At 41.4% G+C, this 144,179-nt stretch overlaps 1 protein-coding gene across 1 annotated transcript; it reads right to left on the reverse strand.

Moving 5' to 3' along the window:
• Positions 1 to 32,889: 32,889 nt before the first annotated feature.
• Positions 32,890 to 95,606, reverse strand: DKK2 (dickkopf WNT signaling pathway inhibitor 2). The gene is made up of 4 exons (XM_054031064.1): positions 94,620 to 95,606; positions 39,346 to 39,496; positions 37,927 to 38,076; positions 32,890 to 37,353 (listed from the first exon to the last, which is right to left on the reverse strand). The coding sequence occupies exons 1-4, from the start codon at positions 94,875 to 94,877 to the stop codon at positions 37,103 to 37,105; spliced, it is 810 nt and encodes a 269-aa protein (XP_053887039.1). The 5' UTR covers positions 94,878 to 95,606; the 3' UTR covers positions 32,890 to 37,102.
• Positions 95,607 to 144,179: the final 48,573 nt, after the last annotated feature.

A 144,179-nucleotide genomic window follows, 5' to 3' on the forward strand; every position in this document is an offset into this window, starting at 1 on the left:
GGCCAAGGAGTCCCTCTATAGTCTCTCTGCTTCTCATTCCACCACTCATAAAAATGGTTCCCTGGCAGTAGTTCCTCTGAGGTTTTGGACTTCCATGGACATAGAATAAGTATGATGTACTGATACGTATTTGTACATGGATGGTACAATTACTACCTAGATTAGCTAGAAGGGCAACATAGAAAACTATTTCAAGTCATATGATGTCTTAGCCCACTGGGCTATGTTTGATATTGTAGGAAAGTCAACCCTGATTTCAAAGAATAATAGTTTCCTTTCTTCCCCCCACCCAATCTGGGGTTGGGGGGGAGGGGAGAATGAAAGATGGTCTACAGGAATCCAGAGGAAATGAAAGAGGGATGAAATCTAGACAATGTCAAGTGCAGGTGGTTTAACTGTTTGTGATGAAAATTCTGCCCTTGATTTCTTGAAGAGAAACATGTAATTAAGAAAACCTCTCTTATTTCAATATACGAAAGTAACAATTTTTTAAAAAATATTTACATGACTAGAATATGGATTAGTGAAATGTGAAGAGCAGTCTGTGAACAGATAAAATATCATCTGTAATAGTTTAGATATATGCAGTGCAATCCTCATTTTTAAAGTCTTACCAGTAAAGAATTAGACTTACTGATGACAATGTAACAGAACATTGTTCTAACATGACTTTGTCAGCAGAATGAAAGGCATGACTAGAAATAGATAATTCTAAACTAGGCAGCTGTTTTTAATGGTGATGTCTGGCAAAACTCAAACAATGCTGCTAAAACTTTAATTGACAGTTTCTTTTATAAAGCTAATATTTAAAGTTATAGAAACTGTGCTGCAGATAAAGTTTAACTTCAAGAATTCCATTTTTTAAAGATTTCCACAGCAGTTAAAATGCTACTGACACCTCAAGAAAAACTTCAAAAAATTATGAGCCAAATTCTGAGACCTTTGCAGCATTCTAATCCATTAATAGTCCCACTGAAGCCCTATAGGGGCTATGATGTTACTGAATGCTAATAAAGTATTAAATCCCAGGCCTAAGTATTTAATTTCCAGTTGATCATTTGCAGGAGCTAGTTTTGCATGCACACCCATCATTCAATGCAAAATTCCCATTTTAACAACAAATCTGGTAATTTCATGTCCAAACACCTAACGATACACATGAGCAACAGCCCAGCATCAGACAAAGAAAACTGGATGGTTTGCTGCCTTCTTGGTTCTAGGGCTACTTATATCACAATAAGATTGCTAGATATCCCAATGAATTCTGTGGATTTCCCATTGATAATAGCTTACATTGGAACAAATGACAATAGTAAAAGGAATAGAAATTAACATGGGATGGGAACATTGCAGTCAAGAACGGAGAAGAATGATACTGGATATACTAAACAATGAATATAGAGGGCAAGATCGGCGACTCATGGGAGGGACACGAAGTTACCTCCCCACTTGACCCATCCCTGCCTTGCTCCCAGGCTGGGCTCCCACACTCTCTCCGTCCCCTCCCCTCTGTCCTCCTGCTGCGCCAAATACTGATTTCAGGCAAAAGGAGGGCGGCCCCATGCCAACAGGTCCTCTGGTGCGGCTGTACTGCCCCCAGCCCTTCCCCTGGGGTCTACACAGCCCTGCCAGAGGACAGGGCTGGGGGCGGTACCAGTACAACCGCGTCGGAGAAGCTGCCGGCATGGGGTGCTGGCTCCTGGGAGCGGTGGCCACACGTTCTGCTCCTTTCACTGCTGCAGTTCCCTGCTGAATGTGCCTGCCCCCCAAAGCATCTGGGGAGGGGCATGTGACCCTTCTTGCCCCTCCCAGGCATCGCCACAAGTTCGTGAAATGTGGAATGTCTTTGAGAGGATGGCCTGATTGAACTGGATTATCTCCTCTTAAACTGAAGGGGTATTGACCGCCTAGAGCTTGTCTATACGGAGAGTGTGTGGCAAACTGTGGTGTAAATCTACAGTGCTCTGGCCTGCGGCATGACTCTGTGGACCCTACTGCTGTGCACTAAAAATTCCACAGTACAGTGGTTCTCAATCTTTCTAGACCACTGTACCCCTTTCAGGAGTCTGATTTGTCTTTATATCCCGTTTCACCTCACTTAAAGACTACTTGCTTACAAAATCAGACAAATGCACAAAAAAGTGGCACAGCACATTATTATGGAAAAATTGCTTACCTTCTCGTTTTTACCATATACATCTATAGTACATCAAATGAAATATAAATATTGTACTGGCATTTCAGTGTATAGTATATAGAGCAGTATAAACAAGTCATTGTCTGAAGTGAGGTTTTTACCCACGAAAGCTTATGCCCAAATAAATCTGTTAGTCTTAAGGTGCCACCAGACTCCTTGTTATTGTCTGTATGAAATTTCAGTTAGTACCGACTTCACTAGTGCTTTTACGTAGTTTGTTGTAAAACTAGGCAAATATCTAGATGAGTTGATGTACCCCCTGGAAGACCTCTGCGTACCTCAAGGGGTATGTGTACCCCTCATTGAGAACCACTGCCCCAGTATACATTGACCTAAGCTGTTTCAAACCAGCAAGCCATGTTGAGTGAAGAGGGAAAAGAAACACTTTCTCCTAACTCAAGTGATCTGGGACCAGATTTACAAAGATGTTCACATTGGTTCAATGAGAGTTAGGCATCTAACCTGCTTCGGTGCTTTTGAAAAAAACCTACCTGCCTTTCTGCATCTTCAGCTGCCTAAATACCTTTGAAAATCTGCCCTCTCCCTGGTGTATATTTAGAACACTGAAAGTAAGGCAGGAGACATAGTTCTAAAGCAAACGTGAAGGCTAGGAGGAGTATCAACCAGGGCCCTGTGCACTGACAAGCTGAGTTTTGTAACACAGAAGAGCGGAATTCTACTACAATCAGGAAATGCTACAGAAGTGTCAGATATAAATCCAGAAGATTTTAATCTATAGAATATGAAACTGAATGAGTTCAATATTCCTTGTTGTGGCTATTGTGTACATTAAATTCAGTAAAAATCTGTTTTGCATTCCGCCGCCCCCCCTATTTCCTCCAATATATTGTGCCAGAGGATATTCTATTTGGTCTTAACAGGTTTATGCCATGTTCATTACAGTAATATCTGACAATGTATAAATGCAATATAGAAACAGCGGGGAAAAGCTGAAGCTGAGTAAGGGTCAGTTAAGGCTTTTCCATGCAGAAAGGGACTGATCATTTGTGGGTTTGCACCCAGGAGGCAGGAAAGGCAGAGGAGGGGATACAAAGCTGACTTTCTTCATATTTAATAGGACTTTCACATGGACCAATACCAACAGTTGTACTGGCATAGTGGTGTCTGGTGCTTTCTGAAGGCACATGCTCTCTACATCATTTTGGGGAATACTTATTGCCACTGTCAAGCTGCGTACCATCCAAACACCTGTTAATGGCCATTGCTTTCTCATTCTCTCTGGCTGTATAGACTAAATATTCCCATATTATTGTCAATAGAAAGGGGAGTCCATGTCTTTCAGTGTATTGAAGGGGGGAGGCAGTGCACTCCAGTGGGTAGGGCGCAAGGCTCAAAATTAACCCAGATCTATTCTAGTCACAGCTCTGACACTGGCTTCCTCTGAAATTTTAGGCAAGTCACTTAACTTCTGTTTGTTTATTATTATTGTGTTACTGTAGTGCTAGGAGCCCCAATCATGGGCCACTAGGCACTGTACACAACAAGAAAAAGAGATGCTCTCTGGCCTGAAGAATTTCCAGTGTAAGTGCTTGGCTGCATGGAGTTTTATTTATTTATTTAAAAAGATCAAGTGGACTTAATCTGGTTTTTAAAATGTTTGCATACACAGGATGCAATTCATCACTTTGCATTACCTCTGCATCTCTTGCAAACTCTGGAGTCCTCTTTCAGAGTGGACTAGGTTTGCTTCAAAAATTGAAGCAGTTCAGTCTTTTGTTTGTGTGCATGCAATTGCTGGGCACCACTTTTTGCAGGCTTCCAGTGGCTATCCCAGAGTACTCTGCAGGTTGATCATTACTGACCTGTTTTCTTGTGTGACCTCCATGCCCTGATGTCAAGTTTCCAGGATAACCCTTCTCCCCTTTAAAAGATGGTGCAGAGCCAGATTTTGTTTATTGCTCCTACATCCCAGTGTATCATTATTCTGGCAATACTACCACGACAGCACTCCAGAAGCACCCCCAACATGTCTCACGCAGGTGACATTTGCGGTTCTTTGCTGTGGTAAATAAATCTAATCGATGGGGAACCCCATAGGGAGAATAGTTGGCGTAAGATTGAAGGGGTTAGTTCCTATTTGTGTTCTTGTGAGAAGTGTCTGCTGAGTGTGTCAGAGGTAGTGTTCCGACACCCAGGCAGGTAGGAAGTCGTGATGTCTATGTGATGTTGTATGCACCAATTCCAGAATTTGATGGCTTCTATGCCTAGGGAGTGTGATCATGCTCCCCCTTGTTTATTGATGCAGATGGACAATATAGCATGCATGTTCAAGACTCCAATTGATTTGTTTCTTATGAGTGGGAGGAAGTGAAGACATGCATACCTGACTGCACTGAATTCTAAGAGGTTTATGTGCAGATGGGCTTCCTTTGTGGACCATCTGCCTCGTATTGTGTGGTGGTCCAGGTGTGCTCCCCAGCCTATCAGGGAGGTGTCTGTCGTGAGCATAAGAGCAGGAGGATTTAGGTGAAAGGGAATGTCTGTGCATACGTTCTCCCTTTTTGTCCACCTTTGCAGCGAGTTCAGCACCTTTGTGGGTGGAGTTATCATGTGGAGACTGTGTTTGGAAGCACCTCATATGTAGTCTGGCGTATTTCACTACGAATGTGGTGGCCGCTATGTGGCCCAGAAGTTGTAGGCATGTTCTGGCTTTGACCCTTGGGCAGATAGAAACGGTGTCTATGGTTTTTAATGAGGAGGAATCTGGTGTGCGGAAGTGAGGCTCTGGCTAGAATCGAGTCCAGGTAAGCCCTAGTGAACTCTATTTATTGTATGGCTATCAGAGTGGATTTTTGAAAATTTGCAGTCCTAACCTTTGGAAAGGGGCGATGGTAGACTGTGTGGCCGTTTGTGTCTCTTCGTATGATCGGCCCTTGCTAAGGCAGTCATCCAGGTACGGGAAAAATACAATCAATTTTTTACATAGGTGGGCCACAACAGCTGCAAGAGTTTTGGAAAACATTCTCGGTGCTGTGGAGAGACCGAATGGTAGCACCGTACTGGAAGTTGTTGTGCCCCTCTGTGAATCATAAAAATCATCTGTATGCTGGATGTATTGAGATATGGAAATATGTGTCTTGTAGGTCGAGGGCTGAGAACCAGTCCCTTTGTTCCTGCACAGGTATTATTGTGCCCAACATGACCATCCTGAATTTTTGGGAGCACATGAATTTGTTGAGTCTTTGTAGGTATAGGATGGGTCACCATCCTCCACTTTTCTTAAAACACAGAGGGAAGGGATTTATTCCCACTGTTGGAACTGGTTCCACTGCACCTTAACTGCACTGGAGGTGAGTTACCGCTGTTCGTAGTAGGTGCTTGTGAGATGGGTCCCTGAAGAGGGACAGGGAAGGGGGAATGGTAGAAGGGCATGAAATAAAAGGGATGGAGTAGCCTGACTGTACTATTTCCAGGAACCAGCGATCCTGTGTTATCGGTTGCCAAGCATAGTGGAAGCATTGGAGGTGATGGCCAAATGGACAGGTAGGCATTGGTATTAAGGAGTGGTCGCTCAGACCATTGACCAAGTCTTCAAAATTGTGGATTGTTTCCTGATGGTTGGAAGATGGCTTGTTCCGGCTGGTTTTGTCTGCATCTAGCAGGTCTGCTTTGGTTCCTCCCAATCTCGTACAGCCTAAACTGTGGGCGGTTGTATTGTTGCAAGCAAGGCCTCTGGTAGGGCTGGTACTTCTCTTGGAAGGGGGAGTGTATATTCACAGTGTGCACAAAGTGGCCCTGAAATCTTTCATTCTGTGAAGGACTACATTGTATTTTGCCAAGAAGAGTCTTTATCAAAAGGTAGATCCTCGACTTTGATCTGCACTCTTTAGGGATGCCAGATGAAAGCCACAAGGATTATGCAGTTTACCCCCAGATGATACTCCATCATGCAAGATACTTTAGGCAGCCGAAAAATCAAACTGCTCTAGAGACATACTGAATATATTAGTTAGAAATAAAGATGCCACAAAACCTCTGCTCTTTAGGGTGTTGACCACATACATGTGAAAAGCAAGCAACTGGGCAAATATAGTCAAAACAATAATAATGAGGGGAAAAAAATCAATCAGTGGTAATCCATAACTAAAAGACGGCAGAAGTTAGAAAGCGAAGGAAAGAACCCCTGCCCCAAAAAGAGCAAAAGAAATATATAGAAATAAGGCCACAAATGCCCAAGGACCACAAGGGTTCAGTGCAATCCAAAAAGTGGCAGTAATATGAGAAAATGGAAAGAAAAGCAGATTGGGGATTATATGCTGATTTAGCATGTTACCCAGGCAGCTTCCACTGATAGGAGCCTATGATGAACACTTGATGTGTTTTAAAGTTTCCTTCTACCACTTCAAACCCCAAGAGTGTAGAAGTGGCATGTAACACCAACTACCTTCTCTTGGGGTGAAATATCCCAAGGTGTGGGGGACAAGGCTGGCAAAAGGAGGTGTAATTTACACCTGTGTCCCTCGATATCAATCTAGCCAAAGATCTGTCAATATCAATACAGGCGATCTTGCCAATCCTTGTGGGTATGAGCTAATGGCGAGTGTTCTGATGCTTTTTGGAATTTCTTGGGGGTTGGGTTTTTTTAAGAAACTACTCAACAATTTCCTTTATAGCCAAATACATTAATGCATAGAGTAATAGTGTAATCTAATATTTCCATGAGACAGAGGAAAGCAATGCTTTTTTCCTAGGAATTTATCAGAATCCAGTAATCACATTGATATACACTAGGCTCAGACTTTCTCCCAGAGAGAGAAAAGACAGGGGACTAATAACAGATGCTAGGTTGGGTATCAGCCTCTTGTGATAATAAAAACAACATTGAAAGTTTCAAGTGGGGAAGGTCTAAATACAGAAAGTGTTGGAAGATCTGGTTGAAGATTAGTATTAAACCTCATGTGGGGGAAAGGGAGGTGAACTCTTCCATAAATCATCCAGATACTTAATTTGATATCAGACATGAACCTTAACATGTGTCAAATAATCTGGTTTAATACACCTGGGTCTTATTAAAGTTGTGAGAGCCAAAGATTACAATGATTTAAACAAGTTTAAACAAGTCCTTTGCAAGGCAGAAAAATGTATCTTAAGTTATAGTAGTCTCAATTAGAAATTGTTTTACAAGTATGAAAGTTTCTACCAGTTCTACCATAGGCACCCACTATGGGTGCCCATTACTGTCAATGGAAAGACTCCCATTGACTTCAATGGGCTTTGGATTAGGCCCTAAATGTATAGAAAATCTTTCAAAAAGGGTAAAAGTGTTCAAAACATTTTAAGCTCTAGCAAGAGTGAGCACATGGTGAGGAAGAGAGGGCCTTGTTGTCCAAAATGGAGCATGAAATCTAAAGTTCTCAGCTCAAAACAACATTACATGTATAAGTGTAAAAGATACTGTTAATCCAAGTATATCTAATATACTGTCAAGGTGATGGAGAAAAGAAAAATCTGATTAAAAAGCACAACAAAAAGCAAGAAAAGCTAGATTTCTTGAAAGCACAAATGTTGTCTGAACCCTCAAGTAATGAGCAGGCTTTAGATAAGCAGGCAGGAGAACCAGAAGACTGCAAAACAGAGGGAATTGTACAAAAAATTTTATCCACAACTATACAACTGGTGCCAAATTCTTTACATCACTAACTCCATTATTTTCTGTGGAATTGCTCCTGATTTAAGTAGTATAAGTTAGACCAGAATCAGGCCCCACATGTCCTCCATGTTCTCCTTAATCAAAAATTGAAAGTGGAAGCTTAATAAGATGGTGAAGCAAGTAAATAGTCATAAGAAACACTGATAAGTAGATGAGAAGACTCAAAATGAGAGGAGAGGGTGAAACAATCCAGTAACAAGCAAATTATACAAATATTTTTTAAAGTAATCAAAACATAGAATAGTCTAGAACAGCTTGAAAATTAAGTGAAATTTAGAAACATCAGAACCCTAGGAATTCCTGTTCCATTTGCAGGGAGCTTTCTAACTACAGTGCTCAAAAGAGGACAAATATATACTTCACTTCCCCTCTAAACCAGGTTGTGTGTGGGTTTTCTTTAAACCAGCACAGCCTTCCTCCTTAATCATTGCCTTTGAGGCATCTAGTGAGGTGTTCTTAAATTATTCCCACCAATCACTCACATTTTTGATTAAATTCTTCCTCCCAGCTGATTTGGCTCAATTCTTTTTAGCTTGTGAAATTGGTCCTATTAAAGTACCAAGTATATGTATTACTGGTCAGGACTGTTCTCCTTGCACATTATAAATGGGATCAAGTCATGATCACTTGTACCTAAGCTACTATTAACTTTTAGTTCTGTGATCAAGTCCACTTTATTTGTTAGGAAAAGGTCTAATAGAGAATTCCTCTGTATTGGCTGCAACACTTTGACTTAGGAGAGTGTTTAGAATGTGTATAGAATAGTCTATAATGTTTAAAAATTCCAAGGATGTTTTATTGGCAGCATGAGATCTCCAACAGGTGTCACTCAAATTGAAGTCCCCCATGATCAGACATTTTTTCCTACACATTGTAGATAGGTGTGTAAAGAAGCAGTCCGCCTGTTCCCTAGTGTGATTTGGTGGTGTGTAGCAGACACCAACTGGCACCCAATCTTGTGCTTTTATCAGGGCTGGCTCTGGCTTTTTGGCCGCCCCAAGCAAAAAAAAAAAAAAAAAAAAACGGAGGCGGCCAGAATGGCAAAGCAAAAAAAAACCAAACAAACCACAAACCTGCGGCGCGGCCGGAGCCAGGGTGCAGGGGAGGGAGCAGGAGGAAGAGAGAGAAGGCGGGCGGCCAGGGCTTCAGCGGGGCACTGCCACGTGGCCCCTCCCGCCCCGCCGCCTGCCAGGAGGGCTCTGCGCTGCTCCGGTCGGCTGGGAGGGAAGGACGTGGGCTGCCCTGCCGGGCTTGCTTTAGGGTGCTCCCGTCCGCCGCACCGCCGCCCCCTACAGGGCGGCCGGAGCGTAACAACACACACACACCCACTCAAAAAAAGCGTCCGTGCCGCCCTAGGATTGGGCGGAATGCTGCCTCCTGCAAGCTGCCGCCCCAAGCACCAGCTTGCTCGGCTGGTGCTTGGAGTCGGCCCTGGCTTTTATAATGGATGTGTGATTGACTGTAGCTTGACTTTTGAACTACAGCTGACAATTACAGCACTTATGGCAGCAGGTGCCATGGGCTGTTGCAATTCAGAGAAATTCTGTATTGCCCTGTGTAGTAGGCTATACCTTTTTAGCACCCCTTTGAGGAGAAGGTAGATGCTGCTCCTGTCTCAGAATCTGAGGCACAACCCTCCAGCTGTGATGTTCAAGGCATCTGCCACCTTACAGAGGGAGTTAAAGCAGTCCAAACCAATGAATCAATATGTCTGCAAAAAAGCAGCATTTTAAGGAAGCTAGCTTCAGGAAGCTAGAGAAAAAGTACTAGCACCTCTCCTTTCTAAGGGGCCTGAATGGCCAAGGCTCTCAAGCTGTTTCACCAGTCAGCAACCCCTTCTTCTGGGTGCCCGGGAACTCTGAGTTGCACTTCTGCTCCTTCAGAGTACTGCCCTGCATTGAGCAGTGATCCTCCTTTAAGGACCTGTCCATCTCCAGTTTGGCAGGCCTCCTGGGTTGGGACTGATTGTTACCAGAGGAGATCTTTAACACCTTCCTGACTGAGGTGTGGGATCTGCTCCACCACCCCATGATTCAGCAAAGCCTATAGGCACAGTGCCCATTGAATATCAAATACTGGGTCAATTCTCTTATGCACATGATTTTAGAAAGGGTGATTGCAGAACACTGCCATATCAAAGAGAAAGCTAAGGGGTGATTTGATCTCCATGCAAGTACATAGAGTGAACAAATATTTAATAATGGGATCTTCAGTCTTGCAGACAAAAAGGTATAAGTGGCTGGAAGTTGAAGCTAGATAAAAAGGTACAACCTATTTCCAGTATGAATTTAACACAAAGGATTAGCCATTGGAACAATTTACTAGTGGTTGTGGTGGATTCTCCTTCACTGGCAATTTAAAAATAAAATTGCAATTGGGTGTTTTTCTAAAGGATATGCTCTACTTCAAACAGGAATTGAATTCAGGGAAATTCTATGGCTTGGTTATATAGGAGATCAGACTAGGTGATCAGAATGATCCTTCTGGCCATGGAAACTATGATTAACTTTAAACACGTTTAGTTCTGTTCACTTCAGAGGGAATACTTGCATGCTTAAAGTTAAGCAAACACTTAAGTACTCTGGTGAATTAAAGTCTATGGGCCATGATTGGATATACTTTGAAATCCGTCTTCTTGCCACAAATTTATCCATTTCATTGTAGTATTGAGACGCTCATTTATGTACCAAAGGAGTTTAACAAATGTAGCTTCTACAAGTTCATTCCATCATGAATTTGTATCCTGGATCATAGGTTCTGAGAAACTTGATAAAGACCTGACATCCTGATAATTAAATTATAGATGCTAATTCATAGTGTCTAATATTTCAGTTTGTAAGTCCACACCAACTAACATTTTGGTTACCATTTTATAAGAGCAATTATCAAATTAAACAAGAAAGAACCCAACACTCCAGTCCTCACCTAGGCAAAACTTCAGGAGTTTGAAGAGCTTAAGCCTGTGAAGTGTATTATACACAAAATGCAGAAAGTATTATTCTAACATACCTAAACATTACATTTAACATAGTTATGATGTTGGGCCATATTTTCAGATTGCTTCAAGTCATCCTCTTAGTCTGCACACACACTATGTATAAATGGGAAGTACTGTATACCCAGCTTCCTGATTTGTATGCCTAAATGCCTTACTATGCACAAGCATTCACTCATTTGTAAACAGGTTTTATGCAATTTTGGAGTTGAAATCAAGAAGCCACTTCGGAAAATCTTTTAAGGGTTCTGCTGGGCTTTTAAGCATGATCCCTTATTGAAGAGAGTGTTGTGATATGTATCAAGTTACACTGGTGCAAAACTTCCGTGAGAGGAAAACCAAGTCCAGAAAGTTCAAGTTAGTGAAAGGGGTACACATCAATTCTGAATTTGTCCCACAAGGTTCAAAGATTTATCAAAAATGATGCTAAAATCTAGCTATTTCGATATGCAATAATCTAATTTTCATAACTGGTTCTTATGAAATTCCCTTTTGTGTAAAGATGTTTCAGTACTGAAGCTATGGCCCCATTAACGTAAGGCTTTATTCATGACATTAAAGCCTTATATGATCCAAGATGCAACATTTTAACCAAAAGAATTAAATCAATTAAATTTTAGATTTAAAATGTGTGATTTTCTTATGTATATAAATTTCAGTTTATCAAAAAATGTATCTTCAAGAAGTGATCAACCTAGTCAGGGCTGGTGCAAGGAAGTTTCTCGCCCTAGGCAAAACTTCCACTTTGCAGCCCCCCCCCCAGCCCTGTGGCAGCTCCCCGCCCCCTCCTCCGCCCTGAGGCACCCCCCCGCGGTAGCTCCCCCCCTCTGCCCCCTCCCCATCCCCCAGCCCGAGGAGCCGTTCGGCAGCTCCCCACCCCAGCTCACCTCTGCTCCGCCTCCTCCCTGAGCATGCTGCCCCACCTATAATTCTCCTCCCCTCCGAGGCTTGCGGCGCCAAACAACTGATTGGTGCTGCAAGCCTGGGAGGCGGGAAAAGTGGAGTGGCCGCTGCACTGGGAGAGGGAGTCTGAGCCACACGTGTCAGCGCACCGCCAGCCGCCCAGCCCAGGAACACTGTAAAAAAAAAATTGGGGGCACCGCTTTTTGGCACCCCCAAATCTTGGCGCCCTAGGCAACTGCCTAGTTTGCCTTAATGGTAGCACCGGCCCTGAACCTAGTCAATTCTTTTCTAACACATGCTTAAGTAGGTGTTATTTAAAGAGTCTTAGGCTGTACACTGACTTATTCTACACATTTTTCTTTCAATTATGTCTTTAAATAGTATACAGAATACAAGGTCTTATTTTAGAGGTTAAGAATAAATCACAGGATAAACTAGAGTGTAAGTATAATTAGCAAACATTTGAGATTCAAGATTATTCAGTACACTGAATAGGGTATGTTAGATAAACAGCTTCATAAAATATATTTGTGAGTAACTAATGTTTGAAAGAAACAGTATACGAAACACAATCAAGTACATACTTCCTAAGACATTAATGACAGCATATGAAATAACCCTCAAAGAAAACTCTTGTTTATATTGATCATGCTAAAACTGATGTTTAAATATGAACCACCAACAGAGCTGGAGGATTTATAATTGGCTGTTGTGCCAAGAATAGGTAGAAACTTTCTTTTTGTTTCAGATTACAAGGTCAAATCCCCACTGAGGTCAGAAACAACAAGGAGTCTGGTGGCACCTTAAAGACTAACAGATTTATTTGGGCATAAGCTTTCGTGAGTAAAAACCTCACTTCTTCGGATGCATCAGAGCTATGCTGGTTTATGACAGTTGAGAATCTGATCCATCATTTTTGTTCTAGAGTTGAGGTTTCTGTTTAAGGCATAGCATTGGGAGGTAGGAAGCTCTGACCAAAATAATAATAAAAAAAGTTTCCTGTGTGGATTTGGGCAAGTAACTTTTTACCTCAGTTTCTCAACTTGCAAAATGAGGCTGATAATACTTATCAACATCCCAGATGAGTCAAAACTTTGATTATTAGGTATTTCTATAAACTGTTGCTCTTATATTGAATGGTATTGTATTAGAACATGACTGAATCACCACTTAAATTGATCTTACATTTGGGCTATTGGCTCTGTTAGCCACTTCTACTGAACATACTTTCTCACAAAACGTACATATGCTTATGCGCTTTTTGTTAAAGCACAACTGAGGCTTGAGACAATTATCCATTGGCTTAGAGCTTCAGGTCATATCACAGGATACAAATCCAAAACAATCTCTCTATTCAGTAATCTTGATAGTTCAGTGATAAATATTTGTTCCCCAAGCTGCTGCTTTAGATGGCATTTGTAAATTTGAAACCCAAGATCTTCTATAGGATTTGATCCAAACAGATCATTATAAATGGCTTTACATTTTAAAAGCAACATTTAATAGTGTTACCAAGATGGAAAAAGAGCCTCAGTGAAACCTGTTTTAGCCTCCTCTCATATATCATTAGATATTTCTAGTTCAAAATCTCTCCATTAATATTATTTATGGAGTATTCAAGGTAATATGTTATGTTTTGGGAAATAAAACATTGGGGATTAAACATTTTACTTGTCAGTGTTCATTCCAGTGACTGTACTTTTCCTCCAGCTAAATCCCCAGATTCTTGAGATAATAGCTTTTACTCTTAAATACTTATTTCTGTAGCCCTGATCTTTCCCCATCAAAAATGAGATAATTGTATTTCACAAATAGGTCAGCCTGGCAAGTTTCCCCACACTGCCTCACCAATGTACCTCTACTCTGACTTGGGGCTTGACGTCACTACAATATGTTATTGAATCAGAATATAACTCTGCAGAATTGAGCTAGCTATCATGATAATGGCCATGGCTTTGTGACCAGTATATAAATTGTGTTCAGTTTCATGTCAGCTACTTTTGATTAAACTATACCAGGACTTCTGTTCAGCTCAGATTGTTAACCACCACTTGTCTGGGTCCACGGTAACCTCAAAGTAATAGTGCATCTGATGTTATCTAACTGTGCTTTTTACAGTTGTGATATAGCTTGATATTTTTGTAATTAAGACAACACTTCTTGTAGGGGACATCTCTAGGAATGATTTCATTCTCCAAGATCATTCAGTTACTGACTGCTTTAAGTCAAGTCTTCTTTAGAAGATAAATTTTATGATAATTTTGCTGGTGACCTGATGACCTCTACATGTCCACCAAGAAATACAAGAGAACATCTCCTCCTAAAGGTCACCAAACTTCTAGATTTTTTTGGTAACTACCAACCTATAGGGGAACATATGTGTGCTAGCCACGTAAAACTATAGAGAAAATAGTGAAAATGTACTAGACAATTACGGCAAGGTGTAAATTTGGAAGAGTCATGAGAATCTGTTGCCATGTTAACACCTTTGATCTACGACCCAGGCTCTAAATAATTTGTCTGGTTGAGACAAATTAATTTTTTTAAATGGCTTGTGAACCTAATGAGTCAAAATGAAAAGAATCTTTGTATTTGTACTTACCACAGACAAAGCCCATGAAGGAGGAGAATAGTTGAAACATTCATGAATGATTAAAGTTATGGGAGTGAGGTCTGGAAGAGAGAAGATCTACACCACTCATTGTTATTTTGTATTCTTAGCATTTAGAGGAAGGCTCTCAAACAATTTAAATCTAGGTATGTGAGGAGCAAAATAGATGGAGCTAGGTTTCACTAGAGAAATATCATTATGTTCTATAGACACTTTCTGAAGACAGGTTTCAGAGTAGCAGCCGTGTTAGTCTGTATCCGCAAAAATTTATTTATTATGCTCTAATAAATTTGTTAGTCTCTAAGGTGCCACAAGTACTTCTGTTCTTCTTTTTTCTGAAGACACTGATTAGAGGAACATGCCTTTGATACTGACCAATTTCACCTTTCTTTTGCAGTGGAGAAAGGTCTGGAGCTAGCAGCACTTCTGAAAAGACAGACAATGCTGGGTCTGGTAATTTGCAGAGTATGTAGGATTGCATAGCAGTCCTGTCAGCTACAGCTTGGGTGAAACACACCAGTGAAAGTCAGCAAAAACTGTAAAAGGAAAATCAAATAATGTAGTCCCAAATTGGGCTGAACAGCTGATCAACAGTCCTGTACTGGAAATATCTTCTAAGGAATTAATGATATTTCAGATTGCATTAGACCTCTCACTAAACAGAGGTAGTGCAATCAGGACAAAAGCCCATTTCCAGAAATTCAGTCTCTCCGCCCCCTTTTGGGAATAAAATTCAGTTAGTAGTGTCTGTTCTAAACATACTACTTCCAAGCCCTTTGATCCTAAACTGGAACACAAAATAGATCTACAGTTTCAAGCATAGTTTCTTGCCTACACTGAAGCACTGAACAGGACAAAAGCCCTCCCAAGCCACATATATAAGGGGAAAAAGAACAGTTTCTCATTCTGCACAGGACAAGCAATGCAAAAAATTCACAAATCAAAAGCCAACAATCATCCTGGTTACTGTATGGAAGCATTCTAAAACTGACAATGCAATGTGCTCACACAGGCAGTGCTAGTATGATTTTACAGCATGCAGATTACTGTGGGGAAATAGCTTAGTAGAGTTGGACAAAGATTTTATTCTTTAAAGTTGTCATGTTTCAACCTTTGCCCCCCACATGCACTGAATGTATTTTGCATCATGACATAATAGTTTTGTGTTGCTATGGAAGTGAATAATGTTGTTTTAGTTGTCCTAGGAAACATAGAAACAGCATCTGATAGTGGCAGTCATGCTATAGGTCAAGACAGACAATTGTATTTTCTGCTGTTCAACAAAAAGTCCTCAACTTTAGCATTTTGCCCTCCTCTCCCTTTTGTCCCCGCAATTGTAGAGAATTGTTTGTGACTATTTGTGCTGTAGTCTGACACCAACCAAAATATTCCAACTCCACACCATTGAATACACAATCTCTGTCCTAGGGAGTTCTCAGTCTGTGGCAGCAACTCAGCAAATCACTTAAGCCCATGAGCTGAGTGAAATTATTTTAAAAAAGGAGAAGGAAGGAAGGGACTCCTGAGGTAGTGCCATGGAACTGAATGCCAGCTACTGCTGAAGTGTGTGTGTAGGTTGAAGCATAGGTCCAGTATAATCAGAAGTTAAACATGTATGCCTTTAACCCATCCAGTGTAGGTAGGACTATTAATGGCAATATTGTGAACCCATTTTACTGATAGTGTTGACTAGCTACTCCCAGTAGTTCTATTGACTCTATAAAACTGCTTGTGAGAATGACTGCTCATTATTGTGAATTAGGGGTTCACAAATTAGCCTTCACATAGGCCAATGAGAAAGTAGGACATGGTAGTTGTGTATGCAGAAGCTATTTCCTTTAGTATTTGAAATGATTGCTTTAAGATTCTTGTCCTAGCAACTCATTGGTTTGTCTTAGTCTGGGACAAGCAATGTGTGAAGTGTCAGAATAAATGGTAGCCCAACTAGAACATTTCAAAAACATTTTAAGAAGCCTCTGTGAAATGGGATTTTTTAAAATTAACAACAGTTTAAGGCTTTTGTTATTCAGGTAAACTGGCTGCCTAAGAGAGAAAGTACAAACTGGGGAAAGCAATAACAAGACCAGTAAAAAAAATTGTAAGCGTGTGTTTGGTGGGGAGTGGGTACAGTTCTTGTCTAATTCTTGAGAGAGACTTCTGGGTGTGGACGACATTTCTGGCTGTAGTTCTCTATGGACTCAGCACTGGGTGTCAATAGCACAGAGCACATCTGCATTTTCTGGCCTGGGATAGTTCATTTCATTACTACATCCTTTTTTTGGAATTAGAGAGAGTGAATCTGCTCCTTTGGGGAGGAATCCAGTGAAATTATTGTGCCAAATGGAGTCATTTTGTGTTCAATGCATAACTGCACAACATTCAAACCATCTCAGTGAGGACTGGATTCAATTTATTGACCGATTGTGGCTCTAACACATATTTAGGTTCTTTCAACAGAAGATTTTTAAATGTAGGTGGTATGATAAAGAAGTATTTGATGAGACATTTGATAATTGATGTTCTGATACACAGTTGCCTTCATAACCATTTAAAGAAGTGGTTTGAAGAAGTGGTTTTTTTTCAAATTATAGGCTTGGGTTTTTTTAAATCAGTTGAGTTATTCTAATGTAAAATCAGCGTGGCAAGATCAGAATCAGGCCCAGTATTTGGAAGCACTTAATCACAGTAGTCAGCTGTATTAGGTACAACTTGTTATTGGACTTACAATATATAGACATAGCATGAAATTCTAGCAAAATGCCAATTGACTTCAAAGGGGCCCAGAATTTCACCCATAGTATACAAGTTATGTGTTTAGGGCTTTATCCAAATCTCACCGAAGTTGATGAATACTTCCATTGGTATCAATGGATTTGGGATCATGCCCTTAAAGCATATGCTCACTCCCTCCTCTCTCACAACCTTCCTCCATATAACTACTCTTTTACCTTTTCTCTCCCAGGTGTTAGTACGCCATTCCATGTTTAGAATTCCCTCCCATTTCTTACGAGTCAAGAGAAATCTTTTTCCTCCTGGATAACTCTCTTGTACGTGCAACCCTTCCCAACATATATCTTATCTACAGTTCCATGTTATCCTCCTACAAATTTCTCCTTAAAACCCTCCTTTGCCATGATGCTTACCACAAAAAAAACTTGGCAACAGTTAGGCTGCCGGTGGGCTCAGACCACTGCCAATCAGGATGACCAATATAGTCTCATTGTTTCCTTTACTCTTCCCATCTGCCTATCAGCAGTTACTTGTCTGATACTTAGATTGTAAGCTTTTTGGGGCAGGGACCTTCTTTTGTTCTTGTCTTTGTACAGCACCTAGCACAGTGGGGTCCTAGTCCTTGACTAAGACTCCTAGATGCTACAGTAATGGAAATAAGGGTGTTTGCACCCCTTTACTTTTTTGAACATTTACCTAGTATATGGTATGATTAATTTAGATTGTAAGCTTTTGGGGCAAGTGCTGCATCTACTTTTATTTCTCTACTTTACTACTAATGCCTGGTTTTTGCTCTAAGTTTTCATTACTGAATTTTGAAGAGCCATTAGGAGAGATTCATGGTGAAAATTTAACATGCTTTCAGTTAAATTAATTAATTAAACTCCCATCCCAAAACATGATTGACTCCTATGCATGAGGAAGAATCAGATCCAATAATATTTATACGATCATGTTTTCCTTACTGTTTTCTGTTCATTTCTGGACACTTCTAGAAAGATTGACAAGTTGGAATGAGTTTAATGGGGAACATTCAAAATGTTTGTGGGGCAGTAGGGAGTGACTTACTACATGAGGAGAGATTAAAATAATTAAATGTAGACTGGTTCAGTGAGGACTATGGGTGACAACCTAAAAATATTTGATTGGTATTAATATCACCAAGGAGAAGAAATATTTGGAGAATACAAAAGGATGTAAGCGATAACAGAATAAAATTAAGAACGTCTGAGTACCAGGAAAAACCACCTCACATTGATTTATAAGCTCATGGGATATTCTCCTAAATAAAGGGTTAGAAACTCCCTCCAAGTGACACATTTAAACCTAGACTGGACAGAACACTAGTAGAAGTATTATGAGAAACACAGATGGGATGACCCAAGGAGTTGTTGCCATCTCGAAATGAAATCATGCAGCCACCTTGGAGATGTATGTTTATCCCAACAAAGCAATTGTATAAACACTGTCTTTTTTTGCCCTCCCAATGATTTCACTTCATTCCTCTGAATTACAAGCTACTAACTTGGCCTTGTCATTGCAATTTGTTTCAATACTGTGAAGTCCCCTCTCCCTTATCCCACTGCCTATTGAGGGGAGGAGGGGGAATCACAATTATCTAAAACCCCAGAGTAACCTCCAGGATAGAGGCATTAGTTTTTAACTTTATAGCTCTTAAAAAATAAAAAAGTTGTAATCCTCAATATTTTTGACAATTTCATTAATGGGGGCCCCCTGGTGGTCAAATACTACCCTAAAATCATCATAACCAGAGACTATATAGTGCATAAAGAGTCTGCCCTTTTATTTCAAAGGAATTTTAAATTCCCATTGATGCCAATAGCTCCAGGAGTTCACCCTATGTTGTTTTCCCATTTTTTCTCTCAAATGGATGAGTATTTTAAACATCCCAAAATGCTAAGTTTAATTAAAACTATTTAAAGTTTGTGGTGTTGTTCAATGAGCAAAGCATGATACATAACACTGAGTTTGCATCTCACTAAATTTCGGATAAGGATAGTTTGAGACTAGCATTTTGTTTACGAGTGATTCTGTGTATCCACATCATACATATCTACACATCAATATTTTCTTTCCTTTGTCACTAGGTTTCCCTTCCACTAATGGAAATGAATAGCCTTTCTTTGGTGGCTCATTTTAGCTGTACAGTTTCCCACCATTTTTATTGCTGTTGAGTTCCTATTCAATTTTTAGTCCTTTCTTCCCCAAAACTGACAAGAGGTCCTATTTCAGGCAGGATGTCTTACATCTGTCTCTAGCTCTCCTGTCTTTCTTCCCTGTCTGCTGTTCTCTGATTTTGTCCCCTTTCCTTCCATTTTCTGTCACCCTTCTTTTCCTTCACCCTTTTCTCTTTGCTCAGCCCTTATTGGCCATCTTGCTTTCCACTGTTTTTTTGTCACCTCCTGGACTCCACCCTACACATCTCGGTCCTCTGACAACTGCTACTGGGTTCAGTAGCTTACCTCTTGTCAGGCAAGGAAAGCATTGTCAGGCAAGGAAAGCATACGGCAGAAGATACATGTGAGCTATTTCATCATGGCTAATTAACAGAATAGGCCGGTTTTCATTTTCATTCTGCTCATAAGTATTCACTATCACTACTGTCAAGGCAGGATCAATCTCAGGTTCATATGTTGACTACATTTTTGGGACACTCATCCCCCTCAATTCCACCACATATCAGGAGGATATCATGGGCCAGGTTGACAGCTGGCTTAAGTCCACTGAAGTCAATGGAGCTACACTGATTTATAGCAGCTTAGGCTCTGGCCCTGTGTACTTTTTTTTTTTTTTTTAAAAGGATGGGTGATTGTATTGAGATAAAAGCCTGAATATGCGAGGATGTAGGCATCTGCAACAACAACACTGGATATTTACATCCCCCACCCCCTCCAAGGGTTTAATTGTTTGAATGTAACTAAGCACAATTCACTGAAGGAAGTGGAATCACTGTACGTTTTTATACAGAGAAAGAACACGTTATGATTTCTACATGGAAAAATAACCCAGTATGATGGATGATCTGAGGATGCGAAAGAAGCTTTAGAAGAGTTCTGCTTCTGAGAGAACGTTAAACAGACCACGACAACAGTATCAAATCTGCTACTGACAGAAGAGGCATAGATTGGCTTGAAGTTTCCTCTGGAAGTCTTTATTCCTTTTACAAGCTCCAGTCTTCTTCTAGTCTCCCTAGAAAGTGTTACATCACTTTAGGGAGAAGAAACTTGAGATAATCTGAAATGAAGGGAAGGACCCCAGTGAATTAATAGCGACGAGTTGAACGCATAGTGCCTACAGATGAGTTTTACAGTTGGGCTACTCAGCAGAACAGGATGCATATTTATGACAATAAAGCTGTCATTTATGACAGTGAAAGCCTTGGGATTTAATGGGTTTTAGTAATGGAAGTTTGCCTGGATCATGCATTTGACTTGCAGCTAATATAGATTGTCACAGGGCTAACTTATTAGAATGACAATGGCCAAGCCTACTATGTCAAGGAAGCTCAGAATATAGTAGAGAGCTTGACAGCACAGTCTACCATCCCGCCAATCTCAGGACATGTTGCTCAAATGCCATTTTGTGGTAACACAGAATGTCACAGATCCCTGAATCCAGTTCAGCTTTGCTCAGCTGAATAGCCAGGAATCAGCTATTACATTTAGTTATGAGGATAAGTTAATAGGAGAGAAGTCCCCCAGCATCTTGTTTAATCTTATCGGTCTTCCAGATGCAGGGGGTGAAAAAAGTATGGGAGTAACTGCATGCCCCCAAATATCCATATTCTGATGGCCACAATCCAAGTCCTGACTAATGGTTTCAAAATGCTGAGTACGGTAGTTAAACAGGCATCTAGATCTTTCACTAGGGAACCCTTGATCAATGCATGGGGGGCAAAAGTGTGAGAAGCTCTGAAACCTGAAGCAAGACAAGAGATTAAAACCCATACAGTCTGTGGATATTGCAGGTAACATCAAAAGGGCTGTGTCCTTATGAAGGACAAAGAAACAGTCCAAGGAAGGATAAATCAAGAAACCCGAAGACTGAGAATGTTAAATTGAATGGACTTACAAAAGAGGATTCTACTACAAGGTTTTATTAGTAGCTTAGCAATGGTGCAGTGTTCCAATAGCAGAAAGGATAAGCACAGAGATTTCCTGATACAACCAGAAGCCTTGGTCTTTGCTGCACAGGAACTTATGGAAGAATGATGGTCGGTGCAAGTGAGAGTCCTGAAAAGCTGTAAGTGAGCGATAAGAAGTTAATGGGTAAGATCACTGGGAAAATATTGCAAAACTTGGTAAATGCTGTGGGGAAATTTTGATTTTAAAATTAATTATGGGGAATGTTCCCATGTTTCCAGAATATGGCAGAGACACTTCAGACTACATAGTAAGTTTTTTTAAAAAAATGCATAGTGGAGAATTATACTAACTAATTTCAGGTCAATCAGAAGCATGCAGAAAGGTTTGGCAAATTCTGCAGATGTTTTCACCAAAGATTTGCAGAATTTGGGTGATTTTTGACTTTACATCACATTTTAAGGAATGAGTCACTGCATTTAAATGAGGATATCTGTGACACATTACAAGTCCAAGATCCATCACTATAGTCACATTATCAAGAGTGTCTAACCATTTATGGAACAATTCAGTTTAAACAACATTAAACAGCAAAAAGTGGGAGATTCTATCCAAGTCTGGACTCTGTCTTCCACATGCTATGTCTGTAAGAGATTGAATATTGCTACTGCTCTCCCTGAATTTCTAGGAGATACAAATCAAAGGATTTTAGACATTAGATATGGAAATAACTTATAAGGTCATCCAGTTCCCTATCAGTGAAGGACTGTACTCTGTGCTATTTGTACAGCTTTGTCCACTCTTATTTTAAGTTGCTGAAGATATGAGATTTGCACCACTGACCTTGTGAGACTGTTTTAATAGATCTCACCATGATGAGATCATCCGTCCCACAGAAAGTCCAGTGGGAGGCGGCCCATGAAAAGGAAGCCCCCCATGAGTTTCTTCTTGCAGTTTTTCCTCTGACAGATAATTGTAAGGCATGTTATTTGCTGTAGTGCCAATGGACCAACCAATATTGTGGTCCCATTGTGCTAGTCCTGTACAAACACTAGTAATAAGTCCCTACCCAAAGAGCTTACATTCTAAATAGACAAGACAGGCAGGGAGTAGGGGGAAAGGATAAGAACACACAAGCAGAGCTATCAATGGGATGGTGACAACTGGCACATTAGTTCTGCCATTTTTGAGGGTGGGAGAGTGGATTTGTCAGGAGATTAGCTACACAGAAAGACAAGGCAAGGAAAAGGAAAGAAGTGAGGGGTCAGAGCAGGGGTGAAGAGGAAGGTATTAGTGGCAGGCAAATGTGGAGTGAGACTGAGGTGAAGAAATTGAGACAGGGGCAGCATGGGATTGGCGCAAACCACAGTCAGCACAGGGCAGAGACAATCCAGTCAAAATTGTGGAAAATCCATCAGTCCCTGCTTTGTATGCTTCTCTGCTGGCTTTGGCTTCGGCTTCTGGCTCATGCATCCTTGCAGTTTCTTTTCTTAAAGCCACATGGCAGGGGACAGAGGAGCGTTTTGCACATTTCTGGGTCTGGAGGATGCTGCAGGGAGAGTGTTGGCCACAGCAGGATCTCATTTGACCTCTCCCTTCCTAGTGCAGCAGTCTCTAAATAAGCTGCTCTTAAAGCTGCTCTGCCAGCTTGAATACGTGGCATACGTTACATGCCAATTTGTACGTTAATGAATTTGTCATGTAGTATAAAGGATTTATGGGCATAAGTATGAGATGGCCTCATTACCGGGGGGTAGTCAAGCTACAAGTTGGTGCTTTATCATATGGACCTCTAATAAATATTATCTTTCTTTTCAATTACTGTAGTTTGTTTTTGTTGTTTGATCCAAAGCCTTTTGGACTCCCATTGACTTTAATAGCCTTTAGATGAAGCCATTCATTGGTTGCTTTTATTCCTTTTTTCATGTATCGACTGCTAGTAGATTGCTTTTGAAACCCAGTGCGATACCGTGTGACATTCTATTTTGATTTTCTTATCCATGTTACATATTACATTTTGTTACTCTGCTTGTATGCATTGGCAACTCATGCTTTCATCATAAGAGAAATGAGCATTTTTTAAGTTAGATGGATGGCTTTGTTTACCCACTACATTAGTATATCAGCATTTAGACAAATTCAAAACAGTTACAAAAAGTCTCTGTCATGGACAACCACAATCAATTATAGGGGTATCTTGTTTAATAAAATGGCTGGATCGCCTTATTAAAGGGAAAGAACAAAAGCTTAAAGGCCAGATTTTCAGAAAAGCTCAGCTCCAGCCAGATCTCATTTAAAGACCTAAATCAAATGGCCAGATTCACATTGTCATTCACAGAGCATGGCATTTTTGGAGCAGGAGCTGAGCACTTCTGAAAATCTGGCCCTAAATTAAATTGTGTCTGTTAAGCAGCTCATTTTGCAGCAAAGGAGCAGTAATATTTGAAATCAGGTTGCTCTGGAGAAGTTTCTCTTCCTAGAATTCCAAATTCAAACAAGGTCAACAGCTTATTCAAATACATAAGGAAAGCTAGTTAAGTTATGGGAGAAATTGGGGACATAACCCTTGCTATGTTATATGCAAGCTCGATTTCATTTGAATTTGTTGAAACTGTTTGTGCTGTGCTATTTGTTGGAGGATATTTTGAACCACATCATGTACTCAGAAGATACTGTAGATCTGTTTCTTCTGTAAGCATCTCCAGTGTATTGAAGGAGATGAAAGGCACATGCAATGCCTGGAAACTAGCAAACAATTTCAGTCTCGTCTTATTCCATTTTACTACCAGTCATTCTAGAATGCATTTATTTTTACTAGACAATACCTCCCCCAAAATAAAACTGATTACAAAATAGGTTAAATTACACTCTTTAATCAAGCACTCATTATGGAATTCCTCCTTTGATCTCCCTAAACCAAGTACACGGACATGATTAGTGAATAGCATTCTACTGCAGGACAAAAATGTGATGCGAGAAATGATAACTGTTCTTTATGGGTAAAAGTACTACAGGGCAAATTTATATCTATGTCTTCATGGTGGAAGAATTTAGATTTACTAAAAGGATTTTGTGGGGAAAAGTTCTCTCATCACTGACAGCAAGTTGGCATGGCTGATCAAAAATGAAGAATGCTAGCACTAGATCTGATCCTGGGAAATTATAGATTTTAACGGGCATTTAAAAGTCTTTCAGGAATTGTTACTAGGGGTCACAGAAATTGTAACCCTCCCCCCAGTTTGGAAGATTTGGTTAATCCACTGAATAAACAGAAGCCCTCTAAACTAGGTTGTACACACAGGACAAAGGGTATGTCTACACTGCAGCTGAGAGGTGTGATATCCAGCTCACGTAGACATACATGCACGAGCTCTGCTTGAAGTAGTGAACTAAAAACAGTAGTATGGTTATGGTGGCATGGGTGGTGATCCAGGCAGTATGAGATATGGGGTTGGGCAGGATTGTACTTGGGTAGTTAGCCTGAGCCACCAGCCACACTACTATCTTTATATCTACCTGAGCTGAGAATCACCCCTCCCAACTGCAGTTTAGACATATCCAAAGTCTGCTCTTATACCATAGACCAGTGGCTCTCAACCTTTCCAGACTACAGTATCCCTTTCAGGAGTCTGATTTGTCTTTCGTGCCCTCAAGTTTCACCTCACTTAAAAACTACTTGCTTACACAGACATAAAAATACAAGTGTCACAGCACACTATTACTGAAAAATTGCTTACTTTCTCCTTTTTACCATATAATTATGAAGTAAATAGACTGGAATATAAATATTGTACTTACATGTCAGTGTATAGTATATAGAGCAGAATAAACACGGGATTGTCTGTATAAAATTTTAGTTTGTACTGACTGTGCAAGTGCTTTTTACGTAGCCTGTTGTAAAACTAGGCAAATGTCTAGATGAGTTGCTGAAACCCCAGAAGACCTCTGTGTACTCCCAGGGGTACATGTGCCCATGGTTGAGAACCAGTGCTAGAGACAACTGCATGGAGTGCCATGAAACTGCCTGAGCATAACTGGGAGCGGAGTTTGTCCCAAAGTGCAGAACTTGAAGAAATACAAGAAACAAAGTTTCAGGAGGAGAATAGGCAAATTGGCTTTATACTGCAAGAATGACACTCTCACACCAGACTTCCCCTTCAGCCCCAAGCCCCCAGCCAACCAACAAGAAAAGAAATTGCCGCAAAAAAAAATCTGAAAAAAATTAAAAGTAAATTAATAACATTAAAATCCTATTCCCAAGCAGAGATTTTATTTCAAAAAGGAAAAAGTGCTAGAAAGTCCATAAAGTCTTCTAGCGACTGCTATCAGTTCTCTGTGGAAGGCACTCAGATATTACAGTGATGGGCTGAAGAGAAGTGATTGATAGAAATAGCACCCCTGGAAATGTATGACCCCCAACCTAGGCTCAAAGGCCATAATGCAATGTGCCCTGAATGTGTGTGTGCCAAATGGAGGTTAGTTTTGAAAATCTCACTCAAATAGTTCATAGCATTTAGTGATTTCCTAAGTTGCAAAACTTCGTGAAAGAAGCGGCAATAGACACACTTTCTTTCATAGCCACTATGAGCACGTGGTAAATCTTCAGCCTGGCATGCAGGGTATCAAATGTGAGAGTTGGTTTAACATAACCAGGATCTTGTGCATCAAGCCTCTAGGGCATTGTGCTGAAATTGTATCATCATGGGTTAGAGGATATTACAGCAGGCTGTCTGGAAACATGCAGATGCATAATTTCTAACACTAGAACAGTTCACTCTTCCCACATATGAAAAGTCAACAGGTCTGCTGAACAGAATATCTCAGCTTATTCATCACATCTCCTTGTGGACTGTGTTGTGGTGGCCACAAATGAAATCATTCTGCTTTGCCAGGTGATAAATGTTGTGTTTCTGAAAGCTTGTTTTAAGCTTTGATAAGGCTAAAAGTGTCCATCCTCCTCCTGTCACAGGTCGAGTGGAGTGCAGAACACTACAGGCTTCCCCACACACCTTGCCACAATGCATCTTGCCACTTTACTTGGGTTTGATCCTACTCCTATTGAGGTCAATGGCAAAGCTCTCATTAACTTCATTGGTGTGTTACCAAGCCCTTGGAGAGCCTACGTGTCAATAGGGGGAAAAAAAAAGTTCTCTTTGGTTTATTTCCATATGGGGCCTCTTTTTGAGAGAGCAAATACTGCCAGTTGGACCAAAGTTGATTTGTGCTCTAGTTCTTTGGGACTGAAGCCAATACTGCCAAACTCAGCACATGTAGAAAATGTTACTGTCACATCATCAGAATAAGTTCCAGTCCCTTTGGTTGATGCTGGATTCAAACCAGGGTGCTTCAGGTGAAAGGTCAGAGACTGAAAATTAAGTTGACAAAGAGCTATATTCCTTCTCCCTTCTTTAAGAAAGAAATCTAGGCAGATTAATTAACTCCTGCTCCACGCTTGGCCAGCCAGCCAAGTATGCATCTGTCCCCACCCCCCTTGTGACAGACAATTTTTAATTCACATCCTCATGGTCTCCATTCAACAGGTCTGAGTTAGACTGCTGCATTTCCCACGCAATAGATTAAAACTTGAAACTGAAAAACATCTTTAGCATATGACTGTCATGAATCATTTATTTTAAAAAATGCTGACTGAGATCTCTGTCTACTGCATATTCACCTCGCCTGTCTGCAAAATGTAATTTAAATTACCATATTGCTTTAGGAGCATTTTGTAATCCAAGCTATACCAAAGGCATCTGGTTTCACAGGATAGGCAAAGGCAACTAGTAGGATTTCTGTTAACTGACAGTTAACTGCTGTCAAGTGAGACTGTGGGATACACCTGAAAATGTTACTGTTAAGGCTACATATAGCCAAAATAAAGTAGTCAGTGGTTCTACCAATCAGTGTTTTGCCTCCTTTACTGTTTGATTGAAGGATTATCACCATCTCTCTACTTCATTTTCCAGTTGTGTGGTGTGTAAGATATTTAGGGCTCCAATGGGTTATCCAAGTTAAGTCACTGAACAAAGTCTTTTTATTGACCCCAGCGGGCTGTGGATCAGGCCCTCCTTTAAATCAGAAGTATGAGGTTCCTGCTCTTTGTTTTACTAAGAGACAAGGACACAGGCCCAGCTCCTCAGAAGTATTTAGGTGCCACTGACATTTTCAAAAAACTGTCACTCCGCTGCTGCTTAACCATGTAGGTAGGTAAGTCCCCGCAGGGACCAAAGTTTCTGCCAGTGGACAGTTGCCAGCTCCAGTTCAACAGCTATTTGAGCTGTTTGGAATCCTAACTCAAACCAAAGCCCCAGAGGGCCTGAAGTGGGATTCTCAAACTAGGTGCGGGGAATGCTTATCTCCCCAGTGGGGCCCAATCCTATAGGTACTCTGAGTATGGCTCAGACCTGAGACCTGTCAGTCTCTGCAGCAGGAGGGTGGATGCAAGTCACTAGTAGATGGGGGTGCGGGGTAACACAGCACATGCACAAGAGATATCTGGGGTCATGGGAAATGTAGGATGATAGAGAGAGGTATTGAACAGCAGCAGGAGAAAGAGTTTTAGGGCACAGGCAACTTAAGTGGCTGACCTGGTTTAGGTGCCCAATTCCAGAAGAGGGTTTGTGGCTGAGGTGCCTCTCTCAGGCCTGTCAGCCTGGCATACGAGGTCAGCCACTTAGTGACTAAGGGCTGGTCCACCATAACCCCCCAATTCGAACTAAGATACGCAACTTCAGCTACGTGAATAACGTAGCTGAAGTCGAAGCATCTTAGTTTGAACTACATGGTACTTACCGCGGGTCCACACGCGGCAGGCAGGCTCCCCCGTCTAGACAAGACGCGATCAATTGATCCCAGAAGACCGATTGCTTACCGCCGAACCCGGAGGCAAGTATAGACGTACCCTAGGCCTCTCTTCTCTCTGCCTCTCTCCTGGTGGCTTAGCTGGCTCCCTGCTCAGCTTGTTGGCTTTGAGGATCCCTTTCTTAGGCTTCTAACTATTCCCATGAATTAGGAATCCTGACTGCCTAGCTCTGGGATGAGGATTGCACTAACTGGCAGGCCACCTAGGGGGAAAACATTGCAGTGCTGAGCAGAGCAGCACCTAAGTACCTTGAGAATCTGGCCACTGTGTCTTTGTGAAGAGATTAATAGAATGATACCACTCCATACGTAGCAGTGTCTGCCTTGTGTTTGTTATTACAACTTATTTGCATCACAGTGCCGTTATTCCTGCATAATATTTTCCCCACTTTCCTGCTCATGATGCCCCTTACACTTCTTAGAACAGACTCCTTTCAATGCATCTACCTTTTCCTTCCACTCCCTCACAAATAATATTCATTTCCTGAAACATTTGAAAAATAACTACTGTAACATTGCAGTACAAACTTCAACTCCTAGTAGCACTAAGTGTAATATATAGACACCAGGTTTTTCCTAGAATTAGAATCCATTCATTGCAGCAGAGTTATGCTCCAGAACCTAATTTTTTTGTTTTCAAAAGTGGTTTCTAGTGCTTGTGATGGTAACCTTAAAAATATGAAACAAAGCATAAACCAATGCTGTCTCCCTAAGTCTGCATGCAGTCTGAAACAATAGTTTTGAATACAGCTGGAGGAAACTTACAGAATTTCAAAATTTTCAATCAATTTTTTGTTCCAAAACTCTATTTTGACCAAAAAAAAAAAAAACAAATAAAAACCAGAGGTGGACCCAAAGAATTTTTAATTTAAAATGTATTTTTCAACCAAGAGAGCTGGTTAAATTTTAAATAAAAGTCAAAGCCTATGAAATGATATTTTAAAAAATAAAATAGAAAACTAATTTTTTAAAAAGATACCTGCAAAATAGTCTCTGATTTTTTAGCAGCTTTAGTTCTGAGAGAGCTATGAACTACAGCACTCAACTCACTGTCTCTACAGTGAATTTAAATGACAACAATGCTAACATGAGTATTTCACTGCTGATCACTTTAGCATTGAATGTATTTGGCACAAACTCCCAAAGATCTGAGCAGACCAGAATGTTCCCTACACTGCTTTCAAAACCTCCTGCTCCCCTTCTAGCAATTTCTATAACAAGGAGTCCTACTCACCACCAGAAACTCTCCCCTTATAGCCACAGCTGGGGAGTAGGTTGGTCAGTTTTATGCCCCTTCTTACAGGTGCTCACTCGGTCTCTTTCCCTCAGAAGGCTCAGCCCCAGTCTTCATAGCTCAGCCTTGCTTCCAGCTAGGTCACTGCAGTTTTCCCCTTCTGATGGTGGGGATTGTGTTCCAAAGTCTTTCTGTACCAGCAATTCCAAACAGGCTTCCAATTCACTGCCTCTTAATGGTGCTACTTCTCCACTAGCTGTTAGGGGATCTTGGGCCCACCCTCTTCTCCAAGTTCCAGCCCAGGGACCCCACAACCAGCAACTAAGGTCTGCACTATCCTCCCCTTGCTGTTGTTGTTGTTGTTGTTGTTGTTTTCATGGACTGCTTCCTGCACCTACTCTCCCTAGCCACAGAGTAATTGCAGATCTCTTCCTACAGCCCCTGTCTGCCCTCAGCTATCTGTTTTTTACAAGCTCTGCCTGGTCCTGCCCAGATGAGCTTAATCCTTTAATTAGTTGCTCCCTGGCTCCTCCTCCAGGTGCAGCTTAAGTGGTTAAAGGGCCTACCTAGCCACCTTTAACCCCTTAAGGGATGGGTGTGGGGCACCCCATACAGTGGTTACATGTTCTAGTTGAAAAAAAATCTGACACAATGAAAACTGGGGGACATTGTAGTATAACTGGAATGTAATATGAAAATAAATAACAATTGATAGGTACAACTTGTATCATTCCTTTTCATATTTAATTCAATAAATGCAAAGCCATCATCTCATTTTCAGTTTGCTGCACTGAGGTGAAACAAAAACCAGGGGGATATTGCTCTAGACCAGGGGTGGCCAAACTTACTGACCCTCCGAGCCATATACAATAATCTTCAGAAGTTTAAGAGCAGGGTGCACCAGCTGGGTCTTCGGACTTCTGCCCTGTGGCAAGGTACTGGGGCTCGGGGATTCTGTGGCAAGGTACTGGGGCTCGGGGATTCTGCCCTGAGGAAAGCGGGGTCTCTAGGTTTCAACCCTGCTCCTACTGAAGTCCCAAGCCCCAGCAGGTGCACCCCGAGTCCCGACAGGTGCCTCCCCCGGGGCTGAAGCCCCATCATTCCGCCGCAGGGCAGAAGCCCCAAGCTCCCCCCAACACAGTCTGGTAGATGGAGAATGGGGGGGCATGCAGGGCTCCGTGACCTGCACTTCAACTGTAAAAGAGCCACATGCGGCTCAGGAGTCACTGTTTGGCCACCCCTGCTCTATAATTTAGATCCTTACAGCTTGCCACAGAGTACATAGGACATATGAATTGCCATATTGGGTCAGACACAAGTTCCATCTAGTCCAATATCCTCTCTATCTGTGGCCAGCACCAAATGCTTCAGAAGAACATGCAAGAAACCCTACAGTATGCAGTTGTGGGATAATTTGCCTTCTATGAATCTTAACACCTTATATTAGATTGGCTGAAGCCTTGAAGCATGAGTTTTAATAATTCTTCAAAAAACATTTTTAAACCTATTAAATCTATTATTAATGTATTTAAATATTTGTATGTACCGAAAAATCTCTTCATTAAGAGCCTCCTTCTGTTTGCTTGTTCAAATAAATTATTTCCCTGATGGTGGTACCAAAATCATTCCCGGCACAGAAATTATGATATCACAAACACAGATTTATGGTGTCATGAGACGTATTGCCTCAAGAAATAGTCACACCCCCACAAACACACAAAAGGCAAAGTGCATTAGTTGTAGATAACAAATGGTATACTAAAGTACAGAATATATACAGATGGTGTTGGAATGTTTGTGTAGTTTAGGTTTCACTCAAGAACTGGGGTTAGGTTGTGCTAGAGTTGTGCCTGTTTACACTGGGGTGTATTTTTTTCCTTGAATGGATAAATTATGCACTGACTGTGAAAACAATACTAGTTCAGGTTGCCAAATGGTTGCCTGTCAATTCTAACTTTTACTACCAGCATTATATATGTTTTAACTTTCAGGTTTTGGAGGCATACTATGCTGCATATATATTCAAAATTGTACAACAATGCATATCCTGTAGAGGCTTTGTGATAGGCGAACCTCAAAAGGTTTGATGGTAGGAGTTTGATTTGGATAAATACCCAGAATTCTGGATACTTCTCTAAAGTATCTGAACCTTCTGAATGAAAATTTTGAGCTGGAAATCTCATGAAAACAGGCTTGCCAATGGGAATCGTTGTACTAAGATTCTACTTCCTGTCAGTACTATGAGAACAGCCTTGCTCATGCTATTTTAGTGCTCCCATTTTCAACCCTGGACAGAACAAGAAAGTCCAGAAGTGTGTTGAAACTAAAAACAACCTGACAAATCCATAGGTCAAGATTGTCAGTATGATGCATGTTGTGGTCACTCAGAACTTCATGGCAGTAAGGGGACAGAAATCAGACTTTCCTGCTCCAAAGATACAGACTTCTACCTAAGGAAAACCTCTGTTAGAGCACATATGCTTATTTAATTGTCCACTGAATTACACCAAAAAAAATTAGTGTAATTTCATTGTCTTTAGTGAAGTTATAGGATTTGTTGTCTTTACATCACTTTTTGTATGAACACCCATCTTCACTCAGTTTAAAGGCAGGGCCATTATATTCAGTAGCAATGGTAATCAGCACTGACTTTCAAACAATAATAACTTGTAAATGGCTTAAACCTCTAGTTTATTGGACTATGCAAAGCAACTCTTCCTCCCTGACAATTGGCTAGCTGCATGCCATATTTGAAAGGTTAAAATTCAGCCACTTTTCATCTTCCCCCCAACAAACTGACTGAACACATTTTTAAAGCACATACATTGAATTTTTTTATTCCATCTTAAATATAACTATATTACTACAATAGCTAGAACTGCTCAAATAATGGGGAAAAGAGGTTTAAACATATTTGCAACTAGATGGCTTGATCTGAATTTGCCACCACTCATGGGGCTGTTATTTCCAAATATTTCACCAGTCATTGGCATTCGTGAATGTATTTGTGTTGTGTATATAGTGTGTTATTCATGACTGTTTACATTTATTATTCTCCTGTGAAAATGTCAGTCACTCAGTTAGGGAGTGGAACCAGTACCACGTTATTCACAATTTGTGATTTCTGGTTAGTTGTCGTGAACCAATCAGTTTGCAAACCATCCACAGTCTAAAAACCACTAGCCCAAATAAGTCAGCAAAAATGGATGAAAAACATATGCAATCTCAGAAAGGCTTTGTGAATTGATTACCAGAAAACAAAGGGGGCCTAAATTCATAACATTTTTGGTTTGTTAATTACCGCTTGAGCCGCTTTGACAATAAGAAAGGGGAATGTGTGTTCCAGGTGTACCCAGGAGCCCAGGGCTAACATCTGTAATCTGCCTATCATTTTGAAAAGTATTTTTATGTTAATTATGCGGTGGGGGATTTTTTGCTAGCATCTAAGTTTCTAAATTGTCTTTTTCTTTAAAAATGATCTTGGTATATTTAAAAATGTTAATTTCTACATGAAGATTCATTCCTCCACTTTAGGAAATGTATCATGCACCAAACTACTTCGAAACAGTCATAGAGCAAGCTGGTACTGTACAAAACAAAGACTTTATTTGTACCAGACATTTGTAAATAAGTCATTGACACTTGTGCAATAACAATAGCAGCTCCAAAAATAACACAGAACTGCCAGCATAAACAAGTTTCCAATGAGATCCACTCTATGTTGCAGATCCATCAGGGTCAGTCACAGCAGTGGTGCTCAGAGTAATAGCTAAGGGAACAGATGGAGTTCTGCAGCGCAGCAGCAGTCACCTCCTGCTTTCTTCTCTTCCTTCCTTTGCAGCTGCCTTTCAGCAAAAGGAGGTGGACTGGGAATCCTAGGCCACCAACAGGCTGTTGTCTATGCTAACTCTGCTCAAACTGAATGTTTTTCTGAAAAGTTTTGACACATCCACAACCTGTAGAAACACAGAGGTTTGTCGAGGCAAGAAAGCAACACCCGGGGGAAATGGCCGGGGGCAGAGTTGACTTGACATTTTTTAAAAGAATTTTTCCTAGTTTGTGCCTCCCACCCAGAAAATCCTAGTTCCCTGCTCTAGGCTTTACTTCCATCCCACTCCATTCTTCTTGTATTGTAAACCCTTACGGGTAATCTGCAGGGATCTCACGCAGCAGATTCTCTTCTGCACATTCCTTGCAACAGGAGCAGCTCCCTTTCTCCCCTGTCCTTAGGCCTTTGTGTAGGGAGTGTCAGCAGCGGAATCCATACTCCAAGCATCTGATCACCTTGGTCCTGTCCCTCCTTCCTTCAATCACTTCCTATGCCTCTCTCATCTCCTACTATGCTGCACTGAGCAGGTAAGCCGCTGACTGGCAGAGCAGTGAGAGGGCACTAGGAGGATGAGAGGAAATATGCCGCTGCTCAGCAACTCTGACAATGGCCATTAACAGAAAGAGCAAAACTGTTGAGGAATTTTTTTTCCCTTCTCCCAGCCTCATCTACTGACTAGAGCTGGTTAAAAAAAAATATCCAACAAAAATTTTTGATGGAAAATGGGTTTTTTTGCTGAAACAGAAGTTTCCTTGGTAAATGTCAGTTTTCTCTACTTTTTTCCTCACAGGTTTTCAAGAATAATCATGCTGTGATTAATATCAATATGCTATATTGTTTGAGTACAATCTCTGGCTATTTTCTATCTGTGTTCTCTTACCACGGTGATCATTGGGTATCTGAACAGCTGTTCTATTCGATTTCCTAGACTCTGAATATTATTCGCATGCAGATGGGGATATTTTTATTTAAAAAGGAGTTATTCTTGATAGCTTATGGGGCAAATTCTCCTCTCAGTTGCATATACACCACATATCAGTGAACAGATACCATTAATTGAAAAGTAGAAATTTCTGCTTCTTGAATGAGCAGCTAAAATAAATGTTTTTTTGTTCTTTAGGCATGTGTATTAAAGTAAATGGCAAAACTCCTATTGACTTCAGCATCCAGCCTGTAGTATACAGTGTTGCCAACTCTTGTGATTTTATTGAAAGTTTCATAATATTTGGTAGGCTTTTTTTCTTGTGTGTTTTTTTTTAACTCCAGCAGTCAAGAGTCTGCCTGAAAACCTCAGCTTTAAAAAAAGTTTCTAGCTCTCTTAGTGCTGTAAAATAATATGAAAATATGAAACAAATGCACCCTATAAATCCAGAAACCAGCTGACAACTCAAAAGAATCCCAATTGTTAAAAATATCTAATGATTTTTAAGCCAGTCTACATATTTTGGGGCCCGATTCATGATGTTTTGGCAATACTGAGTACATCTTCCAATCCACCCTATTCAGTGAAGACCTACACTTAAATAGCAGGCAAGGAATGTGGGTAAATATTTTTGGGAAAAAGGACATTTAATATATTTCATCTTATTATACATTATTTTTCTAAATTACAAAGTCATCAGGCAGCACATATATTCTGCTACAAAGCTTTTTGTAAGAAATATCTCTATAAGAAAATACATCTCATTAAAAATTTCCTGTAAATAAATTACTCCAAATACTAAGTTTTGTGCGGAGAAGGGGAGGTTATGCAGAAGTCAGGATGTAAGATGCAAATCACTAGGGGGGCCAATTCTGCAACCCCCTACTTACATCGAGTAGACACACTGAAGTCAGTGAGACTGATCTTTAATGCATGTGCTGTTATGGTGTAAGAAAGGGTTTCAGAATTGACCTCTGTATTTCAGTTGTTCTGCTGAAATGATTCACTTTCCAGACTTTATTTCTGTTCTCAGTTGCACTGAAGTAATTCCATTGAAGTCACTGGAGTTGCAGTAATGCAGCACTTGTGACAGTGAGATTGGAATCGGATCATCACTTTTTAAGGAATACGAGAGCCTATCTCTACATACCATTCCCTTTATAACAATAAAAACTGGCTTGCATATGAAAAATATTATCCTATAAATCATTCTCTTTAATCCGGTATATACGTTGGAATTTAGATTCTTATCAGAGATACAGGAAGCATAGTTCAGATCTGATTTCCAGTAAGAAAGTTTGAGTCAGAAGATGTATATGAACCACTATTTGTACAAAAGGCACTGGTGCAGAAATGCAAGGGTGGGGAAAGGTGCCATAAAGGGAGAGGGGGAGAAAAGGCCAAAGTTGGTCTTCACAATTAAAGTACACTACTCTGCTGTACACAAGCTGTTTGGAACTGATTAAGCAAAGGGGAGAGCCATTGTCTTATAAAATGTGGAAACAGATATTTCAGTAAGTTAATTATATAATCAGAGGTTTTAAAAAGAAATTCCAGTCTCTTTACTTACGTTTACACAGATAACATTCTTTAAAATAAGTGAGCAAAGTAAGAGGAGGTGTAAAGACATTAAGAGAGAAGTCAGATGGTGGACATCCTTCGTTTTAGCCAGTTCACGAACAGGGTAGTTATGTTAACAGATTTCTTTACCCACTGTAGTCAATGTGAATCCACTGTTCACAACAATATCCAAACTTTTAGCATGCATTCAACCAGAACCTGTTCTCTTTTCAGTCTGAGCTGTTGTGTCACATCACATGATGGCTCGCAGCATGTCATAGATGATAGCATCACATGTCACTGTCTGTTCTTTAGGAGAGGCGATGAGATGCTTGCAAAAGTCAACTTTTTAATTTTTTTGCTGACTGTGCAAGGTGAATCCAATCCATTTTAGCTTCTCCAAATCATGGAAGAACCAGATTTACACTAACAGCCTATTGTTACTGTTATAGTATAAAACTTTTAATTTATTAGCATACAACCTAATTGTAGCAGATGCAGGTAGCATCTCTTATAGTTAAGGTTGCAAAACAATTTCTGTTATAACCTTCCATATTCAGATGTTCATAACTTTTCAAAATATCACCTTTATGGAACTATCCATAATGCAAGCATGTTCTGACAAAAAACTATATTTAGTAGGTCTATGAGCAACTGAATGGGTATCATTCTGGACGCATCATGCACATATTTTGCTTTATCTGCTCAGCCCATGTATTCTAGCAGTATACCGAGACAAATTCAAGCTATTAATTATAGTAACTGATGAACCGATTAAGGCATTTCAGTTTAAATATTTATAGAATTATATATATATTTTAAACAAAAAAAAACCCTGTTTAAATGCCTCTGATCAGAAGAACTGCCACTGGTGTTTTGAAATCACTGTGTGGTGAGATTTTGCCACTCCCACTGGGGCCTGCAAAATCCAGCACTCTTGCCCTGCAGGAGTGCTTCCCTTTTTCAAGTGACAGCCCTGATTAACAAGGTGTTTGGACATTCACAGTAACTTTTATTCCCATCTCTAACAGCTGCGATTTATCGCTAATATTTTAGTAGCCAATAATGTGTTGACAGAAAAAGTCTTCCTGTAAAGCACTGCTTTGTGTTGGAACATGCTGTATACAATCTATTTAACAGTCTATTACCATGATGGAAACCTATCCCACCCCTAACACTGAATGCTTGAAAAGTCAGGGGACCATGCAGCTTGATAAATGTCAATAATTTCCATTGTGCTTTTTTATAATAGCATTTTCCACAAACTGTCGAAATTATTTACACAAAGAAGTTGCATAATGGAAAAACTCCAGCCGCCATCGCATTCACCTCCTGTTCAAAACAAATGCAGTTTGGGGTGATTTCTATTCCTACCACAATCATTACTTTAACCATTCTGTGTTTATTTACAATCCTCATTTCCGACCACGCTGCAATCCAAATACACAAATTCACAGTCTGTTAGTAACATTTTTCCAATCCTCATTCAGATTTTCTGACATACATGAAGTCTTGATTTAGAAGAATAAGTGGCATCTTTCCATACTTTGCAAGACAGCCCTTTAGCACAGTCACATCGCTGGAAAATCTCCAAGCCGTGAGAGCCTTTCTTGCGCTGTTTGGTACACACCTCTCCCTGATGCAACACAGGTTTGCAAATTTTGGTCCAGAAATGGCGAGCACAGCAGTACCCCTCAATGCAGTCTGATGATCGTAAGCAGGGGTCTCCTTCATGCCCTAAGAAAAGCAAACAAAATATTTCAGTGCCTGAGACAGAAAGTATAGATTCAGAATGGTCTGGCTCAATGTTGACTAAGAAACAGAGGATATGATACTCATCGGCAGGTATTTGAAGTACATAAACACCAAGGCCTGGGGGGAGTTAGAGAGGTGCAAGGAGGATATCAATACAATCTACTGTAAGGCCTGATAAGGAGAAATTAAACTAATGAAGCCTCACGGTCACAAAGGCATGTGTTACATATTGCATGATCATTACAAGATAAGTAAGATGCGGCCTGCACAGATTACACAAATGGAGAATACACTTTCCCACCTACATCTGACACATGGCTTACAGTAAAGGAACAAATGCTATTCGGAGCACAGAGGCTATGACTGACATATACAAGCAAATTGGTATAATATCGTTTGTGGTCTGTGAATTCCTGAGATATACAGATGATGACAATTCCAGACCTCCCAACATTTCATAGCAGATTACTGTAAGTCAGCCTGGTCTGCGTTGCAGTATCTTGTCTTTCTACAGCGAGGTGAATGAACTGGACTATATTGCAAAAGCAATCCTACCTTTTATGTGAGACAGCTTGGACTGTGGTCTCCCTAGATTCTGCCATCCCAAGTCCTTGCTAGAATAAAGACCATTTTTCTTGTTGCGTGGTCCTTCCAGAGCAGGGATGTGTGGAGTAAGGATGCTTTCAGTTACTGGTATGCAAATACCTATGGGAATGAGATGTTAGAAACGGGAAGGCCTATTAGAAGGCTGAGGTAGAGGCTGAGAGACAGTGTTGTCCAGTCAATAGGGCACTGAACTGAAATTCAGGAGGCCTGGGTTCTATTCACGGCTCTGCTAATGACCTTGAGCAAATCACTTCACCTCTCTAAATTTAAATTAACGGAGATGTCCCATCTCCTAGAACTGGAAGGGACCTTGAAAGGTCATTGAGTCCAGCCCCCTGCCTTCACTAGCAGGACCAAGTACTGATTTTGCTGCAGATCCCTAAGTGGCCCCCTCAAGGATTGAGCTCACAACCCTGGGTTTAGCAGGCCCATGCTCAAACCACTGAGCTATCCCTCCCCCCTCTGTGCCTGTGTATTTCCCCTCCCACCATATGTCTGTCTTGTTTATTTGGATTCCAGGCATTTTGGAGCAGGGACTCCAAATCCTCGTACCACAGGATCTCCAATCTCAGGTGGGGCATCAGCAATATAAACAATAACAAGAATACATTATAACTTCCAAGGCATTGTTTTAGTGGACTAACACCACGGATGATTTTGCTTCTTTACATTTACTGAAAAAGAATGATTATCCAGTTTGCTATTGAATCAGTGAATTAATCCATATTTTAAGTAATCTTTCAGCCACCCATAGTTTAGTCATGAAATATAGGTTTTGTTAAAAAAAAAACCTAAAAATCTAAAAAAACCTAAAAATCTAAAAGATGGCAGAGAGATGGTTCACAATACCTTAAATGAATAGAAATGTACTATGACATCACAGAAAATTCAATGAAAAGGGGGATTTAAAAAAATAGTAAACATTCCCCTGCTGTGTTTGACATTGTATTAGTGTGAAACACAACAGCACTGCATTAACATAAGAGTCGTGAATCTGACCAGTCACTGCATGACCAAACTCTAAATGGCTAGTTATGCATCGAACTTCCTATTGCCACATACAAATACAGTTTGAGCATGCAATCAAAATAACTGCACCCAAACACGGCATACAGTTGCCCACACAGTTTTGAAAATCATGTATTACTAGCAGAGCAAAATCACGGAATCTCTTCTAATCACAAGGAAGAAAGAATATGACATATTTATACAAGCCCTGTGTTGTTATAAGTTTTTTGAGATGTTTCCTACTGGTCTGAAGAAGGAACTACTACTACACATGTCCTCTGCTTACATATGTTGTCAATATATGCTATTAGACCAGTCATTGTCATATATAAAAGGAAAACAAGAAGAGTGCTTAAGTACCATTGTTACAGCGGTTCCCAGGGCAGCACATGCCGTCTCTATGGCAACGCTTCTTTTTCCTTCTGCAGATCATGCAGGCAGAAGTAGCTTGATGGGGACTATGGCAGTATCTCCCAACTTCACATTCTTTATCATTAGTGCAAGGGTATGCCTGCTCAAGAAAAAAAGGATTTAAAATAAAGTAGTAATGCACAATAATTCTTAATTCATATAGTTCACATCATATTAGCGAAACCAAAGCAAGAAAAACTAAATGTGAGAGGTATGTTCAGGAGGAGGGGGGGAAAGGGGGAAGAATTTATCAGATCCAAGAAGGGGCTAAAAGGGGGTGAAATGAAGGTGTGCTTCTCTATGGCAATTTACAGCTGGCATATGGTCATTCAGGGACCTATGGCCAGCTTTTATAAGTTAGAGCAGCCTATCTAACTGATGTTGGAGCTGTGGCAACTTAAGAAACAGGAAGCCATAACCCCAGCTCCTTAGTAGCCTTATTCCTTCTTAGAACAAGCATATCTTGGTGCAAGAGAGAATCTGGCCTGTGTTTTTTAATGTATTCCAAATTATTGAGGCCTGTAATTAATACATAAAACCTCAGTAATCCAAAGTAAGGAATAAGCAGTTTTATCTTTGGTGGAGACCACCTGAAAGAGAGTAAAACTCTCAAAGTGTCCTCTACACTGGATCTTATCTAAAATCTGGGCTAAATACTTCGGTGGCATCTTTACTTTGAAAGGTTCCAAAGTCATGGTCAAGAACATGGATGAAGAGACCTTTCCCATAAGCTCATGATATTTACACTGAATACTCCTACATTGGTACAAATTCTTCTTTTGCATGCACACTGCTCCCACTGACACCTATCAGGGGATACTTTGAAAGCAAATAGTATCAACATCCTCCTAGCCTGACTGCCACTAAGGAAGGAACACATGGAACACTCCTGTACTCATCAAAACCATAATTCTCTTCCACTAAGACCTCTCTTTGACACTTTTTCATGTGAGAATAGCAGAATATGGCCCTAAGGAGAGAGAAAAAGAAGCTCTGTCCTTCCAGATCAGACATAATGCTTCCATGAGACCCATATAAGGACCCTGGCCCATTCCAGAAATCCTACCACTGGCTCCCAAGCAGCTGTCATTGTGCATCACTGCTGTATCTGATTGAAAGGATAATTTAATATGCACTACTTACACAAGCAAATATATACTGTTATGTTATCTCACATTAATTAATTCAAGACTTTCCACACACGTGCTTTAAAATTATATTCAATGTTTTATTTAGTTTTCTATTTAACTTTTTGGATTTGGGATATTAACATGTCTCTCAGAACTAGTGCTGAGAGAAAAAATAGTTTCCCAACAACTGTCAAAAAATGTTGAGGAATTTTTGAAATAATTCTCCCCCCCCAAAATTTACACTGAAAACAGTCCAAATGATTAACGCAATTATTTGTTTACCATACTAGGTAGATTACAGCTAGCTCAATTACGCCTACCTGAGCTGCAAACATCAGTGTAGACATCCCCAAAGCCCATTTCCCAATCAAAGAATTCGCTCCCTGCATAATGTGCAGTATTTAAAAAGGCCATTTTCTCACATATGAACATGTAGTAATAACAAATAAACACTTGGCTATTTTTGAACATTTGAATTTACCAGTCTTCACTCAGTGGCATTTACTCCTTCTCCTTTGTAGATGCCTCAGAAGCTGACACTGCTGCTTCATGGATAGTGGAGGGAGAGAAGGTGCTTGGGGGGCTGACTGGAATTTGGTAATTTAAATGAGGGGGATGCATTTAACCAGGAGCTTCCTCATCCTACTCCTTACCGAATGGGATATCTGATTTCCCTAAACCGTATGGGGCATCTGATTCCCTAAACCAATCTGGCTTGACTTTCAGTGCATACCTAGGAATATCAGGGAGCACAATCCCACTCTGAGCTCTCAGCATGCAGGAAAAGTATGCAATTAGCATATCTAGCTCTACAAGCTGCTGCAACGAGGGGGATGGAGCCATGGCCCCCTTCTTATCTCCAAGCACTTGTTTTCAGGGATATATGAGGAGAGCAATCTCTGGGCTTACTGGATATAATCCAGTGCCTATTAAGTCATGGAAAACTCCAACTTGACCTGAGTGGACTCTGTATCATGCTTCTTGAGCACAGGAACTGCAACTGTCCATTGCCTCTCCATGGGAATTGCAGAGGAAAGTAAAGGGATCCTTTGTGTCCACTTTCCTACTCAAGGACCAGGGAAAATCTTTTCCTTTGGTGTTTACCCTCTTCAGTATTTGTAGACAGTTATGCTTCCTTTAGTCATTGCTTAATCATGCTGTAATTCCCTCATAAATCAGCCCCTCCACCAGGCATGTCATGATTTGGTTTGGCAAAACTTAATAAAGTGTAAGTACTTATCTGAAGTTATCCCAGCCCCTTTGATCTGGGAATTTGGCTATAAAGCCCTAAAGAACTAACTGGTTTTCTTGTGAGATTTCCAATAGGGTACTTCCTGATTTCAGTTAAGCAGGAAATGCCACTACGTAGTGTGAAGGTAATCCAAAGAGTATCTTTTTAATTAAGAAGTTAACCAAAACTTTTTGCATCTCATTTTTTGTTGGTTTGTTTGTTTTTGTTTTAAATATAACAGTGAGGGAAATGAACAAAGCATTGGCATCAGCTTTCAGTTTCCTGGGTTCTGTTGGTTTGCATCACTTCACAGCCTTATCCTTTTTTATGGTAGAGTTTTGTCTTCACTGTAACAATCTGCCTGGAGATACTGGTTTTGAGAGAGCCAGCTGTTCGCCAGTGATGTGTCAAACGAGTGGGAATAATTTAAAGCCTGAGATGGAATTTTTCACTGTGTTACGAAATTTACCATTATCAACAGTGGCTGAGCCAGTTTATAAATAAAACTTTAAAGCACTGAATTATACAAATCATGGAAAATCTATTTTTTCACACAATGGTAAATTAGCACAGCTGCTCTACTGAACTGAGTTCATTTTTTGTGGAAAATGTAAAGGCTGAAACTTATTCAAGCAGTGAGCTTGATTGACCTTGATCATGGTTCACTACATTGACTGCTGAGGTTAGGTAATCAAGTAACCGTTCAGGGGTAGATTGCCTGTACCTGGCCTTGCATGGGTATGGAGGGGGCAGACAGCCAGGATCCTTCCACCCCACACAAGGACAGGGGATGAGCACAGCTCTTGCATTCGGGGAACTGCAAGGACTGCTTCCTCCACGCGTCCCTGGGGGTGCAAATTAACCCAAAAGGGGCAGGGAAGAGGCAGGGCCCTAATTCATCCTTCAAGTCTTCCTTCCCCAACTAGGACAGCAGAGATAGACCCGCTGCAAAAAGAGCAACGTGCTCCCCATAGCTCTTGCGACTCCTCAGCTATGGGGCACCATGTCGCTCTCAATGGCTCTAAATGTTCATCCACTAAGCACATCTCTGATTATACAGGAATCTCAATGAAACTGATAGATAATATTTAGCACTCACTGCAGCTTCATTTAGATACACTCATTTCATGTTTTCAGCCCAAAATTAGACTTGGTCATTCCAATAAAACCACAGAATAATGCAGATCGGATCTATGACAGGAAGTTGGAAGCTCAAGTTGCATTATTAAATCTAATAACAGACGCTTTGTTTTTACAGGGTTTGCTGCTCTCCTCCTCTCCACCCCTGCCCACAGTTTCAGTCTGTTATGAGCCTATTCATAATAGATATTGCTGATTTTGGTGGCAAGAAACCACATTTCAAAGACTTTGTTGAATTACAGCTGGGTTAGAGGACTCTGCAACCAGAGAGTTTGAATTTTGCTTTCCAACGGGTGTCTCTGGAAGTGCATCTCTCAGTTTGTGTCATGGCATTCAGGTGGATCAGTCCTCAAAGACTATCCTGTTCAGCCACATCATGGAGAGGTATGGATGGTTAAGTCTAAAAAAAGACCCCCTGAAACAGTGATTTTGCTGCATTCATAATGCCAAGGGCTGAGAATGAGTCATGGGAATATTCAGGGGAAATCACAAAGGGGCCCATGGAAAAAACCTCAAAAGTGGATTATTTTTAGTTTTGAAAACATCAGCAGTATTGGCTGAAAACATCAGGACATAGTTTGTGGTAAAACTAATCCTTATTTTTCCACTTTTAGTACAAGCTGTGATAGGGCAATGTCCCTCTCTTGTCTTCAGCTCTGTCTACACGGACTCCGAGACCTTCACTTGTTAAACATCCCACCACCTTACTGATCCATACACCATAGGCATTTACAGTTTCAATCTTTCTTCAGTTCTCTGCCAAGAAAAGGAGAGGGAAAAGATCATTCTCTACCCAGAGATCCTTCCTAGCTCTGGTTCTACTAGCTTGCCTCTCTTCTCTGCGCTTCCTTACTGAGCCTTCTTATATCTCCTTCATTAATGGGGCAATTTGCTCACTAGTGCTCTCCCAGTCCATTCTAATCCACTAATTAGGCCTGGTCAGGTCCAGCCTGAGGGGAATCAATTGGTATTCAAGTGACAAGAGTACTGACTTGGTTGTTGGTTCCCAGCTCTCTGTCACTGATCTCCCCTTCTTGCTGCAGGTCCTGTTTTTTTCTTTCCTCAGGTCTTCCTCCCTTGCCTGAGGTGTTACTCTGCCGGAGTCTCTCCTCACCCCCAGGATGGTTATCTGGGGTCCCCTTGTGGAGTCCATCCATTCTTCACCCACAGAAATTGCATTTGATGGGCAGAGGTCACCCCCACAATTCTGCTTCTGCCCATAGGTCCTCATATCATGGGCAAACTATGGGATCAGCCTCCGTATCCTAAACCCCTTTACTTTGTGGTAGGGCCTAGGGCCTACCTTCCTTCACCTGGTTGCTCAGGGTCCCTGTTTCTCCCAACCCTCCAATCTATATCTGGGCTCTGTCCTTCTGGTGTGTGTGTGGAGGGGGGACCTGATGACCTCTCGACCCTGGCTACCAGGCTTGGAGTATTTGTTTCTTCTCCCTCTATTTCCATATTTGTCTTATCCGTCCCGTTTCTCAGGAGACTCCACTTTCTTTCCCTTCCTGATGGTTTGTTGTCCTAGGTCCAGTGTTTACCAATCCATATCCTTCCAGTTTCAGTATTCCTCTCCCCCCCACCCCGCTCAGGTTTTATTTCCTCCAGATTGGGTTACATTTTCCACTGCTTGGGCCCCCTGGCACCATACCACATCTCAAATGGAAATGGGCTCCAATCTGTGACCAATGTCACAAATTGGGGCAATCTGTCTACTACCCTGGTTCGACTCCCTATAGAGAGTCAGCCATCTTTCCTGGGGAGGTCCACTTCTATGAATTCTTCTGTCAGTTTAACAGCCATGTCCAGTGTGGCAGGCTGGTGTCATCTGACCCATACTCGGGTGTTCTTGGGGAGGCTCTGTAGAATCTGTTCAAGGATCAAAGTGTCCATAATCTCCCTCAGCCAATGGGTGGTCCAGTCCCTCAGCCTCTGGGCAAAAGCCCAGGGCTGGACTCCTACATCCATCTCATAGTTCAAAATTTCTTCTATATTTTTCAGTGGGTTGGCCCACCCTATCCAGGATGGCCACCTTTACCAACTCAATCTCTCACTTGCACATTTGTTAAAGCCATATAGGCCACCTGTGCCTTCCCAGTCAAATAGGGCACTAGACATTGGGCCCAGATCTCCTTGTCCCAGCCCGCACCCACAGCTACCCTCTCAAACCCTTTGCGAACAGGGGCTGCTAACAGGGAGTTTCGCAAGGGAGTTCTCCAGGTGAAGGAGGAGCAATACAGCAACCTTTTGGGCTGACAGGGGGCTGCAGACGGGAGTTTGACAGAGGGAGGCTTACGATGGTTAGGAAGACCCGCAACACCTGTGCCAGCACTGCTACTGTCTCCTCCACCTGTGCCTGTAGCCAGACAGAGTGCCTAAGCATGGATGCCTCTACCCAGATCCTGGTGTGGTTTTGCAAAGACTGTAACTTGCAATTTCCACTTACTGATATCCAGGCTGGGGGGACCATCCAATGTGAAAGGTGCCTGCTGGTGGAATCTCTCAGGCAGCAGGTGGGAGAGCTACAGGAGGAGGTGGCTAGGTTGAGGAGCATCCGTATCCACGAGCAATTCCTCGACAGTGTCCATGTGGAGACAGCTGAGGTAGCTGTCCCAGTACACAGGACTGCTGATACACCACTGGTGGAGGAGGAGATGTCTCAGGGTGGACGCTGGCAGCTGGTTACTTCTGGCAGCAGGCAGTGCTCCACCCTTGCTCCGAACCCTCCTGCCGTGGTTATAGGTAACCGTTATGCTCTTCTTGATACAGGAAAGAAGGAATCACTCCCTACAGTAAAGGAGGAGAAGCCTCGTACCCCTAAGGCTGGGGAGTCTGCTGCCACCACTGCGAATAGGAAACGTAGGGTAGTGGTGGTCGGAGACTCTCTGCTGAGGGGGACGGAGGCGCCCATCTGTCGCCCTGACATTTCATCTCGGGAGGTATGCTGCCTGCCGGGGGCCCGTATCCGAGACGTTACGGAGGCATTGTCGAGGATTATCCGGCCCTCTGACTACTACCCCATGCTACTCATCCATGTGGGCACAAATGATACTGCGCGGTGTGACACTGAGCGGATCAAGAGTGACTACAGGGCTCTGGGAGCACAGGTGAAGGAGTTTGGAGCGCAGGTGGTATTCTCTTCAATTCTTCCTGTCAAAGGTAGGGGCCCGGGCAGAGACAGATGCATCATGGAGGTGAATGCCTGGCTGCGAAGATGGTGTCGCCAGGAGGGCTTTGGCTTCCTAGACCACGGGATGCTATTCGAGGAAGGACTGCTAGGCAGAGATGGCGTTCACCTTTCGAGGAGAGGGAAGACCCTATTCGGACACAGACTGGCTAACCTAGTGAGGAGGGCTTTAAACTAGGTTCAACGGGGACAGGTGAGCAAAGCCCACAGGTAAGTGGGGAACATGGAGACCGGGGAAATGAGTCGGAAACAAGAGGGAGTGTGGGCTATATTGGCAGAGAGAAAGGAGAGTCAGGAAAAAACTGGGAGGAAAGATCAAACCAGTATCTTAGATGCCTATATACAAATGCGAGAAGTATGGGGAATAAGCAGGAAGAACTGGAAGTGCTAATAAATAAATACAACTATGACATTGTTGGCATCACTGAAACTTGGTGGGATAATACACATGATTGGAATGTTGGTGTGGATGGGTACAGCTTGCTCAGGAAGGATAGACAGGGGAAAAAGGGAGGAGGTGTTGCCTTATATATTAAAAATGTACACACTTGGACTGAGGTAGAGATGGACATAGGAGACGGAAGTGTTGAGAGTCTCTGGGTTAGGCTTAAAGGGGCAAAAAACAAGGGAGATGTCATGCTAGGCGTCTACTACAGGCCACCTAACCAGGTGGAAGAGGTGGATGAGGCTTTTTTCAAGCAACTAACAAAATCATCCAAAGCCCAAGATTTGGTGGTGATGGGGGACTTCAACTATCCGGATATATGTTGGGAAAATAACACAGCGGGGAACAGACTATCCAACAAATTCTTGGACTGCATTGGAGACAACTTTTTATTTCAGAAGGTTGAAAAAGCTACTAGGGGGGAAGCTGTTCTAGACTTGATTTTAACAAATAGGGAGGAACTCGTTGAGAATGTGAAAGTAGAAGGCAGCCTGGGTGAAAGTGATCATGAAATCATAGACTTTGCAATTCTAAGGAAGGGTAGAAGGGAGAACAGCAAAATAGAGACAATGGATTTCAGGAAGGCAGATTTTGGGAAGCTCAGAGAGCTGATAGGTAAGGTCCCATGGGAATCAAGACTGAGGGGAAAAACAACTGAGGAGAGTTGGCAGTTTTTCAAAGGGACACTATTAAGGGCCCAAAAGCAAGCTATTCCGCTGGTTAGGAAAGATAGAAAATGTGGCAAAAGACCACCTTGGCTTAACCACGAGATCTTGCACGATCTAAAAAATAAAAAGGAGTCATATAAAAAATGGAAACTAGGACAGATTACAAAGGATGAATATAGGCAAACAACACAGGAATGCAGGGGCAAGATTAGAAAGGCAAAGGCACAAAATGAGCTCAAACTAGCTACGGGAATAAAAGGAAACAAGAAGACTTTTTATCAATACATTAGAAGCAAGAGGAAGACCAAAGACAGGGTAGGCCCACTGCTTAGTGAAGAGGGAGAAACAATAACAGGAAACTTGGAAATGGCAGAGATGCTTAATGACTTCTTTGTTTCGGTCTTCACCGAGAAGTCTGAAGCAATGCCTAACATAGTGAATGCTAATGGGAAGGGGGTAGGTTTAGCGGATAAAATAAAAAAAGAACAAGTTAAACATCACTTAGAAAAGTTAGATGCCTACAAGTCACCCGGGCCTGATGAAATGCATCCTAGAATACTCAAGGAGCTAATAGAGGAGGTATCTGAGCCTCTAGCTATTATCTTTGGAAAGTCATGGGAGACGGGAGAGATTCCAGAAGACTGGAAAAGGGCAAATATAGTGCCCATCTATAAAAAGGGAAATAAAAACAACCCAGGTAACTACAGACCAGTTAGTTTAACTTCTGTGCCAGGGAAGATAATGGAGCAAGTAATTAAGGAAATCATCTGCCAACACTTGGAAGGTGGTAAGGTGATAGGGAATAGCCAGCATGGATTTGTGAAGAACAAATCATGTCAAACCAATCTGATAGCTTTCTTTGATAGGATAACGAGCCTTGTGGATAAGGGTGAAGCGGTGGATGTGGTATACCTAGACTTTAGTAAGGCATTTGATACGGTCTCGCATGATATTCTTATCGATAAACTAGGCAAATACAAATTAGATGGGGCTACTATAAGGTGGGTGCATAACTGGCTGGATAATCGTACTCAGAGAGTTGTTATTAATGGTTCCCAATCCTGCTGGAAAGGCGTAACGAGTGGGGTACCGCAGGGGTCTGTTTTGGGACCGGCTCTGTTCAATATCTTCATCAACGACTTAGATATTGGCATAGAAAGTACACTTATTAAGTTTGCGGATGATACCAAACTGGGAGGGATTGCAACTACTTTGGAGGACAGGGTCATAATTCAAAATGATCTGGACAAATTGGAGAAATGGTCTGAGTTAAACAGGATGAAGTTTAACAAAGACAAATGCAAAGTGCTCCACTTAGGAAGGAAAAATCAATTTCACACATACAGAATGGGAAAAGACTGTCTAGGAAGGAGTACGGCAGAAAGGGATCTAGGGGTTATAGTGGACCACAAGCTAAATATGAGTCAACAGTGTGATGCTGTTGCAAAAAAAGCAAACATGATTCTGGGATGCATTAACAGGTGTGTTGTGAGCAAGACACGAGAAGTCATTCTTCCGCTCTACTCTGCTCTGGTTAGGCCTCAGCTGGAGTATTGTGTCCAGTTCTGGGCGCCGCATTTTAAAAAAGATGTGGAGAAACTGGAAAGGGTCCAAAGAAGAGCAACAAGAATGATTAAAGGTCTTGAGAACATGACCTATGAAGGAAGGCTGAAAGAATTGGGTTTGTTTAGTTTGGAAAAGAGAAGACTGAGAGGGGACATGATAGCAGTTTTCAGGTATATAAAAGGGTGTCATAAGGAGGAGGGAGAGAACTTGTTCACCTTAGCCTCTAAGGATAGAACCAGAAACAATGGGTTTAAACTGCAGCAAGGGAGGTCTAGATTGGACATTAGGAAAAAGTTCCTAACTGTCAGGGTGGTTAAACACTGGAACAAATTGCCTAGGGAGGTTGTGGAATCTCCGTCTCTGGAGATATTTAAGAGTAGGTTAGATAAATGTCTATTAGGGATGGTCTAGGCAGTATTTGGTCCTGCCATGCGGGCAGGGGACTGGACTCGATGACCTCTCGAGGTCCCTTCCAGTCCTATAATCTATGAATCTATGAAAAAAGCTGCCCACAAATGCATGTGGATCATCCACAGGGCCCTTTTTATGTGTTCCCTGTGGCTGGTGACTGGTTTCCTGTCACAGGACTCACCATACTTGGGAGCAGCTGCTCCTTCATGTGCAATTTCTCCTTTATAAAGCCTTGCAGGCTCTTACATTGCTCTGCCAGTCAGGTGAGCAAAGACTGTCTTTCCAGATGGTACGCCTATATGGTTAATTGGCCTATCCTGCCACCTTAACCTCTTCAGAACCAGGGGCGGCTCTATGTATTTTGCCGCCCCAAGCATGGCAGTCAGGCAGCCTTCAGCGGCATGCCTGCGGGAGGTCCGCCAGTCCCGTGCCTTCGGCATACCCGCCGCCAAATTGCCGCCGAAACCGTGGAACCAGCGGAGCTCCCGCAGGCATGCCACCGAAGGCAGCCTGACTGCCACCCTCACGGCAACTGGCAGGCCGCCCCCTGCGGCTTGCCGCCCCAGGCATGTGCTTGGTGCGCTGGTGCCTGGAGCCGCCCCTGTTCAGAACTGCTATGGGGTGAACGCCGCATCACAAAAGCAATAAGAAATACCTTAGAGGACATACATTTTTCTGAACATTTTTGATATTTTTGCCCTGAACTGCCCCCTTTCTGCCCAACTCCTTCCTTACTCCTAAATGAATTTGAGTTCCTGTGTGTGAAGGAAGCTCAAACAAGCAGCAAACAAGGAGCCACTCTGCCCCTGTCAAGTTCTAGCTGCTGTCTTTCTAGGAATGAATGGAGCATTGCAGGTAGGACTATTGCGTGGCTACATGCTGCTCACAGAGTTAGTCCAGCATATCATATGTGGAATTCCACTATTTCACTATTTGCTGCTTCCTCTGAGGGCAGTAAGCAGATCCTCCACTTGAAGTTCCTTAAGAAAACTGTATGAGGCTAGCTGAAGTGGCCAGAGCGGGGTGCGAGCATTCTCATTGTTGTGGAATAACTATTGCTAACAGCAGTGCTTAATTTGTGCCGGGGCTGAGCCCTGGCACCTCTAGGCTGAGCAGTTCATTGCCCTGGCACCTCTAGGCTGGGTAGTTCATTGCCCTGGCACCTCCAGGCTTGCTGCATCAGTTATAAAAGTAAAAAAATTGCTTGAGCCCTGCCACGTCTTTCATTTCAAATTAAGCACTGGCTAACAGGGTGCGGCCGTATGAGAAACGGGATATGGGTGGGAAATGGCTATTATGTACCGCTTTCCTTAGTGCTGCCTGTTATCCGAGGCCACAAAATCTGTGGATGAGAGCGGAGCTTGTGACAACTCTTCATTGACTATGCAGCTTCTTCTCTGTACTGCCAATTCTCAACTTCACATAAGCGCAGTTGCTGGTGAACAACACTATAGTTGACGCTTCTGCTAAAGCTAAGCAGTGTGTGCAAGCAGACAGGAAATCAGCTCCTCCACTGTGGAAATCATGATTTGCTCTCAGATGTTTGCAAGAAGAAAATGAGGCTAATTCCTCTAAGAAAACTATTGGCTGCGAATCATTTGTTCAGCTCTCATTTTCTTCCTTAATTTGATAGTGAGAGAAAGAGAGAAGCCACGGGTTCAGTGAGAGGCTGGGGCTAGCCAGGAATTCCTTGAGTGCTAATTTTGGCTGCGGAATTGGCCGTTCCTGCTCTCACTGAAGCAGAACACCCACTAACTTCAGTGGAAGCCAGATTGGGCCCTTGGTGAGTAGTCACAAGCTCAGCCATGTAGCCTCTCTTCCCTGGTTTGTAAAATGGTGTAATAGCACTTATCCACCTCTCTGCAGTGTTGTGAGGATTAAGAGATGGGCCACATTCAGTCTGTGCCAGCTGAAGCAAGCCCCCTTCAGCCAAGGGGGCTGACTGTGCTATGCCACGAAGGGGGTCACTGACTCATTCTTTTCTTGCACCAATAACTCCCTTAATTTCTCAGCTTGCCCTCTCTTTATAATGCTGTGAAGATGGCAGTACAGCCAACACACACAGGGCCAGATTGTGTGCGTTGGTGTATCCCTGAGTGACGGCAGCTGCTGCCCCCAACCCGTAACCCCACAAGACTTGTGCCACACAGACACCCATTTAGGTCACAGTTCCTCCCTGTTCCCCAACCCCATTACTGTGCCAGAATATTCCCCCTCCCCCTCCCCCTCCCAGCCCTCCACGCTGTGTTGGACAGTGTGCTGAGGTGTGGAGCCAAGACTTTCCTTATTTCTCATCCCTCCCCACCTACTCCCTGCCCATCCATTCCGGGTGTAGGTCCATGTAGCCCACTAGGAGAATAAGTGGGTCTTATCCCCTCCCTATACCCTTACTCTCCTTCATGGGCATGTAGTAACTGGTTGCCAACTTGATCTGCTATCTAGGATTTCTTTTAAGATACAAGAATTTAAAAAACCCAGTAACTGTGCACAAGTTGCTGGCAGCTGTGAACATGATGGTACTGTCTGCCCCCTCTGATTTCATTCATAGCAATTTCTCCCTCTGTTCTGGAAAAAGGTACCATATCTGCAAGTAAGCCAGTTTTAGGAGAAGCGAACTAGCAGGAAATAATTCTTCCACATCTGCCTATGTTTTGCAGGGACGCTCTTCCTGACAATACAGTCAACAAGCAATGCAGCATTTGTTTCCACCACACTAGTCCACTTTTATCTCCTTTTTCCTTCAGTTTTCTGCTTTCCCGGCTCCTTGCTATGGCATTAGTGTAGAAGGCAAGCCCCAAAAGTCATTCAAGCAAACTGCTTTTGTAACCAAGCTTTTTTTATACCAAGCAAGTTGGATTGCTCCTATATATTCTCAAGTCTTCCTCATGGACTGGTGCAAATGTTGACTCTGTTCCCTCTTTAATATTGCAGGAAAGAATCCTAAAAGTCTAACCATCCCTGGTGTTTTTCCCCCCACTCCAACTACTGTGCTGTCATACTGATTTCAAGTGACACACCACAGCAACTCCATACCAGAGTATTCAGTAGTAGTAGCACAGCAACTGGCTCTTTTCTGGATTCACTCCTAATAAGGAATAAATAGCGAGTTACAAGGTAGGAAGGGCTAGTTTATGATAACTGAATCCCAAACTGGCACATACTAGTAACTCACCGATTACACGGACTACAGGTTGCCTCTCTCTCTCTGTTATTTGTGTGAATGTTTCTGTTGAAGTGCAGCAATATGTACTGTAAAATTAGCAGTTTTATTGTCCTTGAAGACATTTTCATTATAGATAATTATATATGGAGTTTGAAGTTTTTCAAACTTTTCAAATTATTCTCTGGGTTCACAAAATTCACCCATAGTTCACCTCTAATGTAAATGATTAGGGCTAGATTTGGACTTTAGCAAGGGACTGTGAATAAGTTGCAGTGACTCAAGAAGAGCCTCAGCAGACATTGTGTTTCAGAGACAGCCCATTGAGACAATTCCCCGCTTGCTTTCTCCTTGCCCCAAGGAGTAGTAATTTATTTCTGTCTTAGTCTGGTAGCAAATAATGGCACCTCCTGTATTGGCTGAGGTGATGGGGGGTTGGAGCCAAGTCTCCTCACTGACCTGCTTCAGGGGAGAGCTGTGCACCTTCTTAATGCTATGCCCCAGACTCCAATGTTCAGGTAGCCCCCACACAGGTGTGATTGTTCTTACCCCCTCACACTCCCCCATGTGGCTGTGCAGTCCAGTCACATTCAAGTCTTTATTTTTCATGATTAATTAAAAACAAAAACGCCTATGCTTTTTCTTTGTTTTTTGTTTTGGCTAAAGGGAAGCCTGTGCTACCCAGTGTATCCAAGATAGCATCTTTATAGTTATTCTTTCCGCCTTTTCTGCTCCTTTTTTCACTGCCTCTTCTAAGCAGAACATGAGCACAATAATATTTGGCTTTAAGTTGAACTTTCAAGAGCACAAATTTGCCCATCCCTAAAAAGGATCTTAACAAACTAACAAATTGCATGCTATGCATAGACAGAGCTGTATGCAGGTGTTGTACTAGGGCTTCAGCTCTGGAGACCAGGGTTAAAATCTTGATTAGGTCACAAGTGAAAATGAGTTTGGTGATCTCAGCTTAATCCCTAGTGGACATTTGTCCATATCACAAGACACCAGAGTATCTGATAAACTACAGTCATTTCCTGTTCAACGTATAGGGAAAAATCACATTCCTGCTGTGTTGGTGAATGGAAATCACTGTAGTTGTTTAATTATCATTAGCATTAAATGGGACTTACATGAATGTGTCTATTTCTGTGGGTGAATAGCTTCCTGATGATAAGGTTGACGATCATAAATTAGAAAAAAAATTGCTCCAAATTGGGGAAGGGAGTTACATGAAATCTCTAGAATGTTTCAAAAAAAGTTTTGAGTTTCATGAAACGTATTGAGTTACATAAAACCTTCTTCCCCTTAATTTAAAGCATCGTTTATCCCAGGGAACCAATTTTTAAAACCATGTATTTCTTACTAAATGAAAACCTGTGTTAAGCAGAAAATAAATATTCATGTTTGAGAGTAATTCTCAGCTTATTTCTAGGACTACCAGGGGGATAAAATTTTTAAAATATGCAGCAGTCCAGACCTCATGCTTTCCCAGAGCCAAATAAAACTCGGACCATAAAGTTTTGAGCTCTCTTCTGAATCTAGAGTATATAACTATTCAGTGGATTCTGAATTTGACAAACCAGGTTTTCCCAGTTCTTAATAAAATGCTATGGGCAACACTACATGTGAGTTGTGGTAGGATAAGTGTGTAGCCAATGCCATTCTGGTGAGGTATTGGAGGCACTGTGTCTCAGTGAGGCCTCAGGAACAAGAAGGGGTGGTATCAATTACACTACCAAGAATTGGGTGCAGTGTGCATCCACATGTATAGGGACAGCCATTGTGACCAGTCCCTGCTTCATTTTGGAAGAATGGGCTCCTAGTGCTTTCTCCCTTTGCACACCCATTCATTTTCTAGCCCTAGGTTAGGTATCGTGTTTCAACAGGCATGTTAGAGTTTCAATTACACACCCATCTAGAGGTGTAAGAGAGTATAAGGACCCTCTCTATGTAATTCTCTGGACCTTTGGGCTGGGTAGATAAGAGTAAGCAGACCACACACACACACACACACACACACACACACACACACACACACACACACACACACACACACACACACACACACACTTACTTACTTACTCTTTCCCTGGAGTAAGTGGATGAGGAGTGGATAGGAGGGGCAGGGAATGGATGGAGCCTTGTTTTCAGCCGGAGAAGCCAGTGCATCTGAGCCAGCATGCAGGGCAGAAGGTACCAATTTTATGCTGGTACTGTAGGCCAGCCCTAAAATACTACTGCTGGGGAGCAGGGAAGGAACTGTGTCTCCCAGTGGAAGGCCAGCACTTTGTATCCTGTGTGTCCTTGTCCTAGTCTCTTAACTATTCTGCATATTTAACAAGAATCGCCTGAGTTTATACAGACTATATATACTATACCTCCAAGGGAAAAAAGATGTTTTCTCAAAAGCTTCAGTGCTAAATTGGTGTATTAATAGCTAGATACATCCAGTGGGCTCCATATCGAATCCAATCAAAGGGCGCACACAACAAAAGCACTTTGTGGCATTCCTGGCTCCATCTTGCCTGGTGGACCCCAGCACTATATGGCATTGCCTCCCTTTCAAACTTTGGGTGTAAATTTTGTGGGTCTATGGTCCCCTCCAATTTCAGGGCCTGGATCTGTGAATTCCTGGATCCAGGCTTAATTTATGTCTGTCGATTTTTAATGCGGGTCCCTTACACCACTTTAAAATTGACATGTTTGATGAGACAGGTTGAAAATGTTCCAAGATTGGGGAGCAGTTAGAATGACCCAACCTTTACTGGCTTTGGCTCATGCCGAGTGGCTCATATTGGTTGATGAACTACCAGCAGCAGCATTATAATGGAGGGCACCAAAGTAACATTAGGTAATTCTTGAAAGCAGCCAGACAGAACTAAATCAGTTGTGACAAAAAGCCTCTATCTTTTGAAGGCCTCACCAAAGACATCTTGAAAGATAAAGGTTCGTTACTATGTGCTTTGTTCCATATCCAGTCCTTTCAACAGTCTGTTTGTCCTTTTATCTCTGCTTTCTTCTCACCCATTTCTGCTGGTTTTACTTTTCAATTTGGTTTCTAATTGGCTATTTATCATCTATTCCAGAATAAGATCTTTGTGGCTTTTTGACCAGCACATTAACTGCTATGGCTGAACAGTGGGTTGCCAAAAACAATTTTCATACATGATTAATGCTGGAAGTATGCATTTTTATTTAAGAATACTATCCAAATGGAAACAGCTAGCAGAGTCTATAGCATACAAAGCACCAGCAATTAAACCTCAAATAGGTACTCACGCATTATGGTAAGGAGTTTATTAATGTAGACAGGAAACTGGGAAGAAGTTAATGTTTCAACACATTTAATGATGAAAGTTTTTGGAAAATCATAGAATCATACGACTGGAAGGGATCTCAAGAGGTCATCTAGTTCAGTCCGCTGCATTCATGGCAGGACTAAGTATTATCTAAATCTTTACTCCTGATGTAGAGAAAGTCAAAAATCAGGGGGAAATGTTGCAAGAAGCACACCCCTCTCTTTTTTTTTTAAGTCAAAATTGGAAATTTCTATGAAAATTTTGAAATTTGGAACATTTTTGACCAGCTGTTACTCCTGTGTCAGTATCTATTTGAGGTGAATATGCAACAGAGTGAAATCACTGCCACTTTATCTTTTAGATGGATTTGTGGAAGCTTGGTGTCACGGTCCTGAACTATCTCATGTGTAATTTGTGACAGCATCTTCAGTCTGGAGGCATCCCCCTTGCGAATAATTAATGAGAAAGTGGTACTGGTACCAGCCCTAAACAGATCTGGTCATTTCTTGCAATATTTAATTTACCCTGCCTAAACAGAATATCTCAGAGTGGTAGAAATGGGCCCAAGTCACAAAGGTTGGATCCAGATCTGAACTTTCCTGAAGAGGGTATTTTGATCTGGGGTTTTGGTTTGACCCCATCTCTACATAATAGTCATCAGCAGTCATGACCAGGAGAAATTACAAATGCACCAAGAGCATGGAAACAAGAAGAGGTTATAGCCTTTCCCTGTGGGTTCAAACTGCTGCTCAAGAAATGCACCCACTTTGCACTAAGAAGTCCACAAAAAGGTAGATAAAGATTAATAGGGTGAAATCCTGGCTCCACTGAAGTCACTTGTACACCTTTCAATGAAGCCAGGATTTCAACTATAGAGAATGCTGCATAGTTATAAAATATGTGCAAGGCTCCACATATTCAGCAATTCCATGTCTGTGGACTTGACCATGGAAGACATCCCATCCCTACAAATTGTTGCAGAATTATGCTACAGCATCTATAATTTCTTTTTTTTAAAAATACATGTTTTTAGCTCTCATGTTTACATGTTTCTTGAAAATGTGAACTGAGTGTATGTAGCAAAGCAAAGACTCGCCGGTGTGACACCGCCTGCTGGTCATTTGGGAATTAGTTCATCCACCACTCAGAGCACCTCCTGGTGGCCAGTATCTGACCTGCCTCAGGCCCCTCTGTCCCTCCCAGACCCTTACCCTGGGGTTCTGCCCCCACGGCAGTCCCCACACTCTGGGTCTCCCCTCCCAGGGGAACCCTTACACCTCTACACCCACCTTGCCTCAGTGGCTACTGCCAGTCATCATCTAGCCCTCTCTCACTAGGGCAAACTGCAGTCTGTCATGGCCTCTCATCATTGACAAGGGGGTCAGGCTAGCTGCCTCTGCCTATCCCCAAGCTACACTTTAGCCCCAGTACTTGCCTTTGGCCTTTATCAAGGCCTGCAGCCTGGGGAGTTGCCAGGCTGGAGCTCCCCAGCTCCTCTTGCCTTTCCCCAGCCCTACTCTGCTTCAGTCGGCTGGGAGGGAAAGACGCGGGCTGCCCTGCTGGGCTTGCTGCACGGCGCTCCCGTCCTCCATGATGCCGCCTCCTACAGGGCGGCCGGAGCGGAACACCACAAAAAAAAAAAACCAAAACGGCCGTGCCGCCCTAGGATTGGTCGGAATGCCACCTCCTACAAGCTGCCGCCCCAAGCACCAGCTTGCTCGGCTGGTGCCTGGAGCCGGCCCTGGTCAAAGGCCACAACTGTCATCACCCAAAGTTCCAAAAACCTTCACCTTCTCTGTTACATTCGACTTTACAATGCAAAATCTATTATGTGAAATCTGTACTATTCCCCTGGCTAGAAAATTGGCAGGGACTGAATCTCAGATATCAATCTTCAAAGCACAGATGCGTATCAAAAACTGAAAACACTGGACAGCAGGAATCAGTCTGATTTTAATATCAAAATAAATAACATAGGGCACTTGCACAGACTGTATTAATCATTTTCATGTTTATGATGATTAAAATGCCCATTTTTATATTTAAAGCAAGATATCACACAATTTACAGTTTGTTGCACAATGGTACTGCAGAATTCAGGATCTAGACATAGATGGGGACTTGAATATATGTTAAAACAGATCCCACTTCTGCAATCCTTACAAGTGAGTCAGTGTTGGTAGCATGAGTAAGGGTTGCAGAATGGGACTCAAAATTAAGTCACTGAATGCAACTCTGGGCTTTCATCTTTATTACTACAGTGTGAAGTATAATATTGGGGCCCAATGCAGCAATTCTTACGCATAGATAGTCCCATTGACTTCAAACAGGACTACCTGCATAAAGAAGTTGAAGGTAGAGGTCCTTGAAATGTCACATGATGCTATCACCTGGGTCTCTGGTTGATTCAGCACTAACAACAGTGAAGTCCATGTCACAATACTACAACATTAAGGACAATAATCAATCTCTACCTAAGGCCAATTAAGACTAAAGGGGCACTATGCAAAATAGCCTGGATCCTTCACAGCAACACAAAAAAACATGATGATGGTGTTGTATGACTAACCTACATTGTTCTTATTTAGTTTTGCATAAACAAGAAAACAAAAATAATACAGCAAGGCAAAAATGTGAATAAAACAGATGAACACTAACATATTTATATGGTATATTGCAGACTTAGTATAGACTCAGGCAAACCTTGGACCTGATTCTGAGCTGCACCTCTCAGGATGTGCTCTGGCCATACCCTCTTCTCCCTCTGACAGGTCCCCTCCCACTTTCAGGCTTGTCCTTGCATCCCCCTACACCAGAATCTAAAGGAAAAGGATGGACAGTCCTCCACTGCCAGACAGGGAGATCTGGATGCTCTCTGGCTTGTTTAATGCCACAGGAATGGTCAAAAAGGACCAGAATGCAAACCAGACCCAGAGTCTGTAACTCCAGAAAGATCCTTGCAAAACGTATGTCAAGGGCAGAGAGAAACCATATGCATTTGCAAAGCTAAGTAAGCGCTCTGTTCTAACCCAATGACTGTTGGTGTGCAAATACACCACTACCTTGATATAACGCGACCCGATATAACACGAATTCGGATATAACGCGGTAAAGCAGTGCTCCGGGGGGGAGGGGCTGCGCACTCCAGTGGATCAAAGCAAGTTCAATATAACGCGGTTTCACCTAGAACATGGTAAGATTTTTTGGCTCCCGAGGACAGCGTTATATTGAGGTAGAGATGTACATAGAAAGCTGCCCTTTTACACAACAGTGACATTACTGTACCTATACTATCAACTCACCCTTAACCTCAAGTTCTGCTGCTGGTACTTCTCTCTATCCTTTTCCCTGCCATATTTTACAATATTCATTTGATCCATTTTTACAACCTGTCTGAAAACAATACGAGTGGGAGTATCATTTCTTGCATTTCACAATCCTGCTGGACAAAACTCTGCTATGGTCTATGGTCTATATAGTATGTTCTAATAATGTGTTAGCTGTCCCCACACCATGTTGTAATTGTTAAAATTTGAATAGCTAGAAATCTTAAGGTTGACAAGACTTTATACAAGTAATTTTAATTGCTCTTAAGAATAAAATATTTTTCCATACATGCAAAAAGGAAATATGTATTTTTCAATAAGCACCCAATCCACCAAAGCACATAAACATTTGACTGCAATGGGACTATTTGACTGCAATGGGACTATTTGCATGCTTAAAGTTACACATGTACTTATGCACTGGATCATAGCATAAATCTGTTCATAATCTTCTATTATAGTTAAATTGTGCTCTGCCTTTTGGAGAGAAAGACTTTTTCCCCATAATTACATTGTAAGGAGGCAAAGAAAGAGGACAGATGGGGACTGAACTGACATTACCCCGTCAGTGAGGAGCAGTGAAGCAATGATAGATGTCTTTCCTCATCTATGAGAATGATATTTCTCTATCTCAACCAGTTCTCTTTCTTATATGTACCCATCAAATAGCCCAGGTGAATACAAAAACCACAGGATAATTTGCACTCAAACAAATGGAGTATTACAAAATGGATACAGTAAAACCTTTGTGTGAATCTAGCATAGTAAATGTCACACAACGGGTACAGTGTGTGCTCCTACAAGTCTAAACTACCATATATAGCAACACAGTCCTAACATCATACCGCCAAACCTGTGTGTGGAGGGGGTCCTCTGGTCATGACTTTCTCTCCCTCCCCCCCACCCCACCATATGGGAGTGTCAATGAAATCAATGGAAGTTAGGTGCCAAACTTTTTTGGGCATTTTTGAAAATCCCACTAAGCAATTACCTGCATGTTTAGTGGCCTAAAAACCTTGGAAAATTTGGTCAGAAATCCCCACCTGAAAAATGCAGAGAAAATATCCCCTACATGGGCCTCTCTGTTCTGACACAGGCAAAATTCCCATTGACAACCAGAAGATTTTCCTGATTGGAGATTCGAGGCTTCAGGCCATAGCATTTATGTTCCATATGCTGCAGAGTTAAAACAATAGATGGTTTTATAAATAAGGTGTATGCCCTTATAAACAAGCCTAAAGATTTAATGGACTCACAGTGTGACCCGCTCCTTGCCTGATAGATGTTCTCCTTCTTGGTAGGAGAAGGAGCAGTGTGGGGAAGGTAATTCTGCTGCTAACCATGCTGTACCTACTCTATAGATCAGTGGTCTCCAAACTTTTTTGATCGCGCGCCCCTATCAGTAAAAAATTTGTGAGCACGTACCCCCTGCCAGACTCCCGCCTGAACTGCCAAAGCAACAACAACAAAAAAATCAATGATATTTTAAATCAATACATTAAATCAATTGAAACTGAAATCCCGAGGATGGCAAAATACTGATTTTTAAAAGAAGCTGCAAATAGCTATTTGCCTTAGTTCACAGACAATTGACCCAATAGAATTTAACAGTTCTATGTTATGTTAATTATTTTGCCAGATGGATACATGAATCTTGCATACTAATCTGTATGAAATTTGATTCATAGATTCTAGGACTGGAAGGGACCTCGAGAAGTCATCGAGTCCAGTCCCCTGCCCTCATGGCAGGACCAAATACTGGCTAGACCATCCCTGGACACAATACTCCAGTGGAGGCCTAACCAGCGCAGAGTAGAGCGGGAGAATGACTTCTCATGTCTTGCTCACAACACACCTGTTAATGCATCCCAGAGTTATGTTTGCTAGTTTTGCAACAGCATCACACTGTTGACTCATTGTATGAGCAGAAAAGCAAGGACCTGATTCCCTGCTGCCCTTCAACTTGTGTAGTCATTTGCGGTTGTGCAAAGGGGATGCAAAACACTACCAGATCAGGATGGTAGCATGTGAATAGACCTAAATGAGTACACAAGTTGCAAAGTAGTGGAGAGTCAGGTCTGAATTTTCTAAAGGCATACGTAGAGTAATACTTTACTCCGTGAGAATTCACACTGAAATCAGTGGGACTTTTCACGGCATGGGATACTACAGTATGAATAAGGGTAACAGAATCTGGTCCTAAATGAAATAACTTAAATTCATGTTTCTCCAGAAAACCTAAAAGCATTAGTTGACATTATAGACTGGCATAGGAAAGACAATAAAAAGATAAAACCAAAGGCCCCAAAAGCAGTAACCTGAATATTATTTCCCCTGCTGTCTGTATTTTTAGGACCTAGTTATGAAACCCTGTAAATAGTATTAAATATAGATATAGACCTAGATATATATAGCAGTGCTGACTTTTGGCAGTATGAATGGCAGCGCTATATCACACCAAGAATACTGACCTACTATGTAGAATAATGGGACTGAAGATATGGTGGTCTGGAACAAAACAGAAATGACCGGATGCACTTCTGTGCGTCTTTCTGTTATTTATACAGACCTTTGGTGAAATCCTGGCTCAACTGAAAGTTAATGGGAGTTTTGCCAGTGCCTTCAGTGGTGCCAGGATTTCACTCCTGGTTTTCATGTTCTCACGTAATATTTTGTCTGTATGTACACACGCAAACCCCATGTGTTTTCTCTTTTTTCTCCTGTCAGTGGCTAAATCATAGTACACCTCTACCCCGATATAATGCTGTCCTCGGGAGCCAAAAAATCTTACCGCGTTATAGGTGAAACTGTGTTATATCGAACTTGCTTTGATCCGCCGGAGTGCGCAGTCCCGCCACCCCCGGAGCGCTGCTTTACTGCGTTATATCCGAATTTGTGTTATATCAGGTCGTGTTATATCGGGGTAGAGGTGTATTTGAAATTGTAACAGAGATGAGCCTGAACCACAATATTTAAGGACCTATCCATTTATACACACACACACACACACACACACACACACACACACACACACACAGACACCCCCAGCTGTATGTTACAGATTTACTGAGGAATGTGCAGTAGTACCCTTATCAGATGTAACTCAAGGAAGGCCTTTGAAAGGTTCAAAAGAAAAGCAACAACATTGTTTTAATGAGAATCCATTAGACTTAAACTTTGGTCATAAGTCTTCCAAATCATTGTTTTGTTTATTGTGCTTCATGAATAATAGTAAAGTTATTCACTACTTAATGACTGGATAAATGCCGAAACTCTGGGGAAATGGTTTATTTTAGATGTTATATCCAGCACCACTGTTATCTGTCCTGTTTGGAGAAAATTGATACAAATGAATGGAAATTTTGTGGCTTCCCAGCTGTCACAGGGTGGGTTCCCCCTCCCCATGTGTTTCACTGTGCAAGCAGTCCTCACACACTCCCGCGCAGGTTCAACACAGTGTGCTTTATTTACAATGTCTTCGACAAGTTCGTGTCCTCACAGCACAAAGCTTTCCCCAAGTTTTAACCTATTTCCTAAGCACCGGGTGGGAGAAATCTCACCTCTTTGAGCTCCTGGGCTTCTTTGCCCTTCCTTCCAGACCGCCCCCCCCCCCTTCCTGCAGAGAGCAGTGAGTCATCCGTAGGCTAATCCTACTCTATGAGGCCAATAAAGGAATTTCCCTAGCCAAAATCAGAACAAAAATATGAATTAATTTTGAAAATAAAAAGGCTAAAGGCAAGATCTTGCAATCCCTTACTCATGCAAGTTGCTCTAACTGATGTAAAGAATCCCACTGGCTTCAATGGGAGTCTCAATGGATTTCCTCAGTAAAGATCTTTCACATGAGCAAAGGCTTGTAGTGTAGATTATGCTGCAACATAAGAATGCCAGGAAATGTAATCTTATTTACTAGTTGGAATGGTTCAGTTCTAAGGAGTTATTTCAGAACGGTAGATGATTCATGTTAAACATTGAAAAAACATTCTCTTTAGAAGCAGTTCTGTGTACAGGAAAACTTGCTCCTATCTATTAATTTCTCTGAAATAGCACATCCACTAATCTTTGCAAAAGGGTTGGGTCCTACTGCATACAGCAGGGGAAGCTACAGAGCTGTCATTCATAATCTGACAGTATCAGAACAAGCCCATCTCTTCCATCCAAAATAAACCTCCCAGAGCTAAAAAAGCAGTCACTTCTGTAACTCAACTGGGTTTATAATCATTTAAGAACTGATATTTATAACTCTACAAATGTTTTTTAAAGTGTGATTGCATTCAGGAAAGTCACTCTCCAAACGGCACTTTCAGACTCACTGGATCTGCTCCACATGTATATTCAGCATAGATCTACCTTAATTTCAGACTTCAGTAAGTGTTCCGATTTTTCTCCTATTTAGTACAGTGGAGTAAACATAATTGAGAGTGAGATGGAGGAATTTCAGATCATGCATCATCAACTGAATCGTTAACTATATTTCTGACCCCTGAATATTTTTATTGTGGGGTATTTGTGGCCAAATTTTTTTTAAAAGGGTGCTTAAGGTTAGCCTCCAAATCCATACTTAGGCACTATGACAGGGGGAGGCAAACTACGGCTCACCAGCCATTTTAAGCTGGCCCTCAAGCTCTTGCTGGGGAGTGGGGTCTGGGGCTTGCCCTGTTCCGGTGCTGTAGCCGGGGAGCAGGGTTGGGGTCTGCTCCATGCTGCTTCTGGAAGCAGCAGCATGGCCCCGCTGCTGAGTTTGGGGTGTAGGAGTGTGCTCTGGGCTGGGACCAAGGGTTTCAGAGGGCAGGAGGGGGATCAGGGCTGAGGCAGGGGTTGGGGCATGGAGAGAGGCTCAGGGGTGCAGGCTCCAGGCGGCGCCTAACTCAAGCAGCTCCCAGAAGCAGTGGCCATGTCCTCACTCCGGCTCCTATGCGGAGATGCGGCCAGGCAGCTCTGCGTGCTGCCCCGTCCTCAGGTACCGCCCCTGCAACTCCCATTGGCCGCAGTTCCTGGCCAATGGGAGCTGCGGGGGCAGTGCTTGGGGCGGGAGCAGCGTGAAGAGCAGAGCCCCTTGGCTGTCCCTACACATAGGAGCTGGGCTGGAGCACTCACGAAAAAAAATAGGGGCAGGGAGGGGGCGGAGGTAGGGCAAGGACTTTGGGGGTGGGGTTGGAATGGGGGTGGGGCCAGGGGTGGGGAAAGGGTGGAGTCGGGGCGGGGCCAGGGCGGGGAAAGGGGCAGGGGGGCGCGGGCACCCACCGGCGCCGGAGAAAGTTGGCACCTATGCCACACTGGTCAATAATATCATTGTAAAATATGTGAAAAACACTGTATGTGAAATTATGGACACTTGCTAATATTATGTTTTAAAGTCTGTGGGCTTGTCTACACTACCACTGACTTTGGTATAATATACATCACTCAGGAATGCGAACAATCCACACCCTTGAATGACATAAGTTACACTGACCTAAGCACCAATGTGGACAGTGCTATGTCGGCAGGAGAGCTTTTCCCACTGACATAGCCACCACCTCTCGCGGAAGTGGAGTAACTACGTTGACGGGAGAGCTCTCGTCCATTGACTTAGAGTGTCTTCACCAGACACGTTACAGTGGTGCAGCTGCGCTGCTGTAGCCTTCTAGTGTAGACTAGCCCTGTGACTAAAAGGTGTTTAAACTGGGCATGTAAGGGGGAGCTGATAAAAGGTTTTCTTCAGACAAATGAAAGAGGACGACACCGCAAACATGAAATGGGCTATTTACTTGCCATCAGAGGTTGCAGCAGGAAGAGATAATTTGCATAGTAGCAACTACCAGCAGAGGAGGAACCATCAGGGATCCTTATCTTCCAAACCTCATGGATCCTTTATTGAGCATAAACTAATGAACTTTATCTAGAGGTACCCTTCAGAAGAATGTATTCAAAGGTTCACTGAACTGCAAAGATAAGGGAAGTGAACCCCTAAGTTATCCTTTACCTTAAGAAGACAAAGAAACCAAGCAATTTGATTCCTGTGATCCAAGCTGGACAGTAAAAAGCTGGAAAGAAGACTGTTGGTGAGAGAAAAACCATCTGGAACAAAGACTGCATCTTGATAGATCAAGTTCTAGACCTTTAGATGCATGTTTTCACTTTTTATTTGCTTGTAACCATTGCTACCTTTATTTCTTTTACTTGGTATCACCTAATCCTCACTCTTTTGTTAATAATCTTATTTTTCTTTCATGATAAATTATCAGTGCTGGATAAGTTCAGTAAAGTGTGTGCTTCTAGTAAGCTAACATGTTACAATGTTATACTATTTCTACATAGGCAGTGAACCTAATACTTTTTCTGGGAGGGTCCAATGATAGGGACTGGAAGGATACTCAGGTCAGCCTGCAAGGACTATCCAAGTTGGGCAAAGCTAGGATGAGGCAAAGCTTCATAGTCACCAGACACCCAGCGTTGCAAGGCACATGTTGACCAAACCCCTTACTAGCCTGCGTGAACCTCAAAATGTCACAGAGTAACATGGTGATTTATTTTTCTGGGCATGCGCTTTGTGCCCATATCTGAAAACTGATCTCCTACAGATTGTGTATGTATGTGGGGGGACACTGAAAACAATACAGACTCTTACCATGATATTAAAAATTCCTTCCACCTTGTTACTTATCATTGTTTTATACTAAAGTTTCATATAAACATGCTACGCTGTACTGGCATATTATAAATAACAAATAATCCTAAAGAACAATACATATATCATAAGGGTAGATTTGTTTCTAACTACACCTCTACCCCGATATAACGTGACCCGATATAACATGAATTTGGATATAACGCGGTAAAGCAGCGCTCCAGGGGGGCGGGGCTGCGCACTCCGGTGGATCAAAGCAAGTTCAATATAACACGGTTTCACTTATAACGCGGTAAGATTTTTTGGGTCCCGAGGACAGCATTATATCGGGGTAGAGGTGTAGTATTATGATTCTATCAGTATTTCTCTTATTAGTATTTCTCTTTTAGCCTAAGAGCCCCAGGATAGAAGAGGGCTGCATTGTTCTGCATTGTACAAACATGTATTTCGTATTTTCCATTAAGTGCCTGAAGAGGTCACATCCATTTCTGATATAGAAGTACATTGATTGCAGTGGATTTACATAGAGATGAACTCGGTCCAACCAAGGTCTTTCTAGGATATGTCAATGCACCAGACTGAAAATTCAGTTATTCCAGCAGGGGATCTGTATGTACTGCACATCTGTATACACTACACATAAGACCTGGTTTAATCTAACACGGGGTGGGCAAACGTTTTGGCCCAAGTGCCACATCTGGGTATGGAAATTGTATGGCGGGCCACGAATGCTCACAAAATTGGAGGTTGGGGTGCGGGAGGGGGTGAGAGCTCTGGCTGGGGGTGCGGGCTCTGGCTGGGGCCAGAAATGAGGCGTTCAGGGTGCGGGAGGGGGCTCTGGGCTGAGGCAGGGGGTTGGAGTGTGGGGGGGGAGGAGGAGGGAGGGCTCCGGCTGGGGGTGCGGCCTCTGGGGTGGGGATGGGGAGGAGGGTTTGGGGGTGCAGGAGGTTGTTCCAGACTGGGATGGAGGGGTTCGGCGGGTGGGAGGGGGATCATGGCTGGGGAAGGGGGTTGGGATGCAGGAGGGGGTCAGGGGTGCAGGGTCCGGGCGGCGCTTACCTCAAGTGGCTCCCAGAAGCAGCAGCATGTCCCCCCTCCGGCTCCTACGCGGAGGTGTGGCCGCAAATCCTGCCCCTGCAGCTCCCATTGGCCGCGGTTCCCGCTTGGGGCGGGGGGAGCGTGCGGAGTGCCCTGGCTGCCCCTACATATAGGAGCTGGGGAGAGGGGAACATGCCACTGCTTCTGGGAGCTGCGCAGAGTGGGGCAAGCCCCAGACCCTGCTCTCCAGCAGGGACTTGAGGGCCGGATTAAAACATCTGGAGGGCCGGATGCGGCCCCTGGGCCATAGTTTGCCCACCCCTGATCTAACATGTTTAGTTAGGAACCTTTTCATTTTATTTGCTTCTCTCTTTTGAAAACAGCTTATTATATATATATTTTTTCTTTTATGGTCCACCAAATCACATATGACCAAATGTACCTATTTAGTGAAAATGGGTTCCATTAGTTTGTAATATTATCCAAGCATTGTTTTCTTCTGAAGAAAAATAATGGAGAACAGGTGGAGATGCTTAGCATCAGGCTCCTGTTTCTAGAATTACAATCTGCTGGGAGCCACCAGCAATCTCTGAAAGCTGTCACAAGTGCTCAAAAAAAAGTATGATCCAGAGCACACTCAATACATTAAAAAGCCTTTTTGAAAATTTAAGTAGGTGCGACAGGAGAAAACTAGCAAATGGTGTAGGGATTTTAAAGTGTCCCTGTAAAAGGTCATGATTTCCTTCTGCGTCCCACAATAACTCAAGCTGTGCTCCATTTCCACAGAAGAAATTAGCCATTTTTTTCTTCAGATCTCTACCATATGCACTATAATCTATACTGTTTTACTCTCCAAATATAGTAGCATTCACACTACTGGAAAATCGGGTCTTCGATTTCCCCTGGAAGAATATTTCCCCACAGTTGTTTATCAAATTATTCTAATGTCACAAAAGATGCTGTACGGCTGACTATCTAATTGAATTATTTTTAAAAAATGCATGTGATATTCTGCATAGATTTGGTCATTTGGTTACGACAACATACAATGAATGACCACGAAGAAAAAAAAAGACAAGTGTAGGCCTAGACACTTTTCTGTAACTGTTAGACTGTTGGTATCCTTGTCTTACTGAATAGGAAGATGATAGGGAAGAGGTATTGTAATTGAAGACCACCTTTTCAAACACAGGGCATTTGCACTCACAAATTTAGTAACAGGTTAGGCTGAGATGTACACATGTTTTTATAGGCACATCCATTATATCCTGATTTTAAAAATTGGCTCCAAAGTTTGTTTTTGGGAGAATATACTTAAGGCAAATTTCAACAGACCTCCACCTCCAATTTTATTAAACTAGTCACTGAAGCTTGGTGGATACCATTGATTACAATTATGTGTCTATTTATCTATTTGTACAGCCTTATACGGAGAGGGTCTGATTCAAAGCCCATTAAGTCAGTGGGTGTCTTTCCATTGTACAGCCTAAACTCTGTACTATCTGAGGGCCTATGTTGCTCTAGGATAAGGGATATTTTATTGAGTTTTTAAATTTAAAACAGCTTAGATGGGCTGGGGTTGTGACAGAGTAGTTCATTTTTTAATTTATGCTGGGGAGCAAGAAGGGAAGTTAAAGTTATATATTTAGGGCCAGATACGCCGCTGGTGGAAATTGGCAAAGTGCCACTGACTTCAATAGTACTATGCCAAATTACACCAGCTTGCCCTAAGAGTTAAGTGGTATTGTTTATAGTTATGTAAGTGCAAAGCTCTATTTATTATATTATTATTAATTATTATTTCTCTTTTGGAGCCTAATGCAAAGTGCACTGAAGTCAATGGAAAGACTCCCACTGACTTCCATAGGCTTTGAATCAGACCCTCTCTGTGCCTTGGTAGTTATTTCTGTCTTGTATGTGCTAGTCTTGCTCCTCTGAAGTAGATAGCCTGCTGAGCTACAGGTACCATCACAGGCATATTCTATCTCAGCATTGCCCCAAGATCTTCTTTTCCTGCTTCTGTTGTTCTTCAAAGGAGACTAAGTGGCAGCAGCACCTCAGACCCCTGAAGGTACTGGTATAAGTGGCACTTTATATGAAACCCTATTGCTGCTGTCAAAGAAAATCCCGGGATGCCTCACAGCCTTGAAGATGCTACTGGGGCTCAGCAGAAACTCCATTTTGTACAAACAGTTCAGCACAAATCAAATGGAAGAGCCAGCAAATATTTGCTAAAGGGAGGTGTTTTACTTCACTCTTGGGTTTGAAAGGGGGATGATAAGAACAGGAGTTTTCAATTTAAAGGAAAAACTATTGCCTCATGAGTTGAAAAAGTAATTGCTAAAAAATTTTCAACGTAAGGAGCAACTGTTTTCTGCTACTCAGACTTCAGTACTTTTCAGTCTGTCTATCTAAAACTGTGGATTACTGAGACAAGTGATTATATAGAAGTGTCAGATGCATACTCAATAGATCTGCTCCCTGTCTGTGTCTGGAGTCATATGGATTCTGGACTTTTCTGACTAAAATAAATGTTTTACTACATTTTACTCCTGTTAGCTATGCAGAGCCAATACAGCTGGATACAGATAGAGTGAACTGGATTCTCTTCTGACTTGTGCATTATCAACAGAATTGTTGACCAAATTCCAACTGTAGAATCTTTATTACTAGTGATGATGTGTGAGCCAAAATGAACACAGCTTGACTTTCTGCTCCCAGGGTGAATGTGCAGCTCCAGCAGTTAGATTTAGCATCTCTTTATTTGTAAACTGAGCACATTTTATATGGAGTGACTGAAAGACAATAAACATGAAAGCCCATGATGCCATTTTTACAAAGTCCCTATTCAGAATATAGTTGTATTTTAATGCTAAGGTTCTAAATTCCCTTCCAAAGATATTTTGAAATAAAATATTAAAAGTGAAACATATTGGTGAGTGAAATATGTCTGAAGAGGGAGCTCAAACAAATTTCTTAATCACCTTGTAAGCCAATTAAAACAAACAATGTAGATCTATTTAAATGCTATGTGACAGACCCAGACCAGTGGTACAGGAATCTGGTAGAGGGCAAATATACCGGTCACTGGATGAGTAGTTTTCTGTTCCCTGAGTGACCGGAGCAGGGGCTGCACGAGAGTAATCAGGAACCTGCTAGAACCAGTTAAGGCAGGCAGGCTAATTAGAACACCTGGAGCCAATTAAGAAGAAGCTGCTAGAATCAATTAAGGCAGGCTAATCAGGGCAACTGGGTTTTAAAAGGAGCTCACTTCAGTTTGTGGTGTGAGTGTGAGGAGCTGAGAGTGAGAGGTGCAAGGAGCTGAGAGTGAGTGCTGCTGCTGCTGCTGGAGGACTGAGGAGCACAAGTGTTATCAGACACCAGGAGGAAGGTGTTTGGAGGAGGCCATGGGGAAGTAGCCCAGGGAGTTGTAGCTGTCATGCAGCTGTTATAGGAGGCACTATAGACAGCTGCAGTCCACAGGGCCCTGGGCTGGAACCTGGAGTAGAGGGTGGGCCTGGGTTTCCCCCAAACCTCCCAATTGACCTGGACTGTGGGTTCTTCCAGAGGGGAAGGTTTCTGGGCTGTTCCCCCAACCCACATGGTGAATCTCTGAGGCAAGAAAATCCACCAATAAGCACAGGACCCACCAAGATAGAGGAGGAACTTTGTCACAGCTATGATTACAGTTGTGTAAGCCAGATAAAATGTAAATTCTTTAGCTGAAATTGCAGTGCATGTGTCATCATTAATACAAAAGAATTTATATTTTAAAAAAGTGAGTTACTGTAGTGGGAAAATTCTCCCCTCACACCTACTCTTAAGTTATTTGCTCCTTCTTCATAAACATTGAATAATTTTAGTCATGAATTTATTTATCTCCTCTTCTAGCTATCATTCTGCATTTTAAATAAACATTTTCTAAATCTATTTCAACATGTAATTCACCTCAATCTGAAGCAACAAGGTTTGGGTTCAGTTCCTAGGAATTTCACTCATTCCAAATATATATTTGTTTGCTCGTATTCAACCATTTTTCACTTATGTGGCATAAGCTGAGAATTATGCTTTTGAAATCAGTAGATGCACACTGGGGTGAAACTGGTATAAATCAGAAGGAATCAGGTCCTTGGATTTTCAATAATGTAACTTATTTTTTCTTTGCGATTTAGATATATGGATACATAGCTTTAAAATAGATATGTGTGCTTGAACATTGTTCCTGCACCTGGTTTACCACTGGTTTTTAATTGTTTATTAGGCACTACATTTGGTTTTACAGTTGTAAAAGAACATTCTACATTTCCTTCCTTTTCTCTAGAGTGGATACTATGCCAGAATAGTAATTAGTATAAAGGAGTTTAGATTAATTTTAGAAGCAAATGCTTTTCAACACGAAAATTCAATTTACAAGAAATAAAATAGTGAATTCAGTGAAGCAAAAGTGATGTTAGAATAAAAGATACACAGGGAACAGAATGTCTGATTTTATGAAAATCTCATTGCGTGATTAATTTTATGCACTTGGTGCATAATGACTTTTCCATCTTTCTTCAAAGAAAAGAAATCTTCAATTTCAAAACCATGTGTTGCCAAATAAATCTGTCCTGAATTATATCATTCTGAACTAGCTGGAAAACACTATATTTTTTTTGTTCATACTACCACAATTCTGATATACAAACAAATTGCTTAATTTTTTCAGGACTGCATTGCTGCATGTGCAGAACACTAAGTATCACCTTGTGGCAATGCTGCTTACAGACCCAGAGTCCTGCCCCTGTGTTTGACACGGTTGCTCACCCTTCCCAGTATGCAAAATCTGGATCCAATTTTCAAATGAAAGACCCCTTTGCTGAACATTTATTTTACTGTGGAATGACTTTACCAATGTTTGGTGTATAGACTCTTTTCAACCTTGGAGGTTATTGATTTAGATTTTTATTTTCTTCAAAAAGTTGATGGAAAATATTTGTCTGCTAGAGGGGGATCACATGCTTCTGATTTAAAGGTTGAGTGACTTATACGGCCAAAAAAGCAACTGGTCAGCAAATATGTGTCTTTATGGATGTTAAGGCAAGAATGAAGGTAAAATTTTCTAAAGTGACTTGTGAGCCTAACTTCCATTCTGAAAAGGCAGTTAGGCACTTGGGAATATACCGTAAGTCTAATTGAAAGTCAGCATGATTTAGACTCCTACATGCCTACTTCACTTTTGAAAACAGGACTTGGGTGTTTTTGAAAACATTAGCTTGAATTCCTTGCTCAGGCATGGTACTCTAGTGAAGGGCTATGTAGAGGTTGTAACTAGATTTACTTCTCAGAAAGCAATACAAAGTCCCACATAATTTCTCAACTTTCTGGCTCATTCCAATGCATCCTGTGACAGAGAAGTCCTGAATTTGATTCCCAGTCCTGGGGTGACAGAGGCTTGAAAGCTGTGGAGTCAAAATATCCACTCAGGCCCTAGCAGAAAAGAAGTGCCTTGTGTCACTGAACAGCAGTCTGTCCTGGTGCTGTATTGTCAATGGGATGCAAAGAATATCTTGCTTAGTGAGTAACCACACTGGAGAGAGTGTTAATGTGCGGAACAGGGGTTAAAGTGGAAAAATCCTCAGACTTGAAGTGTTATACAACGTGCACATCTCTGCAGACAAGGGAAAAATTAACAAACTCCTTGTTTGCCTATTAAATCATGTCTCATCCTTTTTTAAAAGGAACAATAGCTGTAGCATTGAATTAAACTATCCCCTAATACCTAAAATATAAGTTAATTGAAATCAGCACCAACAGTTGCCTTATTGTATAAGGGACAGAACTGCCCTCCATACAATAAAATTGTAACAGTGTGATAGCATAACACTACAATAATATAAAGGCTGAGACTAGCTTACTGTTTAAATCCACATACTTATTCAGATTGTCTTGAAAATTGCTGTACTTTCTGGGGCCCAGGGTAGGATTAGAGTCCAAATTTGAGGTCTCAGCACAGGGTTTCTGAGATACAGCCCCTATCTAAAAATACCATGTGATATGAAAATTTTATAATGTGTTTTGTACACATAGGGCTCAAACTATGGCTCTGATCCTCCTCAAACTGATGCTCACCTGCTTTGGGTTAATCATAGCTACTGCATGGATATTTCAAAAATTATTCAAGATAAACGCTGGATTCTCCTCCAAAATGTTGAGCCAAATTGAAAAGACAGAGAATGTCAATTGTGCATGAACGGCAGAACTAGAGTATTGATTAGAAAGTAAATACAAAATGATACTGTTTCTACAAAATTTTTAATCCATCGTATACCACATAGTTAGAGAAGAATGATATTCCTGCTACAGAATTCTATAGGCTGATTTACAAGGCTATAGAAAGCAGAGGAGGGCAAAAGTTTTTCATCAAAACATTTTGTTGATGAAAATGGCTTTGAATCACAATACATTTGTGTGGCAAATTTTCATTTTGGTTGAATTTTTCTGGTCTGAAAACTGAAATGTTCAGTAAAATTTTTCAATTACAATCTTTTGTTTTTCTGTTTGGTTTTTGGTTAAACTACTGGGGTTTTGGTATTCCAAAACTAAAACTTTGTATTAAAAATGAGGGTGGGGATTTTTTTGACAAAAATTAGTTCAAAAATTGAAAATATTTGTTTCGTTTTTCCCATAGAAAAATCCCAAAATATAAATTGATCATTTAGGAAAAATCTCACTTTAAAAAAAAATCCATAAAAATAATTTTCAAACAGCTCATTTTCTGTATATTTTTTCATTTGGACTCTCTCTGATTCTACTCCAGTCTTTTCCCATCTCCCTCCAGTTTGATCTTCTCTTTTATCATCCTCCTAATATTTATTGCATTCCAAAAAAAAAAAAAAATCACATAATTGTCATGCAGAAAAAATTTGCAACCATAATACGCTGCCTGTCTGGAAATGTAAGAACTATTATAGAGCAGCATCCTATGTATCTCTAGAATCCAGCAGAAAGATGGTCTTGTGGTTAAAACACTGGACTAGTACTCAAGAAATGTGGTTTATCTGCTGGCTTTGCTACTAATTTCCTATGTAATCTCAGGTAAGTCGCTTCATATTTCTGTGCCTCAGTTCCCCGTGGGTAAAATGATGATAATACTTCCTTCCTCTCACTCTTTGTCTGTCTAGTTTATTTGGGCGGTATCCAGAGCCCACTGAAATCAATGGAAGGAGTCTCAAATTCTTCAATGGGCTTTGGAATGTACACTCTTCATGGCACAATAGGGCCCCAACCTAAGTGGAGGCCTCTAGGCATTACCGTGAGAACAAGAAGATTGCTTACAATATATATATATATATATATATATAAAATACACATGTGACATGTACTAAATATATTGCAATATAAGTATAATATGTATAGTGTTACAGTACATGCAGTCTTACTGTGTGATAATTGTTTGCGTTGCTGAAGAACATCAGGTCTGGATAACATACCCCATTACTGGAATTAATATGGTAAAATCTATCTTAACAGCTCACCTAAGAGACCAGCAAACAGTAAATGCCTAGTCAAGTGGTCTTTAGTTAAAGGACAAATAAATTGCTACTTTTAAAGTGATCACTTAAAACAGGACCTTGGTGCAAGTTTCACTGTATTAGATATAACTAAATGAGACCCTTTTTAGAAAGAAACTACTTTTTTTTTTTTTTAAATGTGGCTCTTTCCTTTGCTCACTGCAGTTGGAATTGTTTACTTTCTTCATGTATACTCATGTAAATTGCCATATTGGGGTGTTCAAGCCAATCTCTGATCCACACAAAATCCTGAAAATTCAAACCAACTCCATCATTTTAATTTGCTAACTAGTGCAAAGAGGAAGAAGGGTTTGAAGTAGGACAATGGATTAAACAGGCCTGTCACTGGGGCTATTTTTCTTGAATGCCTTACCTCCTGACTGCCATTCCTTGGCCTTGGTCAGTGAAAATAGCCAGCAGACTAATTTTGTAGTTTATTTGGCAGCAATTGTGATTTAAAAAAAAAAATATTGGGCCACATTCATCCCTAGCGTAACACCACTGAAGACAGTGGAGTTACATGGAGATGGATTTAGGCTACTGTTCTTATTTGGCATTGTACATTTATAGATCTATAGTTTAAAAAAATCTATTGAGAGAGCAAGCGAGAAATCCCTTCAAAAATGAGAAATGACCCACACAGCTAATTGGAGTGAATTAAGCCTAAATGGAGCCTGAATCCTGGTTCCCACCCCACACAGACATCTCTTCTGAGCTACTCCCACATCTCTGAGATGGACTCTTGTCTTCCTCCCACTTCTGAGTCCTTGATCTTTCTCCCAGGCAGTCTGGCCGGCAGTCAGCCAGCAACAATCAGCTGTGGGCTGAGCTACTGCCTGCTACTGACTCTCACTCTCAGTTCCACCTGGATGGTTTTGGGCTGGGCTGCACAGTCAGATAAGATACAGCTTTGATATGCCTCTGCAGCTAACAGCGTCCCACCTTACTGTGGAGATACTGTGATGTCCTTAGTATTTTACAGTTAGAACTCTCATGCCTCCAAGCCATTCTGTAGCTCACTTTAGTATAACTCATCACAAGAAAAGAACTTAGTAAACGTTGCTTCTGAGGCGCTCATGGTGAGTGTTGATGTATGGCTGAGATTTTGAACACAGTTGCCGGAAGTTAAGCTTTGTCTACACTAGTACTTTTGTCAGTAAAACTGTTGTTGGTCCAGGGGCTGACAAAAAACACCCCCTGACTGACAAAAGTTTCACCAACAAAAACACTGCTGTGGACAGTGGTATGTTGGTAGAAGATGCTCTCCTGCCAACATAGCTACTGCCACTTGTTGTGAATGGTGGTTTAATTATGGAAGCAGTGGGAGAGCTCTCTCCCATCGCCATAGAGCAGCTACATGGGAGACCTTACAGCAGCGCAGCTGCAGTGCTACACCTGTGGCACTGCAAGATCTGAGACTCATAAGTCCTTAGGTTTTAGCCCATGAAAGCTTATGCTCAAATAAATTTGTTAGTCTCTAAGGTGCCACAAGTACCCCTCTTTTTTTTTTTTTTTTTTTTTTTTTTGAAGAACCACTGAAGTCACTGGAAGCTGCAGGGAGCTCATTTTGAAAATCAGGCCACTTATTTAGTTTCCCCACTACGGATGTAGGAACCTAAATTTAGGCACTCATTTTGTTAAATCTTAGTCTATACGGTATGGCATGCCAGTGAAAAGGAAGGCTCAGGGGAAGGGGGGGAGTTAAACTATGGTCATCAATACATTTAATGAAAAAGCAGCAGAAAACACACACACACACACACACACACACACCACATTTGTCAGTGTTTCAGCACATTCTAAAATTAGGGCTGCTAAGAGCCATTCACTAGACAATCCAGCTCTGGGAGACAAGCTCCTTTAAATCTATGCCATAGAGAAGACTGTATATATGTTTCTGTCACTTTTTATCAAGAATCATGGATTATTCTGAGAACCTTCTAATAATCACCAGGTAAATCACCAAGTCACAGAGTGTTTGACGTGCTCTGGAGCAGAGCCCCGACGTGACGGCTGGTTGGTCTGCTAAGCCAGCTGGCATGCTCTTCACTGTGTTGTGGGGGCGGGGAACCCAGAGCTTAATGTCTTCAAAGCAAGCCAGATGGGGGTGACAGACAACATGGATTTTGATCAAACAACCTAGAAGTCATGGATTTTGTTATATTTGTCAGAGCCTGTGACAAAAATACAGCCAGGCTCATTAGAGGATTACTTTCAAATCAGTTTTCCCATTACACTTGCACCCAGTTTAAACTGCTTCATCAGGCTCCATTTGACTCATTGTCTTCATCATTTTTCATGACTGGTTTATTTTGGAAACAGTGTGAGGAAGCAATGGCAGTTGACTTGGGAGAAGCACTGTTACAGTTTAGATTTCTCAGTGAATTATTTTTGCAATCTAAGGGCTGAGAAACTGCCATGGGGCTGGAAAACTGCAGCTGGGAGGTAGAAGATGGGGGAGAAGATTATTTTTTGTTTTGTTTTAAATATTTTAAACATATGCATTCATCATGGCTCCAAACAAGGTGGGAGTTTACAGCTGGAAGGGTAGGACAAAGGGGGGAAATATTTTTATTATTATTAATATTTATTAAATAACTTGTAACAGGAAACTGCAGCTGGGGGAGGGAGCGAAGGGAATGCAATATTTTTCAGATCACATGCAATCTCTTGCATGCACATAGTAAGTAAGGGAACTTACCTGAGTCAACATCAAAATGGGCAAAGACCTCATTTAAAATACAAAGTAACTTTTATTAGGTTCCTTCAGTCCCTCATCTAGTAAACTTAACATGGGTCTAGAAGAAAGCCCTCTTGAGTTCTATTCCTGACTCTGACACTGAATTGCTATCTGGCCTCTGTTCTCTGTGTCTCTTTTCTTCCCTCTGAAAAATGGGGATAATGAACCAAATTCATCCCTGGTTTAAATGGGTGCAACGCCCATGGAGTATCTGGGTAAAATTAAGCAGTGACTTAAACAATGGTGTAACCTTTATATTGGGAACAAACTGATTGCAAAAGAGAAATGGTAAAGAAACATAATTTGCACTAATATAGTAGTCAGTGAATGTGTGAATATGTACTATTTTATGAACACTGTCTCAAAAATGTTTCATGTTTTATAGCTATAACGGGTTGGATCATCAAAAACAGGGGAAAGTGCTGGCCACTTCTACTATTTACTTATGAGAAAACTATGCTTATTCTGCTGTAAGGCCTGATTTTTTTCAGCCATTGTCCCTGGAGAACTCTAAATGACTTCAAGGGGAGTTATGTACATATAAAGGCTGCAAGAACCGCACAAAAAAAAATGTGAAATCTTTTCTGGGGGCAAAAATGGCTTAATAGCTGCATCTCGGAGCAACAAATAATTTACTGTGCATGCTCAGTATGAAAGTTACAGGACCTGTTTATGATTTTTTTATTTTGTGAAAGTTTATTCATCCTCACCTGTAAACAGAAAGTTTGGGAGGAAGAGCTTCACTACTGCCAGCGAACAGCATAGGAAGTTGCAGGGAGAGATTTTTAAAAGACTTTAGTTCCCACTGTCTAATGACTTGAAAACCTGAGTGCTTCTGAAAATCTTACCATGTCCTTTAACGGCCTAAACAGGAGCAGAACTCTTCTGAAGACCTGGTCCCAGCTGTGTGTGGTGTACACTTCTGCAAATTTGGCCCTAAACCCATTACTCTGTTTCTTTCTCTCTCTCTCTCTCTCTCCACTATTTTTTTTTTTTGAGCCACACTCATTTTTCCCCATCCCCTGCAGTAATCTTCTCTTTGGAAAAGTTAACAATCTCATTTAGAAGCTAAGCAGCCTCTTTGGACAACAAGCCCATACTGAAGTCCATGAGAGGTTTGTTATTGATTTCAATGAAAGTGAGAGCAGGCCCCAAATGGACCTGATATCAAAATATTTATAACAGGATACCAACATCCTAGGCTTCAGTTCAGGAAAGTACTTGAGCACATGCCTAACTCAGAGCACATGAATATTCCCACTGAAGTAAGTGGGACTATGGTCATGCTTAAAGTTAGGCAGATGCTTAACTTTACTCTTGCTAAATTAGGGCCCTCATTATTAGTTTCAGTGTTTGCATTCTGGTCCCATTCACATTAGTATTTTGTAGAGTTGTGGCAAACAGTTTGCCAGAGATAAAAATGTTTGGGTTCATTGTGGTTATAATCTGTCATTTGCAGGGTCGTCTTTCTTGTCAGACTTAATGATCCCTTTCGGTTTATGATTAAGAGTAAACCTTAAAAACACTTATGTAGGGCACTTGAGACAGACAGGAAGGAAGAGGGAAATATCTGGGTTATTTTGCTCTGCCAAATATTTGTGGTGAAACATATTGTGAAAGTAAACTGTAATCAGGGTGAACGTATCCGAAATTCTTCAAGTATCAGAAATTTACCTTAATTTCCCACCTTTTATGTTTATTTTTTGGAGGGAAATCAAGTAAAAGCAGTATGATATTTTACTGAATAAAGGCTGAGTTTTTTCACTTTACAAACACAAAGACTCCAATGAAGGCAATGGGAAGACTTGTGTGAATAGGGTAAGTGGTATTAGGTCCCCCATGTTCGATATGATGACACATAGTAATCAAGAGTAGTAGGACATATTGTCATCATGACAGCACAGAAGTGTGTTATGCAACGAGAGTCTGATGAGCAACTACAAATTCATGTTTTATCTCTTCTGCTCTTGCCGTGTATTCTAAGCATTTCAGTATCCACCATGAGAATGGATCACCTTATTAGAAACAGTGGATCATCTTGACCAAAATTCACCCCTGTGCAAAGATGGTAGATGGGCCTTCTGCAGGCCCAAAACGCCACTTAAGTTCTCAAAATAGGCCTTGTGCCATCACTCCATACAGGTATTAACTTAAAATTAATAGGCTTCATTCTAATTATTTTGCTCACAACTCCACATTTCAATGCTTTCCCTGTAAACACCCCCCCCACACACACCCTCAAGCACACACATACAATATACCAAATACTGAAAGGTGACCAGAAAAGGCATTGGAGATAGTACACAGGGAAAGAGAGGAAATCAAAACCAGAAATTTGGCCTCAGCCGCTGTTGTTCATACCATTCTCACAGACTCAACTAAATCCGATTTAGAGAGCCCTTCCTCAGCCATTACCGCTGCTACTGCTATAGCCATGGTCATTGGGAGACACTTCTCTGAAGAAAAGTATGATACCAATGCTTCAGCAAGGCCAAAATTAAAACTCATGTTTCAGATACTTGTATATGTACCAGTGCTTCTGCAGATCTCATTAGGTGTCAATTGTTTTAGATAGGATGGATCCAGAAGGGATCTCCTTGCAGCTCTGCTCACAACATCCCTGCATCCGAATCCAATTTTTCACTGAAAATGTTAAATCATTTTAGGGAAAGCAGATTAAGGGTTAATTTTGAGGCCTGTTAGGTGCAAGTGTGCCAGATGAATGGTGTCTCATTCAGCAGTTCTCTTTCATGGCATCATTTGAATGTTGCCCTGGTGGCTCCCAAATTATATATATATAACCCAAAGGGCCAAATTCTGACTTCCCTGCAGGGCAGCTAAGGAAGAAAGAAGTTGCTTGGAGTCCCTCCAATTCCCCCTTGCCTGACCCAGGAAGCAGATACAATTTAGCTACTTGCTCTCCCTGCCTGAAATTCACCCCTGTGCGGAGGGGACCAAGAGCTTAAGCAGGATTAGAATAGTGCATAGTTTTTGTGTCAGCTCTGTAGACGGGGTGAATTTCACTCATGGTCCACACAAAGGAACACACAGAACTGTTTCCAGCCCTGGGAAGCCAGAAGGAGTATATGGGTAGTGTGAGATTGTGTCCATGGTCAACTTCCCCTGTGCATCAGATGTGAAGAAGTGCTGAGAGTGTGCCTCTACAGGTGAGCCTCAGCATGCCTGGAAGCATTATGCCTGCTTCTGCCTTGTAACTACAACTATCATGCAAGAGAGGGCACCTACTTCTCCTTGTTTTCCCCCCTCCCTGTAATGCAATTAGGGCTTCTTAAACCTTAAAAGAGGCCAAATGTCAGGGGTGAAATCCTAGCCCCATTGAAGTCAATGGCAAAATTCCCATTGACTTCAATGTGGCCAGGGTTTCACCCCCCATTTCTATATCTACCCACACACTTTAGAAGTGTTAGGACACATTATCTTACACTGTCTCCCTGTTTATTTCAATGGGAATGTTATGAGTAACTGCTTCAGTTCAGACAACAGCCTGAATGACTTAGTGGATACCCCAGTGTCCAATGGTATCTAAACTATTTTGACCTCTCTCTAGTACATGCCTGTTTAGAATAATAAAGGATTTTCTTAATGACAATCCCTGTTACACAGACAATCTGCAGCTCATTTGCTATTCCCTTTTCACTTTATTTTTAATGGGCCCTTAAAACATATTTCCCCTTAAAATTACAACATCCTTCTCAGCCCTTTTTGTTCATAGGACTTGTGTGCTCATAAACAGTTTGAGCATTCCCTTCACACCTGCAATGCACATGTCTGCCTCTGTTAAAGACTTTCCTATCTAGCCCTCACTGATAACTAATGAGAACAGTGTTTATACAAAGGCACTGGTCCTTTTCACTGTAATATCATAAAAGCATTATTTTTAAAGCAAACATGTTGCAAGTAGAGATGGGCCTGAGCTGCAAAGTTTGGATACAGATAAAAAGTTTCTCACTGTTAATGGGAATCTCTAGTTTTGAATTATGGTGTGCAAATTCCTATTTAGCGGTATTCAGTAAAGCAATTAATGTAAATTTCAAAATAAGATTTTCTACTTACAAGTTGCCTTTCACATGAGTCTCTACAAGCACATTACAAATATTAATTAAGCCTTACAACATCTCTGCAAAGTTAAAAGTGATTATATCCATTTTACAGAGGAGTAAACTGAGACAAAGGAAGATTTCCTGATGTACTAAAGTTTCATAGCAAAACAGAGCTGAGTGGGAAAAAGAACCCAGGTGCCTTATTTACAGATTCCTTCTTTAACCACCAGAAACTGTCTGCCCCTCAGCATTCCAGTTTGTTTCTCCTATTTTTGAATTGTAATCCAGTGATCAAGAAACCTTATATTGTTCTATATTTATGTTGTCTTTTAATTTAGGATTGTATATTTTATTTTAAAGTGTGAAACAGGTTTAGGTATATAACATTTAGGTTTCCTTCATATACAGCCTCTGCCAATTAAATTCTGACCTGCAACACCTGTGCAGCAATTTAAGGGTTTATTCCCGGCTTTGCTACTGACATGTGGAGGATGCTATCTAAACCAACAATTTCAAATGTGGGTGCCTGTTAGACACTTAGGTGGATTTAGGCAACCAAATCAGTAGTTGAGAGTTTTACATATCCACAGCTGAAACCATAATAATGCTTTCTCCTATGTGGCACCTTTTATGCATTTGAGCAACTCAAATGTTTACAGTTCTTATGGTCCCTGGGTCTAGCAAGCGCTCTTCTCCCCCAACCCTTTGTGCACTCCGTGCAAGGGCCAAGTCAATCACATGCCTTAGGGAAGCACAGGGCCTTGTGACTCATACATGTAAACTGCCTCAAAATTGGGAGGGGGGTAGCAGGGAGGAGAAGCAGGCTCTGCCGTGGCTCTATCCACACACCAGGTGACAGAACTGGCTGGGAGCACCTGGGAATCAGCCTCTACAAATCCAAGGTTCTCTGCAGTATTTTCTTGAGTTGCTCTGGGGCAATGTGACGCAGCCATGAATAGGGAAGAATCTAAATGCCAGTATCTAGTCCTCATAAATTTACTTTCATAACATCCCTGGGAACAAACTAAGTACAGATGGGGAAACTGAGGGTCAACAAGATTAAGGCTCTCCCCAATCTGCATAATGGGAATAATGGGAGTTACCCCTCTCACAGGCATTTGGGAGGCTTAATTAGCTTGTGTCGGCAAAGTGTTCTGGGAGACTCAAAAGGAAGAAAATTTCCATGTAAGTATTATAACAGAGCAACACGAAGACAAGCATAAAACTTTTGTAGGGGATCCTGGAAAAAAGTATTCTGAAAATGCTTCCCATTTAATGCAGTTTGGTATCCCAAAGACAAAAGGGTTGTTTTTCAGAGGCATCTTGCTCTTATAATTATCCCTGGCTGGGATGGTTCAGCAGTGGGGAGCTGAATAATAGACAGTCTTTTGTTTAGTTTCCTCACTCTGGGAATGTTTGTGCCACCCTTACTCATGCGGAGTTGTATCTTACCTCTCAGACAGCCCCCGCCCCTCCGAAATGGATGGAAATACTCAGGGAATAAGATGCTGCACCAGCATGAGTATGGGTATTGGAATCTGGCCCTCGGAAAGGCACTTAAATACCACAGTAATTGATGGCCATGATATAAGAACCTAAATCAAACAGAACCAAATAAGATTAGTGTCAGGAATATTTCCTCAGGCACCTTCAATTCAAGCACTGGTATAAGGGCTTGGAAATATTTATTTTTGTGCAGAAAGCTTGATTTTTCTGGTTAGACAATTCAGCATAGCACAAAACATTGCTCAATAAATAAGTTATAATACAAATATTTGTTTGGTCACCTATCATTTTAAGAATGAGAACCAAAAGACTAAAGTTCAGTTGCAATTTGTTGCAGCTGCTGTGGCAAGGACCCCCTTGGAAATGTAATTTCAAGAGGATTCTTCTTGTTAAAAAGCCATTTCCTTGTGAAGGGGGTTCTGGAAGATAGCAATAGGGAGAGAAAAAAAAAAAACGCAAGCACAGAAATTTACAAGCATTCCTGAAGAGCGTTTTGAAAGCACTGTATTAATTTAAACAATTGCAGATACATTTTTACCAAGTTAAACAGTTTAACCCTTCCACTAAAACGTTATATAAAAAGTGGATTTTTAAACATAAATTTTGACAGAACTTTGGCCTCAGTGAACAAATAGTCTTTAACAAGATGCACATGATGTTGTGTACACCATCAGGCTCTGCTCTGGAGTTTGTTGGGAGAGAGAATAGCAGCCCACCTTTTTTCGTGGCCCCTTCCAGAGACATCAGGATCTGCTGTTTCCATACAGATACAACTCCCATGTGTTGCCCAGTCCTGACTCCCTGACAGGAGCTAGCTGAGTTATTTCATGGTGAATAATATTCTTTGAGTCATTCATAAACTGATCCTGATTGCTACTAATTCATTTGTTAATCGTAAGTATTCATCCAGTAGTCTGGATGAACAATTTCAGCTCCATTAGCTGATCACAAATGGTTTACTTCACTCTTTGTGCCATGTGCCTGGTTACTTAAAGCACATGGTATCGTTCCTGCGCCTGACTGGGTGATAAACTGAAGAGAAAGAATGACAAAACTCCAATACGAGAGAGACAAGATGGGCGAGGTAATATCTTTTATTGGACCAATTTCTGTTGGTGAGAGAGACAAGCTTTCAAGTTTACACAGGCCTGAAGAAGAGCTCTGTGTAAGCTTGAAAGCTTGTCTCTCTCAGCAACAGAAGTTGGTCCAATAAAAAAAAATATTAGCTCTCACCATGTCTCTCTAATATCCTGGGACCCACACAGCTTCACCAACACTGCATACCACTCCAATATGGCTTTTCAGATTGTCTGTGCTAAAATGTGGAAATGTCTAGGATTCCAGAATAATTGCTACCTCTACTTAGTGGCATCCACATATTCACAAATATGTAATATGACCTCATGTACAGCAGTACAATGAAGTTGGTCTGTTTATTTCTGAATGACCTTGTTTAATATTAACTCTCTACTAATACCACCTTCTTTCTCCCACAAGAGGCCTGCCTCCCATGTATGTCACCCTATAACCATGCCCCAGATACATAACTGAGGTGAATGTATTCTCTGACCCCAGACAGAGACCTCTTCCACTGGTGAAGGACACAGCTCCCATGTGGGCTACCTCCTTTGCAATGCACAATTTACTCTTCCCTCCCTAAGTCACTTCAGTGTGCTCCTTTCCATCCATGAGACAAGTATCCTTCCTTGCAGATCCCCCTATCCAAGAGACAACTCTCTCCTAACCCCATGAGCTATCATCTCCCCTGTGAGAGATGGATGGGGCACCGTCTCTTCATCAGATTTCTTCCAGTGAAGGAAATACATGTGAATGACCTTCCAGAATCTAGCCCCTTTGCCCCATTGGAAAGAAGGCAGAATCCTCTATCTGATCATTTACACTTCCACTAGAAGGAGAACCAGTAGGAAAGTAAACTCAGTCCTGTCCTCAGAGCCACTCCCCCTGAGGAAGCCAGGACTGACACCCGATTCTCTCCAGCTGATCCTACTCTCTCAGGAAGAGTAGCAGTTTATAGGGAGGTGGATGAGGAGGGAACAGCAGATTCACCAAGCCTGATTCTACCGAATAAGAAGAGAGGAAAGTTGATGATCTTGGCTCAACATTTACTCCATGGAGCCTTTCCCCCACATGAAGAGATGCGGGAGGGAAACTAGCTTTTCTAAGAACATGCCTTTCACCACTCTGCCAAGAGAAAATGAGAGAGTCTCATTTCCCTAGCTCCATAATGAAGAGCAGCTGGATAGAAACTGGCATGTTCTCCCCAATCTTCAACCCAGAAGAGGAGAAGCCAAGTAGCAGATGAGATTTGTGCAGTCCGTCTACCACTACTGGAACAGAGGCTTGTAAGACAGCTTCATTTAGCCTGATCTGCAGCCTCTTCTGAAGGAGAAATTGAGGGGAAAAAATCTCCTAAACTATTCTTTGCTTCTCTGTTGTAAAAGAAACAATGTTTTTTAATCACCAATCTGTAAATATTTTTGGACTGAGCTCAGATAACAAAACAGAACAAATAAAAGAACCCCAACATATTCTACATGAATACATACGAGATAAGAAAACTATGAGAGAAAGCAGCCAGAGCAGACCTGCTGCTCTAGAAAAGCATCTGAATTATTTAGGAGCCTAAGCCTCATTTTCAGAGGTGACTTAGCACTTAGGAGCTTAAGCCTCACTGACAATCATTTGAAAATGGGACTTTGGCTTCTAAGTCACTTAGGAACTTTTGAAAATGTTTCCATTGCAGCTATCCAAACTGTACCCATCTAGCTTTGACATACGGTTTCAGACTAGTTGTGTTATGCAGATTTTTCTCATTCTCTTCCTAAGATTCATTGTTTTACAACCCATGTAGTTTTAGGCTCTTTGGGAATTTCATTAAACTGAACAGAATCGGGGGAACCTTCAAAGTCTAACATGATGTAATAAAAGAAGGGTGTCTGGAGACTACCCTGCTCAGAATTCCTTGTCTAAAAGAGCATCATCTAAGGAATCTTTTCCCATAAGGTTTGTGACTTCCAGGGCTGTGGTCCTAATGATATACAGGAAACATCATGGATGAATATGAGGTTTTAGGGATGTAAGCTAGCTACTGCAGTGCAGAGTATATACACACACCATTGCTTGTATTCTTTATCATTCATTTAAAAATAGCCCTACGTTAAAAAAAAAGTCAAAATTTCAGTTCGGCAGTCACAAGTCTGCAGACCACTGGCTCATTCAATGGAGACTATAAAATGCATAGATCTGAAGCCTATTCTTTCATTCACTGGACTAATGGGTCTACTTTTAAAAGCATACACAGCCTGGTTAACACTTACATTATGTGGAGAGAATGAGGCAGAGTTCCTGTGGAGTTGAGCAACACCTCATACCCTGAGCATTTACAGAACAGTCCACCTTTGTCATTGCTAAAATGTATTAAAAGTTGTACTATTTGCACTACATATGTGCAAAGAGCAGTTTTCAAAGATTCATAACTGTCATATGAACACTATCATATCAAAGACTGTAAGCAAGTCCCATGGGACTGAAGCAAGTGGTTAAGTGATTTTTTGACAAAGGGCTTAAAAATGTTATCTTCCTTTCCTCCAGTCTTTACTCATAGAAAGTCCAAAGCAGTTAAATGAGGAAGCTTTTTATTTTCATTAATGATTTTAGCTATGATCGTTTCAGAATCAATGACTCCTGTGTCTATATGCCCAAAGGAACTAATAAATCATAGATGGGTATGGGGCCTGCCACAAAAACAACGATTATTGTGAGAACCATAATTATGATGGGGAAAAAAGAGAAAGCACTGTTGATTTGTATTTCGGCCATTTGGTATAATTGTATATGTCCATTTATGTCTCCTTCCCCAAGGCAGAATGTAATGACACATTATATATTTGTAACATGAATTTTTATAGCTAGTTCTAGAGCTGTGTGAAATTTTCACTATGAAGTTGAAAAACTGAAATTCCACTGTTTTCAAGTTTCATTTTGAAATGGAAAACTGCCCTGTTTTCATGAAATTTAAGGGGGAAATGGTTCTTCATTTGCAGCAAAGATAACATTTAGGGCTGTCAAGCAATTAAAAAAATTAATTGTGATTAATTGCTCTGTTAATAATAGAATACCATTTATTTAAATATTTTTGGATGTTTTCTACATTTTCAAATATAGTAATTTCAATTACAACACAGAATACAAAAAGTGCTCACTTTATATTTATTTTTTATTACAAATATTTGCATTGTAAAAAAAACAAATGAACATTGAACTTACAAATGTAGAATTATGTACAAAAAACAATCGCATTCAAATATAAAACTATGTAAAACTTTAGAACCGATAAGTCCACTCACTCCTACTTCAGCCAGTCGCTCAGACAAACAAGTTTGGTTACAATTTGCAGGAGATAATGGTGCCCATGTCTTGTTTACAATGTCACCTGAAAGTGAGAACAGGTGTTCGCATGGCACCGTTGTAGCTGATATATACCTGCTAGATGCACTAACGATTCATATGTCCCTTCATGCTTCAGCCACCATTCCAGAAGACGTGTCCATGCCGATGACGGGTTCTGCTCGATAATGATCCAAAGCAGAGTGGACCGACGCATGTTCATTTTTGTCAGATGCCACCAGCAGAAGGTTGATTTTCTTTTTTGGTGGTTTGGGTTCTGTAGTTTCCACATCAGAGTGTTTCTCTTTTAAGACATCTGAAAGCATTCGCCACACTCTGTCCCTCTCAGATTTTGGAAGGCACTTCAAATTCTTAAACCTTGGGTCAAGTGCTGTATCTATCCTTAGAAATCTCACATTGCTACCTTCTTTGCATTTTGTCAAATCTGCTGCGAAAGTGTTCTTAAAATGAACATGTGCTGGGTCATTATCCGAGACTGCTATAACATGAAGTATATGGCAGAATGCAGGGAAAACAGAACAGGAGACTACAATTCTCCCCCAAGGAGTTCAGTCACAAATGTAATTTATTTATGGAACCATGTCCTCTGGAATAGTGGCTGAAGCATGAAGGGACATATGAATGTTTAGCATATCTGGCACATAAATACCTTGCAACGCCAGCTACAAAAATGCCATGCGAACACCCGTTCTCACTTTCAGATGACATTGTAAATAAGAAGCAGTCAGCAGTATCTCCTGTAAATGTAAACAAACTTGTTTGTTTTAGCAATTGGCTGAACAAGAAGTAGGACTGAGTGGACTTGTGGGCTCTAAAGTTTTAGATCATTTTGTTTTTTAGTGCAGTTAGGTAACAAAAAAAAAATCTACATTTGTAAGTTATACTTTCACGATAAAGAGATTGCACTACAGTACTTGTATGAGGTGAATTGAAAAATACTATTTATTTTATCTTTTTTACAGTGCAAATATTTGTAATAAAAATATAAAGTGAGCACTGTACACTTTGTATTCTGTGTTGTAATAGAAATCAATATATTTGAAAATTTAGAAAAACATCCAAAAATATTTAATAAATTTCAATTGGTATTCAATTGTTTAACAGTGCAATTAATTGCGATACATTTTTTAATTGCAGTTAATTTTTTTGAGTTAATCCCATAAGTAAACTGTGATTAATCGACAGCCCTAATTAAATTTCATTCAAAGCAGGTGTCATTGAGGAAAATTAAGCCCCTTTTTGATCAAGAATGGATCTGCAATGAAGACACGAACATTCGTGTTTTCACTGTAAAAATTAAAGGAGAATTTTGCAGACAAAACATCACCTGGAACAAAATTATGAAAGTTTTCCTTCTAAGGACTTTGGCAGTTGTGTGGGGCTCTCCATGTCATTGGAGTCACAGCTCAGGGAAGCTAGTTTCAATCTAAGGGTGCCAAAGGCACAATCTAGCCCTTAAAAAAATTTCAAAGGACCCCCTGAGGCTCTTCTAAGATTAACAGCCTAAATGTACACCGGACTTTACTTTCTTTGATAGTTCCTTTAATGCTTAAGGATCCTTAGACAATTTACAATCTTTACACATCTGACACTTCTGCCATGGGCATGATGCACACTATTAAGCATGGAAAACATCAACCAAATGGCACACGTACTGTGGGGATGAGGAAAGTTTGATGAAGGTCACTAGGACAAAGCCTACTTATAAAAAGTGCCCTGGGATCTGGCCACAGATCTTTAATGTCTACACAGAGGAGGCCAGGCCTCTGTTTTTAAAATAAAAATCTTTTGAATAAAACCTTAATTCTTGATGTGGCAAAGCTTAAAAAATAGTAAAGGGACACATGAAAAAACAAACTCGGGAACTGGTTTCAAGGGGCCCTATTGGGAAGAATTAAATACCTACTGTATTATATGTCCTGGGATACGTAGTTGTAAGGCAGTCAGTAATAAGACCCAGAATGCTTAATCAACTAACAGAATATGATAGAGATGTAGCATGCTATCAACAGATACAAATGCTCAGTTTTATCTAAAATTAAAACTGTACATCATTTGCACATACAAAGCTTCAGCTTACTGAGCTCGGGTAGGTGCTAAAAAAATATTTTCAGAGGGAAAAAAATGTTATCAAACTCTTTCTCACCATTTGTCTGTGTAGTCTATTGAGACTGTTAGATCTTCAGGAGAGGGATAGTCCTTTGATATGTGTTTATGCAGCTTCTAGCACAGTGACACTCCAATCTCAGCTGAAGGCCTCTAGATGCTACTGTTATATGAACAGTCAAATTAGAATAAATAAATATAATACTATTTTACAGGAGTTCTTCCTCCAAATTAAGATGTTAACTAAAAATTAAAGGGGGCTCAAAGTGAGACACAGAAAGGAAATAATTCCTGCCCAGTTCTCCAATAGAGAAAGAAGAGTTTCCTCGGCCACTTAACAAGATTGCTAACAGTCAGCCAGTAAGTGTCCAGATTCCAGACAACTAAAGATGAGGGCAAAGAATAGTTTCTTTGGTGGCCTTTATGGATGTTAGCAATTCTGGTTACTTACATAAAATTATCATGGCTGGATATAGTGCTGGGTATTGCAGTTAAATTATTCTTGATCCTGTGGTTAAATAATTGGTGCTGTCTTGGTTGTTAGCAATTTAAGATACTGTGGTTACATTTTTGGTGTCTTTGGTACCTTTTATTGCTGTGTTCTCAGGATACTGTGGTCAATTACTGAATCTCATGCTGTTTTACTTTCCTGCTACTAAGAAATCTCATCCTAGCATTTTCTAGGATGTCACAGTTCATGCTGGTAATTATGTCCAGTTGAGAAACACTATTATGTAAATGAGCTCGTGAATGTTAGAGCTGTACAAAGCTCTGCCATTTTGGATTCAGCTCAGATAAAGCTTATAGTCAAAACACACACACAAAAAAAACAAAAACCAAAACAAAAAAAACCCCATCTGAACTCAAAGGTTTGCTGGTTTCAACGTCTTATGTTCTCCACTTTCCTCACTCTGTTTCTCCCTTAACTAGCCTTTTTTTACCCACTCAATTTCTCACTTGCTCTTTCCTCTAACTTCTTAACCCCTCGTTCTTTTCTCTCACCCAACTGAAAGCTATTGCTCACTCCCTCAACAACTCCCACCACCACCACGAAAGGGTAGGCCCATTGAGGAGCGGAGATCCAGTTCAGTTACTCAGCATCTGCTCTTTTGGCCAGCTGCAGTGGGAGAAGGGACCTGTAGCTGGGGTTAGGGAAAAGTGTGTGTGGGGAGTACTAGGACCCATGCACTAGTAAAGGAAAGTAGTTGCAGATAGTAGGTGGATAGAGCACAGCAGAGAGGATGGAGTCAGAAAACAGGAGGGACCTATACCTACAGTGGAACTCGGAAAGGCTGAAGCACAGAGAGTGGAGAGTCTCTAGGAAAGAGGGGTAAATGCAAATTGCAGTGAAGTGAGGTACGGAGACAGCATACAAATAGTCTCACTGAAGTCAAGGGAATCTTCATTACTTTCAACCAGGAGTAAGAATTTTGCCCATAAAAGTGATCATTTCAGAACAGTGGGGGACAGCATGGGAAAGCTTGCCCTGCAATTGTGTAAACTATACACGATACGTGGCTAGAAAAATTCAATTCGCAGTGCTGCTAATCTGGCATTTTTCATTAACCTTAAATTTTTTTTAAAAGATTATAACTCCATAATCTTTTTCTCAAGAAGCCAGAATGGTAGCTGTTCCTAGAATTCACACGTCTAAACCAAAATTAAAAAGAATAGTGAGAGGAGGTGATGACATGTCACTAGGCCCTCTTAGAATAGCACATTCTTACACTATTCCTGCTCACTTGATTCAGGAAAAGCAGCCATTGATTTCACTGAGCCTCACGGAGCAGCAACTAACCTAGGGCCTGATTCTGCTGCCTTTCCTTGTGGGATTACTCATGTGAGTCAGTAACACAGAATCAGACCCTTACTGAGTAAATGGAGGTGCATATGGCCCCATATGTCTATATATTTTCCCTAGTGCGACTGCTTGTACATTTTGCACTTTTGTGAAAGTGGATAAACAACCATAAAATGAGAAGAGGAATGAAAGGACAGCCAAAATCCAAATAATTTAGCAATTCTATGATCTCTCACTCTCTGTAATTTAAAAACTGCTAAATTATGTTATAGCTATTTTTAAAGAAATAATGCTCATTGTATAGGCATAATTGTGTTCAAGAATTATTCAAAAATCATATTCCTCCTGATTGCCCCGTATGCATATGCCTACACTGGAATAAAAGACCTGAGGCATACCCATGGCTGGCCCGGGTCAGCTGACTTCAGCTCTGAGGGCTTCGCCTTGCAGGATAAAAATTGCTGTGGGGTCTCAGGCCGGAGGCCGGGCTCTGGGATTCTCCTCACTTATGGGGTCCAGAGCTAAAGATCCAAGCCAAGCCTGAACATCTACACCGCAATTTTACAGCCCCGCAGGCCAAGCCCTATGAGCCCGAGTCAGCGGACCCAGGCCAGCCACAGGTATTTAATTGCTGCGTAGATATAATCTCAGACCAGATTCTGCTTGCCTTACTCATACGAATATTCCCATTGGCTTCAATAGGAGCTTTGCCTGAGAAAGAAAGGGATGATCTTGCGCTTCTAAGTGAAAGCATTATTAAGTGTCAATTGCTAGAGGAAACATATCAATATGCCAGAGAAATCATGGACTATTAACACATTCATTTCTTTAAATTGATTAAATTAGAGTCAATCCTAATCTTGATGACGCAGATCATCATAGGATGTAAATAAATGTAAGAAATGCACCAAAGGCATACTGGTCTAACCAAAAAAAGAAACACACACACACACACACACACCCCAACAACTAATTGTTGGCTATCGTTCTCTTGTTCAGAGTGAACCAAATTCTTTGCTGGAAGTGTTCTCTTCACTTCAGTTGAGCTCTGCCAGTTTACACAAGCAAATAATTGAGCCCATACTCCATAGCTGTCATAATACCAAAAACTAAATTTTATTAGTTTCTTTGCACTTTATGCCCTAATTATTAGAAAAGCCATTTTCTATTTCTACATAAAATAGAAGTCTCAACATTTTAATACCAAGGAAATAATAGGTACTGCTATTTTTATCACACTATCAGTCCCGCTATGGAAAAAACATTAGCGAGAAAAATGTAGGAAGCGCTGCTCTTTTAACAAACATATCAAGTTCCCACTACAGTGTCCAATTGTCTAAACAAATCAAGGAAGAGTACTAATTTAATAAAACTCTATTTTAAGAAATTATTAAAATGTCATGTTTTAATTGTTTTGTGATATACTATACCACTGTTTAGAAATTCAGCAGCTTACCCACTCAAACCATAAATGTCAACAAAAAAAATGAACTATCATCACAAGATTTGTTGTTGTTTTTTTACTGAAGTGTTGTGTTAATTATCTTCAAGAACGAGAGAAAGAAATAATGTCTAAGAATTACTGGTTGTAAATCTCAGCAATTTTCATGGCTATCCAACCCCACACCTAACGATGTAGCCACAAATGAGGATGAAGCTTCATTAATGAGAAAATATAATGAATACATTACCCTCTCAACAGGAGCCGGTCCTGTATTCCTTGCTCAGGATAAACAGCCATTGATTCTAATGGGAGTTTTTCCTGAGTAAAGAGTGCAGGAATGGGGCTCCTGGAGCTAAATCTTGTTTGCCTTTCTCAGCCACGGAATCCATTGAAATATTGACACTAGTCACATGAGTAAATTGAGCAAGATTTTGGCTGAAGGGATATATTTGTAGTGCAAATTATATGAAAACAGGACGTGTAAACTAAGTGGCATCTTCTTTCCCACTAAGGACATTTATAATTATATAAAGGTGTCTCAGTGTGCTTTGCAGTAGGGCATCACTAATTCGTGCTAGTGACTGAGAGCCATTATATATGAACGAATAGTTCAAATTAGCAAATAAGGGCCCAGTCCTGCAAATCTTACTCTGAGCAGTTCCACTGACTTCACTGGGACTAGATGAATAGTATCAACATGTCTTTAGCGCTAAAGACATCTTATCCTGAATACGGGTGGCCATATTAATACCAAATAGCCAGATCCTGTCTTCCATACTCTTGTTGTATAGTACATTACTGTGGGAGCAGCAGCACAGAAACTAAGGGACTGCTCAGAGAGCAAGATATTATGGGGTGCGAGAATAAGTGGCAAAATCTGCCTCTTGGTGATTAAACACAGTGAAGAAAGCAAGGAGAATGAATAATAAAAATGTACAGTGCTCCTTTATTTTGTCAACGGTGAGTTATAATAAGTTATACTCTATTGTTTCCTAGTAAATGTAAAAGTAGTACAAGAATGCAATAATCCTAGTAATATGAGACTTCGCTACAGCACCTGCTATTAAACTTTTGCTCAGAGGTAAGGAATTCTATGTGAATTATAAAACAATTGTGGTGTCTGAGAAGGGAAACTACAGAGATTCAAAAATCATGTAATTAGCTTAAAATAAAACCCTAATCACAAATTGCTAGTTTTGCATGCACTCATAACAAAATAGCTACATCCAATTATTAGGGAGCTGCTGTGAAATAATTCAGTGAATTCAATGAATCACTTGAATTTGCAGCTTCTTCCTTGCTTTAAACAAAGATGTGAACAGGACAGGGACCCTTCAGGCACTCAGTATGTTTCCTCTCCAGTGCTGAATGTTGGCAGCTCCCTTGCCGCAACACTGTCTGTTGCTTATGAAAAGCAGCTGTATCTGGAGGTGCTACTAGTGTCTGATTGTATGAAAACCAATATTTTCCAAAGCAAAATAATGCATGCTCTATCTATACCATTTTTACAATCACTACAATGTGCCATTCAAGTGGAGACCTAAAAGACAATAGAGGGCTGATGACTTAAAATGCTACTTTATCATTTGCCATCCAGGAAACACAAATGCAGAAATGTTTCAGTCAGATTTGAGTGTATCCAAAGCAGGAGGAGGAAGGTGTTGTTGTTCACAGCCAAATCGGGTTCCCATCCTACTTTTGTAACTGTAACTCCTTTTTATTTCAGCTCAACTTTGCCCTCCCCATCCTGAGGGCTGTCATTCTGTCCCCAGCATAGCATGGCCATGACCAAAGAAAACATCTGCAAACGTTGTGGGGTGTCCCAGAGTGAAATATGCAAATCTTTTCCTACCTCACCCTAAGCACATAACTATGCACAAGAATTTTGCTAAAATATTGGATTAGAAAGCCTTCTGACCCTCATTAGTACACTTTCATGCAAGATTATTTCTCCTGCTCAATCTCCTACTACATCCTCTTTTCATTATTTATTAATTATTATTATTATTAATGGTTTTATTTCCAGCTGTCTTTATGAGCAATTCCAGCAGAGAAATGCTCAAGGCAATCATTTAAGCTTACTGACTCCTTGAGTCAATTTCTGATACTTAAGAAAAATAAAAAAGTTTAAAACCTTATAAATCCCCCTCTTACATCTATTCTAAAAACAATGTTGTCTTTGACAGTCTTGGAGAAGTGAATTCATTTCATTTTGGAAGGAAAGCTCTATCAAGAAGAGAGGGACTACAAATCTGACTTTTTTTAAAAAATAATAAAGTTGAATGTTAGACCTATGTGAAGTAGAGAGGGAGAGAGATCACACAAAAATAATCATTTACACATTAGTGAGAGAAAGAGAGAGATGTGTCCTACCTCTCCTTGCCGATGATGGTGCTTTGGAGGTTTTCCCATCTGCCCTAGGATTTTGCCCTTCTTACTGCTCCCAAGTGCCAGTCCCTGGTGGATGCCTGCAGATCTGTTGGTTGCCTGCGTTGGAGCCTCCCCCATCAGGGTGGACTTGATGGAGTTCACCTTGGAGCTGGAGCTGTCTAGCTGGGAGCTCTCCACCATCAGGATCACGGCTAGTAAGAGGAGACAGCAGGAGCACTTATTCCACATCAGCAGCATCATCTCCCCTCCCCACCAAAAAAGGATTTAAAAAACAGCAGAGGGATAAAAAAAAAAAAAATTCTCCCAAAGTTTGTTAACAAAACAACTCAATAGATTTCAATGCCACACGCTCAGGAAACCGCTGTCCTGGGAGAGACAGGAAAAAGAATCCCCTAAAAAAAAAGTACAGTCTATAGGAAATGAGTAACACTCAGATCAAGTGAAGTGACGGCTTTTTCCTCCAGATTCTTGAGAAGTTCAGAAAATTTTTTAGTGACTGGAAGCAATAAACTATGAGGCAATTGCACCCAGGAAAGCTTCCCACCAGTGGAGTCTCCCCGCAGGTTTGCTCAAACTTCAGACGAAGAGTCAGTTACTTATTTCCCCCCACTCCTCCTCTCTTGCTACACAAGTCAGCAGGGAGAAAACTCAAACCAGATCCAATCCAAGCAGCACCGTCAAGGGCTGGGATTAGTTTTGTTTCTCTCTCCCTCCTTTTTATTCCCCTCCCGTCTTCTTTTTCTTTCTTTTGCCTCAGCCTCTGTAGAGAGTGTTTGTGAAAAGGACACGTTCTCCTCCTACAGACTAGCTGGTGCTGGGGTGAGGGGCTCCAGGCATCCGGCAGACAAGCAGACAGGGTGAGTCCTGGGGACTGAAGCCCTGGAGTCGGGATCACACAGGCAGAAACAGACAGACATCTAGACAAACTCACTGACAAAGTCCTTAGCACAGATCTCTACACACACTCACTGTTCTCTGACAGTCTCTCACTTTGCTCTCGTCTCCCACTGCCCCCTTTACTTTTTATAGCTTTCCACAATGGATTTCTCTTTCCTCCGCCCCCAGTTCAGAGTGACAAGGAGTGAAACTGACTCTCTTCTCATCCTCCCCTTGCACCCTGCACCCACCTTCCCAACAGCAGATCTTTCTTCCCATTTTGGCTGGGAGACAGGAGAAGTATCCCCTGTCTTTAGGAACACAGCGGGCTGTATCTGTCTGTGTCCCCCTGAGCAACCAGCACACTCCTGAACACATGTACATACACAGTGTTTCAGGGGTCAGCACACTCAAGGACACATATCCCTTTCACTGGACTATCTGTAAGGCTAAGCTTTTGGCACTAAGGCATGGTGTTCAGAATAAATCAGGAATTTCAATAAAGCCCATGATGAGTTTGTGCTGCGGTGGTGGCTCTCCCCTGCAGGTTTGGGCCCAGCTCCATAGGCAGTGGAGACAGGTGAGGGGGGTAAAAGGCCATGCCCCTGACTTTTAAAAACCTGGACAGGAAAAAATATGCTGCAGCGTGGCCCAGTCAGCCCACCTGCCCCCAGGTTCTGCTCTGAGTCATGCTGTGTGTAACATGTTGGCCAGGTCCCGCTCTGCACGCTGCAGTAGAACTCAACTTCCAGCTGCTGAAACTGCAGTGGTAGCTCCTCTTGGCATCAGGGACTGGCCAGGTCTGGGTTACAGGGTGGACCAGTCACTTGAGGTCTTGTTCTTGCTGGTAAGGAGCTGTAGGGAAGATGGGACAGGGCCCCAGCAGGGTCATGCTGGTGGGAGAGGCTCCCTCAAGGGCTCTGGGAGGGTCATTGGGTGACTTTGCTGTGACTTCCCCTCCCCCCCCCATCTGTGCTGTGAAATTTACTAAAAAAATTGTAGCCTTAATTATCTGGGATGCGAGTAAAAGTTGGATCCTGCCAGCAAATGCTGCATTCTGCTAGATCTTGCCAATGTTTATACCCAGGCGCACAAAATTCCACTGTCTAAATAAAAAATGTCCAATCATTAGCAGTGTGCAGAAAAATTCCACAATATGAGACATCTCGGCACTAGCTCCACAAAAAACATGGATCCAGGATATGAATCCTTCTGTATCCTGCCAATTTTTGTGCCCAAGCCTCTAAATTCCATTATCCAAATAAAGAACACATCCAACTACTATCAGTGCACCAAAAAATTCCTGAACACAGCACATCTCAGTGCTGCAGTGCCACAAACTTCTGGATCTGGGACATGGATTCTGGTAATTTGGGCATGCTGGTTCCCCAAATCCCACCACCTAAGAACCCATCCAACTGCGACCAGTGTGCTAAAAAATTTGAGAGTATGGCACATCTCTGCATTGCAGCACTGCAAACAACAGGAGACAGGCAATGGAACTGGGGACTTGGGTGCAAAAATCAGCAGGATCTGGCAGGATTTGTCTAGATCCGGCTTTTACCTTTTTCCTATTAACTGAAAGGGACTCACTGCAAAAGACTCACCATCTGTACTGCTGTGGAGTAGTTACAAAGCCTTGATTCCTTAGTGAGTGTGTGTATGTATAGTGAATGGCAGGAGGGGAGAGAACAGTTTTTCTTGTAAGTTGCTTATTTACACACTTAAGTGTAAGCAATAACATTTTGGGAGGTGAGGAGTTCAGTAACTGGGTTTTCACGTGTTCTTTTCCTTCCACCGGGCTACTCATCTGAAAGAGAATCAATCATTTCCACTTATTATAGCCCTTTACATGGGTAGGGGAGAGGAATAAATGAAATTTCATTTCCCTTCTCCCTGTTAAATCAGCAGTTGTGTGAGAGGAAATCACTAAGGCATGCAAGGAGGAGGGAGGGCAGAGAGAGGAAAGCCCCCCGAACCAGCATCCTTTATTCTTGTAATTCTGTGAGCTCTCTTGCCTGGCTGTGAAGCTGTGGCTAGATCCTTTTGAAGGAGATAAGGAGCTGTGTCTCCAGCAATGACCTCATGTGAAACAATGCCTTGTACAGGCTTTTAAAAGAACACAGAGGGCTGTTTCTGCCAACGTGTCCCAATTTTAGGCTTTGCGGTAATCTAGAAGGAGCTCCTGGTAATGGGGAAGTGAACCTATAAAAACTTCAACTCAAGCCTTTGATATTTTTTTAAACCCAATTTTACATGGAGGAATTTTTTTTAAATCTTTTTTCTTATCCAAAGAGGTTATCAGCTTCAGTACTCATTTTTAGTATAGATGGATTTAAAATTAGTTTCATTTCTCAGAAGCAGCAGATCAACTATAGAGCTTGGATCTTAAATCCACAGGGTCCTAAAATAAATTGTGTTGAGTAGTTTAGAGTCTGATTCCAGGGTCAGATAAGTCCTTGTTTTGTACTTTAAAGATGAAATGGGCTTTATTATGGTCAGTACAAAGGTTTATAAGTTTCACATTTTCCCTATCTTAGCCTAGTGGGGAGGGAATGAAGGTGAAATGAAACTTCATTAACAATCCGACAGAGTTTTTCTTGCTAACAGCATTTGTCTTTTGCCCCTTTTTGGAGCCATGGATAAGGTTAGGAAATGAAGGGTGATTTTTGCATTTGCATCTGTGTATAATCATGGAAGGCAATTCTATAGGAAAGTTCCTAGCAGGGAAGGAGGGAAGTGCTTTGAAATTTCCTTAGGAAGGAGAAAATAATTTTTTCCCTACCCCCGTTTTGTTCACACACCTTTCCCGCATGTGATCTGGTTCATTGGAAACCTGTGAGAGAAAGCAAGGGCAATCATCTATCAGGGCAAAAGCAAAAGGCTACTTCTCATGAAGGGACTCATTCAGTTTGCATATGGATGAGCCTCTTTTTCACTTATAACACCAGTCTGATTGGGAACTGGGTGGCAATTTAATGTGTTGAAAAGATCCTTCTCTGTAATAAAAATTTTAAAGCATTTGAAAGAAACTTGAATTTCAGAGAAAACTAGTGAAGTAAGATCTCAACAGACTGCACACAGAAAGATCCCTACAACGCTGTCAGATAGAAACACCTGATCAGCTCTGAGACCCTTGGAGACACACACACAGGCATACTAGCCCCCCCATTCAAACATAAATCGCACTGAGATGGACGGGGACACAGCTCACTAGTTTATCACTGCAGTGAGAGACGTCCTGCATTTCTTTCCTGCAGTCAGAAGAGTTCTCAAACGGATGTACCAGGAGCTGAGATACTACAGAGAACAACTACCATGGAAGTCACACCTCTTTCCAGTCTTCACAGTGGATTTCACAAAACAGCCTTCCCTTAGTCTCAGTCTGCAAAGCTCACTGCCTTGTGACAAAGGAGCAGAAGGATAAAGTGGCGAGGTTTTGCAGGCTCCGCTTCCCATCTCAGTTATCATTCCCCCATGGTATACAAGATCAGTTAGAACTCTACTCAAGTAAACAAACCTTCCCCCCGCCCCTTACTTAAATTGATGGCATAACTTCTACCAGATTTTCGGTTTATTGATCAGAAAGCTATGGGTAATTATACTAGACAGTCACGTGGGATGGAAAATGTGATCCTTCACTGACAGTTTAATTATTTTGTAAGCACCTTGAGGGACAGACAGTGTCTCCTCTATGCTTTGTATAACTAGGAACACATTGTAAGCACTCAATAAGAGTCCGAACCTTCTCCCATTGAAGTACATGTGAGTTTGCCTATTAACTTCAGAAGTAAGAGAATAGGGCCATAAATGAATTAATTTATTGGGACTGTGGATCTGTTGTCCTCAATTAGGAAACATTCCCACTGGCTTCAACCTGATTTTTGCCTGAGCAAGGGTTGCAGGATCAACCCCCATATTAGCATTCACTAGTATTTATGTTTTTAAAAATACATTTTCTATTTATTTTAATTAAAGATCAACAGAAATAGACAAATCAACGATGAGCAAGTTTTTTGGAATATTGCCTCTTATGGGATTATAAAACAATGGCTGAGAGAGAAAAAGAAATACCGAGAGAGTCCATGAAAATAAAAGCTACAATCTAATTACCTGTTCCAAGTAACCACAGCTCTCACTGAAATCAGTGGCAGTTGAGGGTGCTGAATATCTCAGAGGAGGCACTGAGCACCTAGCTGGATTGCATTCTAAACATGATTTGTCTTTAAATAAAAAAAATGCATATATCATGTACATAGCCTGAACATGAACCAAATGACAAGATTCCCATTAGCTGCTACGCCCCTGGGTACAGGTTCAAAGAAAAGAGAAAAATGTGGGGTTGCAAAGGGGGTATAATAGATAGCCAAATACATCCTATTTCCATTCTACTAAGTTCAGTGGAGGGATGAATTAGAAATAAATGTGACCTAGGATAAGCACTGTTCAGAGGATGGGGGAAACCAACTGAGAATCCAGCAGTCCAAAAGGCTAGGACCTATTTTATGATAGGTTTCTTACATGAGATTCTTTGGAGTGAGGATTGCCTTGCAGCATCTCACAGGATTTGGAGAAAAGGTCTGCATAGTCTCTCCTTGACAGTTCATTTTCTCCATGAGGACTGAAGATGCAAGTTCTGGGTTTCACTCTAAGTGCAGGAGGGCTAAGGGGCTCTCCACTTGCTCAGGGTGCAGCTTTTGCTCCTACCACACCCCCATCCCTTCCCATAGCTCCTGTCTCCCTCTTTGCTCCTATCCACCTCTCTGTCCTGGGTCCTTTCTCCCTCCCTTCTGCTCCTATTCAACCCCACCAGTTCCTGCTTCACTTACCATCTGCACCTATTTACCATTTCCAGCCTCCTCTGCTTCTATCTATCCCACATACAGTTTCCTGCCCCCTCACCACTGCTGCCCCCTCACCTTCTGGCTCCTGCATTGCCCTCTTCTCCCCACTTCGTTCCTTCCCCCACTGCATTCAGTTGCTGCAGCAGTGGAGTGGAGAGGCTGCAGTCTCCCTGCTCAATTCCAGAGTGTTGCCACATGCACAGGATAGAGCATGCTCACTCACTCTCTGGGGATGGCACATGCACAATCTAGTCAGCACCAGGAACTGTGAGAGGATGGTGCACGCTCAATGTGAATGGAATCTTCAGATAATTTAGAAGCCAGATTAAGATAGTCTCTACTGAGCATGTGCAAACAGATTTTTCAAAAGCTCATACCTTGGCCAAATTTGAGGAAATTTCCACAGGGACAGCAAAAGGAACACTTCTGACATGCCCCTTCCCACATACCCCTGTCAAGTCTCTGCTCCGAAGCATGGAGGTGCTAAAGCTTCTCAATGAAACAGTTGTACTTTATGTTTTAAAAACATGGGGGAAACAATGTATTTTTTAAATAACAGTTGAACTGATTTATCTTACACGCCTACCCCTCTCCCACAAAAAACTGAATCAGCATACAGCAAACACCTGTCATGGAAAATTTCTGCCCCAATGGGAAAAGTCTGGCAAAGTTATAGGCAATTGAAATAGTGTTTTATAATGGGAAGTGTTGGGAGAATATTAAGTATAGGTGGCACTACCAGTTCAGCCTATAATACTAAGAATATTGCTCTCTACACAGAAACAGCTGAAAACTCAAATACTGTAGTGAATCCCAGCAAGATGCAAGCTAGGCTGAGGGCTAACAATAAGGTTGGTCAAAAATTTTCCAAAGCTATTTTTGAAAACCCAATTTACTGTCAATTAAATAATTTTTTTCAGTTTCTATTTTCCACAGAGAAGTGGAAGTTCCCTAACGATCAGGCTATGGAGTCATTTTCACTTTCTCTCCTGCCCAGTGAATGTTCTTGTTTCACCAAGAAAGCAAAAACACTGATTTGGGCTGATCTGAAACAGATCATGTTTTGCTTCTCGATTCAGCCAGTGAACCTTAAAAACCAACCAACCAACCCACCCACCCACACGATTAGTGAGGGAAAACTAAGCTTCCATTTTCCCCTTCAGGAAGAGGACAGCTTCAGAAGTTGAAATGTGATTAACTAAAGCTCTCTTATTTCTAAAAATGTATGCAGATATCTCCTTGATGGATTTATCCCTCAAGTTTGTCTCTGGACATTAATGTTTGCAACTTTAACTGAGCCTCTCTTGTTCTCTGGGTACTAGGAAACCATTTTAGTTGTTGTGTGAATGCTTTTAACCATGCAGAGCTAGAATTGATATGCAAACTAGACACAATCAACTCCGGTTTGAATAAGGACTGGGAATGGCTGAGCCATTACAAACGTTGACTATCTCCCCTTGTAAGTACTCTCACACTTCTTATCACACTGTCTGTACTCGGCTAGCTTGATTATCACTTCAAAAGTTTTTTTTTTTTTTTGTTTTTTTTTTTCCTCTTAATTAATTGGCCTCTCAGAGTTGGTAAGACAACTCCCACCTGTTTATGCTCTCTGTATGTGTGTATATATATCTCCTCATTATATGTTCCATTCTATATGCATCCGAAGAAGTGGGCTGTAGTCCACGAAAGCTTATGCTCTAATAAATTTGTTAGTCTCTAAGGTGCCACAAGTACTCCTGTTCTTCTTTTTGCGGATACAGACTAACACGGCTGTTACTCTGAAATTTAACCATACTGTTGCACATAAAAAATACTTTTTTAGACTTGTTCTAGAAATATATTAGGGTGTTTGCTTTAATTACAACTGGTCATGTATTTTTCATCCAACCATCAAATGGACTTTTTTTAAGAACTAGAAACTTTTGGAAAAAATATTCCAGTTTCATGATTTTTTTCCCCCTATTTCCCTCCCCACCCCAAAACTTCAAAGAAATGAATTTTAGCATTATGCATTTTAAAATGTTAGTTTTTCATAATTTTGACTTTTCCCCTCCTTCTTCCTCTGTGTGCCACAGAATGCATTCATTATGGCCAATTTGTTTGTTTGTCCACTTTTTCATGTCTTTCCTCTTCATTTTTCCTTTTGTCACTCTGAAACTTTAAGAGATGAGGATGTTCTGAAACAGTTACAGACTGGCAGAAGAAAAATTGGAAAGAAAGAAGGAAATTAAAAAAAAATCCTGGAAATCATTTTACTCAATGACAAAAAGGAAAAGAAGTTTTTAAACACACTTTTTGCTTAGTTATGGGTATTAAAATTTGGTCGTATTTTGACAGCTGATGTAGTCATTTCTGATATATATTAGTTCAAAAGTGGGAAATAGCCCTTTTTCAAGGGAGTTGCAAACTTTGAGTGAAGGGATCTCAAAGAGCCTTTAACTGGCTAAGGTGACAACCTATATGCGAAAAATATTACAGGCCAGATTCTAATCTCACACCTTTTACACTAGTTACACCATAACTCAATTGACTTCAGTTAAGTTATTCCTGATTTATACCAGCTTGAGTTCAGTTTCCGGTCCTATGTTTTTATTCCCCTTAAACAAACAAAATTACCTGTTCTAATCTGCTTTTAATTCTGTGTAAAGCATTGTGGGATACAGATTATATGAAAGACATTATATAAAATAAAGGTGTATTGTTTGTGCTTTTTTTTTTTATTTTATTTTTTAGGTTCTCCAGCTGCATTGAATTTCCACCACTCCCTGCAACAGCTCTCACAGTCCAGATATAGCCAGTGCCTCCCTTAGCACTCCCACTCGGGCCAACTCAGCAGTTTAATTTCTTATTGAAAAACACAGTCATGGTCGTAAAGCAGTTCCCAGTTTTGTCTGGGCTCACTGAAGAGTGTTAAGGGAGAGGTAACACTTGATACCTAAAAGGAAGGAAAATAAACTGACTTCCAAATGCCCCTGCTGCATAGTACCTTTGCTGCCTAGGAGCATTTCATATTTGAACATCGCTGTGCACTTTCACTTTCTATATTAAAGCCAATGAAAATTCTCATGACAGACTAGCATGAACGGTCTGATCCAAAGACCACTGAAGTCAATGGAAAGATTCCTATCATCTTCAGTGGGCTTTGAATTGGGCCCTCAGTGCTTGGGGCTCAGATCCACAGAAGGGACAAAGGCACCTAAATCCCAGATTTAGGCACCACTACAATTCACAAAACCCCTGCTTGGCTGTTACCTAATCCTATAGGCACCTAGCGTTACTCTGCAGCTAAAGTGTTGCTGTAAAAGTCCCTTATGAGTCTAAGGCCTGGTCTACACTATGACTTTAATTCGGATTTAGCAGCGTTAAATTGAATTAACCCTGCACCCGTCCACACAATGAAGCCATTTATTTCGAAATAAAGGGCTCTTAAAATCGATTTCTGTACTCCACCCCAATGAGTGGAGTAGCACCAAAAATCGATATTGTCATTTCGAATTAGGGTTAGTGTGGCCGCAATTCGATGGTATTGGCCTCCGGGAGCTATCCCACAGTGCACCATTGTGACCGCTCTGGACAGCAATCTGAACTTGGATGCACTGGCCAGGTAGACAGGAAAAGCCCCACGAACATTTGAATTTTATTTCCTGTTTGCCCAGTGTGGAGAGCACAGGTGACCACAGAGAACTCATCAGCACAGGTAACCATGCAGGCCGATAATCGAAAAAGAGCACCAGCATGGACTGTATGGGAGGTACTGGATCTGATCGCTATATGGGGAGAGGGTTCAGTGCTAGCAGAACTTCGTTCGAAAAGACGAAATGCCAAAAAACTTTTGAAAAAATCTCCAAGGGCATGATGGAGAGAGGCCACAATAGGGACTCAGATCAGTGCCGTGTGAAAGTCAAGGAGCTCAGACAAGCCTATCAAAAAAACAAAGGAGGCAAACGGTCACTCCGGGTCAGAGCCACGGACATGCCGCTTCTACGTCGAGCTGCATGCTTTTCTAGGGGGGGCGATTTGCCTCAGCCTCCCACCCTGCCATAAAGATCTCCCCCTTACTTTCACAGAGATTGTGGAGCACACAGCAAGCAGAAATAACAATGGGGATATTGGTTTGCCTGAGGTCTGAGCGAGTCAGTAACGATCGCCAGCGACCTTTTAAACAGCTAAATGCACATCCTACCACCTTTCTGCACTTGCTCAGCCTGTAGTTGAACAGCTCCTGACTCCTGTCCAGGCTGCCTGTGTATGGCTTCATGAGCCATGGCATTAAGGGGTAGACTGGGTCCCCAAGAATAGCTATTGGCATTTCAACATCCCCAACAGTTATTTTCTGGTCTGGGAAGTAAGTCCCTTGCTGCAGCCGTTTAAACAGATTAGTGTTCCTGAAGACGCGAGCGTCATGAACCCTTCCCGGCCAGCCCACGTTGATGTTGGTGAAATGTCCCTTGTGATCCACAAGTGCTTGCAGCACCATTGAAAAGTACCCCTTGCGGTTTATGTACTGAGTACGCTGGTGCTCCGGTGCCAAGATAGGGATATGGGTTCCATCTATCGCCCCACCACAGTTAGGGAATCCCATTGCAGCAAAGCCATCCACTATGACCTGCACATTTCCCAGAGTCACTACCTTTCGTAGCAGCAGCTCAGTGATTGCTTTGGCTACTTGCATCACAGCAGCCCCCACAGTAGATTTGCCCACTCCAAATTGATTCCCGACTGACCGGTAGCTGTCTGGCATTGCAAGCTTCCACAGGGCTATTGCCACTCGCTTCTCAACTGTGAGGGCTGCTCTCATCTTGGTATTCTGGCACTTCAGGGCAGGGGAAAGCAAGTCACAAAGTTCCATGAAAGTGCCCTTACGCATGCGAAAGTTTCGCAGACACTGGGAATCGTCCCACACCTGCAACACTATGCGGTCCCACCAGTCTGTGCTTGTTTCACGGGCCCAGAATCAGTGTTCCACGGATAGAACCTGCCCCATTAACAGCATGATCTCCAAAGCACTGGGGCCCGCAGTTTGAGAGAATTCTGTGTCCATGCCGTCGCCGCCTCCTCCTTACCTCGTTTTTCTGGTCCTGGCTCAGCATAAACTGCACAAGAACGCGCGAGGTGTTTACAATGTTCATGACTGCTGTCTTGAGCTGAGCGGGCTCCATGCTTGCCGTGGTATGGAGTCTTCAGTGTTCACCCAGGAAAAAGGTGCAAAATGGTTGTCTGCCGTTGCTTTCATGGAGGGAGGGGTGAGGCTGTACCCAGAACCACCTGCGACAATGTTTTTTGCCCCATCAGGCACTGGGATCTCAACCCAGAATTCCAATGGGCAGGGGAGACTGCAGGAACTATGGGATAGCTATGAGATAGCTACCCACAGTGCAACGCTCCAGAAATCGACGCTAGCCCCGGTACATGGGTGCACACCGCCGAATTAATGTGCTTAGTGTGGCCACATACATTCGACTTTATACAATCTGTTTCCAAAATTCGAATGATATAAATTCGGATTAATCCCATAGTGTAGACATACCCTAAATTTCTGCCTGGACATAATAGGTGTCTGGAGACCTATTACAGGACTACCCTTCAGAGTAGGGTTGCCAATTTTGGTTGGACATATTCCTGGAGAGTTAATCACATGACAATCTTTAATTAAAGATTAATCTTTAATTCCTGGAGTCTCCAGACCAACCCTGGAGGGTTGCCAACCCTACGTCAGAGGAATCCTCAAACTAGGTGAAGGTAACACCTATCTTGCCTCTGGGGCCCAATTCAATAGGTGTGCTTAGTGTATGCCTACTAGATCACAGCCTATTCAAAAGGCATAAGAGTAGGCGATGGTGGTGGCGGCTCCTGCCTTTTAACTTTTAGCCCTGTAGTCAGAGCATACACATGGGTTGTGGAAGATCCTAGTTCCATTCCCCCCTGCCACAAATGTGCCCTAGCTACAGAATGTAGCTCCCAGAAAGGGAACAGGAGATGTTATGTTCTGATAGTTTTGTCTAATTTCTAGCACCTTGTTCCACATAGGAAGGGAGGGAAAGGATGCAGTAATTTATAAAATGGGTTAAAAGTCCATGTTGACTTATTCAAACAGGTGTGTATTGAGTTTTATTCTTGTTGCTCATTACATGAGTTCACCTCCTTGATTAAAAACAGTACAGAACAGTGTAGCAGTATTAACTAACTGCATGGTAGCATGACTGGCTTGGCCAATTACAATTCAAGATTTACATAGCTCATTTGTTAATAGTTGTTAACCTTTCAGGGTTGGGAATCAGAATTTCCCTGGGGCAAAAATTGTTGGCCAGGAATATGCCAGAAACAGGGTGTGTTAATGTCCACCCTGTGGCTATCATTGATCTTTTCCAGGACAAGCATTACTCATACATGGAAACTATTTAAGATTTGGCATTTTGATCAGCCAAAGATGAACTTGGTCAGTAGAAGTTTACAATTTACATGAAAGGAAGATCAGGACAATTAAGCCAGTCATGGAGTTTTATCATTTGTGGTCACTAACCATGAATCTATGACTAATCACAAGGAAATGTTTCTAACTATACCCCATCCCACACACAAAATAAATGATCCGTATCGACAAATCGCTTTCAGAAACTAAAATTGGGTTTCTAATTAATTTAAATAAAATTATCCCAAAACATTCTTAAATATACCTTCACCCATTCATTGAATTAAAAGTGGAATCCAAATTGTATTTATTACCCTTTCCACTACTCTGTTTATCTCAGATCCTATCAGAGAGAAAGAGGAACCAAAGGAAAGATTTTGGTACAGAACTAGCTAGTTCCTTTCCATTGATGGGGATGCAAAACTGAAACGGTCTGTCTTACTTCAACGGTAATCATTAGGTACCAGAGCGGAAAGCAGCAGATAAAAGGGTATAGGAAGGTTTAGTCACTTTTATTTAGTGACATAACCAGTCACAGAGAAAAAGGTTTCTATTCCCTAAAAGGAATTGTACTATGTGGCAAAGAAAACTATGCTATGGTAATTCAATTTAAAGATCAGACAATATTTTTACACGTTGAATAAGTACAACAGCGCTGGAGTCCATGGAGTTACATCAGGGATGAATTTGATGCATAACGTGTATTTCTCACTATTAAAGAAACTAGCTTTTTTGCTTTCCATCACTGGTGCCGTGTAAAGTAGCCATACGGAGGTCAGGCTAGTCATCACAGTAGTGCTTTCTGGTCTGAAAAAAAAAAAAAAAAAAACCCTCTATGTATCTATAAATCATGGCTCAGCCGTGTTTACAGCTGCTTGGCATTGCTGACCTGGTGGCAGCTGGAGGAGGTTGAGGGATCCAGCCCAAATACTTGGGATGAAATCCTGGCTCTATAGAGTAAGTGGCAAAACTCCCATTGACTTCAGGAAGAAATTCATCCTTGGCCTCTTGGAATCACTGTAGAGTGGATTCTTTCATCTACCTCTATTGGAGAGAGAAGAAAGAAGCAACAGACTAGGACCAGGAACAGAAGGGAAGAAGCAGTGGTTCTGTGGCATGTTCTGCTCCTTCCCTGACCTTACAAATACCCCTCTGCAGGACTATGGCTGAACACATGCTCTTCTGAGCACAGAGAATGCCTGAGCAGCACTTTAGCAGCAAAATATGGTGTATATGTGCCACATGCAATTTTCAAAGATCATAACACAGTCAAACTAAAGCTTAATTTTGCTGTAACACTCAAAGCCTTACCAAAGGCAGTTTCCTTACCAAAAATTAACTGTCTATCCCCAGCTGCAAGAGATGCAGAGTTGCTAAAAAAGAGTTTGAATAATTATTTATAGTTGGGAAAGTCTGTATACCCCAATTTCCTTCATACTCAAGCAGCTAAACCATTGTCACTCAAACTTCCTCAAGAAAAATAACCTTAAATAAAACTCAAATGTCAAGGATGAAAGCTTCAGAAAGTTATGAGGGGTGGAAAACGGGTTAGAAGGAAACTAGCTATAATACATACTAAGAAAACTTATTTTCACACTTTTTTTCTGATATTTGTGGAATCAGATCTGATCATTTTTAGATGAAGTAAACTCATAAGGTCATTATATTTTCTGCCTAAATAAGGCAATTTTGAGAGTTAAATGCAAAATGTGAAAACAGAAAAAATTAACAGTGAAAATAAATAGTCCCAATATTTTTCACAGAACTACCGAATGCAGTAAGATGTTAAGTCAGTTTCAGGAACAAATCCAGGAGCTAGAACTCGGAGGGTGGGGGGCGGGTATAGGCAGGATTAACATTTCAGAGCAAATAGGAAAGTAGGACTGCTCAGGGCACATCAGAATAATTGGCTTAAAAGTTGTGCTGTCATCTCAAAAAGGTTCTGAAAAATGTGTAAATGCTTAATTACACCTAACCAGAGACTGTCCATAGTTCTGCAAAACAAGGCTATGAGAATAGGTTCTCCTATGATGTTTCCACTATTTCTTGCACTCGTAAGGCCAACAATACTGTAAGGACAGCCATTTGCATAGGGATAAACTTGCTGCTGTGCAGAAAGCCAGCACAAGGCTTATCTATGCACCATTTAAGTCCTATTTTAAGTTCAAGGGACTTCTGGGGAGGGAGGGGTTAGAGAGATAATGTCATCCTTAGGATTTTGGCTCTTCCCCATCCTTTCTAAGCTGAAACTAGGACATAAAATGAATGAAAAATACTGGGTTAAAAGCCCAGCATTCAAAACTCTGAAAAGGCTTTGAAATATATTGCAGTGGTTTCTGGATGTAGTACATTATATCTACAGTGTGTTTAATCTGGAAACATCTCAGGTATAGAGATCTAGCAGTGTCTCTTTTTTGCCACAGACTTCTCCTGTCTTTCTGTATGATCATGCTCAATTCTGTTTCCTAGTTTTCTTTAATTTCTTTCTAAATTGATATTGTAGTGAGCTTAACCATCTAGAATGTACTAAAGTATATTTTCATGAAATCAAAAGCAAAGTGCCAAAGTGAAAATTCCTTGGTGAGTAGATACTATAGTCATGAGCACGTTAAACAGATAAAATAGGTTTAATCCATCCATCCCCTGCAGATATTTAATCTCTATACCACATTTGCTAAAACTGCTTGAAAGTCAGCTAGATGGGCAGTTACAGGAGGGCACCAGACAATAGTGTCAAACTATATATTTTTTTAAGGGATTTATATGCAGTGTCCAGATGAAGCAAGTACAAGGAGTCCAAAAATTCTGACTTTGGTCTTACTTTAGATTGTTTTTGTTTTTATCTTCTAGGCAGAGGGTGCAAATACAGGATACCAACACAATGAGCTATTGCTGCTACATTCCCACAGCTACTTTCTTCTGTCTGTCTCACCCGTGGTTGTGGGTGGGAGGTCACTAAGGAGAAGAGCTTGTCTTTCAAACTGGATCAGCTAATGCCTGGCTAGTCTAAGAGGTGGGGGAGGGTGCAATTGCTACATCTCATCTGATTTGTTTATCCAGTCTCTTCTCTCCTTCACCCCCTCCCACATCCCCTGCCCAGTTTCCTTCTCTCCTAGCATCACTCAATGTAAGAGCCCTTCCAAATTCATCCCTGGAGAACTCCACTGAAATCAGTGGAATTACAACAGGGTACATTTGGTCCCTTGCTTTTTTCACTAATATCCACCATGGGCAGCTCCATGTTTCTGCATAACAAGTACCAGAATATTGAAAAATTACAGCTGCCAAGAAATGCAGAACAAACAGATTTACATGTTTTTCCCTTTATTGCCACCATTTGACCCTTGCTTTTTAATCCTAGGAGAAACTGCAACTATATTTACATGTTTAATCTAGAAGAAATGTTAACTTTTGTTTAGATGGCAATGGAGACTTTGATCTTTGACTTTGATTTTCTGATTTTTTTAAAGCAAAACATAATGTATTAATGAAAACATTGAAATTGTTGGGTTTTTAAGACTATTTCCAGTTCATGTTTTTTATTCTTTCAGCTCCTGCTAGATCTTCTTTGGCTTCCCTGAAGTTTTGGAACTTTAGTTCAAAGTCCAGAAAATTAACTTGTATCCCAAGAGGGTAGGCACTCAGATCACTCAGATTGCCCAATTCATTTCAACCCTGGTAGATTCTGAATCAGCACAGAAGTATCTGGCACCAGCAAGGAGTTAGAGCTTTGTTACCTACCTTAACAATTATAAAGTCCCAAGAATAGAGAGAGGAAATCTAAGGAGCAAGAAATTAAGGATTTTGAAGAAAGAATATGCTCTGGGCCCCCATATGGGTAAGAATTTTATATTTTTTTCAACCCTAACTATATGTAAATAAATTGTTGGTGATATACCATTAGAATGGTCTTTAATGTTTCTTCTGCCATTAACTCAAAGAATTTCTTGCAGATTGAGGATAAATGGTCACTGATACTGAACTATTGCAAAAAAGAAAAGATTGAGTGTGATCTGTTTTCTATTGTAGACTAACGGGGTTGGGACTCACCACCTGGCGCCTCCTACTGGTTGTTTCTGGAAATTAGCTTTGTCCAGCAGAGCACCCCCTCCTGGTGGTGCCCCATCCGTCGTCTCTCCCTCAGTAGCAGGATAGTGTGGCCCAACGGCCAGAGACGTAGGGGGACCCGGGCCTCCCCTCTCCACCGGGTCCTGACCCAGGGCTCTCCTAATGGTGGGATTCCCCTTGCCGTTGGCTCAGCGGGGATCCGGCCGCAGCACGACAAACGTCAGTGTTGCGCTAACGTGGTTTGTCCCTAAAGTTCCCCTGGTCACTTCCTACCCTCAATGTCGCGGTCTCCTCCGGAGACGTGGGTTCCGGTCCATTCCCCTCTGGTGGGTCCTCCATCTGAGATGCAGGGTTCAGGTAGGCTGGCTCCTGGAGCCTGGAACCTGGGCTGTTTCTCCTCAGGAGCTGGCTGTGTGTGTCCTTCTCCTCCAGTGGTCAGCCCCAACTGAGCTGCTTTGCAGGCTCTTATATCTAGCCTCCAGTTGGAGCATGCCCAGCAGGCAGGGCCAGCTCCAGGCACCAGCTTACCAAGCAGATGCTTGGGGCGGCCACTTCGGAGAGGGGCAGCACGTCCAGCTGTTCGGCGGCAATTCGGAGGATGGTCCCTCACTCCTGCTCGGAGCGAAGGACCTTCTGCTGAATTGCCGCCGCAGATCGCGATCATGGCTTTTTTGTTTGTTTGGCTGCTTGGGGCAGCCAAAACTCTGGAGCCGGCCCTGCCAGCATGGCTTCTGGGGTGGGGCTTCCTCTGCCAGGAAGGAAGGTTTAACCCCTGCTGCGCCAGTGCGGGGCCACTCTGCCCTGTCACATAGACAAATGTTTGATGGTAATTTTGCAATTCCATGTAAATTACACCAAATCTTTGTAATGGGATTGCACTCACACCTTGCAAGCGCCCCCTGGCCGAGTGCATGTGCCTGCACACACTCTCTACCAGTTTGTGGAGGGTCTTTGCTGGCTCAGCCCTGCGGCCAAATCACACAGTCTGTATGTGAAATAAAAACAAAGCAAACCCCTTCTGGGGTACAAGTCCAGCTGGACCTATTGCAATAATGTGTCTTGATCTACAGCCCTATCTTTGGGCTCGCTCCTCAATCAGTCCAGCAGGGCCTATCACGGTACCCTGCTTTGAATGGTCTCAGCCCCTTCTAGGCTCTCTCAGGGCCCAGTCTAGCCTGTCAGTCTTATACAGATGTATCATCCTTAACTATCACAAATGTGTATAGTTCCATTTTAACTGTATTGCATTACCTGAAAGAGACTTAGTTTTTCTACATTGGCCCTAAAGGAAATAAAAAGGATGTTTACTGCTCTAAGATTTGCTTACCAGTATTTGTCTTCTTTTTACAGAAGCTAGTCCTCAAATTCACTATGCCCTTTCCCCTAGATACTCCTTTCCTTCTCAACATCCCCACTAGTTTACAGATGACTATCAACTGTGGAGAGGAAAGGAAACGAGAATTTTCATGGTGGCGGATTGCTGAAGATTTGATTGACTTCACGACATGGAGTTTTTTGTGAAGCTATTTGTGGCTGTAGTGAAGACTAAGGTTTATTTTCTTCTGCTATTGCATCTCACCAGTATACTCTTGTGAGTGGTGGACCATCTATCACAAGATTCCAGAGCTGAGTGTAAAAATGAAGAAAAAAAAAAAAAAAGGAGATTGGGGAGATTTGGAAAAAAAATCTCACTGGAGCAATGGAGGCAATACCACCACAGAAAAGAACAAATGCACCTTCCTCCTTGGCTAAGTTTTGCCCAGTTTCACAGTCGCCAAATGATTCTATATGCACAGGGAGATTTCTATGTAGGTATCAAAGTAGAGCTCAGCTTCTTGTAGTTAAAGCCATTGGATAGTGTCTGCATTCATTATTAAGGGAAATCAAAAGTTTCTCCTTGAGGGAAGGCCAAGAGTCAAGACCCTCAGGGGGGGAAAAAAAGTAATAACCGTCTTTTTTCATAAATTCCAAGACCAGAGAGACACTCGTGATCATCTAGGATGATTTCCTGTATAACAGGCTATAGAAAATGCTTGACTTTAATAACTTAATTACATTGCTACTCAGTTTTTAACCTTACCATTTTGGGGGATGATCACTGAGAAATTGGTGGCTAGTTAATTACAACACCTGGTATCCTCAAATTTTTATGTTCCAGTCACTCAGATTTTGATCAGGCTCTGACATGGAAGATGCATTATCTTGGTGGTTGTTGACATACTCAGGACAATGCATAAAGATCAGTCATCTAGGCTGATATTGCTACATCTACCTGCAACCTTCAGTGCCCTGGACCATGATCTGTTACTTACTTGACAGCAGTGGGTTAGAAAGAGTTGCCTTAAAGTGTTTTCTCCCATTCCTTTTAGAGAGGTCACAGAAAGTAGTGATATGCAACTACTATTCCTCCCAACGCCTCCCAGTTATGAAGTACTATACTATGGTAACCCATATCTTTGACATCTCAAGGCTTAACTACTGCAGACTGATCCATTCATAGCTAAATTCGAAAGCCATCCAAAAGCTCTATCTGGTACAGAATGCGGCAGCCCATTTAGACAGAGCAGAACAGAAGTATATTACTGTATTCTGTACTGGAATATAGGAATAACTATTCAACCCAGATTACAATTACCTCTGGATAGCACCCTCTCCCACCCACCCAAGTTTATGTGTTGCACTACTGTTCTTTTTAATATATAGGAAGAAGATGAATGTTTCTGGAAGGGAAGAATGATAGCTTGGAATGTTGTACAGCAGTTTGAGTTCAACTGTACGGAGTTCATAGAAATTAACTCGTCCTTTCAGGATGCTCTTGAGATTATCAAAACTTCACTCTCAACAGCAGATCTCTGGGAAGAATGTAAACTGGGAGAAAACACAGTACATTCCTCATTGTCAGAGCTCCAAAGGATCTTTAATATAACTCCTGTCAGTTTGACAGACCTTGAACTTCCCAAGCCAAATTAGACATCCAAGTAACAGAGAACTTTTAAAGCAAGAATACACGTAACCTGTTTTGGACTAGATCAGGCAACCTTTGGCACGTGGCCCATCAGGGAAATCTGCTGGTGGGCCGGGACGGTTTGTTTACCTGCAGTGTCCACAGGTTCGGCCGATTGCAGCTCCCACTGGCCGCAGTTTGCCGTTCCAGGCCAATGGGGGCTGCGGGCATGGGCCAAGGGATGTGCTGGCCGCCGCTTCCTGCAGCCCTCACTGGCCTGGAACGGCGAACCGCGGCCAGTGGGAGCTGCGATCGGCCGAACCTGTGGACGCTGCAGGTAAACAAACCATCCTGGCCCGCCAGCAGATTTCCCATGTGCCAAAGGTTGCCGATCCCTGGTCTAGATGTTCTCCTCAGGACTCTTCCAACCCTAATCTTCTATGATTCTGCTATATTACCACTTAACAATATATTGTGCTGTTTGTTCAATTTCAGATTTGCTAAACACTGGGTTTGCTTTCAAAGAATAATCCTGTACAGTGTATGCAGATACTGGCTCTATAGCTGGGAAAGAAAGTTAAGAATGTGTGGGTTTTGGCTTCAAAATTAGCCATGCTTTAGTAATCTAGTACACTAAACTGTTTCTTATTACTAGATCATGCAAGTACTCTCCCATCCCCTCACAAGTCTGACACTTTTCCAACATATCAATAACAAATGTTCTGTGAAATGTGACTTTCTGATGAAGCCCACCCTGATTTTTATTGTGGTCTTAAGCCACCAAACTTGAATATCAGATGTATTTTTAAATAAAGAAAACAATCTAAAAAATTCTTGTTAGTTCAATACCCCAAGTTTGATTTTCTTCTGTAAAAGGCAGTCTGTCTGCTTAATCCTGATTGAACAGATTTCAGTTTGTTGGCTCTATCAAGTGACTTAGGGAGAAGATTGGTGTCATGTCCCTCAATGACATTGTTTGCCATAGAATATGGTTTTGAAGGGTTTCAGCTTTAAAAACAGCTGTCTTCCTTTTTAATACAAGCAAGGCTTGTCAAAGGAATTTTTTCAAAGGGTTTAAACTTAGTGAATGAATTTTATAAACACTTCTGAGATGTGGTATAACAAAAATCTTTGTCTTCTATATCAGATTATTTGATATTAATATTGTCAGGACTGGGACCCCCTTGTGGTAGGCACATACAGAAACACAGTCTCATCCCCAAGGAGCTTACAAAGTTTAAAAAGACAAATGACACATGAAAGATGAGGGAGAGGGATACAATCATATATAGTCAGTTTTCGTATTCATTTTTAGTTTAAATGATAATAAATAGACAAAGTATCATCTATCCCCATCTGTCTCTAAGGCTCACCCTCATTAATCATCTGATTTTTATAGGCATTGTGGCAGAGGTGAGTCTTGGGGAGAGATTAAAGGAGAAGAGGGTAATGGCCCTACAAATAAGGTGACCAGACAGCAAATGTGAAAAATCAGGACAGGGGTAGGGGGGGGGGTAATAGGATCCTATATAAGAAAAAGACCCAAAAATTGGGACTGTCCCTATAAAATCGGGACATCTGGTTACCCTACCTACAGATATTGGTTCAGGGAAGGAAATCCATGTATATGAGGCCTCACAGAAGAAAGCACAGAGAAGGTTGCGTGAGAAGCCATCAAATAGATAAGGCTGGCACATTGATGGAACAGAGGAGGTGGGGTGTGGGAGACACAGAAAGATACCAACAGAAGAGTGTGTGTGGGGGGGGAACAAAGCAAAGGTCCAGACAAGGAGTTTGAACTTTATGTGGTGTAACTTGGGAGCGGAAAGATTCAATGTGGGCAGTGATGACAGAGACACAAGCAAGGATGAAGACCTTAGCAGCTGTGTTTCAACTGGATTAGAGGGGGAAATGTGCTTGTGAAGGATGCCAGAGAGGAAGAGGTTATGTTAATCAAGATGGGAAACAATGAGTGTCTGGACAAGAATTTTGACTCCCCATAGAGAAAGTAAAAGGATAGCTCATGGAAATGTTACAGAGAAAGAAAAGTGGAAAGATTTAGATACAGCCTGGATGCATGGCACAAAGGAGAGGAAGGAATCAAAGGTGAATCCTAGTTAACATGCCTGAGAGAAGATTGTGTTTTCATAAGTGACAGATTGGGGGAGCAAAAAGCATGTTAGAGGAAAGAACAGGAGGAGACCAAAGACAAATTTTGGACTTGCAGCCCCATCTGCAAGTGCCACAAGTAAAGACAATTGTATATGAATGTGCACTGGTTTTAGCTTTACACCTCACATATCTTCTTGATTACAAGAATCTACAAGTTCTTAAAATCTTTCAGTTCAAGATGGCAGAGCTGCCGCCATCGGATCTTGTCATAGGCTAAGAACTCCCAGATGTTGAGGTCAACACTGAAAGACTGGTGATTGGCCTTGAGAGTGTCTTTGTAATGTTTTCTTGGTCTGCCCCTAAAGTAACTCCAGTCTCCAATTCTCCGTAAAAAGAGACCACCTTTGGTATGCTACTCTCAGACATACAGACCACATGACTGCACCATCTCAGCTGCGCTCTCACTATAAAGGTATCAGTGCCTGTGATGGTGCATCACTCAAGGACCACTGTGTTTGGAACAAAATCTTGCAATTTAATTCCCATTATCCACCATAGATGGAATTGGTCCAAGCATTTTAGGTAGCATTGATCAGTAGTCCATATATCACTGTCTTAGAGGAGTGTAGTTATAACAATGGCATGGTAAAAATAATAGAATATCAGAGTTGGAAGGGACCTCAGGAGGTCATCTAGTCCAACCCCCTGCTCAAAGCAGGACCACTTCCCAGACAGATTTTTGCCCCAGTGGCCCCATCAAGAATTGACCTCACAACCCTGGGTTTAGCAGACCAATGCTCAAACCACTGAACTATCCCTCCCCCCCCCCCCCAATTTTTGTTTTCAGTCTGTTTCTGGAACACTGTCAATGCTGAAGCTCTCCAAAGCCATTGCTGGCTGCACCAATGCGTTTCATAATGTGGTCATCAATCATTGCATCTAAGGTTTGAGTCTCTAGTAAGACATCCAGGAAGAGATGCCAGAGAGTTAAGCTGAGATGGAGGAGAGAATGGATGCAGGTCAAGAATGGACAGGTAAATTTGTGGGTCATGGGAGTAGAAATGTTAGATGAGATCACCCAGAAAGAGGTTGTAAAGGAAGGAGGCAAGTAAGGACTCAATGAAAGAGTCATTATCTAAATAGGAGAGAGGAGGAAAAGGAATGATTGATAGAGATGCAGAGGTAGCAATCACAGGAGTAGGAAGAGAGACAGGAGAGGATGGAGTCACAAAAGCCAAGAAAAGATAATATTTTAAGGCGTGTGTGATTGAGATCATCAGAAGAAACCGAGAAGTCAAGGAGGAATAGAATGGAATAGAGACCCTTGGATTTGGCCATCATCATAAAGGTCCACTATGATAACACTCTTTTGAAAAAAAAAAAAAAACCTATGAACCTTTATTATATTAATCTTTAAACAGATAAAAAAAGGAGTTGTAGTTTTGAACAGCTATTCCTTGGGTACTCAAAACTCCCATTGAGATGTTAGTGGACATTTTAAGTACACAAGGACAGCACGATCAGGCTTTGTGTCTCCAAGATGAGCAACTGTGATCTAAAAGTAGGTAGGTAGTAAAGATTTACAATCTATACATTTGCCTTTGTAAATTTAATAGTTAGTTCTGATCTAGCAATGCAGTATAGGAACACAGTAATTTCCAGACTGGATCAGACCCAAGGTCCATCTAGTTTAGTATCCTGTCTCCCACAGTGGCCAGCACCAGATGCTTCAGAGAAATATGCAAGAAACCCCTTTTTAGGCAGATGTGGGGTGTTCTGTCCCCATGAATCTCTCATCCTAAATCCTAATGGAGTTTGTCTTAAGCCTTAAAACATAAGACTATCTCCTTTCCAATACTCTTTTGTAAGCTTTAATAATTACTATGGATGAGTTGAGCAGGCCCTTACATTATAAGCTCTTTTATAAAAACTATGCCTAAGATATTATCCAGTATAAAAAATTATTCTTTGATAACACAAATTTTTCAAATTCTGATGTCTTATTTAGGTATTTGTCAAACTTATTTATTTTTTTGGTGGTGCTTGGATAATATAAAAATATCATGACTCACTGGCCACTCACCCATCATGTACAACTTCACATCAGTCATTTCACTCCATGCCTCTTTACAAACTAACGAGAGATGTGACATCTGTGGCCAGCAGCAAGGCATCAAGTCCCTCTGCATGGCCTAGTCCAAAAGTACACTAGCAACACAGAATTTCCATTGTGGCTGGAGCTGCCGTGGGCTTGCAAGGTTTTCCAGCACAGTATTTTAGATTAAACTGGAGGAACTAGAATATAATTAAGACTGGCCTCCACATATATTATGACGGTGATTTAAAATGATAAAATACCAAACAGGGCCGGCTCCAGGCACCCAGGATTGCTTGGGGCGGCCAACGGAGAGGGGCGGCACGTCTGGCTCTTCGGCGGGTCCCCTCAATCCCTCTTGGAGAGAAGGACCAACTGCCAAATTGCTGCCAAAGACTGAAGTGACGGCGGTAGCAGGGCCGGCTCTGGCTTTTTTGCTGCCCCAGGCAAAAAAGCCTCCCACCTCCCCCTCCCTACCCCCCCGGCGGGGAGCGCGGCAGGGGAGGGCACTGAACCCGGCCACGGCCCCACTCTCCCCGACTGACCGGAGCACCGCGGGGAGGGCGGTGAGTCCGGCCATGGGCCCCGCTCTCCCTGACCGGCGGGAGTGCCGCGAGCCCGGCCAGGGCCCCGCTCTCCCCGGCCAGCTGGAGCACCGCCCCCTCCAGGTGCCGCCACAAGCACATGCTTGGTAGGTTGGTGCCTGGAGCTGGCCCTGGGCGGTAGAGACGAAGTGCCGTTGATCGTGGCTTTTTTTTTTCCTTTTTGCTGCTTGGGGCAGCAAAAACCCTGGAGCTGGCCCTGATATCAAAGCTTGGGTAAATCCTATTAACATCAATAAAAGTTTGGATTAAACAAACAATTAAGTATCACCTCTTCATTTGACCCAGAACTTTCAATTCAAGGAAATCTGTAATATTTGATTCCATTCCATTCTCTTTTTTATACTGTATCAACCACAGTAGTATCTGAGTGCTCTTGTTGGAGGTTATATTATGATGTTAAATATTTATAAATGACCAATGCAGTCAGTAACAGTATGAGAAAATGCAACAGAAAATTGGAAAAAGAAATCCATGCTGATATTTAAATTGAGAGGGCAATTTTTTTAATCCCAAAAGCTTTTGGCAATGAAAGCAGAGAAAATACTTTAAATGCAGAGAAGTTCTTGCTTTTTTCTTGATCAGGTGAAGACAGTAGCATTAGACAACCATATGTACCTGTATGTTTTAAAGCACCAAAGAATGGGAATAGTTTATATATTAAAAACAAACAAGTTCTCTAGGCTCTGTTGCCTATGGAAAACTGAAATCTAAAATAACTGTTCAAGAACCTGACTTCCTTTAACATGTGTACAAGATTAAGTGGTTACAAATAGAAATGCTTGTTATTTCATAATATCTGGGCTGCTTGTTTTGGCAGCTTTAATAGGGAAGGGGATCAGTATGGCATCTGTTTTGTTTTGAAAGATCTCAGAAACATTAAGACTGATGTGCAATGAAGAACTGGAGAAAATGAATTCAGAACGAATTACAAAGAATACCTCTCTGCCTCATCCATGAGTTTGGGCTGAAGCTCCCTTCCACTGTATGGAATGCCAAGTGAGTGAGTTAGGATCAGAAACTGTGTAAATCTAACATTTCTCAATTACAATGCAGCTACATCTGCCTTCTCTGCTGCATTCATTTTAGCTGGACCTTCCCCAGCATTAGCAACAAGACAGTCAAACGCCCTCTAGTGACCAACTAGCAACTGCACTTGTCATATGAAGAATTTAAACACATTTCTAAAAATTGAAGAGGTGCATATTTACAAAGTAACATTTTTTCTTTACTCTGACAGATGGTTTTCTTTCATGCATGTTGAGCACAAGTCCTGTGTACCACTTAAATCCCAAGAAAGCTTTATTTTGCAGGTTTAAGTTAAACGATCATATGGTCTGGCCCATACATTCAGTGGAATGAGTGTTCAGTGTGATGAACAGTGTTTGGAGTGAAGAGAAACACCAGGACTATGAAAGTTACTCTGTTATTCAGAGTAAACATCAATGGCACTTGTTCAGTATTGTGATAAACTCATTTTAAATGCTACATTACTGGAAAAAAATCCCCACTCAGAGAAATGTGCCCCTTTGTTGAGTCAGAAGCTGGCAGTAGTGACACAAGCACACATTTTAAAAGTGCATTTTTGACATTTGTTTGTGTATTTCATAACCATAAAAATGCCTTAAAATGATGCCTCAATTTTTAATTTCAAAAATATGCTTCCCATAACCTCACTTAAGCCAGACTTAAGTGATCCATGGTCCTTGTGCAGTTTGTCTGCACAATGGTGAATTCCACCTACAAGGATCTGAGGCACAGTTCTCTAACCATGTAAGCCAGCTATGTTACTGAATGTAAACACAGGGTAATAGTTTTATTCTGGTGAGTTATTTCCCAAGGGCTGGATTGGCACATTACAAACCAACCTGAGTAAGGGTCACAGCAGCGGCCAAATTTTAATTCAGAGTCGTAGTTAACTCACTGCTTCCCCCTTACCCCTAGGGGAAAAGATATTTGGCACAGATTGCTTCCTGTTTCCACCACCCAGATGTGTGTGGGGATGACGCCATGGTTCAACCCTACGCAGACCCCACCTGTCCACACCACAACCACTTGAGTGAGAGGTGGAGCAGCATACCAGCTGAAGTCTCATCATAAAATGAAAATTCTCTGTATTTAAAGGAGAAATGAATTAATTCATTTATTACATTAATTTAGGACTGTCTGTCTCATATGAAAAAACATAAAATGCCTTCCTGAAATGTTGATTGGCCTTTCCATACCTTCCAGCCAAAAACAGCTACTAAGAAGGATTTTATAGCTGAACATCTTTATAAAACCGGCCACTCTCTCCTCCATGTTCCTCCCACAAGACTCCCTTTTAAGCAGGCCCTCCATAGAGAGCATGCCTGGCAGCTGCTGAGGGGCAGAGCCTTCTTGGCTCAGCACTGTTCCACCACCCCATTAATCTTAGTATGGGGTCTGCCAACCCCATCTCACATACCTAGAGCAGTCCCTTCTCCCTAACAAAACTGACCTAGCAGTGATGCTGCTTAAGTGATCTGCGCAACAGGATGGAGGAGGAGGTACCTGTTTTGAGGGATTTTTCATGTGTGATGGACTCATTGTTAGTCCAGCTCTCTGATGACACTGCTCTACAGCCAAAATGCTTCTGAAATAAACGTAGTCAAACTTTACTAATTCTGGGTCACTGAGAATGAAAATGATGCTTAAAATTGTTGATTGGCTCTAGTTTTCAAGATATGCTATTGGGTCAGTATATACGACCCTTGACTTGGGAATGGCGGAGGATAAGTGAGTTATCAAGGGAAGGGATCTCAATTTAAACCAGAAATGACTCAAATACATCTTTGACTGGATCTATGACTAAATCTATGACTGGGTTTGGACAGTACTTGCTTTTTAGGCAAAACAATGAATGATGCAATCCCAAGCTGGTATTGCATCATACATGATATGAATTGCATCATGTTATTCCTAGAAGTTATGGATGATGCAATCATAACGAAGCTTACATCACTCTGCTGAACAAATTGCCTTAGAAATCATACAGTGTCGTGCTTTCTTATTTGTCAGTGTTTGATTTTGCAAAGGGACACATTTCTGTTTAGCCAAAGTGAGCAGAGATGCCTCGTACTGGTGTGAACAGTGCAGATAACTTCTGCTATGTTTGTGGTGAAGTAACTTTTGCGTCACAAAAGCGCAGTATAACCACTATGGTTAAGAAAGCCGATCACCTTTATTTTGGCTGCAAAATTGGAGATCAGGACAAGAGGTGGGCCCCACACATATGCTGCAACACTTGTGCAACAAATCTTCGCCAGTGGTTGAACAGGAAAAGGAAATCTATGCCTTTTGCAGTGCCAATGATTTGGAGAGAGCCAACAGATCATACCAGCAATTGTTACTTCTGCGTGGTGCCTCCAGTTGGGAAAGGTGTGTCAAAGAAGAAAAAGTGGACTGTGCATTATCCAAACATCCCCATCAGCTATACGCCCAGTACCCGACGGAGAAAGACTGCTGGTTCCTGATGCACCAGAATCATTCGCAGTTGAGTCAGACGAGGAAGAGGAAGAGGATGAAACATCTGGTCCTGAACCATCAATGTCACAGGACCCACATTTTCTCCCATCCTCCTCCTCTGAACCACACCTCGTAACACAAGGTGAACTGAATGACCTTGTCAGGGATTTGGAACTACCCAAGAGTAAGGCAGAGCTGTTGGGCTCCAGACTACAGCAGTGGAATCTCCTGGCAGGTGATGTTAGGGTTTCCATGTTCTGTGACCGACAAAAGGATCTTGTCCCATTCTTCTTCATGGAAGGTGATCTTGTAGCCTGCAACAACATTGATGGTGTGATGGCAGCCCTCAATATCGTTCACGATCCAGATGAGTGGAGACTGTTCATTGATTCATCGAAGACGAGTCTTAAAGCTGTTTTACTGCATAATGGCAATGTTTTGCCATCAATTCCAGTTGGTTATGCAGTCCATATGAAGGAAACCTATGACAACATGAAACAACTTTTGAGGTGCATAAACTATGACCAACAACAGTGGCAGCTTTGTGGCGATTTGAAGGTTGCTGCTCTCTTGCTTGGTCTGCAGACTGGATACACAAAGTACTGCTGTTTTCTCTGCGAATGGGATAGTCCTGCAAGAGATTCCCACTACATCAAGAAAGATTGGCCACTCCGACAGTCATTGGAGCCTGGGAGGGAAAGTGTTCAGCATCCACCACTTGTTGAATCAAGGAAGATTTTGTTACCACCCTTACACATCAAGCTGGGTCTGATGAAGAACTTTGTCAAGGCCATTGACAAAACACAAGCAGCTTTCAAGTACCTCCGTGGAAAATTTCCAAGGTTAAGTGAAGCTAAGATAAAGGAAGGTGTCTTTGTTGGTCCTCAGATTCGTGAACTTCTTCGAGATGATGCATTTGACCATGCACTGCGTGGCAAGGAAAAGATGGCATGGAAAGCCTTCCATTTAGTGGCAATAAATTTTCTCGGAAACAACAAGGCAGACAACTACAGGTTTTGGTGGAAAACCTCCAAGGCATACAAAAGCCTTGGTTGCAACATGTCACTAAAGATCATTTTTTGCACTCTCATCTAGAGATTTTTCCACCAAACTGCGGAGCAATGAGCGACGAGCGATTTCACCAGAACATTGCAACAATGGAGAAACGCTATCAGGGCAAATGGAGCCCATCAGTGCTTGCAGACTATTGCTGGACAGTGACAAGAGATGCTCCATTTAATGAATACAAAAGACAAGCCAAGAAGCGCCGAGTAGACACTGAATAGGACTAAACTATGTACATAATAGTTTTTTGCCTTTTGTTTCATAATAAATTTTATTTATATAACCCTTTTGCTGATTTTTAAAGTGTTACATAAACAGGACAGGTGAAATATTATCATGTAAAGCAACCATAAACACATGAAAAGACCTAGGTTTACAATTTATGATTAAAACTCTACTATCTACACAATATACATAGACATAAAATGTAAAAAGTTAAATATCTTAGAAACAGTTGCCAGTTGGTTTAACTGTCATATTTGAATTCAGCACATCAAAATACATAATAAATAGCACATTTTATCTCTGAAGCATACTACTTCTCAAAAATTGTAGACCAGTGTGATGAGCCCAGTATGGGGCCGTCTTTGCATCCCCTGATAAGAACTGAGACTTCAAGCAGGCAGTTAACAGCTGCTACTCCATCTGTACTGCAGTAGAGGGGTCCACGTGGTGAAACTCCTATGTGTCCTGCTACTGCTAATATCATTTTCATTGTTGAAGTGTGGAGCAATGAGAATATGGAGCATTCATTACAACCCTCCATAAATCCCTCTATTGGTTATGCATAAACCTCATCCACACCACTAATGCATAATCTCATTTACAAATAAATTTCTACTCTCATTTCCCTTTATTCCTCTCCCAGTTCCTAAGCCTTTCCCAATCTTCTCACCTTGGTCTTTTTGTCTCCTCTCTTTATGTGCCCTTTATCATAATGCCTGGAACAGTCTCACTGTTCTGATCTGCCAAGCGCCCTCTCCTCCTTCAAGTCCCTGTTTTTAAAAAAACCTTTTCAGAAAGTCACTCCTCCCTTCTTCTCTGCACTGGTTAACCCAAGACCTGTCGTTCCTGAATTGGCATCCCATGAGTGTTTTGTCTTATTTAGATTGGGCTCTTCTCTCCTGGAGCAAGGGAGAAATGTGACCTGAACTGTGACTGTCAGAGTGACCATTAAATCCCTGCCCTGATCTTGAGAACTAGCACACAGCTGATCTGCCTTCCTCATAAGCTTCTTGGAGCAGAGAATGTGTTTTAACTATACTCTGTAAGTTGCAGTCTAATTCTTGGAAACATGTAAACATTTAATAGTATTAACAAAACCCTATGTTTGAGCAGCATAGACAGAAGCTCAAGAGGATGATGGACATCAAAGCCTTCATTTTCTGGATAACCCAAACCTTTATGTGGCAAATTTTTCTGATCACTAGAGAAGTTGGCCCTGGACAACAGGGATGGACCACTCAATAAATTGCTCTGTTCTGTTCATTCCCTCTGAAGCATCTTGCACTGTTGGAAGACAGGCTACTTGGCTAGAGGGACCATATATATGGTTTTACACACTTTGGAAACTTCCTTTGGAACATATTTCTTTTTATAAAACATAGGTATTTCTGTAAAGTTAGTTCTCAAAAGCTAAACATTTGTTGAACTGTTTTCAATTATAATATTAATAGTCCAACAGTTTAAAGCCAAGACTTCTAATTTACAACAGGACTTGTTAATTTACGACACTGAACTTGTAATGTTTAAGTAAACACTGCACTTCTGGATGACAGATAGCTAAACAATGAAATAAAACTTCAGAAACATCCCTACTCCTAGAGCTTTCAAAGAGCTTTCAGTGCTGTAAAAACAAACAGCATTCAGCTGGCCAGCCGTCATTTACAGTTATGTCTCCTGTACCGCTAACATGGGGGAAACCAACAGCTTAAAATTCCTCATTCATAAGATTCTTTTACAATTTTAAACTTAAAAGGAAAATGCTGCCTTTGTCTTCCCCCTCTCGCCCCCCACCCCCTCGTGGCAGGAGAAGGGGAAAGAATTCTAAGGATAGCCAACCTATTCCTATCATACAATAGCCAGCTCAAACCTCAGATCTTTCTCCAAATCAAACCTTCCTAAGGGCCAATTTGGTCAAGGAGAACCTGCCTATGTGCCAGCCTTCTAAAGGTGCTGAGGGTTTCTTGCCATAACAACCCAGCCCCAAGTTCTTCTCAGCTACACTGTGGGTTGCTTCTCCATCAAACAATCCCTCTAACATGCCATCTATCTTCTTCCACTATAGCTTTGGGGGATTTGGTGAAGGGGGGGGTCAGAAAATGTGGAGGACAGGACACATGCATGACACACCAAGTTTTTGGTAACTGTAGCAGTGTGGGACTCACCACTACGGCACCTCCTGCTAGTTGTCTTCGGGAATTAGCTCTGCCAGCCTTGGAGCACCCTCTGCAGGCCGGTGATCCACCTTGCCACTAGCCCCAGGTCCCTCCCAGGACCCCGGTGCCCCTTTTGTCTGGGGTGCTGCCCCCTGGCAGTACCCCCACAGTTCTGGATCTCCCCCTCCCAGGGGAAGCCCCCCTCCCACTATCCCCACTTCACCTCAGTCTTGGCTACTGCCCAGTCTCCATCTAACCCCTGTTCACTGGGGCAGACTGCAGTATCAGCCACTCATCACAGGCGAAGGGGTTTGGACCTACTGCCTCTGCCTCCCCGTGGGCTGCCCCTTTGCAACCCCAGTACCCAGTTGGCCTTACCCTAGGCCTGCACCTGGGGGGTTTCCAGGCCAGAGTTCCCCAGCTCCTCTTGCCTTCCCCCAGCCCTGCTCCACCTTAGGTACTTGGTTAAGCTCCCTACAGCCAGACCCTTCTCTCTCTGAACACAGAGAAAGACTGTTTGCTTGAGCTCCTGGCTCAAGCCTTTATAGGACCAGCTGGGCCCTGATTGGGGTGTGGCCCCAGCTGAGCCCGATTCCCACTCAGCCCAGGTCTGTTCTCCCAGCCCTCTCCCACAGGGCTGTTTTTAACCCTGTCAGGGCTTGAGTGGGTAGCCACCCCGCTACATTAACATATTGAAAACTGAAATATTTTGTCTGAAAATCAAGACAGATCTGAGGAGTTGAGGTATGTTCCAAAGAGCTGAGAGGGGTGGGCACATTAAGGAGCTTGAGTTATGCTGAAAGGTAATAACATGAGAGTAATAGCATCAAAGTCGTGTTGCGGAAAGATGGAATACTGAATTAGCTTCACAAGGTTTGTGACCATCCAAAATTTTGGAAAAATTATATTATAATAGTGTATAAAGTTTCTAATACCCATTATTCTTGGAGGGGGATGAAAATTATGAAATTAGGCAGCATTCAAGTTTGGAATAAAGGGACCACTGGTTCACACATACAGTCATAAAGCCACATCCTGAAAATTCCTTTATGCAAAAATCCCATTGATGGATTTTACCTGAGGAAAGGTTTTAGTAAAGGCTTCAGCTGACGTATTATTACTGAAAAAAATGCCACTGCCTTTCGGGAAAGTCTGGGGACAGACTCTATCAAACCAAATACTGCACATGGTCTCATGAATCTGTTATGTTTTTCTCATGTTTTAAAATAAAGTGGAAAACCATTCCTCTTCAGAGCTATACTGCAACAAATCCCCAGATTTAGACCCAGTTCAGCAAGGCATTTAAGCATCTTTAAACACACAAGCAGTCCCACTGACGTCAGTAAGCACATGGGTAACCCCATTGTTTAAAGTTAAGCATGCATTTAAGTGCCTGGCTGAAGTGGGGCCACAGTGATATTGCTCATGGGAAGTCCATTAAAATTAATTTTAAGAGGGTTCCACATCATTTAAGATGGGTTCCAGTTGAAGACCTCTGACAAATACAAATGTGCCTGCATCTAGTTGTGAGTGATGCCATCTACACTGTTACATGTTCACATATATTGAAAAGACATCTCTCCTGCTGTATTATTTATCTACCTTAAAAAGTCAATATTTACTGACAGTGAGCATGATACAGCAACTAAGGCACCCTAGTTATTTCTTATTGTATGTATTGATACTTCATCTCAGAGACAGACTCCACTGAAGCAGAAGGATCTAGAATTGTTCTAAAAACTGGAATGGCTTGTTTAAGTAGGAAAGAAGGAAAATGGGAGCTTTCACTTTGCTCAAAACTAATGCATGCTTCCAACATACAAAATAAGGTACAACACAGCCACATCTGAAACAAAAGACAAAGAATAGGAAGAGTATTTACTACAGTGTTTGTACATTAAAGAAAGGAGCAAAGGACAAGCACCAAGAGCTAGAATTAATGGAGAGTATAAACTACTGGGCATAACACAGAGATTGATTCTTATAAATAGAAATGTCAGTACATGATAGGTGTTAATAAAGCTACATAGAAAGAGAGAACATGCATATGTGTTTGTATGTGTGTGTGTATTTGTGCATATGCATGTGAGTTTACCCTGGGAGTAGAGAAGGATAGACAAAGGAGGAATGGGAGCACAAGAGGGTCCTGGGAAGGAAAGGGCAAGAATTAAGGTAATTGCTAAATTGTCCAGCTGTGAGACAGTCATAATAAGCAAAATAATAATAATCAAACTTGGATAGTATCTTTCATCCCATGGCACTCACCCAACTGAAATTCAATTACTGCCACAGTCAGCAAAATAAGAGATACAAATTTTATAATAACCTGATTTTCAAAGGCACTGGTACCTCAGCTCCCACTGAGGTCAATGGTCAATTCCTCTGCAACTCAGGCAGTCATAAAATCTCTTTTTCTCCTATTCTGCCAGCCATAAAGGGTCATGATTACAAAGCACAACTTGAATTTTCCTTTGGCAAAAATGGAAACCTTTGGGCTTTGCAGTGACATATAACTGAAATGATTGGCTAGACCATAATATTTAAGAAGCTCAAAATTACCAGTAAGAAAATGTGACAATACAATGAGGTTTTAAGCAAGATTAGATGAAAGCTATTCTCACAGTTAAAATGAACATACCTAAAACTAGCCCTAAACTGATGTGATGTGATATTTGCTCTATTTTTATTATTTATTAAAAGCATTATATCTTCAAATCCCGGTTGTCTTTCACTCATAACTGTCCCAAGGTCATTTGAAAGATGTGAGTATTAGCTCACGGTTAGGAACAGATGATTTAATACCATGCCATGATGCCACTGGCAGAACTGTGAGGAGTCCCAGCATGAAAGTGTGGCATGAAGTAAATTCCATTCCTACTTCCCACAAGGAGCAGAGATTCCATCACTCCAGCTTCTCTCCCCATTTGCCCTCTCCTCCAATGAGCACAGGAAATCCTGTCAGAATTCACATTCCACATTCCTCTGTGGTATCAAAGAGATATTAATACATTCCTAGCATGGCATTTGGGAAAAATATGCCGGAGAGGTACAATCATCTCTTTCAGCTCTCTCAAAAAGAAAATTCCTGCTTGAAGACATGGGTTAACACACTTGCTTGGGGGTATAAGAACAACATTTCTGAAGCATGGAACATGCTTAGCTGGTTTCTTTAGATTTACATCTGGATCTTGCAATGATCTTCATGCTGGTGGACCACTGCACCCATGTGGTGTCCTATGGACTTCAATGGGCATCTGAATAAGCACGGGGTATGCCTAGGCAGAGCCAGCGTACTAAAGCTAAACTCATAGTTAAGTGCTTTGCTCAGTTGGGACCAGAGTTCTCCACACTTTGCAGGACCGAGCTGGTACAAAACATTAACTTAGGATAAATGATTTCAGACTTCTAATTTCCCAGTATCACAAAATGCCTTCCATGTGACTTAATGGATAATTATGTAATCAAGCACTGGATATAGGGCTCTATCCAGCATTGAGAGCTAAGGGATATGTCAGCAGAGTTCTCAATGCAAGATCAAATCCTAAGTCTTCAGTATCACTAAATGGTGCTGCACTCTATCTAATAGAGTTCCCGGACTCATTATACCTCTGACAAAATGGAGCCAGCAAAAGAACATACCCAGTACACATTATGCTGATTAACAAAATTCACACACAGCTACTCACACAATCAATATTATTTGCCTTTAATTTATAAACTTTCGTAGCACTACGTACAGGCCTCAAATCACATCCAGATAGATGGGTAAAATCTGGCCTAATGTAAAGTGTTTGAATTAATTGTAATATGACCCTGATCCCTTTCTGCTGAAGCCAATGGGAGTTTTGCCAGTGCATAGAGTGTGTCAATATAGCATCTGGGCATAAATGAACAAACTTGCTGCTATATACAGTCATTCTACTTCTCTGCAACACCTGTTAAGTGGTGATATCTGAGGAATGGGACTAAGAATATGACAGCTAAACCAACTGACTGGCTACTGTTTCTAAGATATTTAAGTTTTTACATTTTATGTCTATGTATATCGTGTAGATAGTAGAGTTTTAATCATAAATTGTAAACCTAGGTCTTTTCATGTGTTTATGGTTGCTTTACATGATAATATTTCACCTGTCCTGTTTATGTAACACTTTAAAAATCAGCAAAAGGGTTCTATAAATAAAATTTATTGTGAAACAAAAGGCAAAAACTATTATGTACATAGTTTAGTCCTATTCAGTGTCTACTCGGCGCTTCTTGGCTTGTCTCTTGTATTCATTAAATGGAGCATCTCTTGTCACTGTCCAGCAATAGTCTGCAAGCACTGATGGGCTCCATTTGCCCTGATAGCGTTTCTCCATTGTTGCAATGTTCTGGTGAAATCGCTCGCCGTGCTCGTCGCTCACTGCTTCGCAGTTCGGTGGAAAAAAATCTAGATGAGAGTGCAAAAAATTTATCTTTAGTGACATGTTGCAACCAAGGCTTTTGTATGCCTTGAGGAGGTTTTACACCAAAACCTGTAGTTGTCTGCCTTGTTGTTTCCGAGAAAATGTATTGCCACTAGCTGGAAGGCTTTCCATGCCGTCTTTTCCTCGCCACGCAGTGCATGGTCAAATGCATCATCTCGAAGAAGTTCACGAATCTGAGGACCAACAAAGACACCTTCCTTTATGTTAGCTTCACTTAACCTTGGAAATTTTCCACGGAGGTACTTGAAAGCTGCTTGTGTTTTGTCAATGGCCTTGACAAAATTTTTCATCAGACCCAGCTTGATGTGTAAGGGTGGTAACAAAATCTTCCTTGATTCAACAAGTGGTGGATGCTGAACACTTTTCCTCCCAGGCTCCAATGACTGTCGGAGTGGCCAATCTTTCTTGATGTAGTGGGAATCTCTTGCACGACTATCCCATTCGCAGAGAAAACAGCAGTACTTTGTGTATCCAGTCTGCAGACCAAGCAAGAGAGCAGCAACCTTCAAATCGCCACAAAGCTGCCACTGATGTTGGTCATAGTTTATGCACCTCAAAAGTTGTTACATGTTGTCATAGGTTTCCTTCATATGGACTGAATGACCAACTGGAATTGATGGCAAAACATTGCCATTATGCAGTAAAACAGCTTTAAGACTCGTCTTCGATGAATCAATGAATAGTCTCCACTCATCTGGATTGTGAATGATATTGAGGGCTGCCATCACACCATCAATGTTGTTGCAGGCTACAAGATCACCTTCCATGAAGAAGAATGGGACAAGATCCTTTTGACGGTCACGGAACATGGAAACCCTAACATCACCTGCCAGGAGATTCCACTGCTGTAGTCTGGAGCCCAACAGCTCTGCCTTACTCTTGGGTAGTTCCAAATCCCTGGCAAGGTCATTCAGTTCACCTTGTGTTATGAGGTGTGGTTCAGAGGAGGAGGATGGGAGAAAATATGGGTCCTGTGACATTGATGGTTCAGGACCAGAAGTTTCATCCTCTTCCTCGTCTGACTCAACTGAGAATGATTCTGGTGAATCAGGAACCAGCAGTCCTTCTCCGTCGGGTACTGGGCGTATAGCTGATGGAATGTTTGGATAATGCACAGTCCATTTTTTCTTCTTTGACACACTTTCCCCACTGGAGGCACCATGCAGAAGTAACAATTGCTGGTATGATCTGTTGGCTCTCTCCAAATCATTGGCACTGCAAAAGGCATAGATTTCCTTTTCCTGTTCAACCACTGGCGAAGATTTGTTGCACAAGTGTTGCAGCATATGTGTGTGGCCCACCTCTTGTCCTCATCTCCAATTTTGCAGCCAAAATAAAGGTGATAGGCTTTCTTAACCATAGTGGTTATACTGCGCTTTTGTGACGCAAAACTCACTTCACCACAAACATAGCAGAAGTTATCTGCACTGTTCACACCAGTACGAGGCATCTCTGCTCACTTTGGCTAAACAGAAATGTGTCCCTTTGCAAAATCAAACACTGACAAATAAGAAAGCACGACACTGTATGATTTCTAGAGCTGATATAGGGCAATTTGTTCAGCAGAGTGATGTAAGCTTCATTATGATTGCATCATCAATGACTTCTAGGAATAATATGATGCAATTCATATCACGTATGATGCAATACCAACTTCAGATTGCATCATTCATTGTTTTGCCTAAAAAGCAAGTACTGTCCAAACCCAGTCATAGATTTATTCATAGATCCAGTCAAAGATGTATTTGAGTCATTTCTGGTTTAAATTGAGATCCCTTCCCTTTATAACTCACTTATCCTCCGCCATTCCCAAGTCAAGGGTCGTATATACTGACCCAATAGCATATCTTGAAAACTAGAGCCAATCAACAATTTTAAGCATCATTTTCATTCTCAGTGACCCAGAATTAGTAAAGTTTGACTACATTTATTTCAGAAGCATTTTGGGTGTAGAGCAGTGTAAATGGTTTAATAAATTATCAACAGCTGCTTTAAGCATGTTATGGAAATAAGTAGTATGTATTACAGATGGTTAGAAGTAGATCAGTTAAAGGTGCTATATGTAGATCAGTGGTTCTCAACCAGGGTATGCGTACATCTGGGGGTACACATAGGTCTTCCATGGGGTATGTCAACTCATCTAGATATTTACCTGGTTTTACAACAGGCTACATGAAAAGCACTAGTGAAATCAGTACAAACTAAACTTTCATACAGACAATGACATGTTTATACTGCTCTACCAGTATTTCTCAATCTGGGGTGCGTGTGTGTGTGTATCATGATTTATTTTATAATTATATGATAAAAATGAGAAAGTAAGCAATTTTTCAGTAATAGTGTGCTGTGACACGTTTGTATTTTTATATCTGATTTTGTAAGCTAGTCGTTTTTAAGTGAGGTGAAACTTGGGGTACGCAAGACAAATCAGCCTCCTGAAAGAGGTACAGTAGTCTGGAAAGGTTGAGAACCACTGCTATAACTGTAGTTATAAACAACCTATTGACTTGCTGGAATCTATAACAATTGATTAACCATTTATAAATCCTTTATAAACTGTTTATACATGGAACCTTAAGATAAAGTGTGACTAATATAGCTATATATATTTAGAAACAAAATGCCACATCTAGTTACATTTCATGTGTTTCAGCTCAATATCAAGGAGGAAATGGTGAAGCCAGAAAAAGGCATATAGGGCTAATGGAGGAAATTTGTATATGTGAAATAACACATGTCTATAAGCAAAGCTGCCACTCATTCCTTAGGTGTCTCATGGGATACACGAGAAAAGTCTTCTTAGGGCTTGTTTACACATCAGGTTACTGTTAGTGCATGACAAGCCAGAGTTTAACTGTATAGTGCACTAGCTTGCCATACACCAACTCAATATGTGGACACCGCTACAGCACATTAAAAATTCTGTAGTGCACTTTGATGTACTCCGGTTTCAAGTAGTACACCAGCTTGTTACACTAAATCGCTGTTGAGACAAGCTCTTAGGTTTGGGCAGGGAGGGAGCATGCATACCATTGCAAACCTTCTGATGAAGAAGTTTTTAGGGCTAAAGCTGAGAGATTTCCTATATTATGGAAATAATAGAAGTATATTTATTTTAGTTTATAAATGTGTGTCCAGTTCGGGCTCTGAGTGTATTCACTATAAATATAAACTATAAATAGTTACATCCAATCAGTAACAAATGGAACCCTCTCAAATCTACCACATCTCCACATTCAAAATGTAACTATGTTTTTCCTTCCAGGAAAAATTTTGGAGAACAAATTGGCCTTGCAGTGACCCAAAGGACAACATAGGCTTTGACAAAATGATGAATGATGCAGTTTCCACAACTAAAGGCCTCCTTACTGAGTATGACCTGCTTCCAGCCCCATCCCAATTAGCTCAGCACTGGAGATGATCTCAGGCTTCCTCAATATCAAACAAAGTGTGTTGCTGTTCATATTAAGGCAGGGAAACCTTTTATTTAGCACTTAAATTACTTTTATTTAAATATTATATAACATAATAGCAACCAGAGCCTGGTGTTGACTTCAGCCTACACCTCCCTGTAGCCTAGAGCCCACCTTCCAAAATGGAGGATGGTCTTTGGTCTTTTCAGCCACACCTTCATCCTTACATCACAATAGTAGCGATTTCACTCAAGGAATGAGGTGGCTTCTGAGGTAACCAAGTCTCAACGTATTCAAGGCTGGTCCATAAACAAATTTGCACTGAACTATCTAAATCAGTTTTCATCGACATCTTTAGTCATCTTACTGCAAGTGTCCATGTGGACAGTTATTTCCAAATAAAAGTGTCCAATTTTAATAAGCAAAATCAAAAGGGGCTTGTACCAAAAGCAGCTTTTTTACTTTCTCCCAGAAGGGCTGGCATAGGAAAAAGCACTAAAATGCTTGTGGGGAAATTAATCCAGGGGGCCACTTCACAATAAGAAATTAGTTCTGATGTGTAGAGAAAAGCTAAATAAAATCTTAACTTCTCACAAATTAACGGGAGGAGAAGCAATGTGAATTTGTCTATATTGGAATCATTCCCCAGACTCAGTCAGCCTATACACACTGCTAACAAAATCACTGGTAGGTTGATTTAAGCAGTTTTATAGCATTTTTTCTATTCATTTCAAAGAGATAGTATGTGCTACTGTTAATTGAATTTGGCCCAAATAAATAGAGATGGGTCCAAATTTAAACCCTACATCAAGTGCTCTACATTTGAACCTGCAACAGATCCAAAGTTTGCCTAGGGGCTTTTTATGAGTCAGAATCAAAATTCAAGATCCAAACATTTAAGACTAGAATGAAATTCAGAGTATTAGTAATTTGTACATTGACACGGTGGCTAAACAGTACAATTAATAGTAAGCTAAGGGATCAGACTCATGTAATTTATGTAGGTGGTGCTTGTTAGTAACAGAAATATTAAATTGTCTTAAACATAAACTGTCACTCCATCATACAAGCAGTGTGTCTTTCATTAGGAAAGAACTTCATGCACAATGTTCTATCACTCTCCTTTTATCCTCTAAGGTTCTGTAAGACTTAATTCAGAAATTTAGCTATTTTGGTATTCTTAATTTTGGAAAAAAATATCTTTAAATTTAGGTTTAATTCAAAGGGATAACATGTCTGACAGTTGGAAAAACAATACCCATTGCAATATGCGAAGCTGTCTGATCAAATTAGCTCTCTCCAGAGCAAAAATCCCACTCTAAATTTGTCTGTTTTATTTAAACATGCTGTCTCTAACAGAGCTAAAGATGGAACAGTACTTGAATGTTTAAAAAATGCTTTAAAAAAAACACCATCTCAACACACTGCATGCCTTAAGTCTTGCTTAGACTGCATAAACTGTGAGCTGAAGGGCAAATGAGTTTACAGTAGCAATTTTATGTGGTCCTGAAAAATCTATTCAGCCGTACAGTAGGCTAAGAAATATGTAAGTACAGCAAGAGGTGGGTGACTAAATGCACTTGTAATGATGTTTTGGAACTGAAACTCCATTAAGATACTTAAAATAATAAGCCTACACTGAAATTCCTATCAGAAGAAAGCTGATATATGTCAGTCAAACTGATGATCACTAAAGGATCAATAATTCAATATGGGCTAGAGTCAAAAATAGAATACATGTAATTATTATTATTTGTATTACTGTAGTACCTAGAGACTCCAGTCAAGGTCAGGACCTCATTGCATGAGGCCCTGAACAAACTATACAATAAGATATAAATCGTGCCCTGAAGAACTTGCAGTTTAGACACGAGAGAGAAAGAGGCACATAGTGACTTGCCCAACCTCACACAGCAGGAAGGAAATAGCACCCAAACTCATAATTTGTTATTGTCCTATTGGCAGCTAACATCTGGTACCTCAGAAAATACTTGGTAACTAAATTAATTGCCTGAAAATGATTAGCTGGGATTTGACAAAGCAAAATAAATGGCCTTATCAGCATTCAGTACCACTTCCGAATGACAACGAAAAGAGAAGAGAAATAAAGATGAGTGAAGAATTAAAAGACTCTAATAACAGCATCAAATGTTGTTGACTGAACTATGTACTCTCTTTATTTGATCCCCTTTCCATAACTAATCTGAGCTGGCACAAGATGTTACATGATATTTCATGCTGTGGTAATTAGAAGCTATTGTTTTCAGTAGAAATAATAAAGACTGAAACTAGTAACATGCATCAGCAGTTTCAGACCGTAACAACATGGCCAATTAAGAATGTGCATCTTTAGCAGTGCCATGCCTGTCTATCTTGCCTCTTCTACAGTGTCCATCACAGTGGTATTGGAGCATCAATGGTGGGTTCCTTTAAAGTGTCTACCTTCTGTAGAGCTCTGTGATTTTATTGGTTCTAATACTATGCTCCATTATAGGTGTGACACTGAGCCAGCAGGCTAAGTGACCCAAAATCAACCTTTAAAGACATATTAGAGAAGTATTGAAATGGTAATCAGGGCAATTTTAGTAGATAGTTATTGAAGCCATATTAAGTACACTACAGTCTTTGAAATATAAACCTGTATTGTCAGAGAACAACAAGTAGATCTAATTGTATTTCTCTGTGTTTACCTATATCTGTTAGATCATAAACTTCTGTTCCTGTCTGTTACTATATTCCATTGATTCAGAGATCAAAAGGGAATATTAACATCTAGATGAAACGTGGGGTGTAATATTGTCTATTTTTCTCTTTGAAGTTTGTAGTAAACCCTCTTTATCACAGCAGGCATTCCTTGGATGAAGAATAGGTAACATACATTAATGCTTTGAAGTAAATCTATTTCCTAGGCACACACCAGTAACTAGCATAACTTTCATTAGCATAAGATAACTAACCATTCAAACAGTAAATAGAGATTTACTTCAAAGCAGCAATGTATGTGACCTATTCTTCATCCAAGGAATGCCTGCTGTGATATCTGCTGTCTAGAGGCTAGCATAGCTTGCTAGAGAACTATAAAAGAACTCTAAGGCCTGATCCTTTTTTATCTCAGATCTGCTTAAATTTTCTCAGGGGAAGTTCAAGGTGCAAGACTGAGGTCTGCAGGTCCATGAGGATTATTCCTGCAATTTCTCATGGAAGAATTTGAATATACTCTGCAAATGGACTATAACCTGTTTAACTGATTCTGGAAGGACTTTTATAAAATTAGTAGTTCACCATCTCTGTTAGGAATAGATCCAAGAACTTTATTCATACCTGTATGTATAATGATCTTTTAACCATAGTAACTCTTTCCTTTTTAAAATAAATCTTAGATTAGCTAATAAGAATTGTCTGGAAGTGTGTATTCAGGTAAGATCTGAAATATTCATTGGTCTAATGGGTAATGTGTCCGATTTCTTGAGATTGGTAGAACTTTATATCTGATGAATAAGATTTTAAGCAATCCTCACTATATTAGACTGGCTGTCTGGGTGGTAGCCAAAGGCTGGATTGCTTAAGGGAAACTGTATTTTAGCTTCTTAGTAACCAATAAGGTATTACAGAAGCTGTTTTGTTACTGGCTTGGTGAATCTAATTATACAATAAACCACCTGTTTTGGGGATTGTCTGCCTTATTCTTTGCAGTATGCCCTGATTGGGCATGTCAGAGTGGCGTCTCCCAGCAACCATGGTCAAAGGACAAAAGTGTGTAATTTAACCTCTGGACCAGGTAGGAGCAATGAAGAGGCAAGTGTGTATGGGAACTGTGTAGGCTATACCATTCTTTAAGATGTGATTTATGGTAGTCCCTAAATAAGGTTCCCATGCATATTTCAGTGGTTACAATTTTGTTATCCATTAAATAAATTCTAACATTAGACAGGTGTATTTAGTATCTTTTACCTCTTCAGTTAAGGATGGGTTAATCAGAGTTATATGAACAAATGGTTTATTATTTAAATATTGCTAAAAATTTATATTAGGAAGAGAGCCAAACTTTTGACACTCAAAGAGCCTCAGAGAGGTTTTCAACAAAAGTTAAGGGTAGAATTGATTCTTATTTTATCCAATTTATCTATTCCTACTTACTACCCTACTTGGATTGAACCCTAAATGAATCACATATATGTTGGTTAGAACTGGCTAAGGCAAACCGTGCAACATGACAGTCTTCCACTGAGACATAAAAAATCTATAGCGGTGATGAGACAACAAAAATAACATTGAGTTCAATTTCAAATGTTTTTATTACAAGTGTGAACTGTAACTAAATTAAATGCATATTAAAATGGAATGTATCATTTAATTTACAGAGCGCTCAAAAGTACAAAGAGAATAAACTGTTCCTGAGCTTTTGATTCTCATGATAATCATTACTTTATTCCCAGTTTTAATTACTCACAATAGTGTTAAGAAATGCATCAGAATTTTCATTTTTCTCCTTTTACTCATTAGCTTTCATCAAATGGCTTACAGAATTCAAACCAAATGTTGGCATGATTCATATGTTAACTAATTCAAGGGAGATCTAAGGACATCCTCCTTATAAGATTTTGTAACTAATTAAAATTGATTCAATATGGTATTTAAAAATGGAAGAGGGAAAAGATTTTTATATTTAAAGTATCTTGGGGATTTTGAAATTAAAGCAAATAGAAATATTCCACTTTGATTTCAAAAAAGATTGTGGGCCAAATTTTCAAAGCAGCTTTAGCCAGCCTTCTAAGTTTGTCAGTATATGTTCTGCATTGTTTTTGAAAAGTTTTTCCCACAAACTCAATGAGTTAAATATTTTTCTAGTGTGTTATGGTCAGGAAAATGTTTGCGTAAAATCGGCACTTTAATATTTAGCATATCTGCTTTTTGTCAGTCTTCTACTCATATCTTCTTATGTTGCTGACAAGAAGTCAGTTCAGAGACATGCAGCCCTATTAGTAGGGCCCTACCAAATTCGTGGTCCATTATGATCAATTTCACGTCCATAGTATTTGAAGATTGTGACATTTCAGATTTAATCATCTGAAAATGTGAAATTTACCATTGTTGTAATCTTGGGGGTCACGAACAAAAGGGGATTGGGGTGTGTGTGTCACAAACCTGTTGTGTGTGTGGGGGGGGGGGGCGGGATCATAGAATTGCCATCCTCACTTCTGTGCTACCTTCAGAGCTGGACTCTGAAGGCAGCAACCGCAGAGCTTCCTGCAGCCGCAGGAGGTTCCTGGAGATGGAAGTGGTCTGATCTCCCTCCCCTGCCCCAGAGTAGCTGTGCAGGAGATGGACAAGTCCTGTCCCTCCCCTGCCCAGCTGGAGATAGGAGCCTCCTTTGCTTGGGCGCGCTTAGGAACAAGGGGACATCGGATTTCACAGGGAAGGTCTTATTTCAACATCCGTGAAATTACACGGCCCTACCTGTTAGCAGCTAAGTATTTTTACTAACTTTAGCCCTGAAGTGTAAATACAGGTGTGAAAAAGATAACTGAATTCTATTCTGCCTTGTACATCACCTCAGCAAGATTGCCAGCTAAATTCTGAATAAAGCAGTGCAAATTTTCAGAAAAGCCCAAGGTGCACATGCAAAAATACTTGTGCAATTTCACACCTAAAAATGGCATGCTCAGTTACTGAGACAGTGTGTACATGCCCAAAAAATGTAAGGAACAGCCAAAGCTTAAAGAAGGAGTGTGGTGGGGCGACGATGCACTGATGCAGCGCCTCCTGCTGGCCGACTTGTGAATTAGCTCTTTCCAGCCTGGAGCGCCCTCTGCAGGCCGGTGTCTCACCTGCTGCTGGCACTCCCATATCCCTCCTGCACCCTCTACATCAGGGTTCTGCCCCAGCAGTATCCCCACACTCTGGGTCTCGGGGGAACCCCCAAGCCTCTAAACCCACCTTGCCTCAGTGGCTACTGCCAGTCATCATCTAGCCCCCACTCCCTGGGGCAGACTGCAGTCTATAAACCACTCATCATCGGCAAGGGGGTTTGGGACCGGCTGCCTCTGCCTATCTCTGGGCTGTCCCTCTGCAGCCCAAGTACCTTTTGTAGACCCTTAGCTAGGCCTGCAGCCTGGGGTTTTGCTAGGCTGGAGCTCCCCAGCTCCCTCTGCCCTTCCCCAGGACTGCTCCACCCTAGGTACCCTCCTCAGCTTCCCAGGCAGCCAGATCCTTCTCTTTCAAGAAAGCTAGAGAGAGTGTCTTCCAGTCTCTGGCCCTCAGCCCTCTTATAGGGTCAGCTGTGGCCTGATTGGGGCGTGGCCCCACCTGTAGCTGCTTCCCCCAATCAGCCTAGCTTTTTCCCCACCCCAGCCCTCTCCCAGGGCTGTTTTAAGCCCTTCAGGGCATGAGCGGGGTGACCATCCCGATACAGGGAGTTGAAATGATAGTTTTATTGAAAAATGCACACAACTTACTGTTCACATAAACAAAAGGGGCTTCTTCCTATGAAAAATTACAAACTATGTCACCAAGTGCAAAATGTGCATTAATAAACCCTTAACGGTTTATACCAGGAAACCAGGGCTGGCTCTGGCTTTTTTGCCGCCCCAGGCAAAAAAGCCACCGGCTGCTCCCCCCCGCCCTCCCAGCAGGGGAGGGCGGCCGGAGCGCCGGGGGGAGGGCGGCGAGCCCCCGCCAGGGCTCCGCTCTCCCCGGCGGCCAGAGCACCAGGGGGAGGGCGGCGAGCCCCTGCCGGGGCTCCGCTCTCCCCGGCGGCCAGAGCCAGAGCACCGCACCGCGCCGCCCCCCTCCAGGTGCCGCCCCAAGCACAAGCTTGGTGGGCTGGTGCCTGGAGCCAGCCCTGCAGGAAACTAACGGTAAAAAATAAAACTAGCTATGGTACAGACTCTGTGGTTAAGTCAACAGTATCTAGTGTTCCACGATCAGACAAACAAATAAAACATTTTATGTTTGTTTCCTTTTTAGAAAAAATACAGAGATTCCCAGAGTAAGAACTTTAAGATATTTAAGAAGTTTTTGCATAGATTTCTGGTAAAACATTTTAATTAAAACCAAAATATATAAAAAATAAATCAAGAAATTAAAGATTGTATTTTAAAATCACCAACTAAATGTTAGTCTGTAAATACTCCATTAGGCTAGTGTGTTCCCAGCCTATACACAGTCTTTGAGTCCTCCTTAGGGATGAGCCAGTCTCAAATGAGATGACTTCCACTGGACTTGTTTTTGCTAAGTGATTAATTCCACCTCAATTTAAGATTTTTCTTCAATCAAAGAGTATTCATGGAATTGAGTCTCTTAATTTCCCAACAGAATATTGTCACTCTGTAATCTTTCTAGAATCATTGCAGATTTTGTCCCCAGACATTTACAGAATGAATTAAACAAGAATAAGTGATAGGCCAGTACATTTGCTAGAGCTTCAATACTCAACCTGTTGACTGTAGAGCTGGGAAAAGCAGAAGGAAGAGAGAAAAGAACCCCCCCACCCCAACTCCCTCCCAGAAGCTAGGAGGAGTAGGAAAGATGGGGGACAGAGGGTGGGAGATATTGTCTCCGACCTAGAGCTACAAAACAGTCATGGCACAACTTCCTAACATTATCTACCTAAATATCTTTAGATATTTCAAAGGCTTTGTCCCTTTGGTATCTGCATTCTGGTGCTTACGGCTCAATCAGCATGAGACAATATTGAGTTGTTGCTGATGCAACACCACACTACTAACCACCACTGAGTCATGATGACATTATAATGTGACTCTCTGATTTGATAACGTGGATCTGCAGTTTTTCAAGCAAGGAATAACAGGATAGGGAGATTTATGTTCACCTTGCATGCATCACAGAGGATGCTACTCTGACACAAAGCACTGTCATAAAGTCTGATCTTGATCACCACGAAAGTATCAAATTCTTACCACAGACTAATGAATGAATTAAACTATAACATTTCAGCTGATTTCTTTAAGAGTTCATTTTTTACTGCCAGACAATAGCCTTTAATACACTTGTATTTGTGTACAGTAAACACTGACATCCAGTGGCAGGTTAGGTGAATCACCACTGTATATTTTTGTAGCTGTCCCAAGGAATATACCAGGTTGATACTAATTTAAAGATGAACCTCAGCTCGTCAGATAAGCAAATCTATAATTGGATAGATTTATGCTCTATGGCTGGAGCATTAAATAGATCATCATCAAGGCTATTATATTTCTACCATGCAGAGTAAGTTCAACTAGTGCCTAGTGAAAATCTGATATAAATAGTTTAATTGACCTCCACGGAAAAAACTCTAAAGATAGTAAGGATGGCCTGGACGTCTGCATGTGGAAATCTCCATTCTGGAATTTGGATAGGGTGACCAGCTGTCCCAATTTTAGAGGGACAGTCCTGATTTTTGGATTTTTCTTATATAGGCTCCTATTACCCCCCCCACACACACACCCCTGTCCCGATTTTTCACACTTGCTGTCTGGTCACCCTAAATCTGGATGATAGTTCAATTTGTCCCACATTAATATTGCATACCAAAACCAAGTTACTTGACTGAGTTCATTTCAGCAATATAGCACTATTTTGTTTACACAGATATAGATAGTAAACAAATGCTTATAGATTAGCACACACATTTTCCATTGCCATATACCTCTCCCCTGAAGCATCGCAAATCTTACGTTAAAAAAAAAAAAAACTGTTCACTTGAGCATTTCTAACGCAGCTTTCCAGACTTAAAATGCATGGAAAGTTTGGATAAGGTTGATTAAGAAACCAGACTTTGGGGTTCTTATCCAAATCAAATTTTTGAACATTCTGAGGCTTGCTAAGATGCTACCATTTTAGAAAGGTTGCTGCTTCAGATTAAGCAGAATGGCTCCAATTCAGAAAAGCACTTAAATATACTTAAGTGCTGAAAAACTGAAAAGGGTTAAGAATAGAGCTACAAGAAATTTTCAAGGTCTGGAAGTCCACTGGAGATTTAAAATGCTTAGTCTATTTACTTTATCCAAAAGAAGATTAGAGATGTTTTAATCCTGGTTTATAAATACCTACATGGTGAAATGAGTTCTGATAGAATAGGTCTGTTTAATCTAGCAGACGACAGCATAACAAGATTCAGTGACTGGAAGCTGAAGATAGACAAATTCATACTAGATATAAGATGCCAAATTTTTAACTGTGAGGGTTAAACAATACAACAACTATTCTAACAATGCGATGGATTCTCCATAATTTGAAGTCTTTAAATCAGTGGTTCCCAAACTGGGGTTCATGAACGCCTGGGGGTTCACGAAATGTTACAGGGAGTTCTCAGGAAAAAATTCCCTAATGGCGGACAGAGCTGTCCTTAGGGACCCCGGGCAGCACGGGACCCCGGGCAGCACGGGACCAGCAGCCCAGAGCCCCTGGACTTCCAAGAGCTAAGCAGTTCAAAGCAAGCATATCTATCACACTGAGGAGATTTAAACTTCAAGACTCCTTATAAGAAATGGAAAGGGAGGTGGATATTTTTTGCTGTTTTTAAAATTAAATAGGCAGCTAATCTTGTTTTTAAAATTATTATGAAGAACAAGTTTAAGCTTTGTTGTAACGTGCGTTGTTTGCCTGGACTGCTCAAGACCTGAATGCTTGTGTAGGAAGAACTCTTTGAGTTGGCTTCTTAAATCCCTTCATGCTGTTTCATGTCTGATACTCCTTGATGAAACATAGGAGCCTTGTCTTATAACAGGCTTATTCAAAGTGATACAAGCTACGAAAGTGAGATCTTGGAAGAGTGTTGCCCTTTTCATAAATGTAATAAAAATACTGTAATGATAAACAGTAATTAATAATAAATAGTGTGTAATAAGCATGTCATAAAAACAAATTTTATATTTCCAAGATCATTGCTTTTATAATTTATACTCAGGTAAAGGAGAAAATCCCCGGAAATATTCATTTTTAGGAGGGGGTTCGCGAGACTTGACATTTTAGTGAAAGGGGTTCACAGGTGGTTAAAGTTTGGGAACCACTGCTTTAAATCAAGATTGGAAATCTTCTTTAAAGATACGGTCTGCCTCAACAAGAGCTATGAGTTAAAATGCAAGAATTAATGGGTGAAATTTTATGGCCTGTATTATGCAAAAAATTAGACTAGAGCACCTCAATGGTTTCCTTCTGGCCTCGAAATCTAGGAATATAGATCTCCATTCACTAATCTCAGTGACTTAAATGGGGCAACTCAGGTGCTTAGAGTTGAGCCTGTGTTTAAATGTTTTGCTGAGATGCGACCTAAACCAAGATCTATATGGAGCTACCAATTTCTGATGTCTGCCCAGGTAAAGCTGAACAAAGTGGAAGTTAAAGATCTAGTGGTATATTTCAAGTAGGGGATAATCCCAATGTCCCCACCAACATTCTCTCTCTCTCTCAAGAAAGCTGTCTCTGATATCCTGATGTTTAAGAGCTATGACTGGTTACATACTCTTACCAGAACCTACAGTAATGAAGCACTTCAAATTACTTTGAAAGCAAAAAGGTGCTATTTAAATCTAAATTCTAATTCCATTTCATTGATTTGCTTCCAATACTGTGGTGCCACGCCCACTTCAATTGGGTTATATTCAGCACCTATATTGGACCTCTTCATGAACAAGCTACAGTTTCAAAATTTGAACTGTGCTGCTTGCAGTCTCTCTCTTTTTTTATTTCCAAGAATGGAAAGTAATTCTTGTCCGGCCACTTAAATCCTCCATCAAGGGGTTAAGGTAGTGTAGAGGACCTTTCACGAGCTGTCTGCA

The sequence above is a fragment of the Malaclemys terrapin genome, chromosome 5 (genome assembly GCF_027887155.1).
Source record: "Malaclemys terrapin pileata isolate rMalTer1 chromosome 5, rMalTer1.hap1, whole genome shotgun sequence".
Classification (NCBI taxonomy): domain Eukaryota; kingdom Metazoa; phylum Chordata; order Testudines; family Emydidae; genus Malaclemys; species Malaclemys terrapin.

What these genes read in the sequence shown, in the direction of transcription:
- DKK2 (XM_054031064.1), bottom strand. Translation starts at nt 94,877, where the DNA reads ATGATGCTGCTGATGTGGAATAAGTGCTCCTGCTGTCTCCTCTTACTA. An exon ending in ACCATCATCGGCAAGGAGAG is followed by an intron (nt 39,497 to 94,619) that starts GTAGGACACATC and finishes TTTCTTGAGCAG; the next exon opens with GCATACCCTTGCACTAATGA. An exon ending in CAAGCTGTCTCACATAAAAG is followed by an intron (nt 37,354 to 37,926) that starts GTAGGATTGCTT and finishes TGCTTTTCTTAG; the next exon opens with GGCATGAAGGAGACCCCTGC.